This window comes from Hirundo rustica, chromosome 3 (assembly GCF_015227805.2).
Source record: "Hirundo rustica isolate bHirRus1 chromosome 3, bHirRus1.pri.v3, whole genome shotgun sequence".
In the NCBI taxonomy this organism is placed as follows: Eukaryota; Metazoa; Chordata; class Aves; order Passeriformes; family Hirundinidae; genus Hirundo; species Hirundo rustica.
Window position 1 is genome coordinate 80184584 of NC_053452.1, and position 143404 is coordinate 80327987.

At 40.6% G+C, this 143404-nt stretch overlaps 5 protein-coding genes across 12 annotated transcripts; 2 read left to right on the forward strand and 3 right to left on the reverse strand.

The window, feature by feature from the left end:
• The first annotated feature begins 408 nt into the window (after positions 1-408).
• On the forward strand, positions 409-16767 carry AKIRIN2 (akirin 2). The gene is made up of 5 exons (XM_040058698.2): positions 409-1046; positions 10994-11137; positions 11863-12012; positions 15712-15783; positions 16083-16767. The coding sequence occupies exons 1-5, from the start codon at positions 842-844 to the stop codon at positions 16091-16093; spliced, it is 582 nt and encodes a 193-aa protein (XP_039914632.1). The 5' UTR covers positions 409-841; the 3' UTR covers positions 16094-16767.
• Positions 16768-21387: 4620 nt separating this feature from the next.
• Positions 21388-56014, reverse strand: ORC3 (origin recognition complex subunit 3). Of its 7 annotated transcripts, none has more exons than XM_040058929.2 (20): positions 55872-56014; positions 53409-53463; positions 51592-51686; positions 47992-48136; positions 46619-46723; positions 45724-45878; positions 44657-44793; positions 42855-43014; positions 41939-42052; positions 40402-40535; positions 39862-39925; positions 36941-37057; positions 35942-36021; positions 32088-32221; positions 30058-30140; positions 29485-29582; positions 28444-28585; positions 24185-24301; positions 23038-23117; positions 21388-21930 (listed from the first exon to the last, which is right to left on the reverse strand). In XM_040058929.2, exons 1-20 carry the CDS (start codon positions 55893-55895, stop codon positions 21825-21827), a joined length of 2145 nt encoding a protein of 714 aa, XP_039914863.1. In that variant the 5' UTR covers positions 55896-56014; the 3' UTR covers positions 21388-21824. The 7 variants fall into 7 exon arrangements, with proteins under 7 accessions (XP_039914863.1, XP_039914862.1, XP_058275801.1 ...); XM_040058928.2 differs by having other exon boundaries at positions 30058-30143; positions 55872-56008; XM_058419818.1 differs by having other exon boundaries at positions 30058-30137; positions 55872-56000.
• Positions 56015-56113: 99 nt separating this feature from the next.
• RARS2 (arginyl-tRNA synthetase 2, mitochondrial) lies at positions 56114-87161 on the forward strand. Of its 2 annotated transcripts, XM_040060860.1 has the most exons (20): positions 56116-56252; positions 57425-57498; positions 58173-58278; positions 61100-61183; positions 62542-62639; positions 63750-63805; positions 65355-65438; positions 68801-68877; positions 70992-71147; positions 72613-72719; positions 73325-73420; positions 75266-75326; positions 78724-78800; positions 80098-80222; positions 81497-81564; positions 81663-81772; positions 82789-82884; positions 84631-84705; positions 85605-85668; positions 87017-87161. In XM_040060860.1, the coding sequence occupies exons 1-20, from the start codon at positions 56214-56216 to the stop codon at positions 87101-87103; spliced, it is 1740 nt and encodes a 579-aa protein (XP_039916794.1). In that variant the 5' UTR covers positions 56116-56213; the 3' UTR covers positions 87104-87161. The 2 variants fall into 2 exon arrangements, with proteins under 2 accessions (XP_039916795.1, XP_039916794.1); XM_040060861.2 differs by lacking the exon at positions 65355-65438 and having other exon boundaries at positions 56114-56252.
• Positions 87162-88514: 1353 nt separating this feature from the next.
• Positions 88515-104557, reverse strand: SLC35A1 (solute carrier family 35 member A1). Its single transcript, XM_040060862.2, has 8 exons — positions 104433-104557; positions 101158-101335; positions 96259-96418; positions 95750-95902; positions 94453-94519; positions 90919-91095; positions 90383-90517; positions 88515-89053 (listed from the first exon to the last, which is right to left on the reverse strand). The coding sequence occupies exons 1-8, from the start codon at positions 104521-104523 to the stop codon at positions 88923-88925; spliced, it is 1092 nt and encodes a 363-aa protein (XP_039916796.1). The 5' UTR covers positions 104524-104557; the 3' UTR covers positions 88515-88922.
• A 359-nt stretch (positions 104558-104916) lies between these two features.
• CFAP206 (cilia and flagella associated protein 206) lies at positions 104917-121301 on the reverse strand. The gene is made up of 12 exons (XM_040060858.2): positions 121039-121301; positions 119654-119737; positions 119274-119364; positions 118048-118236; positions 117626-117784; positions 116915-117123; positions 116064-116183; positions 112763-112961; positions 111915-112052; positions 110264-110457; positions 109102-109245; positions 104917-106555 (listed from the first exon to the last, which is right to left on the reverse strand). The coding sequence occupies exons 1-12, from the start codon at positions 121144-121146 to the stop codon at positions 106325-106327; spliced, it is 1866 nt and encodes a 621-aa protein (XP_039916792.1). The 5' UTR covers positions 121147-121301; the 3' UTR covers positions 104917-106324.
• Between the last annotated feature and the right edge of the window lie 22103 nt (positions 121302-143404).

The window sequence follows — 143404 nt, forward strand, 5'->3', positions numbered from 1 at the left end:
TGGAGGCCACTAAACGCACTTTGCCCTCGATTTCACATGCAGGCAAGCGCCACGCGGACGTAGCTCAGCCGTCCGGCCCGCTCGATAGCTGCGCTAACAGAGAGCAGGGCAGCACCATCGCCTCCTTTGTGTCCCCGCGTTCCAAGGGGACCTGCCGGCCCTTCCCAAGGGTCCCGCCGCGTCCTCCATCCACACCCCAGCCCGCACCCTCCCAGGGGGGATTTAAACCAGAACCCGGAAGCCTACCCTGCCGGTACAGTGCGCACCGGGAGCTGTAGTCCCAGCTCCCCAGCGGCCTTCCTGCCTTTGAGCGCCGGGGGCCGGGGCGGAGAAACCACGAGTCCCGTGAGCCTCTGCGGCGGGGGGGGCTGGCGTTTGAACCGGCGGCGTTGTTGTTGACGCCATATTGCTGGTGCGGGGGTTACGGCCGGGAGCGCCATCGCCGCCGCCATCGCCGCCGCCCGGGCCCCGCCATCGCCATCGCCCCGCATCGGCCGCCCCGCACCGCGCACCTGGGACCGGCACCGCGCCCCTCGGCACTGCTCGTGCCCCGCCACCGGCCGCGGGCGGAATTTGTCCCGGCCGGGCAGGGCGGAGCGGGCGGGGAGAGCGGAGGTCCAGCCGAACTGAACCGGGGCTGCTGCTGCCGCTGCCGGGGCTGCTCCCTAGAGAGAGGCCGGCGGGGAGGCGGCGGAGGCGGCCCTGACGCAGCCGCCCCCTCCTTTCCTTTCCCTCCCCCCCAGCCCACTCCAGACAGCGGGGAAGACGCCTCTGGGCAGGGCCGGCTGCTGCCGCCTTCACCGCTGCCCCTCGCTCCGAGCCCCCTTGGCCGCTCCGCGCCATGGCTTGCGGCGCCACTTTGAAAAGGACTCTGGATTTCGACCCGCTGCTGAGCCCGGCGTCCCCGAAGCGAAGGCGATGTGCGCCATTGTCAGCCCCGGCCTCAGCCGCCTCCTCCTCCTTCGCCGCCGCTGCCTCCTCCCCGCAGAAATACCTGCGCATGGAGCCCTCGCCCTTCGGAGAGGTGTCGTCCCGGCTCACCACAGGTGAGGGACGCGGCACTCCTTGCGCCCGGCAGCCCCCCCACCCCTCCACCCCGGGGCAGTTCGGCGGGGAGGGGGCCGGGAATGCGGCCGGGAAGCGGGGAAGAGGGAGGGCGGGGGGGGGGGTGTTTGGGTGGGTCTGGCGTCCCCCTCCAGCCATTTTCTGCCGGGCTGTGCGGCTGGCAGCGGCCGGGGCGATCCCTGCTCGGCTTGGCACCGAGAGACACAATAGAAATGGCCGTTTGCAGCAGGAGAGGAGGGGGAGGAGGAGGAGGGACGGGGAGGAAGGAGGGGGGGCGGGTTGAGCCGACGCGGGCGGGTGGCCATAGGAAAGGGGTCGGTGAAAGCGGGGGGGTGAGACTAGAGAAAAGGACCCGAGCGGCGGACGGGGCGGGGTGGGGGTGCTGTTCGGGGGAGGCTCGATCCTAGGAAAGGAGGAGGCCGGCTTTTTTTCTTTTTTTCTTTTTTTTTTTTTTTCCCCTCCTGTTCCGCGGGTGCCTGGATGTGGCAAGGAGAGCCGCAGGGGCGAGCCGAGCTGCGGAAACGCTGGGGGCGGCAGGGGGCGGGGGTGTGACCGAGGTTGGGCTGGGGTCGGGAGTCGGCGGGGCCCCAGTCGATCCCTTCTCGCAGCCATTATCGGTGGGTCGAGGCGGCGGCACCTCCTCCCGTTGCTCAGACATCGGGGGAGGGCGAGGGGGGCAGGGCGGGGAGGCCGGCCTGTCATCCATCACCCGCAAGACGCCAGTGGGAAAAAGCAAAAGCGGATAAAACAAAGGGGTAATCCCACTTCCCAGCCCCTTTATACGGTCCATCGTCCCGGTTAACCCATTCTGTGGTATCCTTAAAAGTTCCGTAGGAAAACCGAGCGTTAAAAGCAGTTGTGTGCAAGGGTGAGAGTTGCCTTTAGGGCAGATAAAATGGAATCGGGCGGTCTCCTCCTCTCGTCTGGGAGACGCGGGGCAAGAACGAAGCCCTTTTTACATTCTTAAGGTGCAAGAGATGAGTCAACCGGCGGCCCTAAAAGCTCGAGGTCTGCTTGTGTAATGGATGTCAATTAAAAATCAACCGAGTTCTTTTTAGCAGCGAGTAGGGAGAGAAGGAAGGAGCGAATCTTGGCCGGGCACGCAGGGTTGATTGGCCCGTGCCATGCTTAGTCCAGGGGGCAGCTTCCAGCAGTGCACTCAGGGACGGTGCAGATCGCGGCCATGAGCGGCTGTAGCGCCGAGGTACGGATGTATCCGTGTCCTTTGTGTGCAGGGGAAAAAAAAAAAAGCCCTCTGCAGTTGTTGCAGCAGAATTCCTTCCGCCGTTGTGTTTGGTACTCCCTTTTATAACAAAAGTTGGCTCCAGGTTACCAGGCACTAAGTTTGAATGTTCAAATTGCCATCTACACGTAGGCCGGTGCCTTGTTTCAGTATTTTTACTTTGGAAAATGGTACCATTCAATACATTTTTTTTAGAGGTTTTAAATAATAAAAAAATTGCTATGGAGGAAATATAGAGGGCATACAGAGTAAAACTTGGCATCAGTGCCTTGATTTTTTTTTTTTTTTTGAACCTCTAGGAAAGGATCTTGAATGAGTCAGCGGTCTGGGATGAGAGTTGTGATGGATGGCACTCCCTGGTACAGCGAGGCATTACATGTACTCTGAAATAGATATTTAAAATCAGACCTGATTTAATTCTTTTAGAGGATAAGTGTTGCTTCTTTGCAGTGATTGCTTTTGGTTTCTTTGGCATTTGGAGAGCTTAGGTTATGAATATTTAATAGAAATATTGTCTAGCCAGTAAATATACATTGCTGAAAGAGGCAAATCAATAAAATTTTCAGAAGAGACAACCTACAGCAGTATTTGAGGTAATATCTAAGCTTCTACCCTAATCATTCTGAAGGGCTTCAAAACTGAAATGTTACTGAAATTGAGCAAATACAGGGCTCCATCTCCTGATAAAATCAGAGATGCAGGTGGTAATCCATGTGACAAGGTGATCTCTGTACAGACAGGGATGCATTTTATGTATAAAAGATGTGTTTAGTATAATGAAGAGTGAATGAAAGTAAATCAAAATGTCTTGTACAGCACCTGAATACTCCTAAGCAAAACTTGAAACATTTATAAGTTGTGCACATTTACATGGGTTTTGCTTAAAAGCTCCCTCTGTGGTTTCCGTTACACAGAAAATCTTTAGAGTGTGCTTGTGTAAATGTATCTGTTTATCAGCTTGCTTAGCTTTTAATTTCAGTTGAATTTGGGGGTATTATCACATGCTGTATATTTCATTTGCTCAGTGAGCAAAATAGAGCTCATAATTTTAAAGAGGCCTGTTAAAAGATTGTTGTGATTCATCTAATTTAGTAAATGTACCTCTGAACTAATAGTTTGCATTCTCACTGGCAGTCACTTAGAAGAATCAGGTGGTTTATTCTAGAGTTCTGACTTAGGTTGAGGCCTAGTGTTTCCATCGACTCTAAAATGAGTTCACATGACTATTTCTGATGCAGATGTCTGCATTAGGATCAGATAAACCTTGCTGTATTTGTGAAAAGAATTCCAGTCCAATTTAAAAAGTGTTCCCGAGTCACCATTTTGTGCTAGTTTTTGTGTTGGGAAATTTTTTAGCAATAGCCAGAATTCAGTTGACTTGGGTTTTTCTCAGCCTGTTACAGTAGTCCTTAGATTTCCAACACTTAAAAAGCATCTGTCTGCATTTTGTGTCATGAAAATTAGTGTTCATATGAAATCAGAGCTCTGGATATAAAGAACCTGATGCTTAGACTTCATTTTAAGTTCATGCATGAAAATTTTTCTTCTATCTGATATTCTGACCTGGTAGTGTTTAACTTCACACAGTGGAGACCATATCAGCACCAGGACTTCTTAACCACAGCGTTCATAATTTCAAAAATGAATTATCTGGAAGCAGACTACAGATTGATGGAGGGGTGTGCTGAGAACAGAATACAGTGTGGTAGTCAGATGAGAGAGCAGCTGTCTGTATAGAGTGGTCATAGACAAATAACCAATGTCTGTTTGAGAGAGGGTAGGCTTATTCAAGATGAAATTTATCTCTCACAAGAGTGTTTTAATATTTTGTGGTTATTTGAACAGCTGTTAGGTCACTTCCAGTTTCTCGGTGAATTTGGCAGCCAAACTGTAATTGTGGCTTTACAGTCTGTACTTTCTGTGGAATTGTGCTTAATGGCTTGGGCATTCTCATGAGTACAATTGCTAATTCTTAGCGTTAGCATTATTTGCATGTAGAATGATGTTTTTAAAACTGTGTTCACTATAAGCAGTGCAGAACATACCTGCCTAGCATAAAACTGGTTTAGTTTTGAAAGACTGGCTCCTCTTAAATATTTTTCTACTGCTAGAATACTACAGATGAGTTTTAGTTTCATGTAAGTTTTAGCTATAAATGAGACTGTTTTGTGTAATTTGAATAACTGCACTGGGGTCTGGATGCTGCCTATGTGTTACGCATACACTTGTAGGGTTTCCTCTGAAGTCCAGAGGGTACTTTTCTGTTTCAGAGCTGTTCAATGAATTCAAGGGTGAAAGGAGAAAAACATTGGCAATATTATTTCCATTTTCTTTGCTGGATGTTTTGGAACCATTGTTTGCAGTTTTACGCAGATGGCAAGTTGTTTGAGAGTGGGGAGGAAAAAACAAAGATTTCATTTTTTTAAATTCAGAGGCAGGTTGAGAAGGCCTGCATGTCTGGATATTTCTGAGATTGAAGCTACAGTGGGAAATAGAGTTGAAAGAAATTGGTGGGACAGAAGGGAGAAATAATGTTGGTCTTAGGGATTTAAATCTCCTAATTCCTGGTACATAGAAACTCTAAAGAGAGACTGAGATAACAAGTTTTTTTCCACACTTCATCCAAAACCAGAGGTTAACTTGAAAGACCTTTTTGCAGTCAAAAAGGATGAAATAATTTAAAAATCCACCACCTTGAGCACATGCAGTTTTTCCTCCGTCTGAAACATTCATCTGCCTCAGCACTTCACCAGCAACTAACTAATGTTGCAAACTAAAAACCATAGAGGGTTGAGAACAGGCCTCTCATGAGGGACTCTTTACAAACAGAAGGTAGATAAATTTGCCTTTAGTATGTGTTTTTTCTTTCACAGAATAGTCTGGAAAAATATCGATGTAATTGACACAGTTTTTCAAAGTCTTTGACCTTTTGGAATAGGAGGAACTGTAAGTCTTCCCTGTGGGCTGTCCTCCTATGACCTTTGAGTTGCCCTCTTACAGCAAACTGAACTACTTCTGTCTAAAACTTGGTCAGGCAATGGCCAGGCATTTTAAATGAACAGATCCAGTGGCTTTGGAATGTGACATATTAGTAGTGCTGCATCTCTTTCTGTTTAATTTTTGTTTTGTTAACATATCCACATGTGTATTTATTGCTAAATTATCTTGGTGAGATGCCAAGTTTCTCATTGTGCTCCAGTATTGCAGAAATCATTAGGATTTTAAAAGACAAAACATTCCCACCCCTTAAAAAAAGTCACGTAATGGCTGCATCTGGACTTCATAATTTAATTTACATGAGAAATTTTTGTATAGATGCCTGTGGTGACTATAAATGTTAAATCCCCTTGGTTGTAGACGTCATAAAATGTTGAAGCCGTTTTTTTTGTTTCAGTGGCAAGTCTGATAAATGCAATGTGGCAGTTTTTCATGTGAAGGAAAGATCTAATTGCTGTGTCTTAATACATTTTGCATTGCTTGATTTATTTTTCATTCCTCGATCCCTTGATCAGGAGAACTGGGACTTCCTGAAATAATACATTTGCAGAATGAGGTAATGCATATGTGAGCATCCAGCTTGTGGGAGAACCAGAACTTTTGTCAGCCGGAAACCTGGAGTAACTGGATCTCGTGAGGTGGCCTGCTCTGTGCCCCAGTCTGTGGCAAGCTGCTTCTGTCCATTCTGTAGTTCTAGGCAGTGGCTGTGAGGTGTCAGCATGTACCCCGTACCATGTTTTCTCTCTGGCTTAGAGCATGCTCCTCTGAGGGGGAGTATGGTTTCCAAAAGTTAACATTCTGTTACTGACCTCTAAACGTGCCGAATTAAGAAGCGTAAGTGGAGTGGTTGATACCTGAGACCAAAGCAAGAGAGCAAGAGGAATATTTGGGTTGTTTTAATCTCTGTCTCTGCCAGCGTTCACTGGTTAGGTAGAAAAAACCCTTGAGGAATACCTTTACCCATTGCTCTGCTGCAGTGCTGCCTTTAGGGGAAACTGGCATCTTGAAATTAACATTATATGTCAGTAGTCTAGTGGGGAGACCAAAAGTAGGAATGTGGTAACATCAGCTAGGTGTTGAATAAGGTTGAAAGCCTAATGGAAATGTTATATATTAATTTGAACAAGGACAGTGGAGCAGTTTTGCTTTAACAGAAGCTGAAGTCCCTAAAGACGTATTCCATTGACATCAGGATAACATTTGATTGATTACTTAGAAGAAATCTCAGGCATGCTTCGGGTTTGAATACATATGTTGAATGGTGACAGTGCAAACTGAAACTTCAGCTAAAGGTTCCATTTCAGGCCAGGAAGACTGCTACTCTGATTTCATCCCATTGAGTCACCTTCCTGTGTATTTTGCTGAATTTTCCTTAGCTAAATTAGGGAAGCCAGGAACTGCGATGAGAGATTGATAGTTTAAAAATCAAGCCCAAAGAAGAAAGTCCTTCATGTGAAACAATCAGCATCTTCATGGCTGATAAGCTGTTATTAAAATGGAGAAAATAATTGTTTGCCTTGTTAACTTTTAAAGATGAACTGCTGTTTCCTTTGTACACAATTTCTAGGTAATTACAGGTCAGGATGAAGTAATTAGATGGCAGAATTTTGAAAAATATTAACTTGACTTCTTATCATGAATTAAAGTCTACATTCACTCCTTGGAAATTAATATTTGGCTTTGTAATCCATTAGTGTGACAATCATATTTCAGACGTCAAAGTTGAACTCTAATTTACCCTGTTCATATTTCATCCTCTCTTCATTCGGAAAACTTCATTCTCCAAATGGCATCTCAAGTTCTGAAAGATGTTAATGCAAAATTTAAAGAACCTATGGAACTTCATGCTCTTAGTACACAGCTCTGGATAAAAAAAGAGCATCCATGCACTTGATTATAGTCAGGTGTATTTAACTGAACCCCTGATGCCTTTGGTGGGTATGGTGAGATGATAGCAGTTTTCATTTGTCAATCTTAGCCTTGAACCTGAAGGAGAAGGGGGCATAAAACAGATTCTTGTGTAACTAGTAGAGATTCAAAGTCATGTTGAATTTGAAATGCTATTTTTGAAGTACTAATTCATTTCAGTGTGTTAGCAGTATGGCTTTTTCTTCTGTCCGACGAGCCTGATTTTCACTTTCAGCACCTCTGCCTCCTGTTTGCTGTTAAATATCTCTGTGCCTTCAGAGGCATCTCTAACCAGTAGGAACCACTGAGCACAGGGAGGGTAGAGTGAAATCACAAAGAAACTGAGGATGGGCCACAGTGATGTGTGTTTCATCATATTAAATGTATTTCTTTAGTCATGTTGGATCAAATCATTGTCTGATGTACAATATCTGATTTGAACTTCAGTGTATGTTCAAGGTGAATGAAAGCTTTTATTTAAAATATCTAGTAAGTTGTAATATATGCTATGCAAGTTTTCACTTAAATTTTACAGTCTTAGAGAAGGTGACAGAGTTGATTTTCTTTAATGAGTGTACTTTCAGATTCTAAGTTTTTATATGTAAAATAATTTGTTAATTAAAATGCATGTCATTGTTTTAAAGGACAATTTGAGCCTCCACACTGAGGCACATAAAAGAGCTGTGCTGTGCTTGACACCAGTTCAGTGCACATTTTAGCTCAGTTGTGCACTGCAGAGAGAATAGTCAGAACTAATTGGAAGCTGGAGAAGTTAAAAAACTGAACTTGAAAAAGCAGGAAGGTTTTCTGGAAGCAAAAATAGGTTGGATCTATGGATTCTAAGCTTTGTTTAACTGGGTCAGAGTTTTAAGTCTTTACACTTAGATGTCTGCTGTATAGGTGGTGTTCAGAAGTTTTCTGGTTTGCACTACCTTAATATTTCATGGCTTCCTGCAAGTGCTGAGATGCTGTAGAAATGTTAATATATTTGTCTGGAATTGTGAAACAGAACCATAAATGAGAGAAGTAACTTGGTGCTTTTAAGCTGTTTGTCATACTGTATTAAATTATTTTAAATTGGAATTCAGATTTTCATTTAAAACGAGTCATAAATATTTGCAGGCTTACATTGTACTTCACAGTGAAGTAGTTTTATGTCTGCTTAGTCTTTGCTGATATAAAAATGTGCCTGCTTTATTTGAAGCATTCCTGGTCTCATCATTCATGTGAGAAGTCATTGAAAGTTTGGTGCCATGTTAGACTGGCGTTTCTTGACTGTTAATCTCCATTTTATAAGCGGTGGAAATCGGGAAGTATGAGATGAGTCAGTCTGCTTGCCTGCTATCAGCAAGGTACTGAGTACACCTTACAGTCCAGTTCTCTCTGCTGAGCAGTTGTGCTTAAATCTTTGAAGTTAGTCTGAGTAGAGGAATGCCATTTACCAAACCAGGTTATGGACACGCTTAGCAACTGTTCAGTCAGTGCTTAACATTTCAGGCTTTTTTTCTCCTGGTTGCTGTTTGCAGTGTAGGCAGTGTCATGTTTAAATAGTCCTTTCTCTTAAGCTTTGCTTAGTTCTATACCTTTGGCTGAAGTCATAGTAATTCTAACTGTTAAAGTGATTTTGTCAGGATGGGGATCTCTCAGTATCTGTCAGTAGTGTTTCTTGAGATTTTTGGTTTTCACAGCAAGATTTGAATGTGGGAATTTGATAAATGTTGCCAAATTAGAAGTAGATGAAATTGCTGTAATATCATTGAGACTTCTTGTCCACAATTCAGTACAATTTGGAGTAGAATCATGTGCACAAATCTTAATTTTCTATCCTAGTTGTTACTGTTTTCCCAAAGTCCACACCAGATTTCTCTGCTTCCTCTCCCTGGTTCCCCCACACATCCCCTCTTGCTTTTGCTCCTTTTGTTCTGGCTGGTATTTTAACATTTCCTCTAAATTATTCCTTGTTTAATTTCCAGGGTTTGTTAGGACTGAAGGAGACATGGCATATGATTGTTGATTTAACTCTTGCAGTTTTATCAGTTGACCAGTCTGTTTACGTTTTTTTGTCCATAATGATTTTAGTGGTTAATGTGGTTTGAAAATGTTTCTGCAAAAACAAAAAAGAAATGAGAACTGTAGAAAAGATTTTTATCCCAGTTGTTATACCTGAAATTTGCCTAATTTTTTTGCGATTCACGTGGAATTCGGAAAGTATGGCCAGGATAAAGAAGGATGGTCATGGTCCATTTTGTTCTTCAGTTAATACAAATGCAGTGTGAATATGTGCAGTCATGCAGTCATGTTTCTCATAGTGTAAACATGCATTAGATAGATAATCGTATGAGCTGTTTGGTTCCCATTCAAAGTTACGCAGTATCACTGCAGCCAGAACAGCATTTGATTTTGAGAAGTATTGTTCTACTACCATAATGCCATTGAGTATAAATATTGTCAGGCCTTTCTCTGACTGATGTGTGTATGCACATGACCAGCTCTGCATGGGATTGTGTTTAATTTTGGAAGCTTGACTGCATCCTGGTTTAACATGATTTGTGTACTTTGGTAACCTACAGGAGTGTGTGTATCTTGTCCTACAGAAAGTATGAATCCTCCATCCCCCCACCAGTTTCTTGTGGCTGCTTCTCTTAATTTACCTGCTATGCTTTTTTATTACTGTTTTATTATTTTCTTCTGCATTTGTTGCTTCTTTGAACCATATTACTGACCTCCCATTAGAGGTCGGAGAAAATTGTACAGCTGCAGGCATGGGACTGAAAAGGTATCAAGTCCTTAATCAATGGACAAAATCCAAGAAAGCTCCTTTGCTGACACTGCAGTTGACTCAAAACAGTTTTCTCTCTATGAATTGGAAATCTCTAGACTGACTCATGGAATTGAACCATGACAGCATTTAAACATCTGAGCTGAAAATTGGTGTTTGCTTCCACTTGGTCTAGCAGAGGCTTCAGCCACTGACTGAAGAAGGTGGTAGCTGAAGTTAGCTGCATCACGTGGTTCCTTACTAGACGTGTTCAGATATGGAACCTCGGTAGCATATGGATTACAAACATTAAATTTGGTTTAAGTTTCCATGGTATTTTATTGGCAAAATGCAACAGAAATAGGAAAGTTCTGAGCGGAGTCCTGTGTAACTCTGACGTATCATGTGGATTTATATGTGTTTGAGTTTTGGAAAGTTGTCTTTGCTAAAATGTCTGGAAGTGTCAGTGGAAGCCAAATTCCAATTCTTTGATATTTTAAGCAGTAAGTGCTTAATGGATATTGTATAAATTGTGTTTTCCTCTTCTCTGTGCTTGCCTGCAGGCCATGCACCCTACAGATGGGAATGGCAATTCATGTGGATGTTTTATTCGAGAGTCTCTTGTTACTGTTAACTCTGTGAATGATAAATGTTGTGTATGGGTGAAAGGTTAAAGATACAATATATGAAGCAAAGATAATTAATACCAGTATAAGTTTTATAGCCAAATTTTTATCCATGCACATTGTATTGTTCCTAAATTTTAGGATGCTGAGTTTTTTATTAGCAGTACTCTGGTGCCGAAACTTGGCCTTCCTGTTCTCCTGGTGAAAACAGTCTGGGTTACCTTTCTTTTAATTAGTTAAATAGTTTTATGTTTTAGGTAAAACGTTGTGTGTTTTGCAGGTCACGTTTTAAGAGTCTGTCTATCTTTTATCATCTCTTATTTATCTACAGCATTTGATACTTGAGTGGAAATCAAGCAAAATGGTGAAATGTAAAAGTTTTTTTTTTCTTTTTAGAACAAATTCTCTACAACATAAAACAGGAGTACAAACGCATGCAGAAGAGAAGACATTTAGAAAATAGCTTCCAGCAGACAGATCCTTGTTGTTCTACTGATGCACAGCCACATGCATTTCTCCTTACTGGACCAGCTTTGCCAGGTATGCAGATAATTCTGTGTAATTTTCTTGTGTTTTCTTAGACTCCGCTTTTATAAACAATTTTTTCAAGTTACTTGGTGGTTTATGACACGTTCTCACCAGTTACTGTTGCTTTTTTGGCCGCAAATTGTGTGTAATTCTGCTATATTCTGTTATTCTGTCAGATTCCATATAGTTTTCCCTGTTACCTGTTGTGTTACAACACATCCCCACTGGTTACTGGTGCCTTTTTTTTTTTTTTTTTTTTTTTTTTTTTTTTTTTTTTTTTTTTTTTTCAATAATGGCATTGGTCTGGAAGATGTTTTTCATTTTAAGAATTGGTGGGACAAAAACCTGGCATTGTTTTCAGGAGACCATCCTGCCTACTCTGTCATTGATACTATAAAAGGCTTTTGCAAAGCAGCTGTCTTGGCACCAATATACTGTACTATAATTTTAATACAAAATAGTAGCTTAAATTTGTACATGGCAACTGCCATGTAAATGGTGTTTACAGTGTATGTGTGACACTCTTGGGGTTTTGACGGTTGAGGATGTTGTCCATTTTCCTTTTGAACATCCAGTTCTGCTTCAGTAGTAATTAGGAGGATCAAATAACAGAGAAAATCTTCAAATATTTTGTAAAGTTATTCTAATGTAAAAGGTGTTAAAAAAACCTGATTATAAAAAACTGGCTCTGATCTACTTGTAATTGTAAATTGGTATGCCCAAATATTTACTTTCAGGTACTTCATCTGCAGCATCATCACCATTGAAAAAAGAACAGCCCCTGTTTACTCTCAGACAAGTTGGAATGATCTGTGAACGTTTGCTGAAAGAACGTGAAGAGAAAATCCGTGAAGAGTATGAAGAAATTTTGACCACAAAACTTGCAGGTATCTTAGAGTTCAGAATAATATATGTCGGAGTGAGTTTGAAAGCTTAAAACTTCTCTTACTTTTGTTACAGTGTATGTTTTTTTCTGACCTAATCTGATGAAGGAGTGGGGTTACATACATGGTAGAAAAAGTGATGTTTACTCCCTTTGATAGGTTTTTTCCTTCTGTGCTGCTTTGGATAGAAAGTATGACTCTTAGTTATTACTACTCAGTGCAGACAGTTAGAACTTTCTCTTGCTGTTGTGTCTGAATTGACAGTTCCCCCCCCCCCCCCCCCCTTTTTTTTTTTTTTTTTTTTTTTTTTTTTTTTTTTTTTTTTTTTTTTTTTTTTTTTTTCCCTCCAGAAAGACTGCCTTTAGAGCTCTTTTTGAAAGGACTGGTTTTTTTTGTTTTGTTTTTCCCTGCTTGGGAACTGACTTCCTTTTTCTGGAATTTGGCAAGACGACTGTACCTAAGATTTCCCTTTCTCTTCCCAGTACTTACCATTACACTGCTGCCAGCAGTGTTTGGTATCTGCTTGGGGGTCAGTTCAACTGTTTTTTCTGATGCTCCATGCTGAATCCTTGTATTTCACAATTCAGCTGAAATTCATGGTACTTGATTCCAGCTTTTCTTTCCATAAAGATCATGCTAATGTCAGCATTGTAAATATGACCTTTCTTTAGTTTTTGAGGTCCTTTACTTCTAAGCCTCTTGCTAGCATTTGAGCACTTAAATTATTGTGCATTCAGAGGTAGGTGCTTTCACAGTATGATTTGGAGTCTAATTTAATATTGAGTGTGATGATAATGGGAATCTGAGCACACTGTTCTGCAAACTTGCTTTTGAATACCTACAGTTGTTCTGCTTCCCACCTGAAAACGCATCAGAATTAAAGCTGCCAGGTCTCTTCAGGTGGGATTAAAACCTTTTACAGGCATGCTCATGCAGAAAGTTACCAGGCTTGTGGGTTGCTTGTGATAGTATTGTCTCTGCACCTGAGGTTCTGTTCACATTCTGCACTTGCTGATCTACTATTTCTGAGTAGTAAATTGCTATAGTTCTATGTCCCTCTTAAATCTACGTCTATTTAAAACCATAACTAGAGCCATGAATACTTTTGCTGCTTTTGGCTTGGTGTTCCATTTCGGTGTTTTTCTTTTTAACCTGCTTCAGCCTGATGAATTAGGACTCTATAGAACTTTTTCTCCTGATTTATGTATGTGTAGGAATTGGGTCATTTCTTGTATTTTCTCAAATGCATTTCATTTAGCAGGGATCATAACCATTTGAAGACCAGGTAGATTTACATTTGTACGAGACACTTTTGGAGCACAAGCTTGTAGTTCTTTACAAACAGGAAGCCCTTCTATCAAGTTCCTTACATGTGCTCTGTCTCTCAGTCCCAAAGGGAGCATTGTTGGGTTTGTTTTTGGGAAAGGAAGGGGATTGAATTCCATCTGGGAGTCGTGGTTTAGTGAGATGATTTAGGTTTACTTATTCTTACCATGGTGCTCACCAAAAGAGCAATTTAGGAAGATCATATTACTGAATCACATAAATTAAGCCAGTAATACATTTTAAACATTATATGAGAATTTAAAAACTGACAAAAGAAATTTCTAAATCCTTACATAGAAGGGCAGTTATGGTTGTCTGCTGAGAGAATGGTTATATCCTTTTCTAAACTTCATGCAGTAAGCTGATACTCTTTTGTTACAAAAGTGAAGTCAAAGGAAATGTAACTGGAAATTCTATAATAAATCTCATTTGAATAGCTTCTTTTCAGTGACTTAATGTTTGCATCTTGGATATTTTCTGAATCAGAGTTGTCATGTAGGTAGTTAGCCAGATACTGCCTATTCTTTCCGTCTTCCATGTTCTTTGTGAGCAGAGTTGCTTTTCGTGCAGAATAAATGTTTGGTAAATGGAAAACTCAGATCATTGCCCTGATTTCTCTTTCTTCCTCTGTTACCTGAAACCGCTGTGTTAGCGCAAACTCGGTTTTGCAAGAGCCTTAGGGAAACACTAGCTTGAAAGGTTTTAAAGAATCTGTGAAAAACAGCCTTTTGTAGTATTGTAATTGTATTTGTATTCATGTCATTTAGCCACCTGATTTAAAATAGTTAGGGTGTATATGATACAGTGATGTAAGTATTTGTGTGGTGTTCACTTAAATTTTCAAGTAGTTCACTGTACGTAGGCTGCTCCTACCTTTGGATTGCTTAATTTCTGAATCTGAATGTCACAAGAAAGGGGCTTTTTAGTAACTGGATTTTTAAGAAAGTTTGCAAAGCCATAGTTCTAACAAAGATGATGTTACCAAGCAGCTGTATATGTTGACTTCCACCTTTAAAGAAGATCATTCGCAAATTCAATTTTGGCCTTTAATACATTCTTTTAGGAAAAGTTGTAGTTGCTGTTATTTCTTGAAATGGTTTCAGGGCACTAGATCCTTCAGTCTGCTCTTCGTGTTATTTTGTTGTTTGGCTGAAGTCCTCGCATGGCCGCTGAAAAACCGCTGGTCAAAACCGCAGTGAAACAGGTCCTGCTTGTGGGCAGAGGGGAGCTGACCCCAGGCCCCCTTGGTCAGGGATAAATGTCCTTGGACCTTTGGGTCTGCTCCGTACTTTGGGCTGCTGCTGCACTACTTGCTGATTACTGATACCCTGTTTACTTCAAAGGTGAAGCTCATCCCTGCAAGAGGATGGGGACTTTATTGGGGCAAACCTGTGGGACTAGGAACCACTACAAATCTAACTGCATTTTTGGTTGAAGATTGCCTTCTTTGACCTTGCCCTTTTCTCAGAACACCCCACATTGCTGCACATGTATTTTTCCACAAGGGAGGAAGGGGAATGGAGAGAAACGGCATCTGGTAGATATTACTCTCCTTGTTCAATTTCCTAATTCTGAAAGGTGATACCCTGCTGATGAATGCAGAATTAAAAGTGAATAAAATATTGCAAATGTATTTGTATGCATGTGTGTGTAGAGAAGAGTAACCTTTCTGGGAAATAACGGTGCTTAGTTCAAAGCCAAGTATGTTCCATATCAAGATTTCATTTCAGATGACACAGTAACCATTTTTATGCAGTCCACAGTCAACTATGTGTCTCCCGTATTAGCTACTTTTGTGATTGGAGTTATTCAAAAGTTAGTCAATTAACATTTCATACTTTCAGTTTCTTGTTTGCTTTTGATTTTCTGGCTGTCAGCAAAGAGAATTTGTAACTCTGTAGCAGATTCCTTCCGTGTACTTTTATGTTTCCATTTCATTAAATTAATTTGCTTACATCTGGTAGTGGTAGGAGCAGATAAATTAGTTTCCAACCTTAGCACTGACCTTGTAACTACTCTGCCCCCATTATGGGTCTGTAAAATGGGCACACTTGATTGCTTCAAATACAGTGTGTGATACTTAGCCAGTTGTGAGGTATATTGAGGTCTCTGTGCAGTGTAGTTCCCTTTGAGTTTACTGCCATCTTTATCATTTACAGAATTTGTGAGGGAGAGTCTCTTCATTAAGGGGACATTGGCTGAATTGTTCTGGAGGATAAAAAAGAAATGGCAGCTATGAACTGTATTGTTATTTAAAACAACTGCTAGTTGGGGGTGTGTTTAACTTGTATGATTTCTGTTTATAAAAATTAGCCCTGAGTATTTTTCTGTTTGATTTAAACTTAATACTCATACTTGAATGCTTCATCCTTGCAGAACAATATGACGCATTTGTGAAGTTCACGCATGATCAGATCATGCGACGATATGGAGAACAGCCTGCCAGTTGTGAGTATCTTTCTTCTGGTCCCTGTGGCAGCATTGGATTACCAAATGTTCAATAATTTAAATGTCCATTGTTTGTTGTTAAGCTGCTAGACCCCAAGGTAGAATACTCGAAATTGAGAATATGGAATATTGAGGTTGAGAGGGAGTTGTGAGAGAAAATGCAGCTTCTGTTTAAATCATCTAGAACTGGTTTTCCATAGCATGCTGGGGTTTTAGTTTTGATACTGCCATAGAAGGTTTGCACAGAGCTGATACTTGTTACTGCTGTCATTAACTCCTTTTTTTTTTTTTCTTTCCAGATGTTTCATGAATCACACTTTCTGCATATGTGGGCTGCCCTATACACCCTGTTTTATTGTTGCAAGTTATCCCAGTAAAGACTTGCAGCAATGCCATATTTTTTTCCCCCCTGTGAACACAGGTTATTTCAAGCTTTTGTCAGTGGCAACCACTCTTATGCAGCAACTGGTTTTGGAGTGCTCCCTGATGTCAGTACCACCTGGATGTGGACCTTTGCTACCTGTAATAATACCAGTGGCCTCATTTGCTGTATCATTACGATTTGGCTTCTTATGTTAATAAGTTTGAAAAAGTAAAGGATTAAAGCTGGTGTTCTAGAAGTTGCCCTTCACTGGTTGTGTAAATAAAAATGTAGAATGACACTTCTGACTGAAGTTAGTGTGGTTTTCATAACTGTGCACTACAACAGAGCTGTAATCACAGTTAAGTTAGAATGTAATCCCAGGACAATTTTAAGCAAATAGCCCACAGTACTGCCTGTGAAATAGTGAAGGAGGGCATTTCTGTATTCCATGACTTTTTTGGGGGTTAAGAATGGGTTTATATGATTTCTCATTTTTGTAGTTTTTATTTATTCTATCAGTCTTTAACAAATGTTTATTGCTGCAATTTTTCAGTGTATCATTGTTTTACTGCCCTTGTAGTACTGGAATTTAGTTGGAAGAATAAAACATTTACTTCTAATCTGTTTGTTTTTAATATGCAGGTGGAAGTTTTGCTGTGTATGAATAAACTTAAATCTGAGTGTTTAAATGAAAACTTTATTTACTAGCAATAGTGGGTGGGTCAGTTTTAGACAAGGAGAAGGAGGTGGATTAAAATATCAGGTCATTCTTCAGAGGCAGAGAAATTTTCCTTAGATTGGCCATATTGTTTTGTGTTGAGGAAGCATGTTTGGTACAGAATGAACACAAAAGTGGTGATGTAACTTGCTGTAGCTGACTCAAACAGCAGCTGCTCTTGCCTTCCTTCAGATTTCAGTGACACACTAAAGGAAATCTGTTCATGAGATAGAGCAGGTACATGTACTGCAAGCTGGAACAGCGCAGGTATTGCAAGAGCTGAAGGTGTGTAATGCCTGTTCAAGGTTGAGAACCTTGTTGGACACATTCAGCTGTTGACAGACTGCTGCTGTGTTGGTGCTGGCTGCTGCTGTCGGGGGAGTGCTGCGTCTCTGAATCACTGTAAAGTTCCTACATGGCAAGTCCAGATCTGTGTGTTGTGGGGTGGAAGTGTTGCTACCCAAGGCCTTCAGTTACCTGCTTTGGGGATGAGAAAGCAGTTTCAAAGTAATTGTTTGGTTATAAACTGCTGTCTTTTCTAACTTACTGTCAGCTTCTGGTTAAATGGGAGTCTTCTCTGTGGTAGATCTCTGTTCCATCTCAGATTAACACAGGAGTTTGAGTTGAAGCTGGTAGATGAACTTGGTAATTGGCTCATGCTTGCTTATGATACCAGAGAAGCCTCACCATGAGCTCTGCTTCTTGCTGAACTCTTTCATTTAGGAATGAGATTAAGGGTTCAGAATTGGATACATTGTCACAGTATTTGACTATATTGTGCTCACTTTTCTGAAGCCTATCTTGCCTAAATATTTGGATTATTTCTACTTTATTTTCAGAGTCCCAGAAATGAGAAATCTCTGCTAGACTCCCCTCGCAGGTCTTCTGTCCCTGAAGATAAAACAGGGAAGGGCTGTAGTTCTGTTGTCTGCCTTGAAGTCCTCAGCCCCTCTCCTTCCTGCTCCTCGCTTTTTGACCTCTTACTAAGTTGCCCAGGCTAGGAAAATCACTGCTTCTAGGTGAACCACCACACAAATTCTGGCATCCTCATACATCTCATGTATTTCCCATGTTCTTATCTTTTTCTTTGGGATATTTAGATTTATAAATAAATCTAAAATATAAGTGATAAAATAAGTGATGTCATGCTAGCACCCAGCCACTCCTGCACTGCTCCAAATTGATGTGTAATAAGCAGTCTCCTGGCAGATGAAAAGCATGACACCATGGGTGCTGATATATCACAGCTGTGGCATGCTAAGTTTGTGCCTGTTTTGGAAACAAGGTTGCATTCTTCAAAGTTTTTCATTTTTTAACCTGCTGCTTGTTCTGTCTTGGACTTCAAATTGGCTCCTTTTCCTAATTTCCAGTGCCAGTATCTGGTGTGATGAATCACACATGAAAGGCTTGTTCTAACAAGAGATGTACTCTTCAGTAGGAAAACGGCTGGCAGCTTTATGGCTGTGCAAAATATTAGGGAAACTGGGGTACTGTGAGGAGCTGGCTGGTGCTTGAAAACAAAACCTGCTTTGCAGAGCCTTTTTGAAGGCTTTTAAGTCCAGGAGAAATGGGTACATTTCAGTAACTACGCTGTTCTTGGCACTACACTTTGTGGTGGCCACGTGTAGAATATTTTTTGCTGTTTCTACGTAACTGCAGTCTTACTCAAAAGCCAGGCAAGCTGAGAACAGTTAATTGGAACTTAGCAGAGTGAAACCAAAGGTCTTGGTAACCTGTTTTCAAGGTAGTGATGTGTTTCTTTCTTTCCTTGCAGATCTCAGTTACTGTGTACTTGAAAAGCAGCATGTCCATTCTGTGTTGATTTTTGTGTCTAGTTGTGAGAGCATATAACCCATAAGATGATTCAGCGTTTTTCAGGGTTGCAAAGGAAGGAGATTCAAGCAATCTTGTGTGCTGATGGTTGAGATATGCCTGTGTACTCTTGAACAGCATGACTAGTCACAGATTCTCCTTAAAAACTGTTGTGTGAAAGCTCTCTTCATTCCCAGGTTGGGATTTGGGAAGCATTTAAGCTGATTTCCACAGTGGGGAGAAAAAATGGAGGCTGGTAAAGTATTAAGAGTTTATGCTCCTTTTAACCAGTGCTTGTGACTTCTGTATTGGAAGTCATTCTCAGTGATGAAATGGCTTTTACAGGCACCTGGGCTGTTCTTATAGTTTATTCCTGTTGTAGACTTCAAGATAAAAGAAAAATTAAAAAGTTTGTGTTTAAAACTAGTAGTGCAGTAGTATAAAGAGGTGTCAAAGAACAGCATCTGTAACAGTAGAGAAAAAGGGTTGGAAAATTATTTTAATGAGCATTAACTTGCATTCAGGTCTGATTTTTGGCAGGAGTTCTGTTGAAAGATGTGGCTACCAGAATAGCCAGAATACTAAGAATATGATAGTTCAGAGGTAAGGCTTTACACTAGAGTTTCATAACTACTTTCATAACTACTACAGACATTAGCACTTTGGTTTGTTTTTCCTGTTTTCTTTAAGTTAACATTGCAGACAGTGAAGATTTTCTGGAATATCTGCAAAACATATTATTATGCAGACAGTTGTAGAAACTAATTTTTAATTTTTCAGTTGAAATCTCTATTTCAGCTAGGGTATGTGAGGGTGTCTCAGCTGTTACTGATGTTGGTTCCAGATTCAATGATAAGCTCTTTCCAGGAAGGTAGGACTGATTGCAAAGTCCAGCTTCTGAAGAAAGAAAGGTGAACTAAATTAAATTTATGACCAGTTTAGTTTGTTTTTAACTGCTCAACCTTCTTGCCCTCCATGCTGAAGAAAATGAAGCACCAAGAACAGAATTAAAATTTGATCTGAGAACCCGTATGTAGCACAGCAAGCGTGACTTTAACCATACAAATTTGTTATTAGTTAAAGGGAAGAAACAGCCATTAATTATTAATTTTACTGTTTTAATGTCATGTTGCCTGCACATTTGGGGATTAAAGGCCACACACTGTTGAGGCTGGTTTCTCTTTATTTCTGAATGTTTTACTCTCCAGGAGTGTGAAAGTTACCTGGGGTGAGTTTAGTGGAAGGGGGTGGCAGGGAACAGCTACACAGCAAAGCACTTGGCTCCCTGTCCTCTTGCACATCACAGAGACATTTGGTGCTGCTCCCTTTCATTTGTCAAGTGTGTTTGTGAGATAAATGGGGTGAGGTTCAGGATGGGGGGGTGTAATTCAGCTTTCCTCTCTGCTGCTGGAAAGCTGTTTTATATATGCTGAACAAGTCCCTGAGCCTGCTCACCAGGGAAGAATGGGAATTTTTTACCCGTGTCTTGAAACTTCTGCAAGTGCTCCACTGCAATCCTAAAAATTCATGCTCTTGAGGTTTTTGTCATTGTTTCCCAAGTTTAATGTTCTGGCAGTAGAGTCTGATAAGCTCCTCCTTGTCCTCCCCTTCCTGAACTGGCTGGCAGCATTTAGAACCACAGCCCCCCTTACAGCAGGATGTCTTGCTGTGACTCTGCAGTTCTTACAGTTGGAAAGTACACAATTTCTACCCTCTCTTGAGTGTATTTAAAACGAGCCTGACATCTCTTACATGCATTCCTGGGGAAACAGCTGAGTAAGTTACTGGTTCTTGTAACAGGACTTCCCCTCCCCCATAGAGATGTGGTTTATGGAAGGGATTCTGTCCTCAGAGCTCCAGGCTGAAGTGCCAGTGCACTCAAGTAGGAGCATCTGAAGTCTACTGATCAACAAGGGAGCACTTCAATGCCTCAGAAGGAAAATGAAGCTTCTAAGGCCTTTTCAGTCAACTGACGATGTCTGGAAGTTCTTTGGAGGTAGTCTTTTATAAAATAAAGTAATTGCTGCTTGAACTTTGCAGTTGTCAGGGAGGGACAAAGTCTGAACACCTCTCTTAACACAGCCCTTTCTGGGTGGTCAGGCTGCCCTGAAGTCCCTGTCCTTGCAAAGCTGCAGTGCACCTGTCAGAGCCCTCAGGAGGGTCTATCAAAGCATGGCAGATGGGCTGCTCTGGAGGGTAATGCAGCTTTTCCCCTGCAGTTCCTAAGGCTTTTCCCATGGCTGAAGAACAGGGCACAGACACCGGCATAAACACCTTTGCTCCTTAAACAGAGCCAAGGGAAAAGTTGTCTGAGAAAGCTTTCTGAAGATCGATCATCACTGCTGCTACATGCTCAGCCTACACTGGCTTTCACATAGCTGTTTCCTTTGCCTGCATGCAGCACAAACCCTCGGCAAAGAGCGAAGAGAGAGATTAACAACGTGCTTTAGGTGGGGATCTTCCTACCTTCCACCTGAGTGCACAAGTGCCATGTTCTCAGTCTCTGCTGGCACAAGTTACTCTAACAGCAGAAATCAGCTAGTACCCATCAACTTCACTAGAAAAAGGAAATGATTGAAACAGTTCTCTTTTGCTCCTACCAAAAAGCAAAACTTTGTATTTTCACAATTACTCTCTTCCCTTCTCAAGGAGTTTTTATGGCATTAGGACCAGTCTGGAAGAACACACAGCAGAGGCTGAACATGGAAGATCATTGTCGTCTTTAGCATACTTGTTTTATTTATTTTGAAATCCAGTTCAAGGATGTAGGAGGCATTTTAATGACTCAAATCCTATCAGCTTATAGGGATGTTAATAATACTGCTTCATCACTGCTGTGGCTTACACAGCCAGTGCTGGCCTTTTGGCTTGCTAGCCTCAGTTGTATCAGTGGACTGTTAAGTATCACACATCAAAGAAGTCTGAAACTAGCACAACAATAAAGTATTTGGAAAGTGAGCGTTAATAGAGCAGCACATTATACAGGGAAGATGAGCATTAAAAAATAACATCTCTGTTCAAGCCTGCCCAGACACAACATTCAGGCACCGCTGACTTTGACTCAGGATGCAAAGTTAGTGAGGAGTGGTGTAGTGGGAACACAGCCCTTGCTCTGTTGGGAAGGTTTATTGGCACCTTGGTGGTACATTAACAGCCTCCCCATGTCAGCCTTGCCACGTGGTCAGTTTTCTGCTTGCTGGGCTTTATGAAGCCCAGGAGCTCCAGCTCAGAAACGGCTCGAATAAAGCGAGCGCTGGACACATCAGTGAAGGAAAGAAACCAAATACGTGTTCGATGACACAGTGACACTGGTCTCTTCTAGGAGCACAAGATTTCTAAATCATGGTGAGCACAGATTATACAATAAAGTTGCACAAGAAAATTGTTGGAAATAAGGGCAGAGCAAGAGCTGCCTACAGAAGCGCAAATTGCACAAATCTTCAATCTGATCAGTACTTCTGCCACGTGCATATGACATGACAGCAAAGGAAGAGTTCTTTTTCCCACTGCTAAGAGCTGCTTAAGGTAGTGTCTCAGAAGAATCTATACTTTTATGTCCCTTGACAAAAAAAAAAAAGGATAGATAATTATAGAGATTTTTTTCTGAGGTTTCATGGCACCACCTTCTCCTTACTTTTTATTCACTCTTTCTTTGTTGCTGCCTGCCTGATATAAAGGTTTATATTCCTGAGTTAAAGAATTTAATTTATTGTGAGTGACAATTAACAGTGGAGCTTGTACAAAAGGTAAGGCCAGGAAAGCCAGGTGTAGTATTAGAGCATATAATTATCCTTCCTTTAGTTAAGCCTATTTTTGTGTAACTATTCATTTCTTCTCTGTGGCAGCACTACTTCTGTAGCCATGAGTTTTGGTTCTAATGCTCATCTATTAAGTATTTTCTAGACCTCAGTTCAGGATCAGGACAAAGTAAGAAGCAGAATGGGTGTCCTGTGGAAAGTAAGTTCTCAGCTCTAATGTATGGAACATAATGGCATAATGCTTCTATTTTTCCATCTGCTCTCTAGGTAACATCTGTTCCCCAATAATGTTATACCACTATCCGGCAGCTATACCAACTCTAATGATTTAACTAAACAGTTTCAACTTCTTTTATGGACTTCTGGTTCTGTTTCAGACCCAAACAACTCTGATAGACAAAAGCTGCTCTCCTACCTTGCCATTCCCAGCTCAACTATTTCAACTGATCTATTTCTTAGACATTTTCAGTATATTAAGACTGTTTAAAGTAATTTTTCTGAAATTAGTTAATCAGTGCACATGAACCTGTATTTTAAAACCCCTGGTTCATAAATCCTGTAAGCTTTTCCATGTCAAGCTTGAGAAAAATGAGAAAGGATACTGGATAGTATCATCCACCTCGTCTGAGGAAGCTGCATCTCCATTTGGTTCTTCAGCTGCCATCACCACAGTTGAGAAAGCCTGGAAAGGGAAAAGCAGCCCAGATTTATTCCAGTTCATAGACAGACAGATCTGCATATAAAATAGTGAGCTCTGAGCCGAAGGCTATCACTCAGGGGGAGTAAGATCTTGAAGGAGAACTCTAGGAGCGTGTCAGTTCAGCAGCAATCAAGAGCAAGCAAGGTTACATATTATCACGGCAGGAATACAGAATGCAAGACATCACTCTGTGAACTCGTGTGCCTGCATTTTAAATCTCAAATGGTTCTGGGTCCTGACCCATTCTCAGCAAAACTACAGAACTGAAAAAATATTCTCAAAGTGAGACTGCTTATTAAATATTCTGGGAACGTGATAGAGGTATGTTGGCTGTGAAGAGATGTATAAAACTGAGGGACAGCAAGAGTCTGGGTAGGAATATACAATACATAAGCAAGGCAGCAGCAAACAAAACACACTTGGAAAAAAGTAAAAGGATTATCCTCTAAACTGCAGGTAGTTAAGCTACAGAGTTTCTTGCAGAGGATACTGTGGTTGCTAAAATGTATTGGTAATGACATCCAGGTAGGTTTACGAAATACAGAAGAACCACTCAAGTTTAGGAAACCTTATAACTAAAATGTGATTGTTAGCCAGGGAGACTTTATCATATTAATGTATGTTCTCTTCATGTACTCTCTCTGCTTTTGGCTACAGTATGAGATGGGTTATCAAGCTAGAAGGACCTGGGCTTTTCCCTGGCACAAGCATTCTCTCCAAGAGCCCTGCTTACCTGTTTCCATAAAAGTGTCACAGAATACTTAAGAACGAAGACAAAAAAAGAAAGGCAATGTTGTTAAGCAAAAAGTCTGATCTATGCCGAGCATAAAATTGAAGCAGAAGCAAAACAGTTTCATCACAGAGTAAGAGAGCTGAAAAGAAATGATTCACAATAGAGAAAGACATTGGAGTTACTGTGGGTACTTGTTGACCAAGGTATGCAATGATTTAAGCTGTCAAAAGGGGCACTAAAGAAAAGCAGATATGCAGCAAAAAGAAAAATCAGAATACTGAAAGCACGTAAAGGTACTGTTTGCATCATTACATACCTCTAACCAATCAACGAGATTAATCAATCTGCCACATTCCAAATGAAGCTTATACACTATGCATATGTCAGGGGCTTTATTAGAAATGCCTCCTCCATCACATTTCAAAGCTTGATTCTGATGAAAAAGAATTGAAGGTAGAAACTTTGATCAATTCTAATCTTGAGCAATTCTAACTGCTAGATAAAACATTATTTCAGGTAATTCAGGTATTCAGTAAGGTATTTTAAGCAAATACTGCATGTTTAATGGCAAGTTGATGGTACAAAGAAAAAAAAAACAAAAAACAAATAGGAAAATTAAGAAGCATACTATTAAAAAAACCCCAATAAACCTCCCCCACAGCTACTTCACTGCTGGTGTTCTTTCTATGACACTTACACAGTATTTACTGTAATGAGTTATTATCTGATTATGCTTTTATGCAATTTTTTTACTAGTTCTATTTACATATGAGAGAGAAATAGTCAGCTTTATGGAGTCAGGAGAAGAAACTAGCCATGATTTGCCATGTAGAAAATAGGAAAGTATCCTTTTCCCCCAGCCCTCTTGAAAGGAAGAGGAAGATTACTATAGATCTGTCATATGTACTAAAAATAATTGCTTCTCTCATCTCTTTTGTCTTTAAAATGTAACAATTATTTATCTGTGGCTTCAAACTCAGCATCTGTAAAGGCAAAAGCCTAGTTTCTCACAAAGTATTCTACATTTCAGAAAATTCATAGTTGGAAAAGCCCTTAAAGTTCATGTGAGTCCAATGATTAACCCAGCACTGCCAAGGCCACGATTTAACTGTGTTCTTTACTGCCACATCTACAAGCCTTTTAAATCTCTCCAGGGACGGCGAGACCACAACTTCCCTGGGCAGCCTGTTCCAATGCTGCTTCTTTCCAGGAAGAAATTCTTCCACATATCCAACCTAAACTCCCTCTGGTGCAACTTGAGGCCATTTTCTCTTGTCGTGTTGCAGATTCCCTGGGAGAAGAAGCCAACCCCCACCTGGCTACAACCTCCTTTCAGGCAGCTCTAGAGAGTGATAATGCCATCCCTGAGCCTCCTTTTCTCCAGGCTGAACATCCCCTACTCTCTCAGCTGCTCCTCTTAGGGCCTTTCACCAGCTTTGCTGTCCTCTGGACATGCTTCAGCACCTCAATATGCTTTTTAAAGTGAGGTACCTTGAACTGGACACAGAACTCAAGATGCCGTCTCACCAGTGCTGGGCACAGGAGGACAATCCCTGCCCTGCTCCAGCTGCCCAAACTACTGCAGATCCAGGCCAGGTGCCACTGGCCTTCTTGACCACCTGGCACAGCTGGCACATGTTCAGCTGCTCTTGACCAGCACCCCCAGGCCCTTTTCTGCTGGGCAGCTTTCCAGCCTCTCAGATTCAGGTCATCAGCACTGAACCATTTACTTGGGAAGTTGAAAAGCCACTCCAGCCAGAGGCAAAAGTCTCTGTGCAGCTGCAGAATTTTACAGCATTTCATTTCAGTTTCATGTGCTCTAAATAGTCAGCTGTCTTAACATGAAAACAACCGCTGATCATTCCTTTCAGCTCATAGAATTTTGTTCTAAAACACTTTCATATGCTAAAAAACATACAACTTTTGAGAAGTTACAAAGCTGTAGCAATGACAGGCACCTTCAAAAGAAGAGTGCTTCTCAAGACAGGAAAGAAGGCTAGGCAAAGAATTTAACTTGGCTCAAGAATCTCTAGTTTACCCATAGATATCAATTCCTGTAATTTTTGAGACTCAGCTCCAGTTTGGACTTTGGTACTTAAGAGACATCTCACAATTTCCAGAACACCTAGCAATTTTCAAGTTTATTTACACTCCTCTACAAGGAACATAAAAGCTGTAGACCTTAGGTTGGTATCTGTCAGTCCATTATAAGATGGTTTCCAGAAAAATTCAGAGAAATACGGCTAATCCCTCACAATGTTACAATGCTGACATTAATTTATCAGGAACGCAGGAGTATTATGGTACACTCCTGTAACTCAGGAGCGTACCCTAATAGTTTCATATACTCCTGTGTAAGTACCTGGCACACATGAGGTCACACTTCTGGCTGATCTAGATCTAGTGGATCAGAAGGACGACGCTACACTCTTCTCTCTTCCCCTCTCCTATAGCACCCAGCTCTGTAGTTTTCTACTACTCACCCACGTGCCAACCTGGTAATGCTGGACCCTTCGCATTGATTTTCTAATTTTAAGGTCAGGACACTTATCACAACCAAGAGAGGATGCAACTTCCAGAGCAAGTGCACACTCCTGGGACAGGTTCATCTGTAGCAGCACCTGAGAGATCCCAGCGTCCCTTGTGATAACTGGGCCGAGCCTCTGCAGGGCAGCCGGGGAGCTGCAGCTGCCAGCAGGGAAACCTCAGCTTTGAGGCTGCAGCACACATGTGGTCCCGAGAGGAAACAACCAGGCTGACAAGCAGGAAGCTGCACTACAACAACGAGCAGCCAGCTGTTAAACCATCTGCACAGCACAGAGATGCTGCTCCCAGAAGAGAACAGCAGTGGGAGCAACCCAGAACACAGCTGATGAGGAATTGCTCTTGCCTGACCCTGCCTCAAGGCTAGACAGAGGACACACCATACCCTTGCTCTGGAATCAATGCTGTTATCCCAAGGACCAAATCCCTGATATGGGAGCTGGTATCCCAAGTTTCAGCTTGTTGAATTTTCAAGGTACCAGTGAAACCAGAATTATGTTGGGTTTGGTGCAGTTTTTTGGGGGTTCTCTTCTCCCCCACCCAATAAATATGAGCCTTGGTTCATGTTTTGCTATATAAATAACTGAACTGGACTCCTGTAAGCAGTGCATCACATATTAATCATTCACTGGGACTCTACTAAAGCACTTTTCTGTCCTGGCCTTCTGGAAGGAACAGTTCTGGGGAACTTTGCTCTGGTTATGGTGCAGAAAAACACAAACCATGCAGAAGTCGTAGAAAATATTTGACTCACATGGATTAAAATGCTAAGCAAGGTATTCAGCCAACACTGCTACTGTTAGAAGCTATGCCAAGACTTCACAATCTTCTCAGAAAACATTGGAAATATGTTAAAGCATGTCCAAGGGCAAAGTACAGGATGACAGAGGGCTTTAAATCTTGTCAGCTCATCAAAGAGAATAGAATACTTATTAAAGACATCAGCAGTTAGATATTCTTGGCTGTTCTACTCTTACAGGTTTTCTAAAAATATAAATTACTGCGCTTCATACTAGGTTTCTTTAATGATAACTAGCGAACTACTGTTCTCACAAATAAGCTTTGTAAATGGTTTTAGTAATAACTCCTGCACACAGCAAAACTGGTAACCCTCATTCAAATCGAGGACAGTGCCAAAAAACCCAATACAAATCAGGCTGCAGATTTCAAAGGCTGATCTTTATCAGTCTTTACAGTTCCTGATAAGTATTTGCTTTGACTCAAGTAGTGCATTACTCAGATACAGCTAGACCCATACTTTTTTCAAAATTATGATCAGATTTTAAAGAAAATGTTAGGACAAAAAAATACTTCAAGTACCTTCTATAACCAAGGACAAAAAGAAATGTATGTTCACTCCTTTTCCAAATCCTAGTCTATTTCTTTCTTTTGATCATCCTTTCAGTTTGACTTATGAGAGACGTGGAGAACAGTCTGTTTTTCTCTTCTATAGAAGGGCAAGGTTAGGCTGATAGAATCAAGGAATATCCTTTTCAAGGACTAAGAAAACATCAGATACTGATGCACAAGTATGAAAATAAAATTACAGAGGAGAACAAAGGACTTGGTTAAATACACTGTACTTATGCTATTTTAATGTTATGAGTCCACCTGAACAGCCTTTACCTTACAGCTAATCTACATAGAGAGGGCTTAGCACCAGCCCTATTAAGAAAGTCTCTGGAAAGAGTAACAGACGCTTTCTTTTTCCCTGTGGGCAGTCATCCTAATAGTAGTGGAGGACAAAATTACTTTTCTGCTACATCTACAGAAGAAAGAAAATATCATGGCTAGAACATGCTCTGAAAAATGGATTCCTCCTACAGAACTCTTTCCAGAATTACCTTCGCCAGACAGATTCCCCAGCTCTTTGAACAAAGTCCCCAGTTGCTTATCAGCACTCGCTAGTTCCCTGCAAAACAGCTGAATATGTGCCAAGCTTCATGAAACAGCACAGCTCAGCCCTGCAGAGCATCCTCACACAGCCTTCCAGAAGCGCTCCAGCACCCAAAGAGCCCACTTGTTTCTCACCTTCAGGTACCAGTGTGGGTTATTTAAAGCTGTGTGCAGTGCAGTCCTGGGGGCAGCATTCAAGTGCCCTCGGAGAACAGTGGCTGCGTTGAAATACACAATCTCATGCAGGGTCCTGTTGTCTGCAGGAACAAGGTATTTTCTGGAAAAGCATGAGGTATGGGGGGAGTGGGGGAGACACAAGCTTCAGCTTAAGGGAAACAGCACAAGTCTGCTGCAGTCAGACTACAAAAATGCATGTTTCCCATCCAGTACTGAAAAAAAAATCTCTGAAAAATAAGATGAACAGCACTGAAATGAACTTTTAAGCAGAGAAGTCTGTTATTATCGATTCTACATCAAATGGATTTAGCATAGAACTCTACCTGGGACACTGACAAATTCAAAAATAAGGGCAGCAGCTACAGTGCTAACCCAGTCAAGTACTCCACAGATCTTGCTTATCCATCTCAAGGCCTCATCATGAGTCTCTGCTCATCTTTGTCTTCCTAGCTGAAGCTTTTTGCCTGGCAGTCATAATTCTATTACCTTCTCTGCCTCCCCCCTACCCTCTATAATTAACAAGTGCCTTCATCTCTTCACCCACCACAACAAGCCTTTCACATTTTCCACTGCAGAGCTGCCTCCAAAACTGCATCTGCTATGGCTTGCTCACCAAAACAGTTCCCAAAAAGGACGGGATATCACACTTGACATCTGTACAGTGTCGTAAATAGAACAGATCAGTAAAGATTAGGGTAAAGACTCGACTTTATTTTGTCACTTATACCAACTCCTCCCTCAACACTGTCTCAGTAGCCAAAGTAGGTTGGTCAATTTGTATCCTATTTATTTCAAGTGATCTACTGGAAAAGAGACATGGTTTGTTTGGTTTTGTTTTTTTTTTAGTTATTTTTAGAGCTCTCAAAGAAAGAATAGGAAGGGGGGGGGAAAGTGTGCCACAGGAACCCAGACAATTTTGACAAGATTAACACATTAGTAAAATTTCATTTGCAACTTATGATGCAGACTAATACAGGAATATAAAACAGGAAGGCTCACCTTACAAGTCTGTCTATATAGTCAACAACTTCAAAACGAAGCATTTCAAACTTTGTCAGTTTCTTAGACCTCCTTGATTCCTTCAACTCCAACAAAGTCTTTAAAAAAAAGTGGTGCATAAGACTACATGGGAGGCAGTTATTCTCTGGAGAACACAATCTATATGTTTAACATGTATAATTAATTTTTGCTGGCATGTTCTCACTGATGATGTTTGAAATGTAATCATGCAGTTATTTTTATTTAGGCCAATGTATTCAGTTCTCAAACCCGTAGGAGTTCCAGAAATTCAAAGAAATATGTGTTAGGCAGAATGTCTAAATTACAAGTTAAATAAAAAGGAAACATCTAATTTGCATTTTAAAATCCTGGTGTATGATAGACATTTTCTATAATTTTCTATGTGTCAGGAAGGCCTGAAATACATAGTTGGTACTTATTCATTCATTTTTAAGATGAGACACTCACACACAACCCTTTACTCAGTGCTCCAGCAAGCTGGGAAGAACTAACCAGGAACATTTTAAAACATTAATTTAAAGAATCAGTCAGTAAAGCCTAGGCAGGCCTAACCTTCTGAAGGTGATAAAGGTCTGTCTTCTTCTGGAGCTCCTTTTGTGACGATATGGACACATCTCGCTCTTGGGAAGCTTCTGCTACTAGAACAAAACTAATGTTTGATACGTGGGGTAGACTTTTCCTACATAAACCTCCTAACCCAAGCAATCTTCAAAGTAGTCAGAAGTTCCTTGTTCACACAGACCCAATCACAGGCAGCTTTTGGGTCTTGCCTCTTGTAAAAGGTTGTTTAAAAAGGAGTCTGCAGTACAGCTTAGCCAACAGCGATTAAGTAACAATTCAGCCCTGAGCAAAGGCCCAGCACGAGCCTTGCACATCACTTTAATTCTGTTTAGGCCATCAACATTTGTTAATTGGACAGATTAGGACTAGACACTACTGATGCTTTTGGACTATTCAAAAAGCCACACGCTGCATTTTCCCTTCTCATGTGCAGAAAAATAATGAGTAAGAAATGAGCTCTCCCTGCCTAACCCAGAAACTGCAACCAGAGCAGCAAACAGAAGCATGCTAAGGTACTTCATTGCCCAGTTTTATTCTCACCTTAATTCATAAGAAAATTTCATCTTCATGGACATGAAGTTTGGTGATCAATTGCATCAATTATTAGTAATTTTTAGGTAAAAACAAAGAAGCAAAACCTCCCAAAGCACCATTGGTGCTAGGATGAGTGATAATCAGAACAAAAGGAATCTAGATTTCTTGCCTTACTTAAGAAGATGGCAGATGGAGATTCCATCCACACATCACAGGTAAAGCTCTATCAGCAGTGACAATCATGATATTTAAAAGCTTTTTGGTAACCTGCAGACCCTTCTCACTTTTCCTCTGGAGCTTAAATCCACTTTGAAAACAAACTAAGATCATTCATGGATTCAGTAGACCTTCTCTATTTTAAAACCATTTTCAAATCCTAAGTGAAAATAAATAGTCTTTTTTTGCTTTATAGTTCTGCAAGTTTAATACCCCAGAGTTGTTGTTCCTTATTTATTTCCTCAAGTAAGAATCCAACTACTTAAAAGCCTTTTGCTTTAATTCTTTTTTTCCAAACTAGACAAACTTTTAGTTTTCTATTATAGTTCAGATTCCTTAGTGCTGGTACCAGCAGTAACATACACAGCTTTTTCAAAGTAATAACCTATTTTCTCTACCACAGCTCTGCTTTCACTACAACTATTAAAAAATACATGATACAGACAAGAGCTGATTCTTTTGGACAACCCTCAGTTTACCCTACAGTGTAATCTGACTACTTTAATTAATATTGACTGCATTTGAGGGTTGTTGCCTACTTGTTCAAATGCTGTATAGCGACCACACTGATGATGGGCTTAATTAATATGCATAAAACAGACCAGATGATAACCAATTAATCTTCAAAAGCCAGTCTTTGGGGAATGCTTCTCCATAATTCAGAGCAAGCAACAACATTCCTGTTCCAGGAGAATGCTGGAATACATTATACTCCTATTTCAGAGGGAATGCAGCAGTTTCAGTTAACCTGCCTCTAAAAGACAGAATGCTGCTACTCATTTGTCTTGCTAAACTTTGAAATATGTCCTTTACCATGAACAATCACATCTAGGGGCTTGACAAGTCACAGCCTGTCAGCAGGGTCCTAGCTCTGAATGTGCAGGGGAAGGAACCTTACATACATTTGGCTTTAATACGACATCATAAGGAAGCCTGCTGCTATTTATCTTTAAAAAGTTTGTTTTTAACGACTGCAACATCTGCTAAAATGCTCAAAATACACATATGAGAGATTTAAGGGATAATGTTTGCTGATCTGTCCAATTTCTTATCTTGCATCACTCTTCTGTATTATAGAAAACGCAAACCACAAACCAGTAGAGAACATAAACATTTCCTAAATTTGTGTGTGTATTTAAAAAAAAAAAATCCTGCAAATATGATGGTTTAATACAGGCCGTCTCAGGGAAAAAGCCCAGATTACTCATTGGTCAGATTACAAAACAGCATTTATATAATTTGTAATGGAATACAGGATGGTTCACACCCACCTTCTAGATTCTGAAACTGGGTCAAGAGCTCCTTCAACTTTTCTACTGTCTTATCAAACTCCTTTCCAGAAGATGACATCAAAATTTCCACACATTGTTGGAGCATGGTTACCAAATCAGTCTTATTCAACATCCTAAAAGACACAATTGTTGGCTGAAGTTGAAATGCAGAATGATGAAACAGTTTTCAATGTTATTAGTTGAAAAAAAAAATTGTAAAGCTCATTTTAAAAGAAAATACCTCCAGGATTTCAAGCATTCACTGAGTCATTAACAGAAAGAAACAAACCAATTAGGTTTGTTGATGATGACCTTCATGTTTTCCTGCAGAACAGTTGTTTTCCTGATTATCTAAAAGCACTTGCTGGACGCAGGAGTTGCAATTTAACTGTGAGTCAGACATCAAAACAAAATAAAAAACCCCCAAAACCCAATCAGTAATGGCAGGGTTCAGAACTCATTCCCCAAAACAGTAAATGATATGGTAAAAAAACCAAAAAAAACCAACCCTGTGTAAACACATCCACAAAATTAATCTGTGACTCAGAATGACTCTCAAATGAAATCTGTATGCTTTTTTCTGTATTTAATTGCTGTGAATCTATCACTAGAATCCCAGAACCATTCAAGCTGGATGGGATCTCTTGAGATCATCTAGCTGAGTCTCCAGCTCAGCATTTATTTACTACTTAGTTATTAGGGCCCTTCCCAAATGTCACCAAGCACTGCCCAGTCTCAAAATCCTAATTTAAAAGATATCAAAGCAATGATGGTGGTCAGTGTCTCAGGCAGCGGGTTCCTGTATCAGCTACCCAAAAATTGACTAAGAAATTTAAGAAAGAATACTGAAGAGGCCGGGGAAGCTATGTGGATATCTGGAGGGATAATTGCACTTTGAGCTCTAGTTTCTAACTGGCAATTGATACTAAATGCTTAGAAAGGTTGAAATTTAAAACTTCAGTTTATCTGCTTCAGGGTTACTGATTTTTGCAAGTCAGGTATTGCCTTCAGATGCACTTGTTTTGTACAGAAAAGCATCAGGAGTTAACAACAGAAAGGGTGACCTCAACCACACAAAACATTTTGAAACTGTCTTGTATAATATAATGGGTAAACAAGATAGCCTTGTTCCAGGCCAGACAAAACACTGCAGTTAAACACCCAAAGTGGAGAGAAGATAAGCAGATCTGGAGACCTGTGAATGGGAAAGAAAAACAATTATTTCCATAGTATTATTCAAAAGGAAACTGCAAGTTCTAAAAAAACTTACTTATAACAAAAATGGGATTATAGGTCCCAAAGAAAAGGCAAGAAGACAGTTACTACCTATGAGAAAACAGTAAAGGATCTTTTAGGTTTGAGACTACTGCAAGGTATACCAGGTATCAGCAGGGTTAAGATTTTAATTTGGTGAGGAGTCAAGCTTAAAGCAGGAAGAGAGAGCTCAGATTACCAAAAGGCAGTAAATAAATCTATCTCTGATTATTCAGACAAATTATGAAAGAGAAGAAAGGAAGCTACCATGAAGTCCACAGAAACTCCTTCTGAGTGCTCAAGTGGGGAACCACCTGAAGAAGTGATACCAGGTTGGTCAGCACCAGAATGACTGGTCACAGAAGGGCAGGACTGTGATAAGCAGCATGTGATGAAAAGCCACCCATAAGTAGCAGACAAAAACCACAGCACAACATCTAGACAGAAGACAATAGGGCAGACAGTCCTTGAAGTTTTGCCACCCAAAAGGTTGATGAGATGTCCCAGCCAGTTAGCTCCACATAACCAATCAAGTGAGACATTCTCCACTCTTCTTGATGTCTCTCTTCTGATGGAATTAATGCAAAATGAACTAGAGCTCACACATTCTCTCTGTTGCCCCATGGTGTCTTTTAGACTCTGGAAAACTCAGGTAGAGTGATTCCTGCCTAGATTGCTTAAGTTTGATTACCTGAAACACCATCTTTGGGAAGAGCATCTCTAGCAGAAGGGATGAGAGCCTGTCCAGGGAAAGGCTGAAGGAGTGAAGCCAATCACAAAAGAAACACACTCCAGCAACTTAAAACCTTACACTCAAATATAATTCATGAAAGGCAAAAGAGATACTTTGTTAGAGAATTAGAAATAAGCTGATCTAAAGCTTTTCTATTTTTTACTTTCTAAATAAAAGGAAAAAAATAAGATGGATTCCAGAAAAAAATTGAAAAGGAAAAAGGGATGAGGAAGGGTGAACATAAGGATATCAACAGGTGATGTTACTCCTAGGAAGGCAGAGATATTAAAGAACAGTGAATAACTTTTAAACCTGAGCAAAAGGGGAAAAAAAAAAAAGATTGCGAGTAGAAGGGGAAAGACCACATTTTATCATTTTTGTCTAAAAGATAACAGCAAGATTCTATACAGAAAAAACAGAGACAAGGAATTAGTTGTAAAAAGGCAAACAGAAGTAAAAAGCTGAAGAAATGATAATCACAGCTAGAATTCCAAGTACCTGAAGCAACTGTGTTGGACAAGTTGTGTTAGGAAAATGACAAAATTTCTGGATTAAGAAAAAAAGACTCATAGAATCATCATCTATGAAAACAGCAACCACGATCACAGTGTTTCTTTCAGAGGCTCCCACAGTGGGAGCCAGGACCAGAAGAACAACAGGAGGGAGATGAACAGATAAAAGGGGAGCAAGCCAAAATCTGATGGCAGCATCAACTTTGAGATAGGAGAAGAGACAGATGAATTCAGAGAGGATGAAAGCAAATTAAACACAGGAGAAGAAAAGGGAGAGGGAAAAATGGCCAACTGCTATTAAGAGATTACAGACAGACAGTAGAGGAAAGCAGAATGATACATTTGTGGGCAAGAGCTGAGAGGTGATTGAGTGCTGTCAAGATTCAGGAGAGTCAGAGAATGAACACAAAGGAAAGACTGCAGAAATGACAACTCAAGCATGTAATCCTTTCAAAAGGATGAGGCTAAAGAACACAGAAAAGTGGCTATGTGCAAGAACCACTCAGTATGGCAAAGGTACAGTTTGAAGAGTGCGGATCCTTGTGTGTGTATCAGCCCAGCAAGCTACCCTCCATCCACCACTGAGAGGGTTTTTCTGCACAGTTTTACTGTCAGACCCATCAAACCTGAGCAGCTCAGGGGGCCTGGAAGAGGCAGTTATGATTATGGGGTTGCACTGGTGCCTTGTGCAACAAAGGTGAGAGGGATTGGTTTGAGTGACTGCAACTACCAGGAGACAGACACTGCCATGTGTCTATTTAAAGCACATTTAGAAGTCTGTAGCTGCAACACTGCAATTGAAAGGTTTTCTATCAAGAAAACTGGCTTTGATGACTTTGGCATTTTAAACACCGACAGACAACACAAGTACAGCCTGTCCTGAAGTCTTACACTCACAGTATCACAAAAAATCAACTCAGTCCCTGTAAAAACTGTGAAGGCAAATTAGGAAGAGGAGGAAAGCAGTAAAAAAAGGCCTCAGCTACTATTAATTTGGAACAGATTCTAATTTTCACAACAGATTAAAATTTAAGACAACTAAGACTAATAATTTGATTGATAATATCTACCACAATCATATTTAAAGTACAAAACACAACTCATTCACACAAAGCAATCTTAGTGGCTTGAGCAAAATTACTCAGGGCATATGAGATATTAGAACCTGGCTGAATTTCATATAAATCAGTAGAAAACCAAACTGGAAAATAGCAGCCAATTACCCTTGCAAACAACCCTAAAACTAGCTGTGAACAGGTAATACCCTCAGCTTTAAGTTCCAGAATAACTGATGACTGATATTTTCCATGTGTATGGTGGTATTAAAACAAAATGGGAAAAAAAAAAAAAATCACCTTGCTAGTTGAAGAGATGACTCATACTCCTCTGTCTCCCACACTTGGTTTTCCAAACAAGCACAGTGCAACTCCCTGATCTGTTATGCAGAAGGTGAAGAAAGGATAAAGTGTTTTACAAAGTAATGTGGAAATATTACAACAAGCTGTTCAAAGCAATATGCAATTCCTTCAGAGCCTGTTTTCCAAAGATGCAGAATGATTGCCAAAGGGATGAGAGCACTTGATATCTTCTAGAACTAAGTTTCTGCTGGAGATTGTTGCTCTGTACCAGGTTCCAAACAACTAACATTCAGGTGAAGATAACTGCAGTGAACAGAAAGGAACTCCAATCAAATGCCCCAGCATCCTTTTATTCTCAAACAGTGGGACAGTTCATGCTGCTTTTGTTGTCAGTGACAGATTCTAGTAACAGTAGGGAATACATTGAGAACTGAGAGACAAGGGCACATGCACAGAATATATAATTGCTCTTCTACTGGAAGAAATGCTTAGCATGAGAAGATGGATTAAATTACATTAGAGCAATAGGACTATTAACGGCAAAATTATCACTGTTCCTCCTACTGTTGCCTTTTTCTGTACAGAAGATTGCTAAAATCTCAAGTCTCCCCATCTGAATATGACTAGTGATCTAATAGGTGGTAGAAGAGTGTACATTGTCTGCAATGTATACAGATAATCTCAGATGTTGGTGAATAAATGTGTGGATTCTTTTGCTTATCTGTGCAGCTGCCTCCTCCTGGAAACTCCTTCCTGTTGACTGACAAGGATGACTTTACATCCACGCCAGTAAAGAAGCCACATACTCTCATCCTCTGCCCATAGCAAGAAAGCATCTCTCTCCATTTTAAGAAGAAGGGGGCAAAACAGCACATGAGTAAAAAAAGAGTAAATATTTATTTAGATGTCATACTTTGAGGCAAAAAAAAAACCAAAACCCAAACCAACCAAACACAACAACAAAAACCCAACAAGACCCACGTATAAGTACATCACCTGCTTGCCCAAAGGATATTTTGGAAGAGAAGATGTGAAAACATGAAGACATCTCAGAATTAAAACATAATTTTCATGGTAAACATGCAAGTCCTCCAGCAACTTTTCTGTTTCTTCCTACAGTGATAGAATGATTTTAGAAGTAATTCCAACATCCATTTAAAACTCCTATAAAGCACTTAAAATGATTCTGAACTTTTGATATTGTAGTGTGCTATGATTTAAAGCATCAATCTTAAATTGAGACCACTAAGCAAATGAGCTGTATTTCAACAGTTCACTGTATTCCCACTGCATACTGTTAACCTTTACTTTCTTCCTCCAGCTCAGTAGAGATCTGCTAATGACTAGTATTATTAGAAACTTGCATTTTTACATTACAAATGCATTTTTAAATTTATTTCTTATATTGTGGGTGGCTGTTGTTTTTAGTAGTTGTATGTACATAAAAAGACCAGTTCATAGAAAAAAAAAAATAAATTCAGTTGTTGCTCCTATGTGTTTTTAATTTGACTTTTGCTTATTCATGTGTTGACAACTGCAGAAAAAAAAAAAATCACATTTAAGAAAAAGAAATTATCAACTAGTGCTACTGAATTTTCTGGATGGCACCACATTATCACTGGCCTGCCATAGAAGCATATATTAACACTTCTGGAAAGCCACACTCAAAAATTTTGGCAACTGTACTAAAGTCATTTAGTCTTTGTGGTCATTACATTTAAGTTTGTGAATCAAAAGATCTTCTCTCCTCTGTCTTCAGTCAAAAATGAAGAAGAAAAACCACAGGATCCTCAACATATTTTATTGCCCTTTTGACTAACTCTGAGCAAACTATTCCAAACAGAAAGAGAAAAACAAAATGAGCCACTAAAGTTTTCTAGAGTTAAACTGAAACATAGATAAAAGCAAAACCTTGTCTGCAGACAATATAAGGAGGTACAGATGTATGGAAAGAAAAGGTGTCATACTGCAAAGACTGAAAGTAACAAAGACAGTGCTACAGACAGTTTTCTGATGTTCAAGTTTTAAATTATTAAAAACAGTAACGATCTTTCTCCCTAGAGACCTTTTATAGATGGAAATTTAAGTCATTGATATAACAACTGTTAAGGCAACTTCTAAAACATTAGTTTAGACATTCACAAGTTTGTATTTTAATTTTAAGCAGGAACATTAAGAAAAAAATTATCCCCGCCACAAATTAAGCTAAGAAAAGAAAACAAGTTCTCTCTAATGATGCTTCATCTACCTTATTTCCCCAAATCCCAAGCATTAGCACATCTATGTTTCCCTCATCTTGGTCCTAGCTCAAGACAGATAATATAAGTAAATAGCAATGCATTTTTCCAAATAATGAAGTGCAAAGGCATAATCCATTCTGGAAGAGTTTGAAAATGTCATTAGAAGACTATTCAATATTATTTCCAGAACAGAGAATGCCACATTTACATAGCTTCAAATTAAATTTGCCAAGAAACCTTTCAGACAGAGTTGTTAATAATTATGATGTAAGAATGCTTTTAAAATTGATTACTTTAAATAGGTGAAACTCTTCCCATAGTTATTAAATAAAGCGGTAACACAATATAAATGAAGCTGATAAAGTGTATTGCAGGTTTAGGGGCTAAGCTGGCAGACTAAAGTGACCTGGTGCTGAAACACCAAGTTCATGTGAAAGATTACTACAGCGACTTTGGAAGTGTTTCCAAAGCTGGGCATGACACTGTATATTAGCATGACATCAGAATAAACAGCACCTCCTTAATGCAGCAGCAGGACCCTTCTTTCCTAGGCAGAATACTCTGCCAGCTTAGCAAGGCAGCAATGGTCCCACCTCTACTGTGGAGACTAGAACAAGTGTCTTCAATTAAAATTGGTGAGAAGCATCACAGGCACCTAAGCATGAGAATTCCAGGTTCCTTCCCAAAGTTAAAAGGTGAGGCTTGTGAAATAAGGGGTGTACTATTAAACATGTAAGCATATATATACATTTCATGTATTAAACATTAAAAACAAAGAAAGTTTAAGCTGATGAGTATTCACCTTTCAAAACAGGGAATAAAGGGGAAGGGAACAGTGGTAGCTTAAGTTATTTTTGCCAACGAAGATAATGGATCATAAAAAGGATATAAAATCTTATCTCATCTTGAATATGAGATGTTGCCCGTAATGTTGCCTGCTCCTAACCTCCCCTGCAGCCATTACCATTGTTCTTCACACTTGAAAAAGCCTTACACACCAGGCAAGCACCATCTGCCTGACAGGTTAGAAATACTTGAAATGAAGAGTCAGGAGAAACCCTTTACCTTCAGCAATGCTTCTACTGGGAGTGGCTCAGATGGAGAAAATAACCAACAGATTTTTGTTTAATTCCTAAAGGGCTCACAATAGTAGTAGTCTGACTTCAATCAGTTGGCAAAGCTTCAGATCAACATGTAACAAATTAGTTTTAATCCTGTATGAGGTCTAGTGTGAATGTGTGCCTTGGGACACAGACTCTGCCCTACTGAGTTCAATCAGAAGGATTAAGAGCTTATGAAATAACCTCCAAGATTCCTTACACATTCTTCAAACACTTAACTGACCTTCCAAGAAAGTCACCCTGAGCAAGCATGAAAAGACCCAGCCATAAATAAACCTTGTATCCTTCTTTTTAAGCAGTTATATTTTAGACATAGTTAACATTTGATATAAGAAAGTTGTGCAGCTTCATATAAAGGCTGACCTGGCAACCCTAGAGATCTGGAATTTTGACCTGCCAATCCTAATTCCTCATTACTGGTCACAAGGCACAGTATATTCTGTATGAAAGATGTTATACAGAACTATAAACCTTGGTCTTGTATTTTATTACGTTCCACAAAGTGATATATTGGGCAAGTTATTTCTGTTCTCCAAAGACACTCTTAAAATTTTACCTTCAAGAAGCTGTCATTTGTCAGCAGTTCAATCTGTTTCCCTGACTCTTGCTTTTCCACATACCTTATGGCAAGGGAAAAAAAAAACAACATAAAATTATAATGCAAAGGAAGATTCCAAGGTTAAAAACATTTAAAATGCTTATGCAGCTGTAAGAAATATGTATCTTTCTTTGGAAAGATTCAAAAAGGACAGTCAAATCCAACAAGTTGAAAGGCCACTCCAAAACCCTAGAGATTATGCTTCAAATCAGCTTAACAGGTTCAAAAGTGATTTATGGTTATTACATAACTTGTTTCTGTATTAAGAACGAGAAGGAAAAAAAAGTAAATTCAAGTGATTACACATCACAGAAGCTAGACTAGAACATTAAGACTTCCTGAAATTATTTAGAAATGTCCTCTGATCAATTTACTTTTGCTATAGAAACGTGCACAAATGAGTTACAGTGTTCACAGAACTACATTTACAGATTCTTTTTATCTTTTTTAAAGCCAACTCAATACACAATTGTCCAAAGAAGGTGTTTCCACCTTTACCTTCTGAAAGAGGGCAGTTTCCGAATGTTTTCACACTGATCATGTGATAAAGAATAAACTCTCTTCTTAGCATCTCCCTGGTGGCAACACAGTACACTCAGAGGCTCGGAATAGAAGTGCTCCAGAATACAGAGCTGAAAAACAAACCAATAACTAGGGATGTTAATAAAATTCAAACTCCCTGCTATATCTACATTTTAATGCTTTCTTACTACTACAATGCATATACTACAATGGTTGTAATGGTACTCCTTTAAAAAAAACCCTAATTCATAATTCATAAATATTCCCTAAGTCACTACAGGACACTGATTATACAGTTGTACACTGTCACATAATTACCTTCTTTGCTATATGTGCTATTCATTTTCAGTACTTCAGCTTTCCCCCCCCTTATGTCACATCACACCCAGATATAATGACATGATAGTGATCTCTTGTATTTATCACTTGAAAACCTGATCTGAAATTGCTTCATGCTTTTAACACACAAGAACACAGCCATACACTGCCAGGTTTAAAACCTGTATTTGCATGTTAGGCCAATGGAGAAGTACTACATTTTGATCACTCTTTCAAATAAGGGGAGCTGAAATCTATGAAAACCCACAAAGGTCTGCCTTCAGGAAGAGGCACTATGGCCAGGATTCTTCTCCTGGCCACTTGTAATCATTGAGTCTTACATATCAGAAAATCAGAGAAGTTCTAAATGTATATGAGATTAAAAAGGCATATTTCACTAGCAGGTTCACACATAGAACTAGGCAAGAAAGAAACCATTTCAGAACCCTGCATTAAAACAGATGACAGAGGCTACAGATTCTTCAGAGAACTCAGGTCTGCAATACACAAAAGCTACAAGGAGACCTAGACAGAGAAATACATCCAGATATGAAGAACTATATAAGACAAAAACCCCTTAATTATCATGCTCTGTAGAGACTCTTTTTGGAAGCGCCCCCCCCACGCCCCCTGCATAGCTCTTCCAGTCTGTCTTCTGAGAGAGGGTAAATTTAACTCCAACATTGCTACACAACTGCTTGGAGAACAAGTCTTACCTCCTCTGAGGCACCAAGGAAATGACCCTCAGCTCCTATTTCCCTAAAAAGGCAGGAAGTGTGCATCCAGAAACTGTGCCAGGGGAGTTCAAGTGGGGAAGAGACACTGCTGTAGCCTACTCACACCAAGCCAAACAAAGGAGCCAGTGCAGATGATCAGAACTGGGGAGTTCTGCCAAGGATGTTAGAAAGCTACAAATTCATCTCTAGCAAAATACAGCTCTTTCTGCTCACTAAACCAGGCCACCCTTTTAAATGTAACCTTGAAATATCATGGGGTTTGTGGCAGAGTAAGCTTTTATTTGCTTCTTCATACAGGTCCTACAAGTTGCTCTTAAACCATTATCAGTAAAGATTTAAAAATATCCATCTGTTCACAGATCCAAACTGTTTCCAAAGGATATTTTTTCACGCAATTTAGTAATACTAGGACCTAGTAATTCCCCTCCATAATTTGAATTTTTGTTACCATTGCCTACCTGAAATCCTTTGATAAAGTTCTGGACAGAAAAATCATGGTACAGGAATATGTTGATAAGAACCCGCAGAACTTTTTCTCCCAGTTTAAAAGGAAACCGGGATGTCAGAATCAGCTAAAAGGGAGACAAAAAGAAAAGTTAGCCATAGCAGAAATTTTCTCCTGAATTCAAATCAGCAAAACTTTATATATAAACTTGATACAACTCTTAGTATGTGTTAACATTCAACTACATGAGCTACTAAATACACTGCCAGCTTCTAAAAACAGTATTTCTACTAAAATATCCACATAAAGACTGATTTTCAGTTTATTGTTTTACCACATTTTCATAAGTATCTTTCACTAATACATTTTAAGTTAATTTTGCTTAATGCTAGTTTTGTAAAATTACAAATAGAGCAGAGACTGCTGTAATAAACAATGACACCACTATTTTCAGCATGTGTAACAGATTTTGGAAGTCCTGTGGTCTACCAAGAATCCATAGGCACAACATTTACATGGCTTGAACATATGTATAACTCAGCTAATGTTTCACAGGTGGCAAAACTCAGAGTGAACGTTATTTTTCAGAATTTTAGCTAAGTTTCAAAGGTATTTTTTTGTGGAACAAAGTAAAACTGAAATCACAGCTCGACTTTAATGAAGAAGAGTGAATGTCAAAGTGCTATTGCACAGGGCAATGCAAATGAAAGATAAAAGCAAGTGTATGTGTATGTGTGTGTCTCTCATTATGAAAAGGACACTCTCAGTACTGCTCACTCTGCAGCTGCAAGTAGAAATATCTAAAATCCACAGCTCTCAGGAAGAGAGTACTTTCCAAAACCTTCAGACAACCTGCCTTTAAAGGCTGCACACGTAAACTGTGCTTCAACACACACATACTCCTCATTTCTGTTTAGAAAGGGAATTACCTTGTCAATTATAGTAGACAGGTGCTCCTTACAGGAAAGGGACTGGAAAAGCTCTATGCACAGCAGAGAGGAAACTGAGTGAGGAAGTAGTCTGTGGATAATCATTGGTGATGTAGCGATTCCAAAAATCAGCACTAGAGGTATTTCATGGATATGCTGACTGGATAATGGAGGAAGGGGAAAAAAAAGTAATAGTTACACTGTAGAAGCCTGTGTAACAAATGCATTATATTCCTACTACAGCACTGAGTTTAAATGCAGTTTAATTAAAAGATTTGCTGCTGGTAAAGCAAAAGAGAAATTGGTGTGGAATAAAATTAAAAAGAAATTATGTTACTCAAAGGCCTAAAGTAGGTAAGAAAATGAAATTCCATTCTCAGATTCAAATTTCAGAAAATGGCACAAAAAGCACGATTTCATTTAGTTTTGTGTTGATGCTATCTTCCCCAAAAGTTATATTCAGAGAACTGAGTCTTATAGTAGGTTTTTTTCAAAGATACAGAGAAAAAATAAGAAGATACATTAAATAAGTTACAGCCAAGAAAATGTACAAGATTTAGACCAATTAATAAATTCAAAATAAATATGAAACATCTCCTTTTTTAAGTGTGTTCCAATCACACTTAAAAAAATTCCAATTTCTCCAGATTAATCTTCCTCATCAGATAATTTTTTAGTATTTGCTTTAGAACTGAAAATCAGGACTGAATGTGTATTGCTTGAGGACAGCATACAATTTATACAACACAGTGTTTTCAGTATCATGTCATCATTATTTTCCATTTTTAATAGTTTCATGGAGGTACAAAATATGCTATCTTATATACCTTCTAGATTAAAATTGTCAATTCAATCCTTTCCTTCGTTTTTGCCACAGCAACTTTCTGACTTTGGATTTTAATCGCTATCCCACAATTACTTAATTTCTCTAACTCCTCAAAAGAAATTGCTGAAGACAAACATAAAACCAATAGACTTAATATATTACCATCCACGGCTGATAACCTTAGAGAATCTTAGAAAGGAATCAGAAGTTGTTATTAACAAACCAGAGGAACCTCTCACATTTACCCACTTCACCTTTACTATTAAACATGTTTAAGACTGAGATGAAGACAAAAGAAGCTGTATAATTTCTTGCTGGTGGCACAGCAAGTGAATTGCCTAGGCCTTGTTCAGAGGAAACATCAGGTGCACACACTGCAGCCCCAAATCTAACAGCTCCAAACGTAGCTCCAACCTGGGGACTTAAGTGCAAGATGCTCTTTTTGGAGAGCAGCATGAGTTTTTGATTAGCATGCCTGAGATTACATTAAGGAAGACAGGCTAAAGAAGAACAGAAGTACAGGAGCACCTGAAGTAGCCAGCTGCTGATCACAGATTCTGACCAGCTGGGCAAGTTTTATATTAGTAAGCTAGTGCCTTTAAGCAGCAGCATTACATCAGTAGTCACACAAAATACACTCTGCAAACAATTTTAAAAGACCTAGACGTCTTAAAAATTTAGTTTCATATTCACAAACTCTGTAACAACTACTACCAGTAAATCCCCGTATGTGAAGAATTACATCAGCCACCCCTAATCTCAACCTGGCCCTTAGGCACTCTGGTTCACAGTCTCAAGTTTAGCTTTAATAATTTACCCCTAAAACCTAGCAAGTAGTCTTTTGCTCAATCACTGCTGCAAAGAAGCAGCACCAATATTTGATTCCAATGCTTCACTGGCCTCACTGTTAGATTTCAAAACAGCTGCAAATAGAAAATGGGTAAAGGAGTGGAAGAACTAAAGTTGGTCACATTACCTGCTGATGACTATGAAGTCTTGAAGAACTTTTGTGGTGAAACTTTCCATGTCTTTGAATATGACTACAACTGGAGGAGTCTGCCAGTGTCTAGAGGAGGAATTTCTTTTTTTGCTTGGAGTTTCAGAATCTGTTTTCTTTAAAGCCATTAGTTAAACATTAATACACAGAACCCAGCAAAATAAAAAAGACTGAATCATATCTATGATATTATAATACTCCAAAGTGACATGACTGAGCTTTTGTTATCTGTACTTATTATGAGCACCTAGAACTGCCACTTTTCTTCCTTCTGTTTGGCAGAGCATGAAGTATAAAGAATAAATAGATTATAAACACACAGTCCAACAATGATAAGAATAACTCTGAGAGACAGAACTGGTGGAGTTCTGTTGGGAATGAGGGAGAAGATTTGAATTGTGTACACAGATACTGCTTATTTTCTATATCTTTACCTAGTAATAAAAAGAGCATGCACTCAGTACTCTTTGGTTTATCACACTGCCCAGATGAAGTCATTAGAAAATCAGTTGTAACTTGTATTCATGACAAAAACAAAACTTTAAAATTTCAATTGCTTTAGCAAACACAAAGATACAAAAACATTTTCCAAGTTATTTCCTAACTGCTTGCCAGAGTAGTGAGGGCTGCAGATGACATCATGGCTCATTAGCACTAGTACAGTACCTTTGCCCTGGATGGCTGCTCTTCTGAAAAGTTTTGTTTAAATAAACAAAATATCTCAGCACTCCTGGGAGAAAAGCATTTGGCATGAATCTGATACTGCATTTTAGGCTTCCAGTTCCCAATTAAACATGATTAAATAGTACTTCTTGTTAGTTTCAGAATTCTGACATTCATACATCATCAGTAACTAACTCCACATTTGTTTTATGTGTCATATATTATATTCAAATCACCTCAATATCACATTATTTTTTAGTACTACATTAAGAATTAACTTTTGGCATTTTCTCACAGAAAGCTGAGTTATTAAATTTCTCTTAAACACATCTAAAGGTCAGGAGTTTTCATAAACTGAAGATAAAATAATGCCAACAACATACCTTTGTTACACTCTCATACCAGCTGATAAGAGAAGGCATTGAACAACGTATTCTATTCTGTGAAACCTGCACACAGTCCTCATCTTCCAGTGAGTCCACCTCTATATCACAGTTCATCAGCTGCCCCATCAGCTTCTGCATCAGATTTTTTATGCCTTCACAAAACATTTTTAGAAACGTGGTAAAGACATTTGGTTATTTGGCAACACTTCTCTGTCTCATACTATAAAAAACTACCTTGAAGTTATTATTCATTATTTTCCACATTTCTAATTATTCTCCTTCTCTCTCTCTCCAGAATGCACATCTCATGCTCTTGAAGGCATTAATGATATGCATGCTGTTCATGCAATTTGCCTAGATGGCAACAACTGAGGTTAAGATGTTGGTCTTCCATCGTTACCTGAGCTCCAGCCATATGCTCTTAGGAGTGACCTTGAAATAAGGCAGCCACTCCACAGAAACTGAGGATGCTGCCACATGAGATTTTAATACTTTTACTTAAAAAATAAAAAAGGAGCAAGGAGGGTGGGACAACTCTACCCATTCTCTCACCAAATAATGTGACTGTAAACATTTAAAAAGCGGAATGCATACATCCACTGTCCAATTAAACAAGAAGAAAACCAACCCACATCACCATGCAATACACTAAGCAGCATGGTCTTAAGTGCTATGTTACAGCTAAGTAGCATTTCATTCTTCACTGTTTTAAACTGGATACCTCTCAAAATACAGTAGGCATTACTACTCTGGTGGCATAGGTTTGAGTAAATCTTTGGAAAGTCTTTAAGATCCCTCTGTCCATTACTCTTACATTTAGGGGCAAAAGCTAGAATTCCTAGGTAATTGATCTCTTATTCAAAAGAAGCAGCTATACTATTGCAGTATTTACCTGGGCAATCTTTGGCATCCAGCAGGGCTACATAAGGAGTAATGTTATCCTGAAGGACATCTGAGAGACCTCTGAAAGTCAAGTCATGATCTGTAACATTTACACCTAGAAAAAAAAAGGTCAAAATTTTAAGGGCATTTTCTCCATGACTCGTGACCACAGTGATTGGACAATAAACCAAACAGACAAAACCAGAAGATACCTCAAATATTTAAGGAAAGAATGGAAAGTATCACATCAGCTGTAAGGAAAGATGAAAAACTAGCCCAAGATTAGACTCCCTTATTAGTCACCGGTTAAGAGAAAAAGGGAGTCATTGTGAATAACCTTCCTCATATTGATCAGTGGGGCTTTTTAAAGTTTTCTCAAGGGTGCAAACCTGCAAGAAGCAGGACTGGTTTTCTAGCATCCCTCAGAAGCCATCCACAGCCATGTAAGGCCCGAAGACAAGAAGTTAAATTCACCTTCTCTAGAAGAAGAATACACTATCCATACCTAGATCTTCTCATGGCTCATGTAAAGGGCAAAATTCCGGTAAATTGCTGTGAAACTCAGTCTTAATTCATTATGAACTACTCAGTATTTACAGCCTTTGTTAATATCCTTAATCAATGGGAAAAAAGAACAACCCCTCCAGGAGGCAATTCAAAACTTCATTCACAGAAATATTTGAAGCAGTAGGGTTTTTTAAAATAACTTTCTATTACCTACAGAAGTAGAATACTCTTTGTTCGTGCCTACATGGTAAGTTTGAAGCACAGGCCTGATTTTAATTCCCTAAAATAATCCACTGAAAACGTAATCAACTTTCCTTGAATCAGATTTAGGATTTATAGGTACAAACCTCTGAAAGAAACAAGAAGGGAAGAAAAAGGAAAAAAAAAAAAACAAAAAAACACACGACTTCAGAACTTCACTAACTTCATCTCCAGCTATTTTCTTCACTCTCTGCTCTTTTCCCAAGATAAAGACAGTATTTTACTTTCCTACATGTAAAGATGCACTGCAAGAACACATATCAAAATACAGAAATTATATTATTCCATGGTTAAGTTGTAGAAACCACCAAGAATGCTGGTGGCAAAACCAGGGATGTAATCAAAGTTATCTCCAGTGCCTCAAACAAAACAACCTCAAATCACTACCAGGTGCTTAAGGGAGACCTGTAAGGCAGTTGTTCACTTACTGGACTATTAAGCAACATAGACAAAAGGGGGAGGAGTTTTTATCTGACTTCCTTCTCCCCGCCCAAACTCTTCTGTTGATATGTTTGATATTGCTCACAGTAATTGCTGGGACTCAGTAAGTTCCTTTGATGTGCCTGTGAGTTTTAATCAGATGTACATTACAAAATTTCATCTTTAAAAAATTACCTAAGACAAGAGCTGCAGTAGGGATTTCTCTGAACTTCATCCCGCAAGTCCATTCTGTTGTCTTCTCTTGAAAATCAGGATGAGACCGGCTCAAAAAACTCATCAGATTATCAATCAACTGCTTATTCAAGTCTTCCTGTATTTGCTGCAAACATACACAGAGAGAATTGATCTATGAAAATGTGGAAACACCACTGCATCTTCCTTTTTCTACTCCTATCCTGTATAATCTTTAACCCTTAAAGCTCCAGGGTTTTAAAATTTCCTGTGATTTATAAACCACACTAACTTATTCCTTGTGTGGCAAACAGAGACATTTCCCATCTTGGAGCTTCTAGTCAAGTGACTCAAGAATAATTTGAAAAGCAGGTGATCTTAACTGTGTTGTCACACAGGAGGCTTTAAAGAAGGAGAAAAAACCAACATACTGACAAAGCCTCAGTGACGTAGGCAGAAAATATAATTAGTTTCTGGAACAATGTTCAAGGAAATTCCTGTTCTTCCTTCTCACCTTACAAAACACCTGTAAAGATTTTTTTCTGAGAGATATAAATGAGAGCAAATATTCTGCTCCTCCAAATCTAATTTGGGATGCAAGAAGTAAAAATAGTAATAAAGAAAATCATTAAATATGTTTTATATTAAAAAATACCAAACCACATGACTTCCATGTTTGCTACATTGTCTTTTGACCTTCAGGATGATTTTCACACAACAATTTATATAAGCAGGAACATACAAAAAGGTGAAAGTGTGGGGAGATAAAACTTTTAAAGGAAAATATGTGTCAGCAGCATTTTGTATTTCTTTTTTTTTAATCTGTGTGCCTTTGAAAATCTTCCCCTAAACCAAGATATGCCCTCTGCTAGAACGGACAAAAAAAACCTCCTGTACTCTGAAGTTCAGGATATCAATATATACTCTAGAACACATATGTTAGAAACAAGATTAAACCCTTGTTCCAAACAAAATCATCATCAAGATACATTAGCAACAAAAACTGACACACACAGCTGTGAACTTGATTTTAAGCAAAGTGGCAAAGGCCATCTCTAGCAGCATTGAAGAGGCCACGATCAAAGAGTGATGGTCCTATCTCCAGTGGATTGCACATGACGCCTGCCCAATAGCCTGAACTCCAGCTCCATAATATAGAAGAGCTCCTGATGGTCTCCTAAACAACCAATAAAACTGTACACAAAGTCATTTTAGTCTTTTCATCCTCCATTTATTGAAGAATATCCTTCTGGCCTTTCTGATGTTGATTGTGCAGCTCTGAACTCCCACCTGATAAATTCTACGCAACTCATAACAAATTGTAACATGACATTTTTGAAAGAATCTACACCATCAGCATTATAACACCATTGCAACAACTCCTGTATTACCACAGACACTCTAACAATCCTCTGAGTTTCTGTTTCAGATTCCATCAAACTCTAAACTTCCTGTGGTCACTATTGTTTTTGCTAAGCTGATTTAACAAAACCCTCAATTCTTACTCTGCATGATTATAGTATATATTATTTCTTCCCTTGTGCACTTGTGACAAGGGAATTGCTGCCACAGCATTACACATTTACCTAGCTTTCTTAAAATACATCACTCTTCTTGTCAAAACAACTTTGTTACTTGTGTTGTTTTGATACCGTTCCAGAAAGTTCACCAGGCTGCCCTGCATCTCAAGTCACTCACTTACATGGCACTCTCAGTCTGGAAAAGTGACAGGAACTGGAAGTTCAATTACTGCCATGACACCAGGTTTTGTCATGTTTATTTGTTATGTGGTCTGAAAACTATTATCTTCATATTAGAGCAAAAATTTCTGTATTTTAGCTCTGCACTTTGTCTTTTTATTTCTAGCCCAGATCCTGGTAGAACGAATTCTTGCCTCACAGGACAAGAATGTTTCTGTAAGCCCTTGATGAGACTCATCACAAGAACATTTGCAAGGCCACTTCTGACAGCAGGGGTCAAAACTGGGATATGCTGCAATACTGAAACAAAAGTCCAAAATTCACCTTCCAAAAACAAAGGGCAGTTTCTGCCAAACTTTTGTCAGCTTTTTAGATGAAAGGATGTTATCACCAGATGGCAGATAGTGCTGCCACAACCACAGCACAGTTTATAATGGACACACAAAGGCCAAGAGTCCTCTACAACAAAGTACCTTGGAGGGCAAATCCTGTTCTGAACACTTCAGGCAGATACCAGAGAACCAGGAAAACACAAGCACAAGGCCTGCCAACAAATCAGCAGTGCCTTGGCAAAAGCTTTGGAGAATGCCCTGCTAGGCTCCCTTAGCACACTACCAGAACCCCTAGGATAAAAGCCCAAACCAGCAAGCCACATGCTTCCCACATACTCTGCCATGGATCAGATTTGCTAGACTAGGGTTTGAAAACACGTAAGAAATGAAATCCTGACTATCTAAAGCCCTCACCTGCCTGATCTGACCTCACAGATGATGCTGCTTTGAAGAGTTCAGACTAGAGACTTTCTAAGGCCCCTTCCAACCTAAATACCACAGTATATTACATATAAGAACAAGCATCAGCTCCATGTTTGCCAACAGTGGGATAAAAGGATGATGGTTCAAAACTCAGCAGAAAAGACATCACAGATATACCAGAAGCAGAATGAAGAAAATTCTCTGTGTAGCAGCAGAAATAACTGCAGGTAATCTGACCTTGGGCAATTCAAACTCTAAGGAAATGCTCATATCAATATGTCAGTATAGGAGGAACTGTCTTCCACCAGGAGGAGTGAGACCAGAAGAAAGTATCTGGAAAACTCCTAACAGGCACAAAGAAAACAAGGGTAGGAATGGAATTAGAAGCATTTATGAGCTTAGCCCAAGGGTCCAGATTTTAAGCTACATCCATCTGGCTTCTACTACACATCCCAAAACAAACTTTGGGAAAAAAATTCTCCTAACATCTATAGAGCCTAAGAGCAAGCAGAAGAATATGGAATACTTGCCCAGAATCCATGACACTGAACAGAGGAGGGGGAGAAATCTCTGCTGTATGGAAGCAATTATTCACACTATAATGCAAGCCAGCTGGCTATAGGGACACAACAACAGCATGCCATGTAACACACAACAGTTCAGTCTGAAATTAACTCTGACCCCATTCACACCATCCATCCTAATTCCATAGGCCATATTTGCAGTGGTGTCATTCCGTATTTGACGTCCATGCAACTGTGTTCACATAAATCCACTGTGAATCTTGGGCTGCTGTGTATGAACTCTGGAACACTGAGGTCAAGACCAGCCTAAAATCCTCAGAGGGCTGGCAAGCATTAACTGAATTAAAACAGCAGTATACACCAAGAGTTAATAAAGAAGATGATTAATAGGAAGAGAAGCTTAGAAGCAGCAAAAGTGTTCAGTTCTGTGGTTACAAGTAATGTGTACTTGATGTGTTTATTATTACTATTTTATATTCTGGACAGTCAATATTTCTGGCCCTCCTATTGCTTTAACTAGCTGCCATGCACTTTTAAGCAAGTCAAAAAGATCCCCAGAAACAAAGAAGCAAGCAGCATTGTTACAAATGCAAAACACCATTTTAGTGCGAGCACAAGACTCACCTCTGTTTCGGATTTGATCTGGCTCCATAACGACTGACAAGTGACAAACCGTAGCTCAGTATCCTCAGAGTCATGGTTTGGACTTCTGAAATTAGCTGGAAACACAGAAAGCAAAGGAAAGCACAAATAAGCTCATGAAAACTTTTTTTTTTTTTTTTAAACAGAGAACAAAACAAAGCACCCAACTGTACATATATATTTCAGGGAGATGACTTTTCTCTTAAGCATTTATTCAATTGCTCGTATTTGGTAGAATAAGCAAGGGAACAAGCAGAATCCATTACCCCAGTATGGGGACAAAAGGTGAAGAAGAGGCTTCTATCTCAAGTCCCAGATAAACTAAAGACTAAATCAGAGTGAATAGCCTTTATTATTAAAGTAAAACAAACATCATCAAAATCATCATCTTTCTCTTGTTTCAGAAAGCTTTGTGGGTCCACTTGGCTGCCATCCAATGGAGCACCAGCAGTGGCCCGATCTCTAGAAAAGAGCCAGTTGATAAGCATAATCTCCTAAAGCACTAAACCCACCCAAAACAGGTCTGTAAATGACAAATGAGAGATCCCTTCACCTTCATTTTCATTGTCTGCCCTATCAACTCATTTGTATCCCTAAGAAAAATCACTTAGAATACATAACCAACTCTGATTAAACAGATCTTAGATTTTTAGTTAAAGAAAATCCAGCCACCACAATATCTGGTAACATACTGAGGCATAATATCCTTTTTTCACTACCAAAACTCAAACTATTGGTGCAAATGTCCTCAAAAGAACTTTTGTGGGGTGTGACAGTATTATCAACGATTGATGTAGAGGAGTTTCACAACTAAAACTTCACTTTCCAAGCCCACAGGACTGGGCTTCCAGACTGGACAGATGCACACCCAAGTAAATGTTTTACAACACCACTCTAACCAACTGCTGTGAAAAGCCAAGCCAACTCATCTCTGCCTCTCTCTTTTAGGGCTAGTCCAGTCAAATTTATTTTTCCACCTCAAAGCATTTGATAACTACAACAATATGCTTAGTAGTTTATCCAAGCATTTCTAATCTCGCAAAAACAAAAACATAATATCCAGTAAGGGGAAGAATTTCAATGTGGTCTAAGTGCACAGGCCTTGGCTGTTGCAATAACTTGCAACAACAAAAATCTGGCCTCATTACTTTCCTCCACATCTTTTTGATATAAACTGTCACACCTTTTGATAGCTCTAATGATGACAAAAGTAGTTTAACCTGGGAACATAAACAGGAAGTTTCCCAGCTGAGTCTCAAATAGCAAGTATTTAAGATGCTTTATTTCTGATTCCAAGAAGAGTCAGTCCTCAAACGAAAACAGATCTGCATACACATCTAGAGAAAATGTATACAGCAAATACTAGCGGACAAAAGGCACAAATGGCTTCTCTTCCTTCTTTTCCACAAGAAACTTCGGCAAAATACCCAGAATGTGATTTATGGATGGGATATAATTTCTGACACCCACAGCTTAAAAGTGGCTCATTCAGACCTTCAGGTGAATTTTTTGTTAGTAAGAAACTTCTGGTAACATGGTGAGTAGTTCTCTTGTAAAAAAAAAAGAGCAAAGATAAAGATGGCTATACAATCTTGACTGGAGATTAAAAAAGCCCAGCATTTACTCTGGCCAATAATTTGCTTGCATTCCTCTGAAGAAATGAGTTTTCAGCAATCAAAGAGTAAGAGAAAACCTCACACAGCTATGACAGAACTCATTACATTAACTCAATCAGATGAGATGAACCTTTCAGGATTAACCCTTCTCAAAAACAGAAACATAAATAAAAATGCACTAACCTGTTTTCTCAGACAATCTTCTCTTCTTGGTACTTGGTTTAAAAACAAAGCAGCCCTAGAGAACAGTAAAAAAACCCCAAACAGACTTCAATACAAGCATCAATTGGACTTCCAGAGGCCACTTTATTGTCCTATTATTTCAGTGCTCCATTAAACCAATAATTTGCACTGAATTGCCAGCCTCTTAAGAATATCAAGTTACATATTGCCCCTTTATATTTCTGTTTCAAGCTGGAACACAAGTGGAAGCAGTAACCCAGCACACTTGTTAGGAATTTTTTCATCTTTCCACTATGTTTTGCAATTTAACCATCAACTGGGCCAGCAGCAGATTCTTTAAATGTCTCAAAATCTCCAACAGGTTTAGAATTAAAAGGAAATTATTCCCTGGGGACAAATCAGTACAGTTTTCTCAGTACAGTTTCAGTTAAAAACAAAAGGCAAGAGGCTGAGATGAATGGAAAACACAATCCAGAACAATGCAATGAGTACTATTAAGTCACTTATAAAAGGAAATACCCAAGCCATAGTGAACTGCATCCCAACTCAAAAAAAGTAGACGGTTAGAAGCAGAATGACAAATGTTTGGGAAAAGGTTCATATAAAACCCGCTGTTCCAAGGAACTCCTGTAGAGAGAAGTCACCTCCCAGTTAGACCTATTTCATCCTGCAAGTATTAAACTTTGAGTTCTTGAAGATTTTTTTCATTTTCTTCTTGAAAATCTGAAATTTCTTCCCTCATCCTCTACAGCAGCTCATCTCTTTTAAAAAGGTATAAAGATTTCCTATATATCAGAAATCACATGCACTGCCCAACTCTCACTGTGAGGTTCTTGTGCTGCAGCAAGGGGGAAGGAAACCCCTAAGTGCTGGAAATAAACAGACTGATTCAATCCCTTATTTCTCAACGGAGATGTTCAGACAACGATTACTGAACTCAACCTAGGATAGGTTCAGCCACTAGAGTAAGAATAATGCAGTGAAGATCAAACGCCAGAGGTATGTTCAGTTTTGATCACAGTCACCGGCCTGTTGAGTGACTTCAGACATTTTTCCTTTCTTACACAAATAAGAAATTGCAGTAAAACACCAGCATTTATATTGACCCTCTCTGAAAAACAGCCTCACAAACTGGAGATGCCTTCAGACACGTTCCATTTTACCGCGCATATTAAAGACCATTTACAAACAGCAGGACAAAAGTAGTGGTTACTCTACAAGTGCTAAACACCCTGGAACAATTCCACTGCAAAAAGGTGTCCCACGGATTTATTCATGCTGCTGCATGCAAAATGGAATTGGCTGCAGTTAAGTACAAATCATATACACAAAAGAAGAATGGATGTTTAATCAAACCAAACACAAATACTGCTGAGTTTTTTGCAAGCATTGGCTTTTCCACACCACTGAATGTGGCTGAGACCAGAATATAAAATTGCAATGAAGTATTTATTACACAGAAGTAGTGGGAAGCAAGGTGAGGGGACATGGTTCACTGCCAAACTATCAGGCAACAGCCATTGTCAAAAGTGAAATCCAGCTGTTTCAGATTAAGTTTTTTAAGATTTAAGTTTGTTTGGGAGCACTTCACTTCGGGAAGTAATAACCTGCACAGTGCTTTCCACACCAAAGGATGCAGCTGCATATCACAACTCAGTGAAAAACAATGGAAAGGGCAGGATTCTTCTCGTGATGATAAAACACACGCTGTGAACCACTGCTCTTGTTCACTGTATGATCAAGCAAGGGATGAAATAAATTAAATGTTTCAATCCAACACAAGTCCCGCTATTCATTAACACTCTGATGAATGCACTATTCCTACTACCCGCTCGGAACACAGCCCACACAAAAGCCTTCAATTCGGAAATATCAAGGCAATATATAACATTACGTGTGGGGGAGAGCACTTTTAGCTCTATTTCTTTGCTGAGTTAGTTTTGGGGCAGGGGTTGGTTGGGTGAAGCAATGAGCGTGACAGCAAGCAATGCCACCAGACTTCATCTGGAAGTGACAGAATCCACAGGCACAACACCCCTGGCTCTGTTCCGGCTGCGATTTACTCCGAGTAGGAATGGGGTTTGTGGGCAGGTCACACCGCGGGGTCACTCACCACTCACGGTGTGACTCTAGGACTGCCCCGTGCAGGGATAAGGGCTGGACTCGATGGTCCTTGTGGCTCCCTTCCAGCCCACGATATTCCGTGATTCCGTGGGACTGCGGAGTGGACAAACAGCGCCTTGGGCTAAGCGAAACCGGGCGTGGACGAAGAGCCAGCAAGGCTTTGGGAAGCGGCGGGCAGCGGAACACGGTAACGTGGGCACCAGGGAGGCGGGAAAGGCAGCGGCTGGAGCAGGCGGGAAGAGGAGCAGGCGCAGAACGCGGCGGACGATGCCGCGGGTCCGGCTCCCGCACAGGCCGCGCTGTTCCCTGGGGAGACCCCCGCTCTCTCCCGCTCCTCACCTTGGATACGGAGCACGTGGTCATGTCGCCCCGCGCCCGCCGGTACCGGAGAGGAGGAGGAGGAAAAGGAGAAGAAGTTCCCGCGCACTCACGCTCCCGACGCACCGCCCACCTCCCTGCGCGTCCCCGCGCCGCTGCTCCCCCCCCCTCTTTCCCTGAGCAGTGGTACAAGCCCGCTCTGCGCCGCGCCGCGCGATTCCTCCACCCCCGGCGCAACCAATGGCCTGCTGCTCCCCCTGTAACCTGAGAATGGTACGGCCCAGCCCGCCCCTGGGCGGGCAGAAAGGAGCGGGGCGGGGGGGATAAGGGTCGGCCGCGGAGCTTCCGCCGGGCGGCACGGCCATGGCAGCGGGTTCCTTCCGGAGGAGCATCGCTTCCCAGGTAGGCACCGCTCCTTCCTACGGCTGGCACGGAGCGGGAGCGCCCCCTGAGCCAGATGTCCCCTCCGTTCCTTCACAACGGGTCCCCCCTGCCCGCGCTGCTCACAGTGGGCGCGACCCGCGGGCTCCCCGCCCCGCCCGTGCCCGGAGCGCGCTCAGGGGCTTCCCGCTGGTATTGGGTGGGCGTGAGGGGGAATGGCCGCGGTCCCTGGGAGTGCTCCGGCCGGAGGGCGTGGGGCTCTGTGCAGCCTGGCCCGTCGTGCAGAGTGTCCCTCCGCGTGGCAGGGGGTGGAACGAGATGATCTTTACGGTCCCTACTATTCGAAACTGTCATAATGTGAAAAACGCCAATCACTTGTCTTAAAATTTTAAAAGTTTAATAGTAAATAAGATGGTCATAAAGAATAGAATTAGAGTAAAAAATTGAACAATTTTAGAGTTAGGACAATACGAGACAATAAAAAACAAAGTTACAGACGTCTGGGTGCCTCTCCGAACAAAAAAGCTCCGAAGAAGGACCTCTGCTAACAAAGGACCATCTCTTAAAAGCAATAGCCTGTTGAATATTCATATATTTCATACATGATACATAAACTCTATTTAAACAAAGAACCGTCTCTGGTTAGTATCACTTTTTTTCCTTTAATCTCTGTGGCATTCTCAAGGCTGAGAGGCAGGAGGAGTTGGTTTCTTCTGATAACGAAGTAGGAAATTCTTTTTTTCTCTGAAAGATTTATGTTTTCCTGTGGTTGGTACATAAAAACTACATAAAAACTACAAAACTTAATTTACTATACTATCAAAATATTAATGCAACACCAACAATTAACACATATAGTAAATATCTTGCATGGAGCCATATAATATGTACTTTTCACAATAACATGACAACTTCAGCACATAATGGGTTCAATGGGCTCCTTTGTGAAAAACAAAAAACCCTCTGTGGTGTTTTTCTTTGCCTTATTTCTAAGGCTCCTTTAACATCTCTTAGGTTTGTATTTTATTATATTGTTCGTAATACCTATGAAGTCTGTCTTTTTTTACCTGGGCTGAAATTAGATTTCAGATATAAAAGGTGCATCCTCCGTGGGTATATAAACAGGGAGTGGTATTTTTCCTTGGATCTTTGTGTTTTTGCTTAAGTCAATTTTTTCTTTATTTCCAATTTAGCTTTCAAAAGTTTTGGATCTGCCACCAGAGAATTTAATAAAGTCCATATCTGCAGTTCCTGTCTCCAAAAAGCGGTAGTTGTTTTCATTTTATCTTACAATGTTGGTCATGTTTGGTTATTTTATGTCATTCCTATTACTATAAAAGCTTAACAAGATTTTAGGGGGAAAATACAGACAAAAACCTCAAACCTTTCATACCAATGTAATTAAAAGATAGTTCAATCAAATTAAATCCTTGTATTTTTTTCAAGAAAGCTCAAAGTAAGCATCATTCCTTACAAGCCTGTACCAATTCTGGGCAGTGTATGGATGGCAAATGCTTCAACACTGATGATCTGAATGTGAAACTGCTTAGAGCCAATGTGAAGTGATACAGGAGTTTTTTTCAGTGTCCTGCTCAAGAGTTGCAGTGATGTTGGCAAGTAAATTTTACTTGTTCGTGAGCATAGTTTTTGTTTATTCTGAGGTGGTGTTCTCTCCATCTCTACCTCCTGATTGTATTGGAACAACAGTGATAATTGCCCCTCTAGTCCAGCTTTCTAAATATAGTGAATCTTCAGGTATTTGTGACTGGGTTATGCTTGGCAATTACACTTGTCATATGCAGGGTCAGGTTGGATCTGCCAAGTCTCCCCAGCATTTCAACAGGTTTTTTTTCCTGATTTTCATATGTTGTTTTTGGTTTATTTTTTTCCCCCCAGGCATTTTCATATGTTGATTTTGGTTTTGTTTTTTTCCCCCCACAGGCATGTTGCTGATTTCCAGCTCTCTGTTTCTTCTGTAATAGAACACAGTTCTGGTGATCGCTTAGCACAAGACCTGCATCTTCAAGCTCAGCAGCTTGCTGAAAGGGTATGCTAATGAATTCATCATGTATTTATGTAATAATGAACTTACAGACTAGAGGTGTAAGGGGTATAAAAAGATAAAAAAGTATTCTTTCTCCAAGCGTCTGTTTGGATCAAAGTAGTTTGATGACTGTACTTACTAGAATTGTACACAGCACCTTCACAGGAAGCTGGAGAAGCAGCTTTGGTTAAAATACTTGTGAAATTGTTGTTTTCAAACAGTTTGAAATACATAGTGCTGGTGCAGTTATCTAAAGGGTGTGCCATGGTCTGTACTGTCACCTAGCACTTGAGGAAGAAATTGAATGTGTGGTAGTTGGAAAACCAAAGACTGCAAAACCCAGCTCTGGAAAGGCAATGGATAAAGTTGGCCTCTGGGACAAACAGGCCTAACTTTCCAGTCCTTTTCTGCTTGAAATTGAGTTTCGTTGGAACAAGTTTTTTCAGGTGTGCTAGTTTGGGAAATGGCAGTAGCTGGGGTGTTAATACTGAGAAAAGGACAAATAAAACTTGTTGTAATACTACTGAGGAGCTAAACTATTTCTCATGTCATTCTTCAATGCTGAGGTGTTGAAGTTATCCATGTCTTGGACCTGTTCTAGCAAGATAAATATTCTGACTTGGGTGGAAGAAGAACTGATGATGTGCAGACGTACAACCAAAAGTTCTGAAACAACTGAAAGATGATCTAGAAACATAAAATAATTCAGGTTGGAAAGGACCTCAGGAAGTTATCTGTTCCCATATCCTCCCCAGTGCAGGTGTTTTGGATGAAGTTGCTGAGGACTTTTGAAATCCAATCAGGTGTTAAAAGGATTAAAATCTCCAAGGATTTGGCAGCATCCCTCTTGATCTGTTTCAATGAGTGTATCATCACAGTAACAAGTTTTATTTTTTTCCTTGTGTGTAATTTTAAAAACAGCTGCTATTCCCAGTGTTTAGGAAGCTGAAAGTTTCCTGCCTTCTTTATTGTTTGTGGCTCAGTAGATAATCATGAAACATTTAGCCCTACAGCTTTACATGGAGGAGCAATTTTAACAGTAAAGAAAAACGGACCATCAATGTAAACACCCAAACTAAATAGACCATGCCAGATAGAGAAAGGAAAATAAAAGTCCATACTCTCTAAGGAATGGATTTTTGTTGGGTGGTGAATAAATGAGGTGCATTTGGTTTAACTTGTTTGGACTGGTCATGTCACCTCCAAAGAGGATAAGCAGCATATAAACTAGCAAAATGTGGCCATGTATCAAAAACTAGCAGAGAGACAGAAAAATGCAAGTAGCTACTGGTTTTTGTCATGATAAACAGTAGACAGAGTGCCTCAAGGTTCAACAGAGTGCTCTTATCACTTCTGAGGAAATGGACCACAATATTTGAAATACAGATATTTAGGTTAGGCAAAAAGAGAGGGAAGCTTTTCCATTTGACTAAAATAGCTTAAATAGTAGGGTAGTGAGACAATAAATGATGCAGTGTGCTCAGAAGTACTGAAAATTGTCTGGCAGAAAGGTCAGAAGGGTCTTGTTTCCATGGGCTTTCGATTTCATTTGGCTGGCTGATTCTTGCTTCATTTTTGTACTGTTAGTTCTTTGTGGACGGGGTGTTGTGTTGGGTTTTTTAGTGCTTCTGTACTGCACAGTGGCATCCTAGTCCAAACCTTGGGCACAGGGACATGTGGTTACTGAAGGACCACAGGGGACTTGGAGAAGAGGTTGTTAAAGCTGTGGAGAGGACAAATGAGCACTCTTATTAAAGAGAGCTAAAATCTACTGATGTGACAAATGACAGATTATGTAGAAAATGTTTCTCAGAACAAATGTTGTGGAGAAAGTCCAGTGGGTCTTTCTGCCCCATAAGTAGAAAGGACCATTTGTAAAACAATAAGGTGGAAAATTCAGCGTCAACACAAACGTTTGTTTTCACGTAGCTTATGAGTTAGCATTGGAATTTGTTGTTAGCAGCGCTTGTGAAAATGAAAGAATTTCAAAGCTAGCTCGATTTCTCCTGGTTAGATCACTGTCCTGAGCTGGAGACCTAGCTTGGAGGTACAGGTGCATTTCCTGTACTAGGCAGAGGTGCATTTCCTCTTCATGGTGATGAGCTCCAGTAGGAGTGCATAGCTCACCTCTCTCATAGATACTGACCGAGTGAGAAGGGGATTTTGTCATATTTTTATATGCTTTCCATGCCTCTTTTTCCTTTATTGACACAACTTCCTGACTATGAAAGACAGCTAGTTTAGTAAGAAGTTCTCAAACCTGACAGGCTGAGGATCCAAAGCTCTTGGCCTGTGAAGAGACCCAAATTTTTGTTGACATTAGGTGTTGATTGGCCAAATATACCTTATGAGTTCAGAATTTTCAAGACATGTGCCTTATGGAAATAGTAAATGAAATTTTTAATAAATTTGCCTTTAATATCTTTATTTTGTGGTACTGGGTACTGCAGAATGTTGTTACTAAACTTTTTTTGTTTGTTTGTTTAAGTGCTGGCAGCTACTGTGTACGTTGTCAAATGTATCTCAGCTTTTGACTGTGCAAAGAGTTGAACTCTTTGCACAGTCAAAAGAAAACAGACTGTGCACAGGCAGGGTCTGAAGCAGAACATATGTGTGGCATTTCAAGCTGAGTTATATTCAGAGTTTATTAAGCATGAATGGGAAATAATAAAATTGTCCCTTCTCCAACAGCATTATGAGATGATCCGTTTACGATTGCTTCAAACAAATAAATAACATTTAATGTTTACTGTGGATTAAATTAATATTCACAGTGGATTCACCTGTTTTCATTTAGAGTTTCTGTTTTGTTTTATTCTCTTAGCTAAAATGTGATTCAGTAGTGAGTGAAATCAGCGCTGGTCCAGGAACAGTGAATTTTACAATAAACAGGGAATTATTAGCAAAGGTAAGTAGTGTCTTTCAAGTGCTTTAAGGTAAAAATTAATATTCTCAATATAAAACTGTAGAGTACCTACTGTTGTCTTAGGAAGGTATTTTCTATGTAAAAGTGTCTTTCACAAGTTTTTCCTGGGGACCCCTGTTGCTGATTTATGTAGGCCTACAATTTGAAATGAAGCTCAGGAAAGTTGACTCTTGTGAGGCAACAATACATCTACAGTTCACTAATAATCATAACTCTTCTTTTTTCCTCTCTCTTCCTGCCTCAAAATGCAGGCTTATTTACATCTACTTTGAGTTTTTACAGTGCACAACTCAAAAGTTTTGATCTTGTAAATACTCTTGGTTTTATCTGACATCGAAGTATTTCATAGCAGATCTTTCATTATACACTTAGCTAAAAAAAAAAAAAAATCAAGGGGAAAAAATTCCCAAGGGGAATACGTATTCCTCAATATCCTGACTGAAGTGTACATATACCTTGTTACCAAGCCAGTGACTATTAGAGAATAGTTCTATAAGCAAATTTTGTGTATGTGTCTTCCTTTCTTAGGTGTCGTAATAAGAGAATTAAAGGCTTTTTTTACAGATGCTGTTCCTTTAAAAGAAAAAAAAATAGCTGTTGCAGAAAAATTTTAAAGTGATTTTTTTGAATGAGAAAAATGAGAAAAAATTCCACTTTATTTCACTTTGTTAAAGGCTTCTGTTACTTTCAGGAAGCTTGTCCAGTTCATACAGCTTTATAAATTGGGTCTGTAGAGCATTGGCCCGAGTTACCTCACATGTTTCAGTTTATGGAGGGACTGACTGAGTACTCTGAGCACATTACTGATAATACTCACACAAACTGTCCTGAGGAATACTTAAAGGCATTTTACAGTCTCCAGACTTTTGAAGCAGACGTAGTTTAGTACAGATCATTCAAAGCAGACATAAGTTAGTACAGATCATTCATACTGGCCTTACAGACTTGCAGCTGGGAGAGAACAGGAAGAGTGGTTTGGACACATTAGGATTGAAGAGCTGGCTTTCTTTGGCACTAAAAGAGTAGAAGGTTTTCACAAAATTTTCAGCCTTAATTTTCACCAGAACTCTGCCTACAATTTCTCTTAATTTTTTTATGTGATCAGTTACAGCTTTCAAAAGTTAGTGGCATTTTTATCTGCATATGAGACCTTGTTCGCTTGGCAAACCAGTCATCTAATTGCTAATGTGAATAAAGGATGTGGGATCAGTCTCCTTTGTGGCTGGTAAACAGTTTTCATGGTGATGCTTTCTGTTGACGAAACTTTTTTTTGTGGGGTGTTTGTTGTTGTTTTTTTGTTTTGGTTGTTTTTGGTTTTTTTTTTTTAAATTGTGCTTTAGACTGTGCTGCAGCAGATATGGAAAGACGGCTCAGAGTATGGAGTAAAGAGTGAACTTTTCTCTACAGTTCCCAGACAAAAGGCAGTGATCGAGTTCAGGTAAGCACATCTGAGGGGTCCTTTGAGACAATTGCCTTGTCTGCTGATTGATATTTTCTGGTTGATATTCATCGCTGTAAGGTGTGATGCCTGTGATGTTAAACCATATTAACCAGTATTATATTTAGCTGTATTTGACACTCTGATATATTCACTGAGTAGAATTTAAATTATATTCAGGGATTGAGGCTTTTTCCCAGAATGTGTTTTTGGTATTTAAGGAGTTCATACCTTACACAGCCCTCCATTAAGAATATTCTCATTTAATGCACAATAGCATTCAGTTTTTAAGAAAGCATCTTTTTATTTTTTTATGAAGAAACAAAATCTGAATTTCCAGGCACTGCTCCATTTCTATTTGCACCTTAATACCTTCTTCTCTGACTTGATAAAGCACACAGGCATTTGTCTGGCTAAGTCTTGTTAATTGCTGCCCCCCAAATTTTTTTCCAGTGCAGTTTTGTTGACTGTCACCTACCCATGGGATGAAAAGTGCCTGACTCTGATTTTTTAATGTATAAATATTTTTCTTGAGTAATATTCCCTCTGCAGGCTTCTATAGTTATGAAATAAGAACTTGGCTTTAATTTGGAGGTTGAATTTTCATAGCTGTACTTTCTTTCTTTTTTTTTTTTCTCCTCTGGACAAACAATTGTGTAGGGAGTTGAGGTGGTTTTGTTGGTTTTTTTTTTTATGTGGGGGTGGGCTCTGCTGGAAAGATATAGTTTTGGTTACTGATCCTTGTACACAAGATCTCTTGTCCTGGTTTATCTCTGAAAAAGACATGAGGAGAATGATCCATATGTCCAAAACACGTAAAAAAATGAGAATATATTTTTGGTTGTCACTAGCACAGCTGGGCTTTGGTTAGATTTTTTTGTTGTTGTTGGAGTGGTTTAAAAACAACACTGTTAACTGATACTGGAGTGAAAGCTGGTTGGATAGGAGAACTTGCTGTCAAGGACAGAAGCTAATCAGGGAATCTTATGGGAAAATTAAAAACGGGGCTTTTATTTCAGCTCTTCTAGATGCATAAGTTGAATTCTCTTAACTTTGTGATCTGGCAGTTCTGTCCACTGAACAAATGTTATTTGTGAAAATCTGTTACAGCTCCCCTAATATTGCCAAAAAGTTTCACATCGGGCATCTGCGTTCCACCATCGTGGGTGAGTGTGCATTCGCTGCCTCCTGGGGGGCTGCTTTCTCTGCCTGCCTCCCTTGACAGGGAGCACTGCTAACATCTCACGCCTCGGGTGTGAGTGGTCTGTCAGGCTCAAATTGCTAATTAAAACCTTTCTGCTCATTATGCAGTGAAGAAAAGAAAGAGCTGTGTTGCTGGCAGATTTAAGTCACACCTAATACCGTTTTACAACTGTGAATATTAAATGAAGTAGCTTAAAATTGGTCTTCAAAGACACTCCAGGCAGTTTTTATTGAGGTGTTATGAGAGTCCTTTGAATTTTAATTCTCGATTTGCACTGGACTGCAGAGCAGTTCAGAACATTGTCTTGGTGGCTGTCCTGCAAAAAGCTTGTTTTTATATGCTAATCACTTTATGCCAGTATTAGTGAGACAGTTGCTGTAATTTCTAATAGAATAGTTAATAAATTTCTTGTGCAGTGCTCTAATGGTATATGGAAAACTGTATTTGTCCCTCATTTCCTAATCTCCTAATAAAAACTAGTAGTTTGTATCAGAAGATCCTATAAAATCTGTGCCTCTAATAATGTGTTCATTTTTAATTATACTTAATTCATTATGCATAGTTAATGATTACATAAAGTAATTGCCTCTTCCATAGACAGATAGTTGAGTGAAATGATGTATTTTTGGTTTTTTTATGTTCCATGTCTGGATCCTTTGTTACAGGAAAAAAAACACTTTCAGAAATAGTTCTGTAGATCAGTGTTTGTCCTGGAGTAAGACAATTAATTAACTACAGATAATGGAATTGAAAGTAATTGCAGGCTATAATGTGGTGTTACAGCAATACAAGGAGAGAGCTTTCTGCATCGTTTACAACAGTATTGTAATTGAAAGGTGCCCTGGAAGCACAGGAAAACAGTGGAAGGGACGTGGGTATTTCTTCTTTGTAATTCTAAGGTTATAACTAAGGACAGGAGAGAGATGAAGGGTTTTTGCTGGAAGAGCAGCTGGAACTTATATATATATATATATATATGTCCTTATATGATATGATAAGTTTGGAGCATAGTCTGTTAAGTGCAGAGCTCAGAACTGCTCCAACAGTCTATAGTGATTCAGGACTTGATGTTGTCTTTTTATCATCACAGTTAACAGCAGTTTGTGAGTGCTTGCCTAACCTGGTTTGAGTTTGCCTGACTGTGATGGAATTATGTATAATGCCACATATTTGTGAGAATACAAGATGACTTTAAAAAGGTTTTTGAAGATCTTGTACTTTGCAATATGTGCATGTACTTCCACCTGTGTATGTTTTTATCCCTGTTGTGTGAGACACTTTGTGGTACTGTTCAGATGCACAGCCTTTCTTCTGCTCAGAAAGGAACTTGCTTTTTACTCTTACTGCTGCTTTCAGTTGTCAGGTGTTTTACTCCAGTCCTGTAGAGTATTCTACCTGATTGCTTTTCCTCTTCATTTTGAATACAGATTATACAAAATCAGAAAACTGTTCTATAGGGATGAGAGACTACCTGCAACTGAATAACAATATCATTTTTGTTTCATTACCAGGGAATTTTATAGCAAATCTCAAAGTTGCACTGGGACATGAAGTAGTAAGAATAAATTACCTTGGTGACTGGGGCATGCAGTTTGGTATGTTTCAATATTTTTTTATGCTGTGCCCTTTTCTGCTGTATAGTGTTGTCTAGGTTTCCAGCTTCAGTTTTTGTAGGCCCATTGGATTCAGTCTGTGTTCATGAGGAATGGTATCTTGTTTCCATGTGGGTAATGTATGGTTCCTTTCCTTGAAAAATCTGAACAGAACAATCCAGACTGATCCATCAGCAGTATGACCTGTACTGATGTCCAAGAAATAACAGGACCAAATTTATCCAATTGTCCCTCTGTCCCTCAGTAGCTCTTTTCCTGGAAGCTCTTCTCCTAAATGTGTAGTTTGGGGGTTATAAGTTTTGGGTTGCGGTTTGGATTTGGATTTTGTTTCTTTGGTTGCTTGGTTTAGGGTGTTTTTTGTTGTTGTTTCTTTTCTCATTATTCATAGAGCATAACTAATTTCCACAGCAACCACATTTTGGCACATTGGGCACAGCGAGTTTGAATCTTTAGATATTCCTATGCTTTCCTCAAAATACTCAGTTTCCCCATAAAAAGTAGCAGAAGAGAGGTGTGTAGATGGAGAATGTGCAAGTGAATAGGGACTGGAAGACTGTCAGTCCAGTATGCACACACATAGGCATTCCCATCTTTTCTGAAATCATCAGGTCAGTGGGGACTGAAAAGTCCTCTCAAGTGCAGCCTGAGGATGCATGGCTTGACACTTATTCCCACACCAGGGACCATTTATGTCCCATTGCTGGATCTGTAGCTATCCCTTTGTTATGGCAGCTGACCCATCCATAGCATTCACAACTTTGTTGACTTCTGTTGTTAATATTGCATTTTAAATTTATCTATATTCTCCTTTTCTAATTTCCCCCAAAAAGCTAGTTTGGGCATATTTTTAGGCATTTAAAATAGGCAATCTTGCCCACTTCCTCATTCTTGGAAGCCAGTACACCTCTGAAAACTATAAAAAATCCCTACTTCTTTTGCAGTAGGCTCTGGAAACTGTCCATTTATTGAGGTTTAAATGGCAAACACCAAGTGCAACGTCTGTTAAGTGGTCACTTGGTTATTCCAGCCCTTATTCTGCCCCCTCCAGTTTCAATGGTACTGCTGTTTTTGGGGACATCAGTGAATCAATTCCATGAACAGAACTGGGTTAAAAATTTAAAGTCAATACCCTACTTTCACTCCATTTTTATATTCAGATTTGTGAGTGTAGGTAACTGAAATACATTCAGTTCTACCAGTTGTCCTTCTAGACTGAATTCCTGGATTTTAGACAGTGCAGTATAACAGATTCTCAGGACTGTGAGAGCAGTAATAAAACATTCTTTCCTTTTTTAAATTATTTCCCCTGCAGCTTGTCTTTCCTCATCCTGTTCCTGATGAAGCAGTAGCTTGTAGCAGAGCTTTGCTTTGCTTATGATTTGTTTCATAAGAATTGAATGCAGAATGAGTTCACCAAAAATTGGGTAAATTTCATCCTTGCATATTTCATTCATGTTTGCCCCTTAGACATAATTTTATCACTACACTCTTGTATAAAGAATGTGGCAGTGACAGTTAAGCAGTGAAATGCTGTGTGGATAAAAGGCTTCTCAGCTGACCTCATTCAGACTGCCTTTGAAGATACTAAATAGCACTCTGAAGTCTGAATATCAGGAATTGTATGTATCTTAATAAAAAGGTTCCTGAAGGTATAAAGATTGCAATACCTGTTTATTTACATGTGTGCCATTTGTGCAGCACACAACTCTTAGAATCATGATTTTGACCTAGTAGTTCCAACTGTTTCTTTCAGAGTAGGTACTCCTCTCAGCTCAAATATATGGTAGGTATTATAACAAATAATAGTCATGCTTCACAGAATTATAACATAACAATATTACTGTAATGGTCCTTTCTCAGAAGCAGTGCTGTAATTAATGATCTGTCAGCTGTTTTACAACTGCTATTGTCAGAGGCTTTAAAATGTAAGAACTGAGAACATATTTTCCTGAAACACAGCAGAGAGGCCCTCAGCCTTTAGGCAGTTTTGGGGCAGGTTTCTTAAGGTAACAAATGCAGTCACGCTATCTGTCCATCTGTCTTCCTGTCACTCTGCTCCTAATAAATTTTGAACCCATTGGGCAACTTTAGACAGATCTGACAAAAATATTCCAAGAGAATGGATTTCTTTTGGAATTATGACAGTTGGCAGCCGAGTAGGGGTGGAAATACAATGTATTGACCTCTGGGAGAGAAAGACCTGCTGGCTAACCAGGCAGAACCTTGAAGTCAGAGTCAGTTCCAGCGTGTGCTGCATCTTGCCATTAACTGGTGAGTGTAACAAGGCCTAGGGATATTATGGGAAAGACAGAAACTGCGTGGAAGGGTGTGTTTGGATTGAATAAAGACTGACAGTTGTGCTGGAGATGGGAGTATGAAGTCAGCATTGAACAGTGGAATGTTTAGGTACATTAATATGTCAGGGAGATCATTAGGAAACCCAGCTCTGATGGTTCAAAAAACAAGCTGTCCTTAACTAAACTCCTTTCAATAGGGTTAGACTAATTTTACTTCCCAGAACCTAACGTGTTCTTCTTAAAGTCTGCAGTGCCTTCTTCTGTACTCAGTGTTCCTAAGAGGGAAATTCTTGAGACAGTGCTGTTTGTTTAGGTGCAGAGAGTTTTCCAAAGGGATACCTGGATACCTATTCCTACATCAGTCCTGGTCCTTGTCAGCTCAGAGGAGTAAGCTGGCCTTAAAGTCAGCCTCAGATAATCTAAGAGACTGACAGGTTAATATTGCTGCATTGCTGAAGGAGTTAACTGGGTCTTTTCATTTAGACAAAAGGATTGGGATTTGGATTTCTTTGCCTTTTAGATGGCTTTTGCAAAGTCCTGAAGCCAAACTGGATGCTCAAAAAAAGCTGCATATTCTAAGCAGGCAGCAAAAATTTCCCTTGAAAATTTTGCATGAGTGGTATGAGGAATTCTGTGTTGTATCCCAGTTCTTGTTGTCCTTAAAATGATAATACTAATAAGGGAGGAAGCAGAACAAGGACTTTTGAGCATGTTCTGTTGCTGGACAGTTTGCACTGTGTGGCTGCTCATTTACATCTTGTTGCTGTGTGAAAGGTAATTGTCTATACAAGTCTAGAAACTCAAATTCCTTTCATGAGGAACTGCAAAATCAACATAGTATTTCTTACTATTTTCTAGCTATTATATTTCCAGGGGGGTGTGGTGGTGTTTATGCATGGTATAATAGATTAGGCTTTTGATTCTGTTTTTGTAGCATACACTGTTATATTGTTTTAAACTGTTACAATGTTAAGACTAGACTTACAAAAATAACCTATCAATATACTCTGGTCTGTTGTCTGACTCTGTATGTAATTGTAATTCAAGGCTTATTGGGTGTTGGCTTCCAGTCCTTTGGCGACAAAGAAAAACTAAAATCCAGTCCTTTGCAACACCTTTTTGAGGTAAGTTCAGAGAAGATTTTTTTTTTCAGGATTAAACAGGTTATGGCTGGCTTGCTCCATTCAAATATGCCTGATACCATCTGAGTTAGTATTTATTTTTTTGTTGATCTAAGTGATCTTTGCGTGACAGCCATGCTGGGTGTGATACAGATACAATACCCATAAGGGATTTATGTACTTACCTGCACAGACCAGTAACCACGAGGAGAGGTGGGCAGTATTCCTGGATGGCTAATTGTGGTGGTTTTAGGCAGATTTTGGGATAAATCCTCTTAAGGGGCCCCCCTCCCCTCCCCTAACCGGTTCGGGAAAAGACTTCCTCAGAGAGAAGTGGAAAAAACCTGTTTATTAAACAGGCAAAGCACTCCCAGCACAATACCCGATGACAAGAGCTTCGTGCCGCTTACGGAGGGATAACAAACTTAAAGAAAGTCTCCTTGAGGGTCGTCACTGTGCTCCACCGCTCCGTCTCCGCTGACGTTGGGAGAAAAGGAGATGTACAGGGCTGGTCTTGGTGGGGTGGGTCCCCTGTGGAGGCCCCCGGTGCTTCCCCAGGTCCTTAGTCCAGAGAGGTTGGAACGGTTCCGAGGAGAGGGCAAAAAAGCAAAAAGGAAGGAAAAAAAAGGACAAAAAAAGAAAAAGAAAAAAAAAGGCAAAAAGCTTCAGCTATTCTACAGCATCTAACTACGCTAGCACTAAACTAACTAACTGCCGGGGAAAAAACAACAGAGCTTCTTTCGTCTTGCCGTGTTCCAGCTCCCCCGCTTCAAGGTCACTCCGATGAGCAGAGTTTTCCTGGGGAAAAACAAACCGCGCTTGCCCTCCCCCCTGCACCCAACAGACGATTGGGGATACACAGCCACCCCAGGACACTAATGTTCAAGCCCTCATCCTCTAAAAGAAAGATCTCACCTGTTAATGGGGCTTTGTCAGTCAGGGTTCTTGTGTGGCACTCTCAGGTGTTTTCTTACCCCGAAGCTGAGCTGTGCTTCGCCCTCAGCTGGGTATGGGAGCTATGGCTAATGCTGGTGTTCAGGCAGTGTGCCACACGACAGCTGCTCTGTATAAATCTGTCTCATGGCAAAGGAAAAAACTGTGTTTGGATACTTGGATACTCAGCAGCTGAATGCACGTTAGTCAGATTGTTGATATGGCAGGGTAGCTCCTTCTGAGCTTGCCAGCATCTTTGACACGGGTAAACTTTGTTTGCTTGTTCCCTCATCCCTGAGCCTTGTGGATTTAAATTGATAGATTCTCAACACTGAGGTGGTTTAGAGCTGTAGGACTGATTTAAAAAGAAAACAAAAAGCAGTTACGTTTTTGGGGTTGTGCATCACTGTGTATTACTTCATTTTTATTTATAATTTCAGTCCATTCTTACAATTTTTTTTTATACTTGAATTTTGCACTAAAGCTTCAAAATACCATCAATTGCAGCAGCATATAGGCTTTATGACCTTAAAAAAGATTGCCTTTAAGTGTAGAGAGCAGTATTCAGTGAAGATGCAAGGGATTCTAAAACAGTAGTTGTTTGAGACCAAATTAATTTCTCAGCTATTCCCAATTTTTAAGTATTCAGCTGTATGCCTGGCTGTATCAAAAGATAGAGACGTGTTTCAAAGTGGTGCTTTTTTCTGTTGGTGTGTGAAATCAGTCTTTCCTATGAATATGAACTTGTAAAATACTGAGCCTATCAAGGATTTTTCTGCTTCAACTGCTGTCTCAATTTTAGCCAGTGCAGTTGCCATCAATGTCAATTTTGTGGTCCTCTGAAGACACGTCTGTGGTTTAAAAGTCTGTGATAGGTTCCCTTCCTTGCATAAATTAGTTTTTCCATATTTTGCTGCTGCAGTTGTTTCAAGGTTATGAGGAGGATGATAGTGACAGCAGAAAGGAATTAGGGCATTAGTCTTCTTTCAAGATTAGCTGTGCGTTTTCCTATGAGGCTTTGGGTTATTCATTCTTTCTTTAAATGGGGAATGTGTTGCTTTGAGTCTTTTAAAATTTTGATGTGAAAAATGTCAGCTTTAAATCTATTTGTATTGTTCTTGTAGAACTGTTTTTATTGGAGGAGAGGATTATACTACCTCAACATTTTCAGTGTCACATTTTAGGTGTATGTGCAGATTAACAAAGCAGCAGCAGATGAAAATACAAAAAAGCTGGCTAAGGATTTCTTTAGAAAACTGGAGGAACATGATGAGCAGACGTTGTCAATTTGGAAGCAATTTAGAGACCTTAGTATTGAGGAATACATCCGGATTTATAAGGTACAAATCATCCAAATGTTTTTTTTTTTTCTGTGTTGCTGGTGAAATGTTCTCTTTCTCTATTGCTTCAACATAATTGATAGTGCACAGCACCTTTTCATCTAGGAGACTGCCAAGGAGTGTATTCACTTGGGATCAGAGATTGCTCTAGTGTTATCCATTCATTGCCTTTCCCATTAACTTTAGAAAATTGTGGGGAAGCTTTTTCTCAGTATGCCAGGCTAAGCCTCATGCTGCTTGGAGAAAGTAGTTTATTGCTCATCCAAGCAGGCTGTCACTTCAGTTGCTGACATGCTAGATACATTTTGTTTAATGGTGTCCAGGTAATTGGCCTTTAGACTAATTTTCCCTTCTCCGAAGTCCTGAAGCTCAAAGTGTGGTGCTAAGCAGCAAGGCAAATCAGTGTTGGATAAATATTGCTCAGTTTTGCTTTATCTTTGAAGTCTGCAACAGCTCACCAAATTTAATAGTTTCCCCATAATAAATTTTGTTAATGATAATTTGTTTTCACATTTCTGATCTAATGTTATAATGTTGCATATTAAATTGGGTGTAAGAAATTATAGCAGCAGGAGTTCCCTGCAGGTGCAGCTGAGCTAGTACACAGCCATCTGTTGCACACTGTGATCTCAGGAGTGGAGCCACTGTCCGCTGTTTCATGGGAAGTGTTTGTGCCACTGACTGAAAAATTCATCTTAAAAAATTGGGGAACAGTTTATAATCCACATAACCTGGCTTTGCTTTAACTTCTTCCTTGAAACATATCACTGGAGTTAACTTAAGATCTCCTGAGTGAGACACTTGATAATTCTTGTGGAAAGCTGACCTCTGAAGGAATTAGGTACTGGCCTCTGTGTGCAGCTGCATCTTGAAGGTCAGCCATCATCGATCACATGATGACTGGTACAGCTAGATCTTTCTCTCCCAATTTCATTTAAACTAAAAAGTATTGAACTGATGAACTGACCAGGTTTGACAGCTAAGGTCATCTTGTCTCTTCTGAATGTATCCTCAGCCTTCATAGTAAGGATGATTTCTGTATGCTCATCAATGTTTGAGCAGTTTTACTTTTCGAAATTCCTCTTCGCATCCTTATAAGACAGGGTTGCTTTCATGTCCAGGTAGCTCCTCTGCAGCCCTCTGGTTTCGCCTCCAGCACAGCAAGTAAGAGACTTGCCTCAGAATTTGTTTATGGACTCCTCTAACCAGTTTATGCCTGATTTCTCATGAATGTTACATTCAACAACATATTCACCTCAGGGAGAGATTCATTCTAATGCAGAAATCGATTAAATCAAAATTCAGGCATCCTTTCCTTTTAACAATGAAGTGACATTTCCTGAAATAACATTAATCTTTGCACTGTATCTGATCTGTGACCTATCATCTGACTTAATTTGAAGAAAAATGGTTAGCCTTGATCTTAGTGATATTACCCTTCTTTGGTATTCTTGTAACTTTTCAGCGTCTAGGAGTGCACTTTGATGAATATTCTGGAGAATCATTTTACCAAGAGAAGGCCCAGGAAGTTCTGAAGATGTTGGAAGATAAAGGACTCCTTCAGAAAACAATGTATGAACTCATTCAGTCTATTGGTGTAGTTTATTTAACATCTCAGTTGCACTTCAAAAAAGATAAGATGAGCGCGGTTTGTACATAATCTGAGTTGGAAGAGTTTTCTTTATGTGGTTTTGGTAGCTGTTCTGGTAGAAGACCATCAGGATTTGTGCAGTCACAGCTAAAATTTACATTTTCCTTTTCTGTGACTAGCACAGAAGCCCGGCTTTGACAAATCAGGTACAATTAAATTGTTCAACTCCTAGTGGTGTTCAGGTTGTTGATTAGTTTGGTACCTGTGTGTGTCATTTAATGAGCAGAATTGGATGAGATCCTTGCCTTGATGAAAGGGGTGCCTGGCTGACCTGGGATGGAAGCTGTAAGCATGGAATGTACCAGAATGTGGGCAGGCTGCTCCCTGGCATCAGCAGTGGTGACAGCAAACTTAGAGGAGCAGTCTTCAAAAAGACTTAAAGGAGACGGTCGCTCAAAGAATGAGACTGTCTAGAAGGAAGGGGGTTTGTGGCAAGAGGCCTTGGTTTTGGCTCTGACCTCAGTCTTACCTGAGCTTACCTGTGTAATAGCTTGCAGTGACATCAGTGTTTTCCCTCAACTTACAGGAAGGGGACAGGAATTGTGGATCTCTCGGAGAAGAAGGACCTCGCAACGTTTTCCACCGTCATGCGCAGTGATGGGACATCTCTTTATATAACAAGGCAAGTAAGCCCATCTGTGTTCATTGCCAGTCATTTTGCCAGGCAACTTTTGAACATGAGCACATTTATAACTGATGGCATGGATTTTGAAGCTTTTTATTCCTAGGACAGTTGTAAGTGAAACTAGAACGTAACTATGATGGGATGAAAATGGCTTTTAAATACTTTTCCTCCTCCTAAGTAATGTTAGTAAATCTCCTCTTTTGCATAAATCATAATACTTTCTCCAGCTACTGACTTTGAAAACAAAGCCAGACTCTCTGGATCTAATAAATAGTAGCCAAATAAAGGTTTTAGAAAGGCCTTTGCTTAAAATGTTTATTGATGGTGTGATACAGGAAAAACTTGTTTGTTCAGCCATGTCTTCATTGACTCAGTGGACCACCAGCACTATAACATCAATTTTATTGCTGTTTTCCAGCCATCTCATCAGTATCCCAGAATTCCTCTTGGGTATTTTAATATGGAAGACTTAACAGTTTCTTTGTGCCAGGAATGTAAATAAATCAAGTCTCTAGCCCTCAGGGTAAATAAACTCGGTACAGCTTTTCAGGGCAAGGGTATTAGAGAGATGCTACAGTCAATCCTGTATGTTAGGGAGCTGCTGAATCCTGTACCCAAATAGAGACAGAGATGCCACAGATCTGTGCCCACAGGTCAGCCAGGAAGAAGCATGAGCACCTGATGTCACAGGCCCACACACAGGGCCAAACCCACTCAGCACTGCTGGCCTTTTGTTCCCCTCTGGTGATTAGGATCTATTCCTGTGAAGAAGTAGACATATGTGTATAGATACATATATGATATATATTGTGATATAGATACTTGTGTTATGCATGTGATATGTGTATTATTTAATAATTTAGGTAATATACGTATGTATTGTGCGTGCACTGTGTATCCCTGCAGTAGCTGGAGGCCCGTGTGGTCTCCCCAGCAGTTGGCCTGGATCCTCTGATGCCAACAGCACAGGCTCCTCTGGGTGCCTTATCTCTGCAGGCACATCTGGAGACTTCCCAGGATACTTTCCCTACTTGCTTGGCCATTCAGCTTCATATTTGCTGTCAGTCATATGAGGATGTGTGCCCTCACGCCAGCTGTTGGCAGCAGAGACTCCTTGTGACCCGTGGACAGACTCCATCTGTTACCACTTAGGCCGAGTCCCCTCAGTCTCTGACCCCACAGATGCATGGCCCTACATGAGCTGCAGTCCCCAGCTCCAGCCACTGACACTCCAAGTACGTGGGCACACAGAGGAGAGAGCCTCCTCACCCAGGAGAGTTTGAGATGAAGTTTCATGGGAAGATGGGACAGACTGTGCTGATGAGGTGCAGCACAGAACTAGACAAACATATAACCAGAAATCGATTTACAAGCCACCCATCCCTGTTATCATCTCCTTCTCTAAGCATCCCATAACAAGTCTTGTGCAATTGCAAATGTTTTTTTCAGATTGGAATGCAAGGCTGATGGTTCTCCTGTGACAGTCCTGTGTGTGTGTAGATGAGCTTTGCACCATTTAGCCATTTAAGCTAAGGCTGAACACGGGGTTAGTTTTCCAGGAAAGGGTTGTTTCTCTCAGGTCCCAGCAGGCAGACAGACACTGGACTTACTCTGCACCAAAAAATTGTTTCCTCAATAAATTTCTTAGGTAGTGGTTTAAAAGAACATTTCAGATGTGTCATCAGCAAAGTATACACGTCCTTTTTTTATGTGTAAGGCATATATGGATCCTTCTTTCAGGAAGTCCTCTCCCCTCCATAAAAAGCAGGTTGTTTTTCTAGGGGGCAAGTAGTGAGGTATGTTTGAGTGAAAGTCTGAATAGTTTCTCATTATCTCTTTCAGAGATCTTGCAGCTGCTATAGACAGAATGAATAAGCACAGCTGGGATACCATGATTTATGTGGTAAGTCATTCTAGATTCAGCACACACTTCTGTGCTGACTCTCTCCAGTAACCCAGGGGCCTCTGGCTTGCAATATGACTTTGACACACAGTATTTTTGGCAGAAAAATGGATGCCCTTACTGCCCAGCAGCTGTGCCCCTGTGTGGCAGTGTTCCTTGGTTCTGTTTTAGTGCATGACCCCCAGAACAGTTGAAAAGTACTTTTACACTGAAAGAGAGTTGGTTTAGATTAGATATTAGGAAAAAATTTGTCACTGTGAGGGTGCTGAGGCACAGGAACAGGTTGCCCAGAGAAGCTGTGGATGTGCCATCCCTGGAAATGTTCAAGGCCGGGTTGGATGGGGCTCTGAGCAGCCTGGTACAGTGGAAGATGTCCTTTCTCACAGCAGGGGGGTTGGAACAAGATGATCTAAGGTCCCTTCCAACCCAAGCCTTTCTATGATTTTATGAAAATAAGCTCTGGAGTTATTTTCTACTATAAAAATTCATTGTAATTAGTTTGAATGGAACTCTTACTTAATTTGACTTTTTATTTTCTGTATAAATGTTGTAATTAATAATTAAACAAACCAGAAAAAGCTGTTAGTATTATAAAGGGGTTTAAAACATTAATTTAGAAATTAATAGTCTAAAATGAATCTAAGTCTACTCTGAAGTCCTGATATCTTATCTGAAATGTACATTTTTATGGCTTTGAACAATGCCTCAGTTTCATTATGTAGAAATTGCACATAAAGTACTATTCAATCAATCTGAATTAAACAGTTGTAGACAGGGAGTCTTTTTTTATCTATTGGTTTCATTATTTTGTTTTTTCATAATCCTAGTAGTATCAATAATGGATATGAGTAGCAGGAGTGTCCCCTTACTTGTCTGAAACTGGTTTCAGCAAGGAGATTGTGATGCTTTTAAATCTCTTTCTCAGATTTAGGAAAAAAAAAACCTATGAAAGCCTTGTTCTTTTATATGAAGTCCAGAATTAGTAACATGTGGAAAAAATCTGTATGTGGTCATGTTTGGTAGTGTCCTTGCACCTTCTCTGTACAGCTTTTTGAAAAGTCAATATAATGTGACATGTATCAAGATGCAAGGAGAGAGATCCCTAAGCAAAACATTAAATACACAATTTAAAGTGCCACTTCTAGTTAAATCACATTCCTCCTTTTAGCTTCTGTCTTCAGGAAGTTTCCTTTAGCTTGCCATTCTTACATGTTTATGAAAATAAACAGAAAGTCCCTTACAGAAAAGGGACTTGGTTGATCTGAGGGGAAATTGCTTGGTTTCAGTGGGAGTTTTTTCTGCTCCTGCTGGCTGCAGCAGGGAGCTCATTGGCACCAAAAGGCAGAGTGGCATCAGATGTTAAGGATGTTCCTGTCTAGTTCATGTGGGTGGGCAGTTTTTTGTGTTTGATATACCAGGAGGTAGCAGGGACCACGGGAGAAGGAACAGTTAGAAAGAAGGATAGTTGGGTATCCACTTGACACAAATCAGGATGTCAGCTGAACTTTTGGCTAATGGAATGAGCAAGCATAGGAGCAAGAGTCTTGAGCAGACTGCTGCTGTAGCTGAGCTCCAGTCACTGTTTAATTCCTTCCTGGGCCTCTCTGGTCTCCTTCAAGTCCCAAAAGGTTCACAGCAAAGCCAAACTGTGATGTGATTGATGTGTCCATCATAGCCAATGTCTCATTCAAGTGGGAAGTGACAGATTAGCCTGTCCTGTCCTCCCAGCCTTGCTCAGGTTGTATGGTTTTCAGGACATGGTTAGTATTCTTATAATTTCTGACTTTCTGAGGGCTGAGAAAGTGGGTCCTAAAATAAAAGAGCAAAACAAACTCTTGGGAGACTCTTGTGGGACAGACAGCCCAGTGAGGGAACTGCCAGCCTTGCTGAGCTTTGCTGCTGTTTTGTGGCACTGCTTTGTAGTGAGTTAGGGCTTTACTCAGTGGTACTGGAGGCAGGAAGACTTCATGGGATTAAATGAGAATGCTAATGATTTTAGTCTTTAATAATTAAATACAAATATATTTCAGAATCCTAATCCTGTTACAAGACAATCGAGAGACTCTAGAGTCTCATTTCATAAGATTGTCTTATTTTCATCAGATCAACTTCTTTAAAAGAACATTAAATTGGTTTACCACTTGTAATGCTGTAAATCAGTGCATTAACCAATTTAGGTTTTAAAAAAATCCTGCTAATTTCATAAAAAGGCAGTGGCATGAGCAAAATATTCAAAACATTTTAAAACATGAGACAAGTTTTTAAGAGGTACTAAGATTCCACTGAATGGTGCACTCAAGGAGATGAAAATGCTTTTATATATGAAGAATTAAATATAATCCATGCTATCAGACTGCAGGCTTCTACCTTAAAGCCAGCCACTTAGTGAGAGAGGTCTGGCTTTGTGCAGAGATGCAGCTCATGGGTAAGGTGCATGGAAAAGGACTTGGAAGGCCTCGTTTGAAGCACCAGCCACTGCTGTCCATTCATCAGCCTTGCTTGTGAGTCAGCAGGGAGAGCTGATTCCCAGGAGCAGAGCAGGTTATGAGGAGCTAGGAGAGAGGAGGCAGGTGCTTGATACAGTGGTAGAGTTGAGAAGGAGCACAAGGTAAGCATGTTACCCCTTGTTCCAGAACACCGAACAAATGAGGAAATGGTGATTATTTGCTTATGTCTGCATTGTTTTTAAGGAGGGATAAAAAGGAGTCTGAGTGAGGTAGGCAAAACAGCTAGGTAGGAAAATGAACCTCATAGCAACAACTGTAACTAGAAACACATATGAAGATTGTTAGACATAACATACAGTCAGAAACAACTTCAATTTGCAGGAGGGTGTAACAAAGTGGAGGAGAGCACAAGATGCATCATTGTTATGAAATTGTGATAATTTATACTTTTTAAAAAATTATGTACCTGCCTTATGATGTAAAACTACAAATCATCCTGGAGACAATAGAAACTAGAGGGTTGTGGAGGCAGACAGCCAAAGAGGTGTTCTGTTTCTAAGCCAAAGGACTCTTGGAGTTTGGTGATGTCACTATGGGGTATAACAAGAGCAGCAAGGTTCTGAAAGGAAAATGGAAATGTTTTGTTTGATGGGCAGCTCTCAGATTGTGGGAAACTAAAGAACATTAAGGTTTCCTTTCGCTTCATGTCTTTGCCTTCATGACCTGAGAATAATAATTTCTGAGAAGGTGGATTTCTTTCTCTAACATAACTCAAAATCCCATTGCCATAGATTCCAGCCATCGCAATTTTCAAGTCTTGCTTGCCTTTGTAGGTCTTAATTTTGCTTGCAGTGACTTACTGCCACTGTGGTATTGTGTATTTCTGTGTTAAAATGTACTCCTTATCAGACTTGTAGTGTTTTCTGATATGCATCTTTTCTATTCCTTAGACAGATAAAAGCCAAAGTAATCACTTTCAACATTTATTCCAAATACTGAAGCTCATGGGTTATGACTGGGCAGAAAGGTATGTACTTAAAAATCATAATTATATACTGGTTTTGGTGGTTAATTTCTTTTTCCTCAAGAATGTATATAATATCTACATTGGAATTTCATGGAGTGCTCTTTTGAGAAGAGTCTCCTGGTGGTGGTGTCCATCCACCACCATGCCATAGCACACATCATGTAGGCATTTTGGATGCAACTAAACCACAAAATGTGATGCTGGTGTGCAAGTAATGGACTCCAGAGTACAAGCAGACAAGCAGGACCCAACTAGTACTAGTCAAACAGAGAAACAATCCCTCAGAATTATGTGCAGCATGGGCCTCAGGTCCTTACCAGCAACCTTTTCATTCTATGTGTCCACTCCTGCTGGTCTGATTTATTTGTGAATGGAGCCATTGCCGTGTGTTTAGGATGTGAAAAACAGCCCTGTCTCTTGTTTAACAGGTTTTTCATAACTGCCTGATGTGAAAAAGGGAAGCAATTTTTAAGAGACTTTGTGGCATAGCTTCTGGGATATTGTGTGGTCACATATTAAAGTATTACCTCTTGAAGTATTTTATTTTGGCACAGATCAGAATCAGAGTTTGAATCACGCTCCAGGCTTGAAGTATCAATTGCAGGGAAGTGTATCCCTGCTGTTATTCATTGTAATTACCAATCTTGTTAGCAATCTGAGCAAAGGTCAGTAATGGATCTCCAAACTAAATCATACTCCTCTCTGCCTGACTGCATGTCTTTTGTGGTTAAATATAGGGGGTTTAGCCTTCAGGAATACCAACCTGCCTCCTTTCACAGTGCTTAAAGTTGTGCTAAAATTGCCTTAGATTCTGGATCAAGAATAATGCTTGGGATTGTTATGAGCAGAAACAATGAATACTTTATTATTAGCAATGATTAATTATACTTTTAGTTTAATGTGGCCACAATAGAATTATTATGACTCCTTTTCTAATTATATTAAGAGATATCTGTTGCCACAGTAATTTGATCTGTCTACATCCTGCCTCTCCTCAATTTATTGCAAATTATTGCATTGAGGCCTCTGTACTAAAGCTAGTAGCAAGAGATTCCTGAGAGCACACCAAATGACCAGGCTATCATAACTCTGATCATAATTTTCCCATTATATAATAAGTATGGAGCTTGGTTGCTGAAATGAGAGTCACTGATTGTATCACCGAGCTTCCCACGCTGGAGTGTTATTTATTCAGCTGTTATTGCTGTTTCCTGATAGAGGATCCAGCTCTGAAAAAACACTGCAAATGTTTCTCTCAATTGAAATATAATTTTGGTCCTGCTGCTTCTCAACACAGGTGCCAGCATGTGTCTTTTGGTCTAATTCAAGGCATGAAGACTCGGAGAGGAGAAGTAATTTTTCTGGAAGATGTTTTAAATGAAGTTCGCTCAAGGATGTTACAAAACATGACTTCCACAAAAAGTTAGCTCTTTCAGGTCTTTTTAGTTTCTTTTGATGTTCTGGGTTGATCACATTGTGTCATCTTTTCCACCCTTCACTTCTCCCTGTATTTCACTAATCACAGTAATGTGTCCTTTTTCCTTCTTTTTGTACTTCCCGTAACATAAACAACGTTACAATAATTCTTCGCAACTCTGTGAACTCCCCTAAATTGTAGACTTGCAAATTCTAACATTCAGTGAAATTATTTCATCCTGCGCTGGGAAGGGAGTACCTGCCTTTTGAGGACAACAATTGTTTTTTTCTGGAGGGACAAACTAGTGAGTAGTAGATTTGAGGCTGGAGTTCAGGGATCAGTCAGCTTTCATCCAAAGGGTTTAAAGCTCTGACAATTTTCTCTGGCAAGAGCGACCCTGGCCGGCCTGCCTGCCGCTGCTGCCTTGTCACCCTGCCAGCCTCGGGCTGCTCCCGAGTGCTGGGAGGTCAGACTGTGCTGAAGGGGGGGTTTGCCTGCTCCTCACTCGGACTGTGGCTCCAGGATCGTTTTCTCCTGATGCGGTACAGATCCAAGCAGTTCCCAGTGAAATGCTGCCCCCTCTTGTGCTCTCTGGAGTTAGGCGCTGGATTGAGTCAGCGATTGGATCAGCTTAAGTAGTATGCATCTTCCTCGCTCTGCCTCCTCAGCTTTTTTGAAACAGATGGTTTTCCTTGTAAAATGGACATGGAGGTGGTGTCCCTGCACATGCCAGGGGTTTGGACTGGATCATCTTTAAAGGTCCCTTCCAACTCAAAGCATTCTGTGATTCTCCCAGTTAAGAGTCCCTCAGTATAGTTAGTTTAGGTATTTACAGTGGATGGTGTGAATACTCCCTAAATACATCCAAATGGTCCATTAGCCATTGGAATAACTTTACTTTTTTTGTTTATGCATCTTGTAGCACTTGAAGCTTTTCATCAGTTTTTCAACAAAATCTGCATTTCCCTCGTCTTGGAGATTGGCTGTCAGAATTGTGGGAAGGAATTCAGTGTAGCCTGCATAGTCTGTTGTAATGAACCATTCTTACCTCAAAATCTGCTTTATGTACAAGGGGACGTGGGAAAAGGCCCATGTGAAACAACTGTTTTCAGCTTTTAACAGAGATTTATATCCTGGACCCCTTGCTGCATGCATCCTGACAATTTCCATATTGCTAATTTACAGTTATGGAAGATCTCTTTTATTGGCATCTCCAAGTCTAAGCAAGGGAGTCACTATGGTAGTGCAGACTTAATGGTCTTTTTCTGTTTCCCTTCAGCAACCAAAGAGATCCAAGATCCTGTGGAGACAGCAGAAAAGGTTGGTCTTGCAGCACTCATAATTCAGGTGAGTCTGAGCTGCCTCACGAGGGTCTGCGTTGTCTGTGAGAAGTTACAAATTGAGATGCGGAGCCATGTCTGGGTCACATCCATTTATTGTTCCAGGACTTCCGGGGCCTTCTGTCGTCTGATTACCAGTTTAGCTGGGATCGAGCTCTCCAAAGTCGGGGGGATACAGGTGTGTTCTTGCAGTACACCCATGCCAGGCTCCATAGGTAAGAGGAACATTTCTGCACAGCACTGTCTGACATGAATTTTAACCTTATTAACTTGCTGCTTTGCTAAGTAGTAGTGCTAACCCCTTAAATATGACACATGTTCACTTTTTCAGCAGAAGTGTGAGTTTAAGATAGAAATGATTGAGACTTCCCAGAAGAGCAGGCCAATTAAAATTAATTTTCTACCTCATTTCCTTGGAACTGATCTAACTGTTCCTGTAGTTTCTCAGTTTGAGGAACAGCTTCTCTGTGGTTGGCCTCACCGATGACGAATGGTTGCCTAGAACTAAAGAAACTGATGTAGAAGCCAGAATCCCGTACTTGTAAAACACACCACATCACAGAACTTGGATGCCTTGGCTACCACTGTAACTAGTGGATTATTTTTAACATTGTTATTTCCCACTGCTGATAGCCAAGATTAAAAGGAGATCCCTTCCTGTTGACTCAGGTGAAACACCTGACATGTTTAATTATTTTTTTAAAAGAGTTTCAGAAGAGCCCAGTTTGAACAGTTTTATCAATTACACTGAACTGCCAGAGCAGACTTCAATATGTGTTTTCATGTCAGATTCCTTCCTGGGTGAGGCCAGAGGTGTGAAGCAGCCTGATGTTCTGAGGCAGTGGCAGCAGGACATGGTGTTCAGGGAGAACATGCAAGGCTGATCCCTTTCTCTGGTCTGTTCCTCTTGTATTCCCTTGTCGTGTAGGTATTGGTGGTTCCAGTGTACCATTAGTGGGGGATTGACTATCTCCCTAGTCCTTTTAGGGACTTTAACAGCTTCTGGACCTGTTGTCCATGCATATCTCTAATGCTGTTCATGACTGCATGGCCAGCACAGTTTTTTTATTTTTTTAATCTTGGGTTGAAGTCAGATAGTCTGTCTCAGTGTTCCATTCCGCTTGAGCAGAGCCTACCCTGTTTTCTTAGAAACACAGAATACTGGGGTTTTTGTTCAGCATTGCTAAGGAGGGGTTTCATCCAACGTTCATTTTCCATTCTTATGTTTTAGTTTAGAACAGATGCATGGGAATGCAGAGCTAACTGATGTAAATGTGGCGTGCTTGCTAGAGCCAGATGCCATCTCTGTTCTTCAGCATCTTCTCAGGTTTGTCTAGTTTTCTTTCCAAATACCATTTTCCTTGAAATAAATATCTGGATATGCCACTGATCTATTGAGAGGGCACAGACTGCATGATCACAAGAAAAAATGGCTGCTTGAGGCAATGCCTTGCCTTTTGTGCCATGTGGATTGCAACATTTGAATTGCTCATGGTTTTAGAAGCCGTATAATGGAAAAAGCAGTATTTGGAACATACTCTGTGTACATGAGCCTCCTCATTATTTCACAAAAGTGACCTCAGCTCTGTTTAAATATTAGCTGCAGATTTCCTTGGTCCCTCATGTTCTGTTTTTGTCATGTGAGAAAAGAGGTGAATGGAATAGGTGCCTGCACATTCGGGAGCTCAGCATCTTTCAGAGCTACTGAACATGCACAACTGGTACCTGTTAATAGCTGTAGTGTTCTTCATTAATTCAGTCTTAAAGCTGAGCAGTTTCTGTTTTCATTATTTCATAGATGTGTAATTAAACTACAGAGACAAGGGAGTTGTCCATTTTGCTCAGCTTGTGGAGTCAGAAGTGACCAAAGCTTCCTGAATTCCTAATGAGAATTCCTACATACTGCATTGCACGCTGCAGTGCCAGCAAGTTAACTTTTTTGACCATACTAAGACCTTCCTGAGGCTGTCTGTTTAAAATTATGACTTCCAAAGGTCATGGCAGTTCACCAGGTGTCTCCTTTGACCTGCATGGTTGGGCTGCAAAGCCCTGCCATTAACTGTAATTGTCTCCAGAGCTCTGCCTGCAGTCCATCGTTTGCTCTCTTGAGCAACAGCAGGACCAACCAGCTCTCAGCAAGACCAGTCGTGTCTTATTTATGCAGTGCTGTTGTATTTCACAGAAAACGTGTCAGATGTTTCTTGGGATTTTTTATACTCTTCCGTGACTGCTGAGCTATTATCACGGTGCACTCCCCAGTTCTGCCGCTTGTCTTTAAGAGAGGGAGATTCCACGGCAGTTCAGCTTGGACATGCGGCAGGGATGGGCCTGGGAGCTGAGCAGAGATCAGGAAGCCCAATCCCCACTTTGAATTTGAAATCTCTTCAGCCCTGGAGGTGTTGTTACCTTCTTGCAGGCTGTGAAAAAGGACAGCAAAACACATGAAGAAAACATAGCTCTCATGACAGCCTGTAGTGCCCTGTTTCATACTGTCTTATGAAGTCGAGTGTGTTGTGTAAAGTATGTAGGATGACCCTGCTTGAGCAGGGAGGTTGGATCAGATCACCCACTGTGGTCCCTTCCAACTTGACCCATTCTGTGTAATGCTGTATTCCAAGACTTGTCTTTTTCTAAAGTTGCAAGATTCCTTTTATCTTCCTAAAATTCTAAACTCCATTTACTAAAGGCAATGTCCTCTAAGGGACTATTTTGACTTTGTTGGTTATTTAACACATGCTTTTTGCTCCTAGAAACAATTAGTGTTGAGATGTAAAACCAGACATAATGTTCCTGGAGCAAGTACAGCTCTTGTGTTCTCTTTGCTATAGCCTGCCTCTCTGAGCTGTTTGCATGATGAGGAGCAGAAGCAATCTCCTTCAATAATAAGTGAGCAAGGAAGGAATAATCAGTTGTGTGCTAATGACATGGCTTAGGTCTGCTTCAGAAGATTAGTTTTGCTAATTCTGCAGCTGTGGTTGTGTGCTTGTTCAGACTTAAGCAAGTCTGATGAGCCTTCTGTCTGAGTACACCTTGTACCACTTCAGCACCAAACAATCCTTCCCTTCCTTTACAGGTATGACGAGGTCCTGTATAGATCTTCTCAGGATCTGCAACCCAAGCACATTGTCAGCTACCTCCTGACACTGAGGTGAGGTGTTTGCTGATACTGGCCGTGTCTCCAGTGAGGACTGGGCTTCCTGAGCTGGCTCTGCAGCCCTCACATCTGCACTGCTTTGAAGAGTAAAAGTAGTGGGAAGATGCAAACTTGTGGGACAGTTTCCCTGAGGCAGGAAATACAGAAAGTAGGATAGAAAATAATGTAATAAATAGTAGAGACTAAGGCTGGAGCCAGGAGCCTCCTGAGAAACTTAAGCTTTTTAAGAAAAAATAATCATTTAGCTGAAACCCAGTATCTGAGTCCAAAATCATGCTGGACTAATGATGTCTGAAGGGGCAGATTTTAGCTGATAACATCCTCTCAATATCAGCATTTCAGCTGGGAAATTGTATCCAAACGGCCTTTAACCACTATCTCAGCCCACGAACAAAGCTTGTTATTAGTGTGATACTGTGTATCTGATTCCCATAGGGATTGGGCAGCACCATGAAATGCTGGCCTAGGCTTGGTGGAGGAGGCTGTAGAGCCTGTGTATGGGGAAGACTTTAACAAGTCAAGCAAAATTGTGTAAAGAATGATGCATCTTGGGAATGATAGGGTAGGCTTTCAAGGATCTTCCCAGGGCAGTCTCGAGACTGTTCTGTGGATTTTTTGGGGTATGCAGGGCAGGGAGTGGGACGGTATGTGTGAAATGGGGATTTTGGGGTTATTTTAGGAGAATTAAGTTGTCAGGGTGTGCCATTGACACCACGCAGGCTACAGAAAACCATGCCCTCCTTTAGCCAGGTGAAGAGGCTGTTGGAAATCAGCCTGTGGTGTGCTGCATTTTTGGATGGCTCTTCCAGTTCTGCTGCTATCTGTAGCCCACAGTGCTGCGTTTTTCAGGTGATTTGCTCCTTCTCACTGTTCTCCTGTGTTTTCCCTTTCAGCCATCTGGCAGCAGTGGCACACAAAACCCTCCCCGTGAAAGGCAGCGCCCCCGACGTGGCACAGGTACGGCCCAGCAGGGCTGGGGGCTGGAGCCGGGAGGGCGGCCCGAGGGAGGATCCATCACGGCTCTGCCGGCCCAGCTGTGTCAGCACTGCGGGGAATTGGAGCCCGCAGGCGGAGGAGCCGACAGCCAGGCTCTCCCGTGGGTGGTGTGTTGGGAAGGCAGGGAGTGCTGTTCACAGCTGTGCCTGCCGGAAAGGGCTGCTCTCTGCTCGATCCTCCAAAAACACCACACTCTCTAAGGACAATTGCTCCAGACCCAGTCAAACACCTTCTCATCACCTTTCCTTCTAAATGTTGTAAGAGTAAATATTTGAGCATTTAACCTGCTCGTTGACTTTCGATGGTTTCCTTTAGTGGTTATGTGGGAAGATAGAGAATTAGGTGAGAACTGAATCTTCTCTCCTCCCTCCTGCCACCTACATATCCCAAGTTGTCGGTATTGCCTTTCTAGCTATAGCACAGAGGCTGACAAATGTTATGTGCCATTCCAAATAAATGCAAATTCTTTTTACTGATCTCCCAGGCAATGTTCGACCCCCTTAAAGATTCACTAAATGATATATTAATTACACTGCCTCTCTTATTTTCTTTCATCTATTCCAAAAGGAATTACCTATTTGATTTTCGTACAATATCACATTTAAGTGTTGAGCTGTGCTGTGCTGTGGGGGAAAGACATTCAGTGGAATTGGTGGAGCTGTTGTCTGTATTTGAGCTTAGATAAGCCTTTGGAGATGGACTGCGTCAAACTTGAAGGAAAACTTCAGTTCCGTATCCTGTAAATAAAAATATTTCTAAATATCTTGCGAAGTGACAGCTTTTAAGAACTATGATTTTTGAAGCAAGCTTGGTAGAGCCCTTCCCAAACAGCCAGCTGTGTAGCAGCCAGGACATCGACAAGGGAGAGTGAAATTTTCAAAGCAGCCCATAGCTGCTTGACAGCCTGTCACCCAGGCACAGGGAGGGGAGGGATTCCTGGGTATCCTCAGGCTGTACTAGCCCGTGGTGCATGAAAGATTTTCAGCTTTTAGTCATTGCACCTGTTCAGGCATCTTTGCTTGCTCTGCCCCGAGGGCTGGGCTGCACATTCCTCTCCACCTTCCTTTGTTTGACAAAGTGTCCCTCTGTTGACAGTGCAGTAGGCTGCCAACAGCGGGTGTGAATTCTGGCAGCATCGGTGTGTTCCTTAGCACTCAGGTTTTGTGTAGATCCGAGTCTCAGTGGGAGCTGAGACTGCACAGGGACAGGCTGCACACGGTGTTCTCACCTCTACATCTAACTGCTGTCCCAAGAACCACACCCTATTCTGTAGCACTACCCTAAAATGACTTTTTTCCTTGTTTTCCAGGCACGGCTCTGTCTTTTCCACGCTGCACGCTCAGTTCTAGCCAACGGAATGAAACTTCTTGGCATTACACCCGTAACTCAAATGTAACGAGGCCGTACCTGATGTCAAGTCATATCTCTTAGTAAAATCATTTTTTCCACAACAATATGAAGCCTCTCCTGTCACTGCTATTGCAGGCTGGAAATGCCATCTGCACAGGTGTGGCACAGCCATTTGCAGGGGGCAAGGCTGTCACAATCACTTTCTTCACGCATTTGGTGGCAGCAGTGTACTTTAGACACTACTCAAACTGGAATTTCCCATAGAAGAGAACTGCTGTGTATTTGCCATGTAAATATCACATTCTTTTGGTAGAGGAAGTGGTGTTAACTGTGATGCCCTATGCAAAGTTCTCCATTGCCACTGTGTACCAAGGCCTAATGCTACAATGGCTCCAGGTGCTCTGTCTGTTGTAACAGAGTTAGTCAGACCCTGCAGAGACTTTTACCTGGGTGTTGTGCTGCATTCCCCCCTCAGAAACATCAGCCAAGCCCAACTGCCAGCTGTCACACCCTGTTCCTCAGCCCTTCCTCTGTCCTGTTGACGTGATGGCTGGCAGGAAGAGCTTGCTGCCCAGCTGGTGGAACAGGGAGTGCAGTGTTCCCTCAGCACATGCAGGCAGATGTGGCAGGTGCTGCTTGGCACCCCTGAGTGTCATGCTGTTGTGGAGAGATGGAGCAGCACCTATGGGCTCCTGCAGGTGCCTGGCACTGCCTTCCACCACGGAAGCCTTGACTCCCAAGAGAAGCAGTGCTGTGGTGGAACAGCTGGCAAAAGGCCAAGGGGACCATTCTCTCCCACTGGAAGAGCATTTAGGCATGTTTGTTACTGCTGTGTTTAGCATGCCCTGCTTTCAAGTAAAACCCAGCTGCTTAATTTCATGTCTGAAGAAATATAGTCAAGAGTATGAAATTGGTCACATTTCAACTCCGCTGTGAAGGTCAACAAGTTGCCCAAATGCACCAGGGTCACTTTTCCCTCAATGTAGAGTTGAAATATCTGGAAGGCCTCAGAAGATGAGGAAGGAGGTTGAAATTACACAGTTGGCACTAATAAATTAGAGGCGAATGTGCATTACAGGAACCCTTTCAAGCATCTGTATGCCCAGAGAGAGAAAAGATGTTCTGGCTAGAAACCATGTGTTGACTCATTCACACTTAAGCTAAAGGTACAGGAAGAAATACAACCTTCCCCTGTTCTACACTTAGAAGATCCCTTTATCACCTGCAGCCAATATATAAAAAAAAAACATTTAAAGAGTAAAAGGAAACCTACACCTTCACACTCTTTCATCTGACTTTTTAAACCAAACAAGGGCTACCTTGAGTAGGTGATGCTCAAAGCAGGGGGATTCCCTGTAGAGTTGTGGCATCTCATACTTACTGCCTAGAAGAGAAACTCTTCTGTCATGAATCAAACTGCAATTGCCGAGTATTTTAAGAGAAAATGCTGGCAGTAGTTGCTTTTTTTAATACTTTTTTTTTATGAAGCTTTCAGGCATTTCTGCACTCAAAGAGCATGACAGTTTATCAAATACACAGAGAACTGATTTCCCTCCGTTATATACATTATATACAATTGAGTGATCAGTTCCTTCATTGGGTTTTCCTTGTAAATGAGACTCTTCATTGTCGATGTGAATGAAGAATACCTTCCATAAAACACCCAGGCAGCTCATCAGCTGCAGTGTAGCCTCTGTGTCAGTCACTGGAAACTCCACATGTAAAACAGAACTAACTTCTGCTTTTAGTCTATCCCATTTAAACCATTTTGTGACTAGCTTAAGGCTAATTTTGAAAAAAAAAAAAACAGTTTTTTTAAAAGTCTGATTTTTGTCTTGTCCGTATATCCATTTTTATGGACAACATTACACAGTAGCAAGTCTTTCTTTTGAGCTCTTAGTCTCTGAGGGCTGGATTTTTGTGGTGTCTTGTCGAGGTAATCCATAGAGGTAAATAGAAATACACACCAGGAGAGCACCCAGGGAGAAGGTAACAGCTGAAAGGAGACAAAATAGTTTAAATAAATACATTCATATAAGACACCTTCAGCAAGCCATGTAAGTTATGATTTCTGAATGACAGTATTGAAGTTACCAAACCTAAACAAGACAGCAAGCTGTTGATAAGTCACAGCATTTAGCTTCATCCTCTGTCACTGGGATCTCTTGAGTGTTTACAATCCCCACATGGTTCCAATTAGTCTCATCAGCAAGAATGTGGCAGTAGTGGTCATAAAAGCAAGAGTGAAGCATCTCCTGCAGTCTCAGGTGCCATCTGTACAGGCTTACATTACAATGAACATAATCATAAAAAGCCAGTGGATGTGATACAGTAGCCTGTGATAACACCTTTTTTGCTTTTTCATGTCTAAGACAGGGTTATTAAGAAACTCTTATTAATGAGGCTTTCACAGAAAGCTCATTAGTCCAGGTTTGATTTGTGTCAGCTGTCAAGAAAACACTGCCCAAATAAGTTTTTAGATTTTTTTTCATCCCTTGCTTTATGTTGCTGTTTTGCAGCCAAACACTGCAAAACAGCAACATAAAAGTTTGCATTTTCTCCTTATGCAAACTTTCCTTAAGTTTCTCTCACCGATACTACATCAAAAAGCTAGTTTTCCCACCATTTTCCCACACCATCTTTGGATTAAGGTAGGAAACTACCCACAACCAAACAGTGAAGGACTGAGCGGGAGTGCTGGGCACAGTATCAGACAGACTTGACTGGGGAGAAAATCCTTTGTAGTTGCAGAACAGCCCAGAGCCATCTGCTGTTTCCTCTCAAAGATATTCACCACATCAGTCAGTCACAACCCCAGCTGCTCTTTGACTTTCTCACATGGTGGTGTCCACAGCAGATGGGGAAAGTAAAAGTTAATGCAGTAGTGGGTGTAACTCATCAGGGATGTGTAAAGCCCTTGACAAAATAGCTGAGGAATTAATTTGGCACTGGCTGTACTAAACCCAACAAGAAATAATAACCCATCAACAGCAGGTAAACAGCTGTATCATACACTAAACTGCATCAGAAAGTGATGCATTAAAACAAAGCTGTTTAAAGCAGAAAGGTTCTTTCTGTTTGAAGTAGACGCCTCTGAAAGAACAAAGCTCTGATGCCTTTGAAAGCACAGAGTCATCAGGCACCTTTGTGCACCACAAACAAGACCGATGATGCATTAGCACACAGGAGCCCTGGAGAAGACTTGAAGCTAAAACCAGAAAAACAGAGAGGGCATAAACGATGGCTTTGGTATGAGCTGTGCACCGCAGGCTGCACAGGCAGGAAACATGCATAGCTATCAAATCAAAGGCAAAAAGGCACTTACTGATCTGGAGGCCAAAGAGGATGACCGATGCCACAGTAGAAAGAACAATGGCTGCCGCTGCAGAAAAGCCTTTCATGATGTTATCTGTGTACTTAACAACCACCGAGGTGTAGATGCCACCCACGCTGGCCAGAACTGGGAAGCAGATAAGGTGTTAGCATAAGTACAGGTGCAGTAGGTTACTCTTGAAATGATGCATGTTACTCCACCAGCGTGCTCCTACCTTGGGCTCCATTGTCCTAATTAGTGATTTAACAGCTCATTCAGTGCAATGGGATGTCTATGTGGCATCCAGCAAATAAGGTAATACCTCATTTAAAGATTATCGACTTGCTAGTCAATTGTTTAGGCTGCTGTTTCAGCACAATTTAAAACTGAATAAGTGAATAACTTCCAAGAAAACGACATTTTTAAATAAAATCCTTCAAAACACAGCTGAGAGTGTGTCAGACTGAATTCTTAGCTTCCTGCAATTAGTTGCATCATTGTTAAAGAAGAAAAACAATGTCAAAAGACTAAAAGCACAATATACTTACAGACTACAAACCAGACGTAGTACGTGTAGCCATAGAAAAACCCTTTCTCAAGAACTTTGGCTCCATCTGACATGTACACAACAAACAAATTCACCGCAATCCCAGATAAGTACAGTTGAATATTCCTCACCCACAAGGAAGTATCTGAACTCTTTAACACCTTTTCAAAATAAACTCCTGGAAAAAAAAAACAAAACAAACAAAGCCCCCAGGATATTTCAGTGAGAAGAATGACTCATGGTTTATTCCATTTTAAAACCAGACAACCTCTTAGAGCCAGCAAACTCTCAGGTTCGCTCTTCTTGGAATACCATTGCTGAACACCAATGATGGATCCAGGGTTGGTGCCTCCACTCCTCAAGGCTCAACCCTTGGCCCACTGAGAAGATTGGAAAGGCATCCCATGGTAGTAGTTCACTGAACTCGAGGAGCATTTTCTGCCCTGTACAAACTCCTTCCCATCTGTGCAAGAGGATGTTCCTCTCTTACATTCTCTAGTACTTCAGTTTTGTAACTAACTTAGCCCTGTAAGGAGTTACTGTTGTCTCACAGACTCTTGATAAAGTGTTTCAATTAGGCTGTTAAGTTAAAATGCAGTTAAAACCATTAGGCCTAAACCATTGGTCAAGGTCAGGGCTGAGTTTAGCAAGGGGATCCGCTTTGACTCAGTGGGAAAGTCTCCCTCCATCCTGATTCTCCTTACCCTTTCCTATCTCTATCCTTTTTCCACAGCCTCCATGAAAATAATTTTATGTTGATTTTAATTTTCAATTGATTTTAGTCCGATTTTACTTGGGGAGGAAGGGAGGATTTATATTACCTCAGCACTGAAACTGAAAACTCCTCAGGAGCTTTGTGCTGGCAAAGCACTTGGCAGAGCAGCATGTTCTGAAGCCACAGCTTTGGGGATTACAAGAGCAAATCAAAACCAAGGCCTTCTGCTAATTGAAACTACAGGTTGGTTTTGAGGAAGTGGAATTCATTTTAATCTAAAGCTCTAGTTCTCAATACCACAATGAAGAGCATTATTTTTATGCTCTGCATTACTGAAACTCCCCAAATACTTCTTCATTATTCTACTGGAGGCATTTGTCAGCCTTAGAGGCAGACATTTGGCAAGGCCCTCACCACCTGCCTTTTTAATCATTGCTCACCCATCAGGACACTGCCAAGCTCTGGAATTTCCTCCATATTTCAAAACAAAGAGAGCAGGATTCTTACCAACGACTTCCATGAGCTTCTGGTGAGAGCCCTATTGACTAGAAGTTTATTGGTGATTAATATCACAGATGAGAATATGAGAATATGAGAAAATAATATGGAACCAACAAAGGTGGCACAAAGACCCGTGGCACACACACCCCCCACCCCCCCTCCAAATTCCCAAGTTAGCTTCAAGGAAGGTCTTTATTAATGAAAATGCAAGTTACAATTTAATAGAATACAGTGAGTATTTATGGTGAATAAATGAAAAGGCAGATTTATATTTCAGGGGTTCAAATAGTTATAAAACCAAGGAAATATGCTATTATCTCATAGGAATATAAATTTTTGAAGTGTAAACAACAACAAACTAGTATTGTTAATGACTGCAGCCTTTAAAATAACCCAGAATAATTACCTTGACATTTCTGCCCCCTGAGAAGACCCACAGAGCACAACGAGGTGTAATACATATAACAGAAATTGGGCTTGAGTATGAACCATACTTGTAAACATTATAAACTGAGAAAACAGTAGGCAAATCAATAAAACTATGCTTCTAAATTTGTGAATATATAATTCACAAATCCACTAGGCAAGATGAAGGAAAGAATGGGGGCTGATTAGGGGAACTTACTCTTCAGAACTGTTTTAAGTCACAAAGGATCTGCTGTTAAATTATCCCTCCAATGCCTTTAGAAGCATTGTTGGGGCCCCAGATACCTGGAAATTATCACAGGATCAGCAATTTGAAGAAAAAACTTCTTTTCCATCTCTAAGTGACAAAAACACACAACTTTTTCTTCATTTTGCTGGACTAATAGAACTGTAAAACATGGTCAGTCCAGAAACTGGAGGCCTAATTGCAAAATAACTGCTTCATATGAGCGTGGGAAGGAAGGACAGGAAGGGAATTTGAATAGAATTTATGTTTTCAACATGTAAAGCCCCAAGGGCACAAGGAGCTCTGTGGATGAAACACAGTCCCTTCCCAGCTGCCCCAGAGCTTCAGCTGTCAGCAAGGAAACCCAAGCTGCAATCCCTTTTCAGGAGAAGAAAGCCCTGAGTGTCTCAAGCTGCCTGCATCAGACTGTCAGTGCTCTGAATTTGCAGATCTTTGCAAGCACAGCCATTGATCCACATTATCAGGGAAAGCAGGAGTTTTAAGAGACTCTGAAGGCTGTATTTTGTCTTGTAGCTTGGGAGCATCTATTTAAATGAGAAAATTCATAACCTTCCAGGAAAAGCTGACTGAGCTCTATAGTTTTATTTAGTATTTCTGTTTCAAAGTGCTCATTTCACTGGAACGACACCAAATAAGAATGACATTCTCCTCCTTTCCTCCTCTACCCACCAGAATGTTTTTCCATGAGTAATGAGCATCTGTGCACAGCACAAGATTATTCTTGCAATACAGATTATTCTTACAGTACTAGAGGTGGGTGATAGTACCTTGTTTTTTACAGAGGAGGGGGGAAGAATCCAGTTTACAGTCAGGGGGATATGCCCCTGTGAGCCAAATTTCAGATTAACAAGTAATTTGCATTTCTTTATTTATGAGCACCAGTTCACTTGTCCTAAAGTTTTGGTGTCCTTCTCCAGAAGCCAGAGAAAAAACTACACTGAGGCTGACACTGGTTGTAGAACAAAGCAAAAAAAAACCCAAACCAAAAATCCTTCACTGAGTTCATCCACGCTTCCTGCTACTATTCTACCTCTTTGCCTTCCTCATGCTCCCTCTACACCCCAGTTAGATATTCCACCTAGAGAACTATGGCAATGTGTACTTCAGGGCTGAGCTGGTACAAGAACTGAGCAAGGAGCTCAGCTCCTCTTGTAAAAAACTGTAAGTATTTCATGTGATCACCAAAGGGAGCTATTCACTGCAAAGTAAACTTTATAAAATTGATGTACGTGGCACTTAGTGCTATAGTCTAGTTGAGGTGTTAAGGCATAGGTTGGACTTGATGATCTTAGAGGTCTCTTCCAACCTCATTATTCTGTGATTCTGTGATTCTGTAAATGTACTGAGTAAGTCATTACGCTGCTCCCTACAGCCTTATTCACAGCATTGGAAGGACACTTCCAAGCGCAAATCAGCCCTCTGTGCTGCACCATGTAAAACCAATGGTACATGCTCCTATCATTTGCTTGACAGTGGGAGTAATAATGTTATGAATCTGACGTAATTACCAGAAGTAGAAGATAATTATGGGCAGAAGGAATAAACTATTAGAGGAAGGCGGTTAACAAATGTAGAATGTTCAGTTTTAAACACTGTGAGTTCTCCAGTCCTTTAGATGCAGTCCATGTACAGAAATAATACTGTACCTGCAAATCCTGAACACAGCACTGCCACAGCAATCGCTCCAAACCCTAGCCATGGGTTCTGCTCCACCTGCAATATCAACCATTATCTTAAAAAGGATACAACACTTCAGTCATTCACAACAATCAATTCCAGAGTGCTGTGGTTTAACTTCAGCCTGCAACAAAGCACCACTCTAGCTCCTCACTCATTCCCCCTCAAGCCCCACAGTGGGGAGAAGAATTGAAAAAAAAAGGTAAACTTTGTGGGTTGATATAAGCATAGTTTAATAACCAAATCAAAATAAAATTTACTAATAATTCTAGTAGTAACAAATGGAGAGTGAGATATAACACCCAAGAAAAATAAGTGATGCACAAGAGAATTTCTCATCACTTGCTGACAGATGCCCAGCCCATCCTGCAGTAGCAATCAGCCCTTCCTGGCCAAATTCTCTGATTTTCCATACTGTGTGTAATGTTCTGTGGTATGGAATATCCCTTTGGCCAGTTCAGATCAGCTGTCCTGGCCATGCTCTCTCCTGGTTTCTTGTGCCCCTCCTCACTGGCAGAGCAGGAGACACTGAAAAGACCTGGACTCATGGTTAAGCACTACTGAGCCACAACTAAAACACCAGTGTTACCAACATTGGTCCCATACCACATCCAAAACCCAGCACTAAATCAGCTACTGGGAAGAAATGTGATTCTATCCCAGCCAAAACCAGGGCACAGAGCTACTTCATGAAGTAGAGTGAAATTATTAGCATTTCACTGCAGTACCACATGCACTTGCTGATCTAGGGCTGTCCCTCAGATCAGCTCAGTGTAGGTGTGTGGTGTTCCACTTTCTGTGGGTACTCTCACAGTGCTCAGAGGCACCGTCTGCTTGGCTGTGGCCAGTACTGCCAGAGGCATGACCTACCTAAGAAACACAAGACACTTGTTTCTCCTTACAAGGGTATTAGGTCAGTGCCTCTGAAGGGTATGTTTAAAAGACATACACACACTGTGCTGGAGTTTCGCTCCTAATTCTCCCATGCTTGATTCCAAGTTCTCTGTTCCAACAATTACAATGTTACCAAGACCAACTGCTGGAAACAATCTTACCCAGACACTCCTAGGATGGTGCATTAGGCTGATTATGATGACTGTGGTAATTTATACTAATTGTAGCACTCTGTTGCATTTCCAACAGGTGACACCGGAGCAATACCACAGGCCTGTCAAGCCTGCCTGAACTGGTAACACGATAAAGGTGAAAGCCATAGAGCAAGGGTCTCTTATACTTTATCTGAAGAGGCAAAATATTAACACTTACCTGTACTTTTGTAGCCTGAGCGGGCTCCCACTGAACGAGGGTAACACCACCACACAGCATGAAGACAGAGAACCACTGCAACTTACTAAGGGTACGGTTCAGCATCAGGACTGTACATAAAGCTGTACAAGGGATCTTCAACTGGTACGTCACCTAAAAAAGATGAGAATGTAGCGTAGAGGACAAGGTTTTATAAACTCTCTAAAACAAGAAAATAAAATAGAAAATTCAACTACAGAATGAGAGATTTTTATATTCATTGATGTCCTACAGATCCATCACCAGCTACAAAGTGAATTTGAAGTGACTCTAGCAGTGAGTGGCTTAGCTCAGAAAGCCAGAGCTCTGCTGCAGAGTGTATGCTCTGAATAGAACAAAGCACAGTTTCGCTTTTAACACTGAGGCAGAAGAGAGTGCTGTGTGCCAGGCAGATACCTGACACATGTGCCTCATGAACCAGGAAAGAGAAATATATTTCCAGATCTGTTACTGACAGAAACCTGTATTACCTGGTAGACTGCAGCATCCAAGTTGCTAAGAGCCACAAATGCCATATTGTTTTGGAGAGCGTACACCACAGATGGAACACTTAATTTTAGCAATTCTTTAGGACTTCCAAATACATTTTCTTTTAAAGATGTTATTAACCTTGTCAGACTTCCAGTTTCTCTGCAAAATAAAATACCAGCATAACGGAGGGCATTCATAAACTGATATTTTAAAACAGAAATCAAATCAGTGAATCCCTTGGGAGGGCTGAAAATTTGTCCTCCACAATCAGTTGTACTTTCTGCTCATAAAAGAAAGAAAAGGTTAACTGGTAAAAAACAAGTGAGGTTTTCAACAAGTAGAAAGCCCTGAAGGAGAGAGAGACATTCTGGAATCAGGAAGTTAGATTGCATTCATGTGCAGCAGCGTATCACTACAGGCAGTGGAACAGAAGGCTGTTGTTCACGTCTCCCCTTTCTTACGGGGTATTAATGTTTATGTGCGATGTCCAATGCCCATGATTTTCCAGATCCCCTTTAAACTGGGCCTCACAGTACAGTCAAAGAAGGATTGTACCCTTGCACACTACTTACCTAGAAAAACCTCTCATTCCTCAGTCAGCCATGGGATCCCAGTCTCACTTGTGCTGTGGGAGATGCTGGACCAGCACACACATGAAGAGATCTGGTGGGTGTGGGGGGGCTCCCTTTGCCTGTCCCTGTCTTGGCATTTCACACCTCTCCTTCAAGTAATTGCAGTGTGTGACAGAGCAGGCAATGGGGTAGAACATGTTGCTGCTGGCTGCTTTTGCAATTTATTACTCAGCTTTTCACAGCTGCCCTCTGCATTACTGGTTCTCTCTTATCACTTGTACATCAATCTGACATTTGCTGCTTACTTGTTGCTGCTGCTCCAGTCCTCTTCCCAGTTCTCCCATGACTCCCCTTTCCAGTCTTCTCCCACTTAGCACTGACAAATACCAACATCCAAAATCATTCCTGCTCCCTCCCACAGGCCTTGCAACTTGCAAACTGTACTGTTCTTAAATTTGACTCTCCTCGTGGTTTTATTGCACACTTGTAAAAATAAACATCTTTACCCACATTGTTTCAGCATATTTTCCTTTCCTGATCAACCCCTGACTCTGTACTCCAGTTGTTCTCCTGTCCAAAGATTCACAAACTTTACCCTCTCATAATTCTTCCATCCAAACTTCCCTCCTTCCTTGCCTTCCTCCCTGCTTGCACCAAGCATATACTTCCTTTTCTTGGTTTGTTTGCTTGTTTTGTTTTTTCCCTGTAGGGAGAACAGTCTTTATACAGGAAGCGGCAAGGGATTCTTTTTGTATTTTTCCGTAACAGAAAGCACACACAAAATCCAGACATGTCTGGCCACAGGGAACAACCATGACAAGCAAATCCATGGACAAGTAGCACTTAAGGTGAAGTTTGCAATAAAAGAAAGGGGAAGAGTTCATGCTACAGCTCACCATGGTTAATTGCACTAGATAAAGGAGTCATTGATATTATGGGCAAATTTCTTTGGTTTGTTCCATTTCTGAATGTATTTATTACATTGTCTAGGACTGGGAGATAGGATGTACAAGAAAATTGGGTAATACCCAACTACAGCTGGACTTAAGTGTTTCTGTCTCAAATGTCTAACTGAAAATAAAATATATTTAGCACAGTTCTACTCTATGAAAATAAGAAGTAAAAAAAATACCATACAGCAATAACTTCTTCTATTCATTGATACTAAGGTGGGCTGTCAAACATGAAAATAATATTTAAACTATACCTGCTTCTGTTCCAGACCATGCTCAGTGAATTTGCTGATCACATTTTTAAAATAAAGTCACAGCAGCAATAGTAGCTTCTGTCTACTTTGACTTCTAGAACCAAATTTCAGCAATGAAGAATAACTAATAATGTAATAATAGATTATATATTATATATATATGCCATGGGCAGGGACACCTTCCACTAGACCAGTTTGCTCCACATCCCATCCAGCCTGGTCTTGAACACTTCCAGGGATGGGTCATCCACAGCTTCTCTGGGCAGCCCCTTCCAGAGATTCACCACCCTCACGCTAAAGATTTTATTCATAATATCTAACCTAAACCTATTTTCTTTCACTTTAAAGCCATTTCCTCTTTCATAAATTCATTACCCCATTGATAAAGCCAATTGCTAGGTATGAAGAGGTGAGAGATTCTAATAACTATCAGTTATGCAACAGAAAAACTCATTTGTTAGAAAAGCTGAAGTTAAAACGAGAGTTTGCAAAACAGCTCTGCTTTTCTTCATCCATTGCTAAGTAGTTATGTACCAGCTAAGAATGTAGCAAATGCTATTACCAGATGGTGAACAGGACTTCAAATAAGCATGAGAAATGGAGAGTACACTTGAGTTAACAATTAGCACAGCTTAAACTATCATAAGCTTCTCTTTTGAAAGACAGTTCTTTGGCATTCATCATTGAATGTGCCCTCCAGGAGATGCCTTAAGAGTAAACAGTGAAGGCATCATGCAATAATGTGGAAGAAAACAAATTTGGCAGCTGGAACGGTGGGAGAGTTGTACTCTTGTATCCTGTATACTGCAGTTACCAATGCTGTCTCTTTCAAGAAGAAAAGGTACCCACACAAATGTATCCTGCTGTACAGTAAAACAGATGGTGCCTTATCTTCTGACTGGTTACTGAACTACAAAGGCACCTTGCCTAGGGTGAGACAAATTGGTTAGGATTTAAAACTGAAGGAAGCTGTAAAGAAGACACAAAAAGCTATGCTGGAACTGACGCAGTTCAGCATAGTCATAACTGATCTGAAAGGGGAGGTTACTAGTAAGTTGGCAACTTTTGGACCCACCAGCATGCCAGACATGCTACCAAGGAGAGGTGAGCATGGCCTGATGAATGGTGTCTGCTGGTGCCCATCTCTCCCTCAGTTATGGAGAGAAAAAACCCACCAGCTGACCGGACCAGAATAACATTATAACCTCCAAAAGGCTCAGTGAATCTGATTCTTCCCATTTTAATTGGTAAATAAGGATCAGGTGTCAATAAATGAGAAAGAACCATAGGAAATTATGACCCCTATATATAGCAACCCTCTCTCATCTAGTTATGGGCACCTGCCAAAAAGATGCAAGTAAGTCTTGGATGGCACCCAGCTCAAGGATGGCATCAGCTTCAGAGAAATGAGCAGAATCCTTAGGAAAGGAACTGAGGCCAAGAGAGAAAGCACCTTCACCCCTCTGCCTAATGCCATGGCATGTTCAAATGCTGAACACAGCATGCAGCTCTGGTTCCTGCTTCGAAAGGGATGTAACAATACTGGACATGCTCTAAGGATGGGCACTATGATGATTCCAGAAAAATTAAACTACAGCTTCTGGCTTAGAAAATTAATTATGATCGCTACAGATCTGTAGAGATATGAAAAGCAAAATGAAGAAGGAAAGATTATTCATCATATCTGTCAACACAACAACAGGGTCCATAAGTTTATACCACCAGCTAAGGGAAGCTCAGCCCATGCTTGTCCCCTTGGCTACACTTCCATTCTACACATCCTGTGCTGACAAAGGGAAGATAATGGGCTACAGAGACTTTTTGCTGTGCAGGGCTGTTCTAAAAACACCAACACGCTAAGGCTTCTTTCTGAGTTAAAAGTAATCTAGTTTTTAATTATTTCAAGTAAAACAGACCTTCATACATTTAATGAACACAATATTACAGACCCTTAACAAAAGGGATTGCTTACTCTGCTGCACTCGGTGTACTACAAACAGCCTAGGTCCCAGGTGCACAAGATCTGACAGATTACACACACAGGTGAGGCTACCCAGAGGTCCCCCACTATTGGGAAGTGTGGGCTGCTACAGTCTCCAGAGAGCCAGTGGGATCCTCGCTGGCCACACCAGAGAGAACCACGTGTCAGCAGAGTCATTTCTGCCAGCATTTTGTGCTGACAGAGTGAGAAGCACAGGGTGCATGAAAAGAAAAATAGAAATTCCTCACTGGTCACACTTGCCTTCTCTAACACATTCCATTTAATGAAAGGTTCAAAAAAGAGGCAGTTTGTCACAGTTGCCTTACCAAATTCAAATATTGTCTCACTTCTAAAGCAAGTAAAATGCCATTTGTATGCTAAGCGGAAAAGAGCTGATGAAAATTTGAAGTACATCATGTGTCTCCATGATCCTCTAGCACATAACAGTCAGCCTTCTGATGTACCACAAGCCACAAAGAGAGACAGAGACAACCTAAAAGAACAAATTCTACCACAGCAGCAAAAACTGGGGTTTGGAAAAGTCCATAGTATAAAGATTCTTCCTAGGAAGGGAAGCTGAGAGAAAAGGCAGCCGACTGATAACATCCCTACTTGAGATGCTCATGCATGGACTGAAGTTCTAGCTCTTAGCAGCAGTCTGGGATTACAGAAAGTAATATTTTTTGATCACGGTCTTTCAGCATTGGTTTGCAGATTATTAGAGACAGCAAAATGTCTGTCTGTAAAATTGTTTGGGAAAATTTATTAGTAGGAACATAAGAATTTTATGTAAGTCAGCAGATGATGGCTTGCAGCAGATGATGAAAGTCCAACTTTCATCTATACTAACATTTTAAAGACCCAAAACATCGTGGATAATCTATGCTGACATTCTGAACTGATTCCAAAGCATACAAAAATAGAAAATATGTAGAAAGGACACACCTGAATATCGTGCTGCATACAAAGCAGTTTCAGTTGATGAGGACTCACAAGCTCTAACCCACTCTAAAATTACCCTTCCACAGCACGATTATCCAGCCACATTCTCCAACATACCTGCACTTCAGTACCTGACAGTCTGAGGTTAGAAGCAAGGACTGAATTTCAAAACACTGATCAGCACTCCCACACTTACTTAGCCAGGATGCCCACGCTCAGGAACAGCTTGATAACTTCAGCGATACACACAGCCGTCGTGGAAAAGTAAAGCTCTGTCTCCACTGTCCTGGTGTACCGCAGTGCCACCGTGTACGTGGCAGCAACCAGGGTCATCACCGTGAGGCAGTACAGCTTGAACAGTAAGCTGACATTTTCTGAAACAAAACAGACGAGACGACTCAGCGTGACCCCCATTTTAGTTTAAGAACTGAAACAGTGTGTTCTCCAGCTGGAGGGATGTATCAAACACCATTGTGTCAGCAGACAATAATGACAATGTTCAGATAACACTTCCCATAAAAAAAGTTTTGGTTAAATTTTGCAGCCTTCTCAAAGAAGCTTGTACAGGAACTCCAAGTGTTTGAAAATAAGATGCTTTCTTGCCCTCACAATGATCCTCAATTCTAGGATAAACTAATCATACACTAATATTTATCTAATAACAATCAAAAAATCTTTCTCTGCTTTCCCGCTCTTTAGCTGACAGTAGGCACTCCCTCTGAAATGGAAGCTGATCCTCATCATGTAATATACTGAACTCTGACACAAAGAGCACTGGCAGACTAGCAAAAGGAGAGGAAGAATTCAGGATCAGCAAAGAAATCCAGCAAATCTTAATAAATAAGGCAGCATTTCCATCAGCCCTATTTTCCATCTAAGTTAGTAAAAGAAGAAGATTTTGTTCTGAATGGTGATCGGACTTCACACAAAGGGTTTTCTCGAAAAATTCCCTGTAGAAAGGTCTAAGGTTAAGGCTCTTTCAGTAAATTAAACTACACAAGGACTGTGTATCATTTGTGTTATCCCCTCTGTCTTCCCCATTGCTATACACCTACAACAGTAGCAATACTTGTAACAGTTTTAGACCTGGATCAACTCTATACTGCAAAATTTAAGAGTTAGCCTGTCCAAGGTCTCCTGGCACAAGGCAGTTATTCATCCATCTGCACTCCTCTAAGGCCTGAGAGTTCCATCAGGCCACTCCAGGGCATTCTCAGGTCAGGGAATGTCTAAGCCTCCACCTGAACCAGCAAAGAGAACAGCACACAAGAAGATTTCTCTGCGCAAAAGCAAGACCCAATACAAGACATCAGCAAATGTGCAGCTTCTACAAACCCCTTTTTCAAACTGGTAGGTTGTTATGTTTGGCACCTCTCTGGTGGGTATTGGTCATTCAGCAGCACCTTTGGGGCCACTGTCATGTTCTAAATATCCTAAAGAAATGTGTTTCAATTGGTGTAAGCTTGTGTTCCTCTGCTGGTTAGGTAACGAGATACAGGATAAGTAGTTTTGTAATAACTTTGACCATTTAATAAAGGAATGAATGGTGAATCCAGTGCGACCAATGCTTTGGTTCATGTTTCTTTCACGCCAGAGATGTCTTCAATTGCGTAACATTTCTGCAAGTTACAGTTAATACCTCCTGCCACTGCAATCATTTAAATTAGCTACTTCCTTACAGATAAAAATCTTATCCACGTCAGTAACCACTTTTAAAAGGTAGAGCCAATTACTTTTTGGACTTACAATGCTTAGAAGAGACTTACAAGCTGTAATCCATTTTTAAATTAAATTTGGATTGTGGGGAGGGAATCCAAGGGCATAACAACCAGGAAATATAATTAACCCCATCTGATTTTACAAAAACGTATCTTCTAATGACGTTTCAGTGCTGACAGAAATTGCATTAACGCTGTGATTTGACACACAAAGATTTTAAGTCTATGCACCGCCAAACTAAAGCTAAACTTAATCCTTGTCTCTATTAGCTACTCTTAAAAAAAATAATTTAAAAAAAAAAAGCGCCCCAATTTGGCAATGGTTTGGAAACTAGGGTAAACCAAATGCAGCAAGACATAACAAATCTAGGCTCTAGGCCAGACAGTTTGAGCATCACGTAAAAAGGTATTTGTAATTCTTTTCAGCCTGGACATTTCTTCAGCCTGGCTCACACGTCTGCATCAGTACCAGTGCAGCAAGGGGAGCACCTGTAACTTCTGCTGATAAATCTGAACTTACACCCGCCTAAAGAAAAGAAGACCTGGAAGAAGGTTTTGCTTTTTCCCAGTAAATCCCACCTGGATGAAATGATTTCTGGGAAAAAAAGGACCAGACAGGCCAAAAGCCTCAGGATACAAGCGCAGGCCTCCCACACATCTCCACGACTCATCTAAGGGCTCCGCCAGGGCTCCTGGAAGGCAGCCCCGGGCCAAGCCTGGCATGGGAGCACAGCCTGCCAGGTTATCCGGGGTGGCGGGTGCCTGGCACACACTGCTGGGAGCCTCCTGCCCCTCACCCTTCTAGGCCCCGCCAAGCCACTGCCGGGAGCTGGGGAGCCCTGGGCAAGGCCCTCCGTGAGGGAGCTGGAAGAAGGGCGGGCGGCGCCTTTCGGGCGGATTCAAGCCCTCCTGGCTTGCCCGAGGTTGTGGCTTCGGGACCGTGTGGGCTCTGGCCTCGTTGTACATAGAATCACTGAGAATAAGGGAATCAGTTCGGTTCGAAAAGACCTCTGGTGTCATCGAGTCAGACCTATGGCCGAACCCTACCAAGTCAACTAGACCGTGCCGCTAAGTGCCACATCCAGTCTTTCCTTTAACACCTCCAGGAATGGTGATCCCACCACCTTCCTGGGCAGCCCATTCCAGCAACTAATTATCCCTTCCGTGAACAAATTCCTCCTAACGTCCAACCTAAACACACTCCGATAGGCACCTGGGAGCGGCGGCGTTTCCAGGGACACCTGCGGCGCCCACAGGGTGGGTGCAGGGGATGTCCCCGTGCACTGACCGCCTGCGCCCCGGGATAAGCCCCAAAGACGCTGCGCCGCGGTCAGACGCTCCCAGAGGGGAACCGGCGGCGGGGGGGACGAGACTGTGGCGGATCCTAAAGGCGGAGGCGTCCCGGGGACCCGGCGCCCACACGCCGGGAACGCAGCGGCGCCACGCCGCGCGGAGAAGCTGCCGGGCGCTGGAGGAGAGCGGGAGGGCGGGAAGGCAGGCGGGGAGAGCCCCTCCCCAGCGCGGCCCCGCGTAGCCCCTTCCCCCCCTTCGCTCCCGCGGTGGTGGCGCCCGGTGCCACAGCCCCCAGCAGGGAGGACAGTTCCACTCTCTCTGGCAGGGGGGAGGCCGGGGGAGTCTGCGCGCGGGTCGCGTTTCCTCTTGGGGAAGCGGGTGGGAATTGTCCCCGTTCTCCGGCCGTGCCGCCCACCGGGAGCCGCGGGACCCGCGGGGAGCTCCGCGCCGCCGCCCTCACCTTTCGGAGGCGACATGGTGCTCGCCGAAGGCTCCAGGACCGCCGGGCCGGAGCCGCCCGCCGTGCCCCGCCGCTCCTCCCATCGCACCATAGAGTGCGGCGCGGCCGCCCAGAGCGCCCCGCCGCCCGCGCCGAACCATCGAGTCGAGCTCCGTCCCGCCTGCATATCCTGGAGAGCATCCTGCTCCACCCGGCCGCGTTTCGGAACTGTTTCATTGGCAGCAAACATCCAGGAATCTCACACGCGTATTTCTGATTGCCGGGAGCAAGCTCGTAGCTACCGACACGTTTCTGCCGCGACAAAACAGAGATGGAGGTTACAATTGTATTCCCCAGTATTTCACAGCACTGCAGTGCCTTCTCCAGTGGAAAAGTGGAAAATACAGTAGGATAAAATGAAATTCCAATCATTCGTTTACTTTTAAATAAAATGTATTTCTCGATTCTTGAAATACATCTCGAAATGTATTTCTCGATTCTTGTTGGTAAGAATTGTAACATAAAAGCCTCAAAGCAAATGATAATATTGAGAGATCACAGCAAGTGTTTAATAAAGAAGTGACAGGGTATTTTTCTCTGAGGGGAAAAAAAAAAAGTTTGCAGCTAGTAATTGCATTGATATTTTAATGAATAAGTCTAGTCATTGGTGCCTGCTCATAATTTAAAAACATGGAGGAGCAGCACATCTAGCTGCTACTGATTATTTTCCCAACAGAGAAAATCACGTAGCCAAAAACCATTTAGCAAAGTTCTTTCTTAGTGCTCCCCTCACGCTCCTTTGTTTTTTTAATAATGCTTTGGGGATTCGTCCCTGTTGTGTAACTTTTAAAAGTGGGGCCAGATACCTTGGAAAACAAGAGAATACTATCCTGCACAATGCCACAGAAAAATCACTCAGCAGCTTGAATCTTCAAGCTTCATTGTCACAAGCTTGTCTTGGTAGAAGCCAGGAAACCACACGGCATCACAATGCACACACGCACAAAAAATAGATTTAGAAAACTTAGCACGTGCTATGCAATCACAGTTGTGCAGCTGGACATTGTGCAGAGAGCAGCTTGAGGAAGTCTTTATTGTCATGAAAAGCATCTCTGTTTTAAAGTATCCTGTTTCCATTTGAGAAAATGTTTTATCCTGAAGCTCAAATAATTCAGCTTTTCACAAACAGAAATACTATCTGCAGTTGCATTGATCTGACCGGGCACATATTGCTTTGCCACAATGACATAAAGCTAAAAACTTTTTCTCTGTTGTGCTTCAATTTTTCAAACAAGCAAAACAGCGCTTTCAAAAAGGTCCCCTGAAGCCAAGTTCCTATGGTTTGCAGTATGCTCATCAGTACACTGTTTAGCCAAGAAATTGCTAGAGACTAAAAGGGTGCCAGAACCACCCAAGACAGATGCCCTCTTCTCAATCTCCCAGCCTTGGTCTACACTCATTGGGTTAATTCCAGTACAAACAGACAGGCCCAAGGACCCAGACTGGTTTCATTTTGTTGGTTTTGCCTTCTTGACAATTCTGCTCTAAGGCTGGGGCTGTGACATTCGAGCGACTCTTGTGGGGCAAGATTTTTCACTTAAAGACAGTATTTCAACAAGCAATTGTTGCATTAAAACTTCAGTAAAAATCCCAGAATGCTACACATTTAAATGTTAGAAGTGAAAGTCCTTGGGAACATCTTGATTCTAAATTGCTATTTAAAATCTAAGCTTCAGGCTTATCACTTCTGTCACTTAATGCCAGTCAGCAGCCCCAACAGATAAGATAAATTAAACAGACCAACTGTTCCTGGAATCAACAGACACAGCAAAATCTTTAGTATCTAAATTCAGATATATTCAGGGATTTTTATATACACATTCAAGATGTGTCTTCAGGTTTCTCATTTTAACTTAGGTTTCATCCAGGGGTCTTGTTAAGTCTACTGTGACCATATGAGTAGTGGGAGATGATCCTCCTCGGAGACCTTTCAGGAAAATCTGGGGTTTGGGTACATTGCTTGAGTTGTCACGCTTAGTCTGGGTGCCAACATCTTTTGGCAAGTACACTTGGGTGAAGTTCTCTCTTCTCATGTGGCTGAGATCAGTCTGCATGGCATGAGTTAACTTGCGGCGCAAGTTGGCCTAAAGACACAAAAAGAATCAGATTAAGCAAAACTTTGTTTGAACATTTCAGCACCAGTTTATACTCAGGAGTGTTTGTCTGTTTTACATCTGTGGGCTTCACAAACCTGGAACATGACCAACCCTACCCTCCTGTCAATATATGGTTGCGACTGTGATTTCTAAGTCCTGAACTAACAGGATGTGTGAACAGTACTTTAAGTAGCCCACACAATTTTAAATGAGTCTCTTAATACTTTCATAGCATTGGTTGTTGTCCTTCAAATTTTGTTAAATGCTTCACCTTTGTTTTGTTAGAATAAAATGTTTTCATGGCAAGTGCTTCCAGTCTTTGTGTGGTTTCTGCCAAATGTGATGAGGTTTAGGGGTTTGTGTCACAAAGTATCAGATAAAAGTGAAAAAATGCCTACTTACGCCAGGCTGCTCACTAACCCCTGACAAGGGGTAAAAGTTAGGGTAATTTATGATTAAAACTGGCTATTCACAGAAATTGCTGTAGATACAAAAACCCCCACTTCTCACAAAGTGTTAACATTGAGCACTTGAAACAAAAAATGTTCCTTATTCCACTGAGACTTCTATGTCAGCAACGTTGTAAAACACTGTAAATTATGATATAATGTTCTCCTCAAAAAATACAAAATACAGTCTCAAATGCTGGAATTCAGACCCCTCCATGTAAGTGAGAAAGTCCCTGGAGTTCAGTCCAGTCAGTGAAGACTGGAGTCAGTGGAAGCTGGAGAGTGATACAGATGGCCAAATGTCCTAAATGTTGCATCAGGGCAAATTAAAATATTCTCCAGACTCCATCACTGAGGTCTCTCTCAGCTGGAATGGAAGGTGAAGCACCTAAATGTAGGCACATTTTGGTATCTTAATCTACAACTGAATCTTATATGCAGAGTCATCAAGCAGAATCTAGAAAAAAACAAGAAGGAACTTACAGAGGAGATGGCATAGGAAGACAGATTTTCTTTTTTTTTTTCCTCCCCTGGGGTTTTAATTACTGAATCTATGCTATTACAAAGAACTGTGCTTGCACAGAGAAACAAATGTGAGCTAAAATTTTTACTTCTAACAGTATATAGGTTTTCTAACAAAGTAATAGATAAATATTTCATACCACTACAAGTTTTTTTGCTAAGTATGAAAAACACAAAAAACCCCAAAGGTATGTGGGCTCATCCTCTAACAAAATCCAGAAATATGTCTGATGCTTCTCTGAAGTATCAAATTCATTGATGCACTGGTAAACTATTTCTGTTATTTTATCACTTTGATATTAAATGTTTTATCACCTCCATATTACAAATCAGCATAGTCAAAGCACTTTTGCATGCATCTGGGATTTTTTCTTTCAGCTCCACATCACTAATCTCACATTCGGACAGCTGAGGTTAAAACACCCTTAGTACTTTAAAGTACTTTCTCTAAATATTTCAAAATAACAAGCTACCAATTTGTTTGTGAATGGTCTTCATGACCAGATATTGGAAAATATCCACTTTTGCTTAGAGCTGAAGAGCCACTGCCCATATCTTTTTTATTTATATGACCATATTTATTTATATTTATATTATATATATATATTATTTATACATGTTATTTATATTTATTTATTTATATGACCATATCTTATTTATTTATGTACTTTTGTCCTTTACAAAGCAAAAGAGGCTTTTAGCTAGGCTTCTTGTAAACCTAATTGGCTTCTTTATGTACCTCAGTAACAACTATTTCATAGAACACTTTATGAGCTATCAACACTGGCAAGACTCCTCAGTCCAAAATTTTGTTTTCCTTTGATAATGTTAGAAGTTTCATGGCAAAGAGAAAAACAAAAAGGAAATAGGCTGCCCAGCAGATCACAGGCCTCCACAGCGCATCTGTTCACAGAAGAAAAAAAACCCTTTAGTATTATATGTTCATTTGATATTGTTAGCTGCGATACACCCTGTACTCAAAAGTTGTTCATTTTGATTGAATTGTGAAAATCAGGTGCTATACCTTGACAGCTACATGTGCTGGTAAGCCCTAGAAAGAAGCTTCTGAAATATTTACTGTTAATTTAAAAGATTTTCTGTACATATGTGGTCAAACTTCTATGGACAGACTGTGCTTTCCAATCCATCAGAAAATCCTGATAGCATGACAAACATTTGCTCTGGCATTTTTTTCACAAAGAAATTACATAGCACTATCTTCAACCCATTAAATTGTATTTGAATGTAGAACAAACTTAATATTCAATACAATTCCATTCAAAACAACAAACTCTTATTACATAAGGAAGGCAACTGAAAAATTTAAAATTAGGAGATATAGCAGTGGAAGCACTGATCAAAAACCAGGAAAAATATGAAAGAAATGAGAGATGTCTAGAAATAAGGAAAGAAAATATCTAGAGAAAAAAATTGAACCAGTTGTAAGGAAGTATATGTCTTGGAATAAAAGGTTAGACTTATGTTTCAAGGAACAAAAGTTAAGAATAATTTATTCTCAAATTTGTTATCCAACAATGAAAATTAGATAATAACAGTACAAACCAATTTTATAGCTTTTCTTCTCAGTTCCCATTCATTCCATTCATAGGATCTCACAATAGTTGGAGGCAAGATATGAGTATCAGTTTGAGTACCACTGTCACATTTTGGATGTGGTTTCATCAGACCTTCGTTTGCATTTCTGGTCTGGATGAAAAGAAACAAGGAAAGCCAAGCAAGGCATTGAGAAGAACACAGAGAAATAGAATATGGGTAAGCTACTTTTTAAAAGCAAATAGAGACCTACAAACCACAAGTGGATAATGATTGTTACATTCAGCAATATTTTTGTTCCTCGTGCCCCCACTAAAAGGAAAACATTAAGTATCTGATGGATTTAATTTCTGACAGAAAACCCCTGAGGCAGAGGCCACAGCTGATTTGCAGGCTCCTTCCTACCTAGTGAATGCTTAATTGTTGGATTTTGGGAAAAAAGGGTCTTACCACCACCAGTATTTTATGATGCAGGCACCTCAGTTTGTCTTCATGAATGGACTAAAAATCACAAATCACAACTGGGAGAAGTGCACACATCTCTGCTACAGCTGGGATATAAACGATGTTTCAAACCATGGGCCAGTTCAAGACTACATTCTTTCCACTGCTAGGGATCTAAAATTCACAAGTGAATCACAGAGAATGATGTCTATAAATCCAAATCAGGTCTTTGAACTTCACATAGTAACACCATCACATTCATTACTGATGACTCTCCTTTTACTTTGTAATATGTTCCATAACTCCTGTCCCCAGATACCACTACACCCTCATCCAGCACACATGGATGGACTGCTAAGCCAAAACTCCAGTTAACATCATATCTGACATAACTTCTCTTGCATTTATTTACTGGTCCTTTAAGCTGTTTTTGCAAAAATGAGAAAAAGAAACATTAGACACAAGACCTGCCTAGGCTATGGACTAACAGCTTTTATCACTGCCAGAATGCTTTGGATCTACATATTCTCCTATGAATAGATAAGGTGAGAAGGACATTAAGCAGAAATGTTCTTCAACACTCTGAAGACCTGGAAAAGATGGACCTCCATACAGGCAGAGGATTTTACTTATTTCCTAAGGGTAGGTATCATCTGTTCTCTTTTAGAAAGGACAGACCAACCAGTGACCCAGCAGCTGTTAAGCAAGAGGCATGGGCAACATGTACCTGTGCATGTGGAACAAGGTATTCAACCTGATGATGGAGTTCAAGCAGTTGAATTAATTCTGCATACTTTTTTGCTTTTTCTATATTCAATTGAATGAACTTATCTGGATCTTGAGCAAAGATGTATGCAGCTTCTTTTGAACTGAAAACATAATATTTCTCCTTGTGCTTCAAAATTCCAATTGCAGGATTCCCTAAAAATGAGAAGAAAAGCCAAACAAAAATAAGCTCCACAATTTAAAATAGTGACCAGTATGATATCCAATACAGAAGACATTTGTAATCAAGATTCTGTGTTTACCTCAAGTTAGTTTCACTTCCTTCTTTTTCTGAACTCAGTATAAACTCTTGAAAGCAAGCTTTTTTAAAATATAGAAAAGTTTATTTTGTTAGGTCAGTGAAACTGTTTTTGATCAGTTCACAACCTGCATGCCTTAGGTGCATGTCTCAGAAAAACAGCAGATAAAACACATGTAGCATAAAAGGTATAAAAACCCAGTCTCTACCCTCAAATGTTTTCCCTAAAATCTCCAGCAAATATCTGACTGCAGATCACTAGTGCATTTATACCAAAGGGCATAGCACTGAGATTAACTGAAGAAGCACATAAAGCTGCTGGGAAGCTGAACAATAAATTAACAGAGAAAATGAAGTGTCAATAAAGGCCAAATAACATATAGGAAAACACAAGATGATTTCAAGGACAGTGGCAGGTTGTGCTTCAGATGTCATTGCTCAGGAAAGACCAGAATGACCATAGACAGTGACTTGAAAATACACAGTCAAAAAAGGAATTATTAGTATGCAAACAGAGGAAGAGAAGAAAAACAACATTACAACAACCTGTAGGCTACATCTGTAATAATACATTTTGTTCCAACACAACAGAACAAGTAAAAGGGAGCTAGGAGTAATCAAAGGCTTGTGATACCTTTCATACAAGGAGAGGTTAAAAAAGAAGCCTCCCCAACATTAAAAAGAAAAAAATAAGTAATATGATAGGGGGTTATAAAACCCAAACTCCTGTAGCTTCAAGAAATTCTATATGGACAGGTTCTAGAAAGGATAGGGAGACAGAAAACATGAACTAGGATAGCTGAAATAAGGCTAACTTTCAAGACAAATGGGCCTAGGGAGACCAAAAATTCCTATGATTAGTTGACTTAATCAAGTGCACTTTTGCATTCTTTTCAGGCAAGATTTTTAGTACTTTGTCATGACTGTTTAAAAATACATATGAGGTAGGCACGAATGGCTATGTTTGCAACATATGGATACACAAAATAGAAGGAATGCCCATTTCCCTTTGCCTGCATTATAGCACATTAGCAACAGTAACCAAACCTGCATTCAGCTGCAGTGTAGGTTGTACAGATGCACATACAGCAGGAAGAAACAGTTATCCACCCCATCTTGTTTCTGCCCCTGCTTGCTCTTCAAGCCCTCCTGCCTTCTGCTAAGGGCAGTTTATTCGTGTATTTAAGAAAAGATACTTTAATAAGGGAAATAAGTTCTCTGGAGTGAAAATTGCAAATGTGGACAAACAGTATTCCAGTTTTGACGTTAAGAGGATGCATTCAGAATACCTTTACGTTTTTCCTAATCCTTGTGTAAATATATAGTTTGGAAAATGTCTAACTACAAAGCATACCTGGTAGGGTGATACTTTTCACACCAATTGAATGTGCACAGAACCCATGGTACTGGATTAGCAATTGATCAAAATTATCAGTAGTCTCTGGAAAAAGCCATTCTTGGTTGTTGAGATCAGAAACATTCACTCTGGTTCCTAAGAAAAGATTTAAAAAATGAAGGATTTCAGTATCAGATGTCTAAAAGCTAATAATATTACAGATTGTAAGATTACTCTGGTTTTCACAGGATGACCTGCAGTGCCCAGATCCCAAAAATCAAACTTTAGTGCTGTCTTGAAAGAGAACCTATTGAAAATCAGTACTGCAAGAACCTTCTTTAGTAGCATTGGTTTTCTTTGAAAACATGTGACAAAAACAGGAAGATAATATTTTATTCTTGGATTTTGTTTTCACCTACCCATGCATTATAAACTCCCTGGCAGAAAACTTGGTTCCTAGGGATACCATCTTACAAACAAACTCTTCTGGTATCTGAAGCCCCATTAAATTATTTTGTCTATACCCTACCCCTCAATTTTCCAAAGTTCTGAAAGGTATAAAAATACATAAACACACTTCAAAAATTTTTACAAAAATATTATAAATATTCTCTGATCATCCTGTCATTTTTGTAAGGTATATTTGTATCTACAAGCTCTATTTTAATTTTATATGTAAAAATAAAATCCCAAGCTACACTACATGAAAATATAAATCTACATGGCTCATTTTAATTTACTGTACAAATTCTGAGTATTAAAAAGTCAATATATAGCACCTTCTGTAAAGCAACTATTGTAAAGAAAAGCCAAATTACAAAATCTTGGAAAATTAAGGAAAACCAAAAAGTTTTAACTTTCCATACCCATGGTTTCTTTTATCCTTTCCTCATCACTTTTCACAGTCACTCCTTCCAGAAGAGATGTTAGCATTTCCTCTGGAAAAAGCTGTGATTGGATTTCCAAGAATTGTTGCAGATTGTCAGCCATATTTGTGAGGAAGCTTAGCAGCAGCATTTCGTTCTGATAGCTGGTCCAAAGCTTAGAAAGTTCCATAAACAGAGGCTAGAACATAAAGAAAATTATTTGAAATGCCGATTTGTTTTATGTCTACAGTGAAACCCAAGCATTGTGCACAACAATCTCAGCTATGAACAAAGCAGGACTGATCTCCAAGGCCTTCAGCAACCAGAAATTCCAGGGGAACTCAGGGACACTGTAAGAGCAGCTTCCACCACATATGCCTAAAGCATATCCAGCATGTCAACCCACAGGCAACAGTAGTACTTTTCTATATTTTACTCCAGAGCCTTTCTCAAATAAATGTACTCTGCAACCATGCTTTGAATTTGGTGTTTCACTGACAATACAGTTTCATAACGGAATATATGGTGTACAGGAATAAGGACCAGAAGGAACACACCTGATTAATTACCAAAGTAGGTAAACCCATACCTATACAAACTATCAAGTTTTGTTATTCTGTCTGCCCTGCTTCCAGAGTGAGTTGGTACCACAGCCCCCAGGCCATCATGTGTGTCAAATGAAAGGGGTGCAAGCCTCTTCAGAGTGCTCCAGGGTTCAGGGCAACACTGGAGGCTGCTCTTCCCAGCACTGGCATGCTGTTGGCACACAAGTGTAGGCACATAAAGAAGCAGCCTATAAGCTTTAAGTTTAAATGCTGTTTTCAATGACAGTGACACCAAATGTGTCCGGTTACATTTAAATACACAGAGCATTTACAGGAGGAGATTCAACCAATCTAAAACATACACTTAACCACACATTTTATGCATGTTAACAACATTATCCTAAGAGCAGCCAACAGAGCCAGCTCTGGAATTCATCAGCATTGCTAATCCCGTGGAAATGTTATGGTTACAAAAATGGAAGAAACTAAAGGAAGATCAAAACCATTCTTAATAGAATAAACAAAGAATATTAATGAAATGTACTATTTTTTCCTAAAACAAATGTTTACTACAAATAAGACCTTATGCTATGCTTTTTAAAAGACAGAATGTCCTGTTTCTATACCTTTGTAGAGGATCCAGCCGGTCAGCAATAAGCCAAAGACAAGAAAAGTTATTGGTGTGTTAGTAGAAAAATCTCTACCTGAAAAGGATCTGAAATCAAAAGGCATCTTATATTCTCTCTTCAGCAGAGAAGACAAAACAACTAACCAACCAGAAGAGAAAAAAAAATTCTAGGATGGCAGCAAACAACAACAGACAGCTTTTAGGGAAAAGGGTAAGGTGTATCAGTCACTTAAGCCCCACAAAGATATAGAAGAGGAAAAACTGCTTTGAGTAGCTGGACAAGAGGGGAAAATGTCCTCCAAATGAGAACATCTGGTTTATTGAATCAAAAGCATACATAAATTGGAGCTTGGATCACTGAGTTTAAGTGTTGTTCCTGTGAGTTTCCAGCTTGGATGCTCTTATGGGAAGTGTAAAAAATACTCTGAGTAGGTGGGGGTCACAATCTTCCTCTTCCTCACAATAGGCTTTTACTTTCTAATAATTAGCTTAGAATGTTGAAAAATAACCTAAAATATGTATGAAACTGCAGGCTGCTACAGCAGCTAACCACAAGGAATTGGAATGCTAATCAAATCACACAAAGTAACAAGCTCTTACATGAAAAGCAAATTAAATTAAGCTGCTTTCTTGTCGGTGGCTTTCCCCGACCTTCAGGTGGTTTTAGAGTCTTTTTGCCCTCTGCAAAGCTCTGTGCTAAACGGATGAAAGAGACGGAGTCTTCAGGTTCTGATTTTTCAAGGTTGCATACTTTGTTTATTGTTTCTTATCTTACAATTTTCTCAGTGCTCAACAAGATGTTCGCAGCTGCTCGGACATCTGACGACTCCTCCTGAACTGGGCTGTCATTATCTTTTATACTAATTGCTACGTATTCTTTATTTATCATTTCTTGCCAATGCTTATTTCTAATACTAAACAGGTCATCTCTACCTTGACCCAGTCCCCATTAAACTACTTTGTGCCAACGTCAGAGCTGAAATGGAGTGAGGGAAGAAGAAAGAAGCAGGATACAACGCTCCAAATCCTCCATCTTGCCCCCATTCACTTCAATGCTAGAAACCTAGATTCACTGTTTTTTCACCCTGTGATAAGCTAAACTACAATCTTTCACACTCTTGTGGCCTGCAAACCCTCTCGCAGTGCAGGAAGCCTTTCCCATGGACTGAGATCAAAGCCAGTGTCTCTCTGAGCTCTGGGCTGGGGTCCCAGACCCCCCTGTTCAGGTCTCTGACCCTCCAGGGTAGCCAAAGGAATGCCCTAGGCTCCAACACTTTCTAGCTTATTTCTCTCCTGTTTCCTTTATAATATGCTAGCATAATAATTTCAGGTTTTCACAAGCTCATCAAGCAGCATCCCTCATAATACCTCTAGTTCACAGCACTCATTCCCTCTCCCTCTAATACCTCCTTCCCGTGTCCTTTAGCTCCCAACCAAGGGTGCAACAGTACAGAACATCAATCCTTCAGTGGCTGATCACCAACCAGAGAGCACACAAACCATTTCAGACCTGATCTTGGTAAGGCTCTAACTGTGTGCCTCTAGTTGCTCTTTCTTTTCCCCACAAAACTTGAAGAAAACAACACCTTTTGAGATCTTCGGACTCTGAAAAATGTGACTGAAACTTGCCAACAGGTTCAGAAGCTATTGGGAGGAGAAAAGATGCTGACACACCCATCACAGAAACCCAGTTTCTTCAGAAAAATTATATCAGTGATTCATACTGTAATTATAGGGATTGCTATATGAGGGAACTTCGAAAGAATCACACTCTGATGTGCTGTTTTCTGCAATCCTTATGTTCTTACAGTTTCTGCAAGGAACAGGAAAGAATATATGCACACACAAAAAAGGAAGGTATCACTGTAAATTTGCAAATAATGACAACTCAAAACACTTACAGTAAAATACCATTTAATTCCTTCGCTTCCTTTTTCTATCTTGCCTTTTTCTTACCTTAGGAGCAAGTCTTTTAGTTGTCCCTTCAAAAATCACAAATTATATTGCAATACAGAGAAAATATATAGCCTCTTTCTAAACATAAACTATTCAAAAACACACCAGCAAAATATCTTAGTTTAATATTTTTTTCTATTGAAGTAATGGGTTTTCCATTAATAATACTTACAAAAACTTCTTTGGACTCTATGGAAGTCTTATCCTGCATTGTGTTTTTCAATACCATCATTGCTTCTTCAAACTTAATATCCAACGATTCAACTTCCTGAGCACTTGTAATTGCATTAGACTGGAAAGAGAACACCAGGTAAGATGTATCATGCTCAAAAAACGAAGTATTTGATAATAAGTATTTACCTGGGCCTCTTCATTCAACTATTTCCAGAACAATTGTTTTAGGGAATGAAATGTATTCTCTTTCCACAAAATACATTTTTCCTTAAATGTTCAGATATTCAGGCACTTCACTCACACATAAACTACCAATTTTTATAGAAAAATCCTCTACATTTTCCCAGTGAAGAGAACAACAAAAAACAAACCAAAACCCACAAACTTTTATTCAATGCCTTATACAGAAAAGACTAATAAAAACCTGCAGTTTCTCAAAAGACAAATGGAAAGCTCTTCATTAACAAAACAAGAATTTAAATTGTATTCTTCAAAGACTTTTGATGACTCCATATATTTTTGAGGTCTCTGCAGACAAAAACTGAGATGATTTGTGGATTGATCAAGGAGATTTTTTTCTCTCATGCCTTTTGGGTCAGAGAATCAGTATGAAAACAACTGTTTAATGGTGGACTTGGCAGTACCAGGCTAACAGGTTAACGGTTGGACTCAATGATTTAAAAAATATTTTCAAACCTAAACAATCTACGGTTCTTTAGAGATATATTTTATTTTATTTCATTTATTTCCAAATAATTCGTCTTACATTTCTGTCCTGTGCAAGTAGGTAATTTGAGGACATTCCAGCTGCAATAAAAGTCCATAGGATATAACCTAATGATATCTCACCTGAAGGATGCAAAGGAAGGCTTCGTACTGTCTTACATTGAATAGTGCTTCTTTTAATTTAAAAGTACTAAGCTGGGAGTATCTGGGGCGATCTTCCTGCATGGATTCCAACAGGGCTGTGTAGCGGTGCGCCAGTAGCTGGCAGGAATTCAGACGTTCATCCAGAGTCCGAGTAGCTGATGGAATGGCTTCATGCAGGATGTTTGGCACTATTCACATAGAAAAAATACGAAATAGGTATAAAAAGAATTAATGAAATCATTATCAAATTATTAAAGTGCAATATTTAAGCATAATGGTCTTCTGATGAAGTTTTGATTTCTACATTTTGTCCTTACGTTCATGCATTTCCAAATACTTGTGAACCCGATTCAACCATCCTATCTCACTAGTCAGGTTGTTTCAAATATTTAGAATTACAGCTGTGGAAATATCACAGTCAAGTCAAGGAATGTGAGAAAATTTGCTTCATAGTAGATGCAAAGTTGTTGCTACAACTGACATGGGTTACCTGAGAGAATCTGCACAAATTTCAATTCTCAGTTTACTAATTTGTAAAATACCAATAACAATAACAGGCCTTCTTGAGACAGCAAATTATTGGAGCAGCTCCAGTGAAGAAGGCCAGGAAGAATGAAGAATTGGGAACTGGGAAGGAAGAATGCAAGGAAGAATTGGGAATACCCAGCTCAAATGCAGTTGTTTACTTACAGTCATCAATGCCTCTTCCTCCTTTCTGGCACTGTTTGTTGTACAAACGAATTCCTGTGACTAGCATGGCAAGATCTTTCAGCTGTTGTTCTTTGTCCTTCTTACTGATTGAGATGAAAGTAATCATCTCTGTCTGGGGGAATACACTCTGCAAGGCAGCTATAAGCATTACAAAGTGGGAGAAAACCCTCAATATGAGGGAACAGAAAAGAAAATCATTAAATAAGCAAAAATAGCCTCACCTGAACAAATGCAAAAAGGAAATTTATGGGAAACTTACACTTCAAGGCTGAGCAGTGACAGTTTGGATAGTAAGCATTCATCACAGTTTACCACATTTGTATCTAAGTATCAGCAAAGAGAAGGTGAAATTTTATTTTTCAAGAAGAAAAGCCCGATTTCACAGCTGGGAGTTTACTGACCTGTTACCTCCCTGATAGCCTCAATATCTGTTGGGGATCCCAGGCCAGATCTCAGCAGCACATAGGTAATGATATTTTGATACACATTCTCCATTTCTTCTTGTGCATGTGGACCACTCTCTGTGATAGCTCTAACCACAGGAGCCAGTTTTCCTTCCAGAACACGCTCCTGCTCACTCAGTAATTCATCTAGGAAAGAAGGACACTTAGAAAGTGCTATCTAAATTCTTTGAAATTTGGCTTATACAGAGGGTGCAATTCATTTCCACAGAGCACCAACTTAAGGTTTCTGAAGCACAGGTACATGGAAGAGATGTTCATAATACCTCACCATTAGAATTAAAACCAGTAGAGTTAAACATTAATATAATTAACATGATTAACATCAGTCAGTAGAGTCCTGAGAACTGTTCAGGCCAAATTAAACAGGAAGTCTCTGGCTCTCTGGACTCCCCTGACTGTAGGAGGACCTAACTTACACACACATTTCAAGCACACCTGAAGTTACATGCTCAAGTCCGAATACTACTTAGGATCTCAAAAACTTGTTGCAGTTACTCAGCTTATAGAGATCAGAGGATTTAGGAGCAGCTCCCAGTGTTGCTAATTTTTGGTTTTAATCCATGCTAACAGGAAAACATTTTCATTATCTCCCCATAGAGAAATGCTTTTCTCACATCTGTTTTTGTTCTGTGTCTTCTATTTCCCAGCCAGCCTCCACTGTCCCTTTGAGATCTGAAATTCCATTTACAACAGAGGCATTTTCCACATCTCATTGTATTTTTACATTCTCATTCTCAGATCATGTGAAATTACTACTGATGAGACAAAAACATACTCAGCTAAAACTGTAACTGATAGTTCAAGATTGCTCAAATCTCCCAATTAGGGATATTGATAATACACTTTGTTCTGAGTGCCTTCAGACACACAGATGCAGGTGCAAGCTTTTCTTGCTGAAAGAAGCTAACCACTGAACTTAAAAGTGTCATTGTCCTCAAGCAACCTAATACATTATATCCAGTAAATCTCTCAGACAGCATGAGAAGAGTGTACTCTCAAATCTAATGTATACTTTTTCCTAATATATCCATACTTAAACATCAGACTCCTGTACAGTAAATTTCTCCTGGGATTTTTATTTTACTTTACTGATTCATTTAATAGAAATTATTATTATTAAATTATAAACTCAGCATCAACTATGAAAACATATTTGAAATTACCTCGGTTTGCATAGTTGATATCAAAGTAAACTTGCATCTTAATTGTGCTTAGGGATGGGTTTGTTGTGTCAAGCAGTCTGGTAACACAGAGCTAAAAAGAGAGTCAGAGAAGTGAGTTCTTTCTCATCTCTGGGGAAACATCTGAACTGATAGTCATCTACTACAGATTTCACAACAACTGTAGAGCCCTCTCACTACCATTCTCTCCATATAAGGCTTTTCTAAGGCATTTATTATAGTCCAGTCTTTAGCTAGAGAACCATAAGAATAAAGTAGCACTAAAATTTTGATCATATTCAGGTCATTTTATTTACAGGAACAGTAGCAAATAATGCTATAGTCTTAGATAAGTACTGACTCTCAATATCACGTCAGATTACCTGGATAAGATCCTGTATATCATTTTCTGTAAGGATTCGATCCATATTAAAGTCATTTCTTGGATCTAAAACAACAGCTTTCACCTAGAGATTACCAAAAGAAAGATACTGATTTACGTCGCAAAATGTCATCTTTGCAACTCAACTTTTATTTTTTGAAAAATCTCAGATGCACTTAATATTTATTTACAATTCTTTTTTTATCAAATTCAGTCTTTGATAATGAAACAAAATTACTTCTTTTCACATCTCACCAGTTTCAATCTAAGTTCTCAGGCACAAAGGAAGAAAAAATCTTTGTGTGATACAAATATTTAAACTTAGCTCCTTTAAAAATTACTTGGAAAAATATTTTCCTAAGTAACATTTTTTGAAAATCTATCATTGTTTATAAACCTCTAAGTTGGTGTTATATGCATTAGTATAAACATTTACCATTTGAATAAAAAGCCTATAGTGTTCTGCATGCAGGAAAATAATTGCACATTTGCAATTGGTGTTCATGCTGGGTGCCTTGCCATTTGTATGAATTTTTTACTCATTAAAAATTTCCTGCCCAATCTGTTTTTGAGCCCAATCTATTTTCTAAAGCTGCAGTGTCACCTTTAGGGGAAAAAATAGCACATTAACAGTACTGCTGTGAACCCTTTACATTTATATACAAGTTTATCATGAGCTGATCATCAATAAAAAAGGAACCTAGCGCATCTTTCTTTAGACACAGCCCTGCAGGTGCATTCAGACTATATTCTGAAGCAGTGCTGCATGTTCTTAGAGATGCCAAAATGTAAAATGTTTTTAGGATACTTATAGTTGCCTACCAAGGACAATACTGAGACTCATTCTGTTAAATTTTCACTTTAAGTGGGATCAGAGCCTACTCCTTCAAATATTCAGCTCATTTATACTACCTGGTCCTGTATGAGCAGACAAACAAACAAAATTATCCATCACAATAGAGGGAGGAGGTAAACATCGAAGAACAAATATAGCTGCTGCATTAAACATTCACCTATGCATCATACGGTCATTTATGACAGTGTGAAGAAACATCATTAAAACTTGGTAACACTTCTCTTTTTCACTTCTGAAAGAAAACAATGGTTTAACTGCATGCAGAAGAAAACTGAGAAAGAGCTCTGAGTTGGAGTTCAGAGAGTTTCCAGGACTCAGGACCTGCAGCCTTCTTGGAGCGTTATATTCACATAACATTTCAGGGGAATGAAATACTTTTCCAGGTTTTAGGACCCTGTAGCGGATGTCGCTGAACGCCCCTTTAAAATTTTTTACTGCAGGCAATTTGGAAACCAAGGCATTTCCAAGCTCAGGTCACCCCTGAAAGCCTCAGCTGCCGCCAGCCCCCGAACTCTTCTTTTCGCGCTTACCATGAAGGCCACCAAGGTTTCCGAGAGGCTGTGTCCCTGGGCAGCGCACTCCAGGCCGATTTGGCGGATTATCCTCTTGATGACACTTTGGGTCAGCTCGCTGGACATGCTGGCCAAACCCACGCGCCTTAACCGGGTCACATTCACTTCAGCGAGAGACGTTTCCCAAAATTTCACCTTCTCGGCCGCTTGCTGAGCACCCTGTCCCGACGCCAAACCCGCCCGGTGCCGCTCTCCCCGCGTCCCGGGCGCCGGCGACGGGCGGGAGCGGCGGCGGCCGAGCGCCGGCCCCGGGCGTTGCCATGGGGACGCGGCCCGGCCCGGCCCGGCCCGGCCTGCCGGGAGCGCGGCGAGCGCGCAAAGGTGAGCTTATACACAACGCATAGACAGACAGCGCTCGTACGGGGTAAACAGGGCAGCGTGCGTGCAAAACATACACGCCTGCATATAGTCCAAAGACGCGGCTGTAGAGGCACAGGAGTGTCTCGGTGCACATACAAACCGCGTGTTTGGACTGCTATAGCTACGGCTGTATGTGGATGTATGTGTAAATATAGATACATATGGAAGTATAAAGACACATACATGCCCTACATAGGTATAGGTACCTTAATATCACAGAATCCTTAGGGTTGGAAGGAACCTATAGAAATTATCCGGTCCAACCCCCCTGCCAAGGCAGGGTCACCTGGCGCAGGTTACTCAGGAACGTGTCCAGGTGGGTTTGGAACATCTCCAAAAGGAGATCCACAACTTCCCTTGGCAGCCTCTGCCAGGGCTCTGCCACCCTCGGTGTAAAGAAGTTCTTCCTCATGTTGAGGTGGAACTTCTTGCGTTTTTGGTTATGGCCACTGATCCTCATCCTCTCACTGGGCACCACTGAAAAGTGTCTGGCACCATCGTCTTGGCACCCATCTTTGAGATACTTATGTACATTAATGAGATTTTCTCTCAGTCTTTTCAAAACTAAACAGGCCCACCTCCTGCAGTCTTTCCTTATGGAAGAGATGTTCCCAAAATTGATTTTATGGCCCTCCTCTGGACCCACATATACTCATATATACAATATATGTACCCCCCCCCATGGCAGTGGAGGTCAGAACTAGGTGATCTTTAAGGGCTCTTCCAACTCAGACCATTCTATGAATGGTCTGCTGGAGGGGGGCAGAGTGGGAAAAGAAAACCTTCATGCCAAGCAAGCACACAGCCAAAACACCTGTCTGTTAATAACACACCACAAAGCCAAAGCACAGCATCACAGGGAATGCTGATAAGCAAGCTAACTCCATCCCAGCCAGACCTGGTACAGATAAATGTATTTACACACCTATAAATGCATACAATACATAGATAAATTCACACACACATACATGTATAAACAAAGGGTGTGTGTGGTACACAGCGAGCGCTGCAGGCAGAGGCAGTACAGACAACTTTGAGGCAACCTGAGTCTGCAAAACAAGAAAGAGAGCCAGCTTTACTTTCAGGTCTCATGATTACTGCTGGAGGTGGCAGCTCCTCTGGGCGTAGTATCTGCAACTACTACAGGTCACAGCCTACAAGCAGCAGCCCAGTGAGCCCCAAGGTCTTGCACACACCAGTGGGCACACCACTGGATGAATGCAATGCCTTGGTGTAAGTGGTTCAGTCAGTCAATGTGCAATTAATTCCAGCTTTTCCATGTCAGATAAAGATTAATAGCATGCTAATTAAATGTAAAAGCCATGTCCCTGAAAGGCAATGAAATAAGCTCAAAAGGCATAGGGAATGCAGGGATAACAGATGAAAAGCTGCACTGATCTAATTTTTTTTCTCTTTGATCTACACTGTCAGAGGGAACTCCACTGAGAATTATGATGAGATCAAGATGATAATTTTTTTCCACTGTGACCTCAGACGAGTCACTCTTATCAGTAAAATTAAGATGATACTATGCTACCTGGCAAGTAGCTGCATGGTTACATCTATGTTTTCAGTGTGTGTACAAAGGTATAGCGCAAGGAGTGCCAGCATCACCCATGTGAAATGCTTTGGGAAGATCTGTGGAACTGGCATCAAAACAATCCTGCAACGGACATTGTGAACTCTTAAGTTTCATTGTAGTAGCACACCTAGAGCTTCTTAATAGGTCCTCTGCATGAATATTTTAAAAATTCAATATCCTTAAGCTCAGTAACTATAGCAAGACCTTCATCAAGAGAATAAAAATCTACAGGCCTTCTTTTTCTACAAATTGCTGAATGAGAAGCTTTTGGGGCCCCTCCTGGGGCAGAAATGTGCTGCTGCTAGTGAGCTTAGGGTCACAGAGATTTTCCTCTGTGCTTCCTGGTAAATTACACAAGAACCAGCTCTTCTGCAGTTGCAGGTGGGGAGGAGCAAGAGGAAAAGAAGAATGTAGTTTTGGGGATTAGAAGGGGAAAGAAAAGGTGCCAATGCCAGCTCACTCTCTTCAAAAAGTCATAAACCTTGGTGCTCGAAGCAATGCTGGTAACACTTCCTCCTGGAAAGATTATCAGCTAAAAGCGGACAGTTTTACAGAATTGAACTAAACACTGCAGTAGAGATGGAGGTGGAATTTGCAGCTTTGCTGATGCAGAAAATCAGTTCCCATCCCATAAGTCAGTAAGACTTCTGCTGACACATTCACAGACTTAACAGACAAATACTTGCAGAGAGAGCAGAAATCTGCAGGTAGGATTTCTCCAGGTTTTCAGTATGTATGCAGAGCCCGTATAATTGTGCAATTTTGGCCTAGCAGTTTAAGGACTTTTTAAAGATAGTTTACAGACTATTTCAATATGTGTCTGTGTCTACATCTGCAATTAGCCCAATCTCTGCAGAACATTTGGTGCTGAGGACCTGACAGTCACAACATACATACTTTAGAAGTTGTTACTTCAGACTAGCTTTGGTCTGGTCCTAGTGACTGGTCCTTTGTTTGTGGCTGAAGTGCATTAGGGGCACGGCCAGAGCTCTCCTTCAAGCTTAATTTCACACAAAATATTCACATGCTCAAAGCCTGCTGTGCTGTGCAAACCAAAGCACAGCAGGTGAGGACTATGTAGAGATTGTCTGTGAACAGGTGCTTGATCCTGAATCAAAAAACCACACACCTTAACATCCCACTTCCCCCTGCCCCAGTATTCAGAGTCATGTTAGTCTGCTGGAGTATTTCATGGGGGAAAAAAAACCAAGCTTTCTAAAAAGCTACCAGTGCTAGCTCACATCCATAAATCCCAGTAGGAGATGTCCAACTGCCTGTACACTTTTTAGGCTGCAGGCTGTAAGGAAAGAACAATATATTTTCAGTTTAGCATATTGAGAATTTAAAATATTTTAATTTTTTAAGCATTTCAGTAGCGTTAACCTGTATTTCAGAGAGCACTAAAATCCAAAAGTTACAAAGGGAAGGGAAGGGAAGGGAAGGGAAGGGAAGGGAAGGGAAGGGAAGGGAAGGGAAGGGAAGGGAAGGGAAGGGAAGGGAAGGGAAGGGAAGGGAAGGGAAGGGAAGGGAAGGGAAGGGAAGGGAAGGGAAGGGAAGGGAAGGGAAGGGAAGGGGAATTATTTATTTTCCAAAGAAAAACATACTTTCAGGGAGGGTTCGTAATCTGTACTAGACCACAAAAATTACTTTAACTTATTTGTAACCTACTGAAGACTTTAGGTTCCACAACACTGTTTTATAACCAAAGTGGTTGGATTTCTCTTCTAGAATCGCTGTCAAGTTTTAAACAGTTCCAGGAATGGAGGCCTGGTACCTGAAAGACAGATAAACTCTTCCCCCTGGCGGCATATCTGAGCCATTGACAGACAGTAAAAAGATTCCTGGTTTGTGATAGGAGGAATTGCCGGTTAGTTTGAAGAGTCATTAAACACAACACACACGGCTGTTTTTAAATCTCTGTAAAGTTTTACACCCTAGTGCTTTATCATGGGAAAGCATATCAGCTATTTGATGGATTTGCTATCACATTAGACCGCCTATCACACCTAGGAACTCACCCCTTCATCCACCTATATACAGCAGATGGGATTTACTTAACACGTTGCTTGCTCAAGTCTGAGCACATACCCTCATTTTGCAAGTGCGAGGACAAAGTTGCAGACGGGTGCTCTTACACCACTGATCTACAGAAGAAACAACCCAGAAGCAGCTACATGATTCAGCAGTCCAGTTCAGCCCAGTTCAGCCTGAATCACATTAGGTGAACGGAGAGCTTGCACCCCAGAAGATAACAACTGCCAGGATGGCAAAAAGCACTGCTTTCCATTGCTCTGTGCCCAGTGGAGGTGCTGGGCTGAGCAAGAGTCTGTCTGAATTCAGTTAACACAGCCACGTTCACCAAGGGATTCTGCAATCACTAACCCTCCAGTCATTCCCACTCATGGCTCAAATGAAAGAAACCTTCCAGCTCAGTTAGCCTCTCTCTGCACTCAGGCCTCGTCTGACTGGATGCCCTGCTGGTGAATGAGCACCAGCCCCTTGGCCTGAAGGTCTTCTGCTGCCATAAATATTCCAAGGCACTGGTTAAATCTCTTCCAAGATGATCCACCTAAGTGCAGGGATTTACAGCTGACAGTGCAGGACACAAGCAGAAGCTGAGTCCCTTTCCTCATCTCTGAAGTTAAAACATAAACTGTGTGATGCAGGTTTTTTGTCTGCTACTCTTCAGAGTCCTGAAACTACCTTGCACCTTGATGCAGAAACTAAAGCCCACTTGATTACTCTTGGTTGTTTCAAAGGAGCAGTGCAAGGAAAGCCTGTCTTCACACAGGAATCAAAGGCTTGTCTCTTTTGAGAGGAAGATATATTTCATCTCTCTGGCTTTATTTCCAAAGTGTTGTGGAGAAGTGTCACAGTCAGAAATCCATTTTGTGAGGACAGACAAGTCATGCCACTTTTTTTTTAGCTTGTCTATTAGTTCACAGTAAAGCTAACTTTCAAAGCTGAGAAAGTTTTGGTGCAAGGATTTTTATTCTTTCTTCCTCCTCAAATCTGTATATCAACAAATGGAAGGAAACCTCTGTGCTTGCGCTGCCTTGCTTGAAGCACAAAGTTGTTGTGCTGGCCAACACAGCTCAGCTTTAATGACATAGTCACACAAGAGCATGGACTGCTATTCTAAACTCCCATGACTCTCCTGAAAAGCTATATAAGTGGTAGGTATGTAACCACTGCAGACTCATTGAGGCACAGTGCAGATTAATGGAATTAAGGACTAGATTCAAAGGAATCCTAGCCAACATTTATAGCAACCATTTAACATATAGTTTAGGATCTGATCCTCCATTTTGGAATATGATAAAGGAATGTTACTGTTCTTCTATTTACATCTCCCAGCTCAAACATTTTTTTTGCATTAAAGAAGGGACATATGAGTATGCTAATGCTGTGTCTCCCCCTAATTCCCACTGTATCAGACTTTCACTGCAATATGAGGCTACCTGGAAGGGACCTTAGACTTAATAATTGGACAGGGGACTCAGATCAGAGAAGACAACAGTTACGCTCAGGGTGAAACTGTTACCAAGGCAACAAGATTTTGCTGGACAAAGAAGTCCAATTTGGCTTTTAACTCAGAAATAGGGAAAAAAATCACTCATAGATAACATGGCACAAAAAGTTTACCTTTCATTTGAGTATTTCTGGGAAAAAAACCAACCCAGAAACATAGAAACCCAGTTAATGAATGCACTATTGTTAGACTGGAACCCCTAGCAGGCACAATAGATGCACTGTATTTGCAGGTTACAGAAAAGGGTGCAGAGCACAATTATTTGTCCTTCAAAACTTGAGAGCTCTGGCAGTCACTGTGCAGAGGGAGTGTAGAGATTCCAGACATACCATCAGTGCCTCAACTGGAAACTCCTGCAAAAGATGCTTTATTCAGCTGTATTCAGATGAATCACTACTTAAGGCTCCCAAACAATATTAACATTACATTACCATTTCAGTTAAAGGCATTTATAAAAGTAATCAAGAGAATTTTGCATTAATAATCCCTCTAAAAAAATCTGCTCAAAGCTAAACCCAGGACTTATCATAGACTCAGAAACACAGAATGTGTAGATTGGAAGAGACCTTCAAGATCATCGAGTCCAACCCAGCCATAACACCTCAACTAAATCATGGCACCAAGTGCCACAGCCAATCTTTTTTTAAACACATCCAGGGATGGTGACTCCAACACCTCCCCAGGCAGGCCATTCCAGTACTTTAGCACCCTTTCTGTAAAAAAATTTTTCCTAATATCCAACCTATATTTCCCTTGGTGCAGCTTAAGACTGTGTCCTCTTGTCCTGTCAGTTGCTGCCTGGAGAAAGAGACCAACCCCACCTGACTACAGCCATCTTCCAGGAAGCTGTAGAGGGTGATAAGGACACCTCTGAGTCTCCTTTTCTCCAGGCTAAACAACCCCAGCTCCCTCAGTCGTTCCTCACAGGGTTTGTGTTCCAAGCCCCTCACCAGTCTCGTTGCCCTCCTCTGGACACACTGAAGCATCTCAACATCCTTCCCAAACTGAGGGGCCCAGAACTGGACACAGCACTCAAGGTGTGGCCTCACCAGTGCCGAGCACAGGGGAAGAATGATCTCCCTGCTCCTTCTGGCCACACCATTCCTGATACAGGCCAGGATGCCATTGGCCCTCTTGGCCCCCTGGGCACACTGCTGGCTCATGTTCAGCTGCTGTCACCAGCACCCCCAGGTCCCTTTCCTCCTGGGCACTGTCCAGCCACACTGTCCCCATCCTGTAACACTGCAGGGGGTTATTGTGGCCAAAGTGCAGGACTCGGCACTCGGACTTATTAAACTTCACCTATTAGACTCTGCCCACCCATCCAACCTTTCTAGGTCTCTTGGCCAAGCCATCCGACCTTCCAACAGATCAACACACACTCCCAGCTTAGTGTCATCCACAAATTTACTAATGAAAGACTCAATATCCTCATCTATGTCATCAATAAAAATATTGAACAGAGCTGGCCCCAGCACAGACCCCTGAGGGACACCACTGGTGACTGGCCACCAGCTGGATGCAGCACCATTCACCACCACTCTCTGGGCCCGGCCATCCAGCCAGTTCCTAACCCAGCAAAGAGTGCTCCTGTCCAAGTTGTGATTCGATCTATAGTTGCCACATATTCCTGCTGAGTTATGTTTCAAAGAGCAGAAATTTGGCCAGAGTTTGGCTGTTTCATGAGCTACCTAGATAGTACTGGGCTGGATAATAAATCTGAAACATTAATTTTTTTTACAGGTAACCACCTCCTTGTACAATGTTCAGATGAGTTATTTCAAAATACAGAATATCTCAGCAGTATGCAAAAGCAAATAAAACACAACAGCAAAAAAATCCCTGGTGTAGTAATTTTCTGTTGGGCTCAACAATTGTCAGAATCAACTGCTGCACAGCACCTTGCACAGATGAGATTGATCAGGAGATGCAGGACTGAGGACTTTCTTCTCAGTTTAGGCCACAGAAACTTATTCCAAAGTTATGGAATTACAGCTATCCAATAAATAGAAGAAGGAGAGAACCTTACAGCAAATATCCTGCTGTGTCTGACTCCATTAGTGCAAGAAGAAAAAGTGCACTAATGATGGGAATGTGGTTATTCCACAGTTTGCAAGTTAACTTCTCATTCTGCTTACTTTTATCCATCTACAGACTTCTCACTGTTGTACAAGGATGCTCTTAATTCATCCGTCAGAAAGAAAGGGAAAAATCAGTGAATCAGACAGGGAGGGCAAGAGGATTATTATCCACAGTATGTCAGAGCCCTCCCTGCAGTGTTTTCCCCATGTCAGGAAATGAGCTGAGAACCAAAGAGATACCTTTGTAGTTACGTGCAGATTTCAGCTATTCTCCAAAATTCTGACTTTTTTTTTCTCAAAAGCAGTTCTATTCCCAATACAGCCTCTCTCCCTTAAAGCAGCTATTAAGGCTTAAGGCTCTGTCAATCTGTGCTGAATATTTGGCAGGAAAACTCTTTAGAGAGCTGTGCCTGTTTGTAGCAATCTTCAAAAGCAGCATTAAGGACTGGGAAAAAAGTAGTATTTTAACATCATGGGATGTGTAATAACCTTTAGAAAATCAGAAGTATTGCTGAAATAGCACTTCTTTCTTACCTTTTAGTTTAGAAGTGAATTCTAAGATTTTTATTCAAATATTCAGCACTGGCCAGCTGTGATTGTTTTTTCAATCTGGCATGTCAGCTAATCTTGATAATAGAAATGGAAAACAGTATTTGGATAGAAAATGACTTGAGGCGGTAGGAAACTAATCTGTGAAATTAGATGTACACAAAACATGTGATATAGAAGAACATGTTCAACTACAGCAATAAAATCTGTATGAAAGGATTCAGTGATGGTCATAAAATCCATCTTGCTGACAGAAGAGTGTAGCAGTGCGGCAGGATGGTGAAATGCTGCTACCTTCTCAAAGTGTCTCCATCAGAAGCTGCTTGGAGTAAGGCCACGGGAACAATCATTTCCAGTCCATGCACGCACACACACACACGCCACAGATAGCTCAGTGATGGCAAGACAGGAAGGGCCTTCTGCATGATGAATTCCAGCAAGGGTTTATTACCTTTACCACACTGGAGGGATCAGGGACAAAAGACAAAGACCATGCAGTGCTCAGCGGTTAAGTAAGGGGTCAGCGGCCAATGTCCTGAGGGCACGGGGCAGTACAGAGGGCAGGGCACAGGGCAGCAACCTATAGAGAGGATGAGGGATGAACAATTGGGGTGGGCAGGGTCAACTGCCCAATGATGGAAACAGTCTAAGGTAGATTGGCAATAGTTCTGCAGGGCACCATGGGGGAAGTCTTTTCTTTCAGCCTAAGTGGGGAAAGTCTATGGTAGATTCTTCCAGGGCAAAGCCCTGGAGGTTTCCCTGAGGGGTTCGAGGGTTTCCACAGAAGAGCAGAAGTCCTATTCCTCGGCAAGCACAAATGTTTGAGAAGCACAAGCTGGGCTTGCTTTGAATCAAGGGCATGCCTTGAAAAAAAATTTTGAAAGCCCTTTGCAAGGACAGTTTATCATGCTGATTTTCTCTCCAGCTCCTTCCCATGACTGAAGTGAGACTTTATCAAAGTGTAAGCTGGAGGCCACACAGACCAGCAAGCTGACTCCAATGCACAACCACAGCATCAAGCTCAGGAGCACTTTGGCAAGAGAATACCTATCCTTTACAGTTTTAAGGTACTTAGAAATGTGTCTGCTGGCAGATCATTTTGAGCACAGTAAATCTTAAAGGCAGATTAAAAGAGTTTTCAATATCAATAAATGTAGAATACAAGTGCTCCAACGTGCTGCAGCAAGACATTGCTTTACTGAGAAATATAATGAGAAGCAACAGCTCTGAAAAATCCCTAGTGCTGGGCAACTCTTTCAAGTTGGTTGCTTGCAACATCTAGGACAATTTGGAAAAAGCAGAAAGAAAATCTCTATATTCACGATGAATCCTTGCTGCCAAAGCTTTGCCAGTTGTTTCCTCCGGCATTTCCTCAGTAACAGCTCTGTGTGGAGACACAAGGACGTAAAACACATAACCATCAGTCATGAGCATGCTCTGCTTCCTTGAAATGTCAGAGGTAGTCATCATTTCAAGAGAGTCACCAGCCAATGCTACAACTCCCTCATCCTGAAGGAGACCACATTTTTACACAACCCTGGTTTTTTGTAAATATTAAGTCTCATTTTAATCAGAATTTCTTCTAAAGATATCTTTAATGATACCTGGCAGGAAGACTTTTAATAAGGTACACACACCTTGACATGCACATATGGATGGATTCCTTCACAAGAGGGAAGCAGCATACTAATAGCTTTCTTGGTCTGAAGCATCAACCAAGAGCAGAAAGCTGTAAGAAATATCTTTTAGCCCAGAGCAGACTAACTGACATCACCCAGAATTCCTAGTCAGTATTTGCATGTCTTTTAACCAGGTAGCTGCTTATAGTTGGCTGCATTAGAATTCATATACCTGACTTGGGCCTCTGCTGATGGCAGCCTTTCTTATATCTTTGCAGAATTCACTCACTGGTGAGCAAATCACCTGCCCTGATTTCTGCTCCTATTTTTGCTGAACGGACTCTGTGTCTTACCCTGTAGTTCAAATCTCCAGACCCAGCCAGAGCAACAAGGGACTCCTCACTCAGACATGGACCAAGAGAACGTGTGGTCAGTATTTGGCCTCTCATGAGAAGTGTCCTTGCTGCCTTCTAGGGGGAAATCAGCAGGAAAGTGAATCTGTCATTTTCATTCCTGCTGGTACAAAGCAGTCCTCTCATGTCTTTTATCCACTTTTCAAAATTCCTGGCTTTTGCAAGTCTTGTGACTCCTGAAACTCCTTAAATCCTGCTTGATGTGGATTCCACAGTGTTGCAAATTGTGATCATTCTGCATGTGAGACAAGAGGTATTATAGATAACCCACCACAATCTGAAAATTTGAGTTTGATTTTTATCTCCACTGTAGCATATTTGGCTTTGCTTTAGAAGAAAATTTAATTTGTTGTCAGGTGATCTTTTAGGCTAGAACAAACATATTTAAACACAATATTTGTGTACAAAAAAAGGCCATCATAATGGTTTCTATTAAAAACTGTTTTTCTTTGACTAGATGAACCCCTGTGTTGTTCCATTTGAAAATGAACAGAAATATTTTACTGAAACAAATTTTGAAACAGCTAACCATAATGCATAATGGTCTTTTAACCAAGCTTCTTTATACTATTCTTCAGGGGTAGTTTTATCTTAATACATATGCAACATCATGCTATTTCAATCTTAAGCTCTCCAATAATGAACAAGGGACATTTGTTCTCAGAAACAGCCAAGGTGGGTCATCTTGGTAGTCATCTGGGTATGTTCACTTTTATAGGACAGACAAGGAAGTTCTTGCTTTACTTTTAACCTGTGACTTTAATCACTTTTCTGTGGGCTTTATCTTTAGTCTGATTTTGTTAATCTGTTTGAACTTCATATAATTCTCTCTGTTTGTGTGTCACCATATTGCTGATGTTTAAGCACTAGTGACCTTGAAGTGCTGCTCCTAGCTCAATTTCATGTCATTGCTCTATTCTTAGGTAAGTATAGTTCTTTCCGATAAGTGTCCCAAATATCAGCTTAATCTGATTGCAAAATTCTTGATTCATAGTGTTTGAAGGACTGAATAATTTGTGTTGATACAAGATACGTCATATTAGCCAACTTTAAGCTTGCACACACCAGGCTGAGAACTTCCCACTGACAACTTTCACAACCTCTTTTCAAAGTTCAGTTGGGATAGAATTAGCTTTAAATGTAAGCACCCTATAGGATGAGATTTAAAAGACAGTACATTAAGTATTGATACAAGTGTCTTTCATAAACACAGAATTCTGGATTGAGCTTTGATCTACACTATCAAAGCAGTAACTTACAGATTTAGAGAAACAGACCTTTGGAGCAAAGCAAGGATTTTCATGTCAGTTCCAAGCCTGGTGGGTCCACTTGTTGAAATTCTTTATTTCAGAAGACCTTCAAGCTTTTCAGCCAGCTCTGAAAATTACATCCCTTTTTATATCATCCTGAAGAATATGCTCTTCATCCTAAAATTAGAGTTTCTGAAGGAATCCCACACTGACTTTAAAAGCTGATTTCTCAGCTTTGTGGATTACCCTTAATGCACAAACTGGTCTCAAAAGTTCCTGTGAAATTCTGGAAGGATATTTTGATGGAAGACAACTGATCATTTCTTTGACCACTTGCTTACACTGGAGGTTTCATAGCATTATAGATAATGGACACCTGGATGGGCAAATAAATATAGAATATCAAAAGGAAGAAGATATGTTTACAGCCTGCCAAAATCTGTATCCTCTCTATATAAGACTTCTTCTACAACTGTCTGGAAAATACCTACAATGTAAACTTTCCCCCAAAAACTTGAGTTAATGACTCTACATGAATGGGTATATCTGGCAGTAAATCTGTTTATGTTCCAATCAAGTAGAACCTGCCTAAGTCACACCTTAAAACATGAGCAGCAGATCAAACATTTACACAATGAATGCTACTGTACTTACAATTTGCATGAAATAGCCTATTGCTTTGTTCCTGCATTGCACCCCTGACTTTTAATGAAGACAGATATTCCTAGCACAAACATCTGTGGGTGAGGCAGTCGTTGGACTACTTTGCTGGTCAAAAATTTTCTACCCTAGTGACTCAGAGCAGTATTTCAATGAGCTGCAGAAGGGACTTCTGATCAGCATGTGAGGAAAAAAGCTGTTTCCACGTCCCGTTGAAGACACAGGTCTAACTAGAGGCCTGCAGCTGAAGGAAAGATGTTTACCTCTTATCTGTACTGACAGGCAATGTTTTTACCATTTGAAGTCGAGAAGAAGAAAATACAACAGGTAAGAAAAATGGGCTATGCATACAGTGTGAGGTGTATGTGTGAGGGGGAAATAAAGCTGAGAGATGACTGTGCATGTATATATAACATGGAGCTCCTGAACTGGGTCCAGTGGAGGGCAACAAAGATGTTGAGGGGACCGGAGCATCTCTCTTACGAGGAAAGTCTGAGGGGGATGTTCAGCCTTTAGATGGTGGAAAGGGGATCTCATAATGTCTATCAGTCTCTGAAAGGAGGGTGCCAGGAGGATTGAACTAAGCTCTTCTCAGTGGTGCTGAGCAACAGGACAAACAGCAATGGGCAGAAACTGATGGACAGAAAGTTCCACCTGAATATGAGGAAGAACTTCTTTACTGTGCAGGTGACCATACACGGGAACAGATTGCCCAGAGAAGTTGTAGAGTCTCCCTTCAAGAACTATCTGGACACAATCCTGTGCAATGTGCTCTAGGATGATCCTGATGGAGTAGGGAGGTTGGACCAGATGGCCCTTTTTGGTCCCTTCCAATCACACCCATTCTGTGCTTCTGTGTGACTCCCAAATTGGCTGAAGAAGCTAGTTTGCTATTTTTCGCACCTTTCTGTTCTAGTGGTTTCTTTGACCCTGACTCCAGTAAATTAGTCAAAACTATTTACATACTTTGAAAAAAAAAAAAGTTGTGGTTGGTCCCCTCTGTGTGCATATAGAGTGACAGTGGCTTTCAAACATTGTAAATCCTTTGGCATACTCACCATTTCTCTGGTCCACACACATCAGATTCATTAGGATAGCCTGCAAGGAAAGGGGAAAAATGAAACTTTTGCTATCCTCAGTAAAACATCATACTGATACCCATTGATATCCAGCTTTTCCAGCACATCATGGTATCAAGCTGGCAGGACTTTCTATTGGAAGGACAATTTCCATTTTAAAAAGAGTTCAGTAGAAGGTGTTGTTAGAACATTATTGCCAGGAGCTGTGGAAGGAGACCTGGTGCAGTGCACAGTGACAAATCAACACAGCATGTTTGAACTCAGAAACTCCTTAATGCCATAAGTTGGATTTAAAAAAACACTTCCTTACAAGAGGAAAGAAGTCTGACAGGAACCTTATGAGAACCAAGAAAAAGCCACCACCTAACGCCAGCTGCCATCCTCCTGTGGGGTTATAATGGTTCTTAAAATTCCCCTGGGCTTTAGACAGTATTATACCCCTCAGGTGTTCCAGCCCGCTTCCCGTACCAGCATTTGGGTGAGAACAGATAAGTGAATTGCAGGAGCACAGATTTTTTTGTCCTAAGTAAGACAATTAAAATATGATTTTAGGTTAAGAATTACAGTACCTAAAAAAGTAGTTTTTTTCACTAGAGGAACAGAAAGATATGGAGCTTTAGTATTCTTAGAGAAAGAATAATTTTAGTAAAGGAAAAATAATTTTAGTAAACAAGAAAAAAAGATGCCAGCAGCAGGGCCTTTAGAAACTTACAGGGCTTATAGACTTCAACCCTTCAACCCAACTATTCAATTCCAAATGAGCTCAGTTCTTTCAAGAAGTCTTTCAATACCATGTATGTCCTTTTACACTACCAAACTTTCAAGACTCACTCCAAGTCACTCAACATATTGCTGCTTAGATAAAACTAAGCAGAGAAAGAGATGAAACTAAGGCTTTCAGCTTTTACAGTATTAGAAGCCTTTTGTTCAGGAGGATTTTTTAACCACATACATTCTGACATCTTAACCTTGGATTTAAAGCTAAAAAGATTGGGGGCACACACTGAAAGAGCTCTGCTAGTGTGGTGTGTGTAGAGAATCCCAGGTTATTTTCTTTCTGAATGGAATAAAAGAAAGTTTTGCTGTCTTTTTGGCAGTTTCCCAGAAATGCTCTGGCAAGATCATATGGTCCCACATCATACTATGAAAGGAATCCAACTCCCCATTGCCCTTGGTGAAAGCCCTGTAGAGGATGGTCTCTGCTGAGCTCAGTGCAGAATTGGCAAGCCTGCAAGAGCATGTGTCAGCTTGCACAGCAAAGACACAGATCAAGGCCTCAGTCACACAGGTGCACCTCTAATTGACCAGCAATAATGTCAGTGAATTACAGTTCATGTCCCATATGCAGCAGACTGGGTGGCTGGTGATTTCTGTAACATTGCAAGGTTTCCAGCAAAGTCATCCAGGAACTCTCCAGTACCTGCCAATAGAGCCCTTTTTGGCAGCAGAATTAAAAGAACAAGTACTTTCCCTTGGCAGCAAAGTTAGTAATTCCAAGCTTTCACTTAGAAAGCTCAGCTTACTGAACCGAACCCAGTACTACAGCTTTATCTGAGTCCTGCTTTGAAACAGTTTCTTTCACATGGTTTGTGAGATGGAATGGGAATTTGCTGCTCTTTACTAGAGCAGTTTCGTCTAATGTATTTAGTAACAGATGAAAGGATCAGTCCAGCTTGTCATGGAGATCAGATTTCTTCATTAACAAATACAGCATTCCAAACCATTTAAGATCTTTACCCAGGAGAGGTCAGCAAGCCTTCTATAGAAGAGCAACATCTGTTTAATGACCAAGAGATGGATATTATTGAATATATATATATTCTTGAATGTTACCCAGTTTCCATTCTCAACTATCCGTAGATAAATTACCCTTTAATTTAATCAGTATCTAAATAGAAATGGGAAACTAACACAAGTTGGTTACAAGAACAATCATTTCACAGCTATCTTCTGATATTGATTTAACACATTAAGTAATGGGGAGATTTTTCATTTCCTTGAGCTCCCTCCTCTTCCTCATCAGATTGATGGCATCTGTTGTCTTTGCTTTCTGTTTTTTTTTCATTGGCACAAGGATGCAATACATAAATATAGATTAAAGTCAGAATATAAACACATTTACACATTTGGGTTTTGCTTTTTTGTTGTTGTTGTTACAGAATACAAGAGTTGCCCTGGAAAAAGAAACACACCTCAGGGAGTTAAGCTAAGTTTAACCTAAGTTCATCCAAGTTATTCAAAAGTGACCACTAATGTGACTTTTAATTTCTTTTGGGGGAAGAAGTTTAACACACATCCACACGCCACAAAACAGTCAATGTCGCAGATAAAGAATTTAGGAGAAGTTTAATGCAGACATTACAGCAGCAGCCAGTTCCTCCTCTGTATTCCCCACATGACTAATGATAATGCATTAAACATGCCAGCAAGCATTTACCTTGTTCTCTATTGAATCAAGAGCAAAGATCCTGTTTTATAACAAAAGATCTACAAATAAATGTGTTGACTGGACTCACCATTCTCCCCTCTTAAAAGTGGAATTCATTGTGTGAAAATGCGGCCTTACTTAAAAGTAATGTTAATGTCTTTTTAGCAAGGTGAGGGTACTTTTAATATCTAATTCAGAAAGTGAAGGGGCATAATCTGTTTTCAACATGTAGCTCCAAATCCAGAATAACTTTCCAGTTTTAATAAGAAAATTCTCCTTTTGTACCAAGGGGGAGAGGCTGTAACTAAAAGTTACCCCCAAATGATCCTCTTTAGTGCTGCCTTGCAGCCCTACAGCATATTGAGAAAAACTGACACAAGCTCCAGTGCTGACTCAGCTGGAATTTTGATACTAGTCTTGCCAGTGCTGGAAATGTTTCAGGTCTTAGTTTATGCTTTGATATATGTGAGACACATGCACTCTGGCTCTTCGGGATTAGCAAGTTTACAGGCCTCACATATTTTATAACACCTTATGTAGTGTTTGACAACAACTCTTCATAAAGGTCTTCCTTCATAAGAGCCATAGGCTACACTTTTTTTTTTTTTCCCAGGACTGTTCATCTTTATATGACTTGTATGCATGTGCAACCATGACAGCTCCCACTACAGCTTTGCCTGCTCTGGATTTTTCATACTTTTTCTGCTGAAGTATCAGGTAAGCAATATAAATATTTAAACTCATTATCTAGGTGTGTTACTATAAAGACTGTAACACAACCTTAGTTATAAAGTGCCTGAAATAGTCAGCCAGTGCCCAAAACAAAATGTGCTCTACTTTTATGTAGCTGAATGAGAATTGTGAGAACATTAGCTTTGAGAGTGCAGTTGCCCAAAACCTTCTGTGTTGGTTTTACTTAACAAACTAATGAAAAGGCTCAAAGAAGCATTACGATCTCCCTTTGCAGTACCTTTTCAGTGTTACATCTTTCTCTTCCTCAAACATAAAGGGCTCTTGTGTATTACATTCATGGGCAATTTTGATTTTAAATGAAATGGGATTCACTGACATTCTCATAGCCATGCACTCGTAAGCAAGAACATGCTTGTATCCATGTAGTCTGACCAGGATTCACTGTGGTGACACATGGAAAAAGAAGAATACCTGTCATGTTGTCACTGCATCTGGGCTGGAAGTCAGGTTAAAGGCAATGGGACACAAGCACAGCAATGATGCATTTACTCTCATAACCACTACTTACCACATCAAGAACACTTCTGTTTGAATTCATGGTTTATTGAAAAGCTCTTGAATGTCCCAGAATCATGTTTTGAATGTAGAAATTATGGTTAGGGAGACCTTCTAGCTAGTTTACTTAACAGGTATTGGTATCTCAATTCTTCCAACCTGCAGCCAGTGAAAGTCACAAGCCAAAAAGTGCAAGCATTTGGTGTTCACAAGGAAGATGTTAGGCCTTAGAGGAAGAGGTAGGGAGCTTCAAGAGACACTTTCCAAGGTTACCTAAAGTTATGTCTGTAAACAACAGCTTATGTAGAGCAGTTATCAAGTCAGACTGGAAATGTAAGAGCATGTCTATTCCATTGAACCGTTCTTTGAGAGTCGACTCCTCAGTTCTTTTCTCGTGACAGTCAGCTCTAAAGGTTTAATGCATTTAAATATTCTAGTTTAAGTAACCTAAAAACTAATCTCTTATTACAATGATCTTTATTTCAAAAGTCCCTAAATTTCATTCCTGTATATGAAGAATGTGTTTATAAGACAACAGTATGCAGAAAACCACTTTCCTAAAAATATAGGAAAGAGACATTCAAGTTGAGATCATTACCGATACTAGAAATGTCCTTTGTTACTGAGAAATTAGATGAAACACTTGAAAGGTCATTAAATATGAATGGTGATGCTGTCCAGGTAGAAGCAGGAGAGCAGAAAACAGGAATCATCTAGTCAGGTGACCCAGAAATAAGCATATCTGGTAGACAGACATACCTAGTGTTTTAAAGGGAAAGTGACAGAAGGAGTTAAGGTGCTCACTAGAATGGCTAAGTGTCTCAGCATTAGATTCCTATCATAATGAAATTATAAGATTGTTCAAGGCCAAGTTTAAGGCTGAAGGTCCAGGTCACTGACTTTCAAATCCACATGGAAAAACAAGTGGGTATAAATCAGGATTATAAACCTCATACTAAAGGGGGACCATCAGAAACATATAGAAGATGGTTAACACCTTAGGTATAGAATCAAATAAGTCCAATTCCAGCCTCAGTTAAACTACTCCTTTACAAAACCTATTACTTGCAGTACTTGACTAGACTCAAAGTTAAGTTACTCTTTTTCTGAAATCTAACTCCTGTAATGTGTGGCACATCAGGTAAAAAATCCCAAACACCAAAACCCAGGAATCATTGTGGGATACCATATGCAACACACGGAAGGGACTGCAGCTATTGTGGCTAGCAGATCTAGCGCCCAGAGCCCTGCAACTAATCTGACATCAGTAGTTTCAGTTGCCAAGAAGCCATGAAGGAAAACAGAATGAAGTGGAATAGCCAGCAATATTCTGTTTATAGCGTGGATTGGGTTTTTGAATAAACAAATTGGAAATGCCTGTGTCTTTTGGAAAGGAGGAAGGAAGTCCTCCTGACTTGAGGAAGGAAGAATGTAAACTTATGAGAAAAATAATGGAAAAATATGGTGCTCAGACACCTTGATGACTAGGATTTTTCTCTAGTCACTCAAGTTTTTAGGAAAAGCAACAGCAGACTGCAGCTATATAGTGGAAAAGTCCAAGTGTACAAAAGAAAGGCGAGACCCAGCAATAGGAATGAGGCTTGGAGTTAGATTACTAGCTGTTGTTAGTCAAGCTGTTTACCTTACTCTTGGTTTGCTCATAGACCCAAAGACAGCTAGTGGATTGCTAGTCCCAGTAAACTGCAATGAAGAGAGCACAGGTTTTCTTACTCCTGACTATGTTGCCACCATTGTTATTGGCTCAGTCTTCCTTCTAGGATTTGTCTTTCTCTCTGGTCACTGCTGACATATGCCCAGGCAGAACCCTTCCTAGATATCCCCAAAACACCCATGTACTGCACCTACTAGCTGATATTAATGCCTGTAGTGCCAGCATCTCCATCTCCCACCAGGCACTTGCTGCTGCATTCTGCCATTGGTCACTCACATTGGTTTCCTCTGTCTGTATTTTAAGTAGCCACAAATGTAATGCTGCACTTCTGTTAATTAAGCCCAGCAAAGGAAATTACACCAGCAACTCCAATCCCAATTGGCTGGGTTTCTCTCAGTGTGGGTACCCTCCACCAATGCAGACATGGTGCATTCATTCTGCGCTCTGGTGCCCATCAGGCGCTGCGGCTCCTTAATTGCCTCACACACACAGACAGTGTGTGCTCACACTCCAAATGCTACCAGCCTCATTAGTTCCTTTCACACTTCATTTATCCATGCAAGGCATTCAGAGGTTTCACAATCTGCATATCTTCCTTTTAAGATGTCACAGAGTTCTTCTGCAGACCTTTGAGGGATTAACGAGCAAGATGTCTCTATTTTATTAATTAGCTGCTTCTCAGCCATACTCCACAGCACTCTACTAGTTCAGCTGCTCAGCTGCAATAATTAGACAATTCACTTTTCAGTCTTCCATAGCACTGCCTTAGAAAGTCTGACTGTTCCTGAGACTGTGGTACTTTCTAGCAATTATTAGACATCTCCTGAATGACTAATAGAGAAATCCTGCTTTCTGTATTATTCACTGCAGCATTACAACTCCCCATTCTAGGCTTTGTCTCAAGCCCTCTGCTGTCAATATGTGCCATCACTGGCACTTGAGCGTCCAGATGTTATCTGAAAGATTCTTTATTTGCATCATTCAGACATAACAGTCATAAAGATTGTATTCACACTCCCTCGGAATCAGAGTTGCAAGTAAAGTGGGTAGTGTTATTTCTTAAGCTGCAATACTTCTCAAACAGGAACAAAGTCAAGCCAACAAACATATGCTGTCTTTGCTTCATGCAATGGAAAGCTTGCTTGTACGTCTGAGCCCACAATTTTTCTTAGCTAACAGTAGCTCATGTACTCACATGCACTGCGCTGACATGCAGAAATTTATAGAACATGAAATGGCTTTTTTTTTAAATTTGCCAGTCATTCATAATTAATATTGTGCAGTGAGTACAATTACAGGGGGAAAAAAAAATCTCTTATATCACGCTTAGGTACTTTACTTGCTAAAATATTTCCTTGAAATACCAAACACCACAGTGAACAACTCTCCAGATCCCATAGTGATCCTACTGCTTGCTATCTTGTCTATTTATCTACATTACCAAGCTAGTTGTTTGGCCAAGCTGTGGCTCCTTCCATCTCTCCAAAACCAAGCACACAGACTTAGGAGGTATGCTGTTTCTAAATGGAACAAACACACCTTCAACTTAACATTTGAAAGCAGTAAAACAAAATGTTTTCTTCCTTTCCCAAGAGGCAATGAGAAGCAATGCCAGGGTCTGACAGACTGTTATGAGTATGTGTATGTATGTGCTGTGCATACACCGCTGAGTAAGTCCACCCCAGAGTGTGCTGGCAGCAGATATGTACAGCTAGCCAGATGTGAAGCCCCTGCTGCCTGTCTCCAAATATGCCTCCAAAGGCTGTAGATCAAAAGGGGCCTGGGATGTGCACTCACCAGAGCCCTTGGTCTTGTCTGCATGAATAAGGTCCACTACAGACAACACCTACCCCTGGAGCCAGGCATGGTTTGTATCAGTCCCTGCCACTGTATCCCACATAAAAAGTGGGCTAAGCCTGTAAGACAGCATGATTTCTTCCTTCCATGTGATCAGAAAGGCATTGCAGAATGATTATATTATGTGCTCCCTAGCAGAGAAGAACTAACATATCTATTTATTTATTGGTGTAAGAGAATTTGAACAGTTTGTTCAAATAGAGTTGAAACACTTCAACATTCTCTTGGTTTTCTAACATGCAGCTTGCAGAATTGCTCCTCATGTTGCCTTAAGCACAGACACATGCATGCAAACAGTGTGTTCTGTGAAGTTTATGCATTTAATTAGACAACTGTGAACATGAAGTTTGGATTTTTCAGTGTGGATGTAAGAGGGAAATGAACACGGAACGTCAGTTATCGACAGAGCTTCCATAATTCAGTGAGGTAAGGCTTTACAGACATGTCAGTCAGAAATAGCACCACTGTGTGCCAAATATCTGTTCAAAGTATTTTATATGGATTAAACTGTTCCAAGAGAAATTAGTGACTTAACTTGTCTTCACTTCTTAGTCTGATAGAGTGATGCACTTAGAGTTATCCTACACTTAAAACCCCACTTCAATCACTCATGCACTGATGTGTTTGCTTAGACAGATTAATAAATTTTCCACTATCGGCTGTCCAAGCTCACTGTTAGTTAGCACTTAGGTCACTAAGAGCAAAGCTAACTAAGGTTAAATGAACTGCAAGAAACAAACCCCAACAAATATAAAACCTCTTGCAATTACTTCAGTTATATCTGTCTCTTATTTCGTTTCACCTGGGAATTCTCCCTAGCCCTTAGTCCTTGGAGCCAATATTATCAGGGCAAATGGTACATGTTCAAATCCTGAGCACTCAGGTCTATGAAGATATGTAACTGTCTTATGGCAAGTAATTGAATGGCTACACAAGGAACTAAGATTTTGCCAGCTATTGTCAGCAGATACTATGACAGCAAGAGACAGAGCTCCCTAAAATGGAATGAACTCTGTTGAAAACTTAAGACCACTGTAAACCTCCCTGTTTTTCATCTTGAGATGTCGAGCACATTTCTCTGACTGCCTGCAGTATAAACAGATAGCTATTTAGAAACTTGTATAAAATAAAATTCCAAAGTAAAACACTCCAGCAATTCTCTGTGAGCCCGTCATCATGTGGTGGGAGGCTGCAAGACTAAGGATGACAGGTGTCAGACGTGCTGAGGAATGCCTGGCTGAGGAGCGCTCAGGTGCCCCAGCAGTGAAAAGCCCCATGAAGTGGTGCAGAAAGCAGGAAGGCTCAGATCCAGAAGGATCTCTTTGTGTATTTCAGTCTTTTCTCAGATATCCAAAAAACTATATAAAGCATGAGTCAAGCATATAGAGAAACATAAAGCTACAGTTGGTATGCTTCATTTAGGAATATATGTATGTCGGCAGTTTTCCTTCCCCTCCACCCCACGACGGTCTAGGTTCAGCCAATCTGTTAAACACTTTACTAGCTTTGATGGACATGAATGAACCTTCAGGACAGATTTAAAGTTAAACCTGTACTTTACTGCCCTTAGGAAATGTACCTAACCAGGTTCTGTTGCTGCCTGAAGCAAGGCCTCGCAGTGAACTTACAATGAAGTCCATAAACTTCATGCAATAAAAAATAGTAGTGAAATGTTCTAAAAAAAAAAAGTTCCGAATTAAAAAATCCAGCCAGCTCAAGCTCATATCTCATCAAGCACAAAGCCAGTAATTTTTCAGGCTAAGTAATTCTTCTGGCACTAGGGTTCAAATCCCTGATGAATAAAGGTCCTGGTTACAGCAAGCATTAAAAAACAACAACAAAACAAAAACACAAAAACCCCCAAACAACAAACAAAAAACCTCTCTAAACTTTATTATTATTATTATTATTATTCAGTATTACAATCTTGGTTATCAAGCACTCAGATCTGTCATGCTGGCTATTTGCACAGTAATGAAACATGTGCTTTGATG

What these genes read in the sequence shown, in the direction of transcription:
- AKIRIN2 (XM_040058698.2), top strand. Translation starts at nt 842, where the DNA reads ATGGCTTGCGGCGCCACTTTGAAAAGGACTCTGGATTTCGACCCGCTG. An exon ending in GTCGTCCCGGCTCACCACAG is followed by an intron (nt 1,047 to 10,993) that starts GTGAGGGACGCG and finishes TTTTCTTTTTAG; the next exon opens with AACAAATTCTCTACAACATA. An exon ending in TTTGACCACAAAACTTGCAG is followed by an intron (nt 12,013 to 15,711) that starts GTATCTTAGAGT and finishes TCATCCTTGCAG; the next exon opens with AACAATATGACGCATTTGTG.
- ORC3 (XM_040058928.2), bottom strand. Translation starts at nt 55,895, where the DNA reads ATGACCACGTGCTCCGTATCCAAG. An exon ending in TACTGCAGCTCTTGTCTTAG is followed by an intron (nt 46,724 to 47,991) that starts GTAATTTTTTAA and finishes TTTTTTTTCTAG; the next exon opens with GTGTAAATGTTACAGATCAT. An exon ending in AAACTGCCCTCTTTCAGAAG is followed by an intron (nt 39,926 to 40,401) that starts GTAAAGGTGGAA and finishes CCTTGCCATAAG; the next exon opens with GTATGTGGAAAAGCAAGAGT.
- RARS2 (XM_040060860.1), top strand. Translation starts at nt 56,214, where the DNA reads ATGGCAGCGGGTTCCTTCCGGAGGAGCATCGCTTCCCAG. An exon ending in ACAGGGAATTATTAGCAAAG is followed by an intron (nt 61,184 to 62,541) that starts GTAAGTAGTGTC and finishes ATTGTGCTTTAG; the next exon opens with ACTGTGCTGCAGCAGATATG. An exon ending in AATACATCCGGATTTATAAG is followed by an intron (nt 71,148 to 72,612) that starts GTACAAATCATC and finishes GTAACTTTTCAG; the next exon opens with CGTCTAGGAGTGCACTTTGA.
- SLC35A1 (XM_040060862.2), bottom strand. Translation starts at nt 104,523, where the DNA reads ATGGTGCGATGGGAGGAGCGGCGGGGCACGGCGGGCGGCTCCGGCCCG. An exon ending in AGCGTGGGCATCCTGGCTAA is followed by an intron (nt 96,419 to 101,157) that starts GTAAGTGTGGGA and finishes TTTATTTTGCAG; the next exon opens with AGAAACTGGAAGTCTGACAA. An exon ending in CCTCTTTGGCCTCCAGATCA is followed by an intron (nt 89,054 to 90,382) that starts GTAAGTGCCTTT and finishes GTCTCCTTTCAG; the next exon opens with CTGTTACCTTCTCCCTGGGT.
- CFAP206 (XM_040060858.2), bottom strand. Translation starts at nt 121,146, where the DNA reads ATGTCCAGCGAGCTGACCCAAAGTGTCATCAAGAGGATAATCCGCCAA. An exon ending in GGCTATCAGGGAGGTAACAG is followed by an intron (nt 117,785 to 118,047) that starts GTCAGTAAACTC and finishes TAATGCTTATAG; the next exon opens with CTGCCTTGCAGAGTGTATTC. An exon ending in GAAAAGTATCACCCTACCAG is followed by an intron (nt 110,458 to 111,914) that starts GTATGCTTTGTA and finishes TCTCATTTTTAG; the next exon opens with GGAATCCTGCAATTGGAATT.